The sequence below is a fragment of the Chroicocephalus ridibundus genome, chromosome 1 (assembly GCF_963924245.1).
Source record: "Chroicocephalus ridibundus chromosome 1, bChrRid1.1, whole genome shotgun sequence".
Taxonomy (NCBI): domain Eukaryota; kingdom Metazoa; phylum Chordata; class Aves; order Charadriiformes; family Laridae; genus Chroicocephalus; species Chroicocephalus ridibundus.
Window position 1 is genome coordinate 46,909,535 of NC_086284.1, and position 144,179 is coordinate 47,053,713.

The window sequence follows — 144,179 nt, forward strand, 5'->3', positions numbered from 1 at the left end:
AGGAAGATTAGTATGTTTTCACTTTAAAGTTTCCTGTAATACTACAGGTTTTAACATCATTGGTAGATCTAAAAAATTAAGAAAAAGAAAAAGAAAGTGTAACAAAGGTCTCACTGTTTCCATGAGAATCACAGAATCACAAAATCATAGAACCATAGAATCTTCGTGGTTGAAAAGTACCTTTGAGATCATCGAGTCCAACCACACACAGAGATCTAGTCCAACCCCCCTGCCAAAGCAGGGTCACTAGAGCAGTCTGGACAGGAATGTGTCCAGGCGGGTTTTGAATATGTCTGGAGAAGGAGACTCCACAACCTCTCTGGGCAGCTTTTTCCAGTGCTGTCACCCTCAAAGGAAAGAATTTTTTCCTCATGTTGAGATGGAATTTCCTGTGTTCCAGCTTGTGCCCAATGCCTCTTATCCTGTTGCTGGGCACCACTGAAAAGAGTCTGTCCCCATCCTCTTGACACCTGCCCTTTAGATATTGATAAGCACTGATGACATCCCCTCTCAGTCTTCTCCAGGCTAAACACACCCAGGTCCCTCAGCCTTTCCCTGTAAGAGAGGTGCTCCACTCCCTTGATCATCTTTGTAGGCCTCTGCTGGACTCTATCCAGTAGTTCCCTGTCCTTCTTGAACTGGGAACACAGCACTCCAGACGCGGCCTCACCAGGGCAGAGTAGAGGGGGAGTATGACCTCCCTCGACCTGTCGGCCATGATCTTTTTAATGCAACCCAGGAGACCCCCATCCTTGGCCACAAGAGCACATTGCTGCCTCATGGTCAACTTGCTGCCCACCAGGATTTCCAAGTGTCTCTCTGCAGAGCTGCTTTCCAGCAGGTCAAGCCCTAACCTGTACCGGTGTACAGGGTTATTCCTCCTTAGGTGCAGGACCCTATATTTGCCCTTCTTGAATTTCATTAGATTCTTCTCTGCCCATCTCTCTGGCCTGTCCAGGTCTCTCTGTATGGCGGCGCAGCCTTCTGGTGTGTCAGCCACCCCTCCCAGTTTTGTATCATCAGCAAACTTGATGAGGGTGCACTCTGTTCCCTCATCCAGGTCGTTGATGACTATGATGAATAATGCCATCCCTCAGAAGGCTTAATCCTGAAAACCCTTGCAAGCAGGATGAATTTATGAAATTCTGTCAGTTTTCTCCAATGAATGAAAGGAAGCATGTGAATATTTGTTGGGTCACCATCTAATCGTCAGTGTACAACATAGAGGTCATCCAGGAAGGAGCAGGTCTGAGGAAAGGTCTTACAGGCAAATTCTCTTGTTCTCCAACTTGCACCTCCCCTTGACACTTACTCCTATCCCCTGCAGAGTTATGGAGGGATCAGGAATGACACCCCCCTCCCAATTCAATAAAGGACTGGAATTATTTTCTTTATTTATTGACATTTTAACTTTTACATAGTATCATAATTGCATGATTAACATTTTGCGTGATTAATGAGAGAAACCAAAAACATTGGTGAATGTTTGATTTTTTTTACTACAAGCTAGTGACCAAATTCCCTACACGCATCCAAACATGCCTGTTAAATAACAGAATTAATAATCAGCAAAGCAATTCAACTGAAAAATCCCCTCACTGATATCAATATTTCTCATAAACACTGAGTTTATGGCTAGATCCAAAACAAAGTCTAGACAAAACCCCTTGCAAGAACCTGACAAAGGGATCATGGGAAAAAGAAGGAAGTTGGAAGATGCTGCTGAACTCACCGTAGAGCTGTTGAATGCAAGTTCCCTTGCTGAAAATGTCATGGTATCAAAACCAGCTCCTCACTGCCTTTGGGCACTTCTCTTGGGACAACAGCTGACGCATTTTTGCTCTAATATTCTACCTCAGTTTTTCAACCATTAAAATGGGTGAAATGAAAATGCTTTATGATGGTGCCCAGAGTACTTTTTAAAGGAAAACCAGGACCATTCATTTCAAATAATGTGTAGTGGTTACTGTTTCATACAGGGTGCATTGTATCAGACCTTGCGGCCAGAATTTCAAGTCTCTGTTCCTAGGTAAGACACTGAAAGTATGTTTACATGTTTTAATTAAACATGATTTTTGTTGCATGGATGCCCTGTAGCATGTGCAGTATGAATATTAAATCATAAAAATGACTGCCTTAGTCTTTTAAGAAGTTGGCAAAACAGAGAAAATAATAGAAAAAGATTTCACAATTGTCATAAATATGCCATAAACTCTATTCTAATTAACAGAAATACATATTAGCTTCAACTGGATTAAAAACATTTACAATATACCTAATCACAGCTTTTTAATCTTTTTTTTTGGTTCTAATCTAATAAGTAATGTAATCATTATCCAAGCAGCCATTGTAGTTCCTCTGAGAGAATACGTTTTACAAAAGGTGGACAGGTTCTATTAAGCTTCTTGCATCATTCCCCTGAATATTTGATTTTTTTTTTATCAGAACATTAAAGACACTTGCATATTTGTGTATGAGGTCCAGAAATACAATTGTTGTATTGATGTTAAATGTCTAAAATTCCATTAAAGAAGATGAAATATTTTCATTAGATAAGACTTTTTGGCAATAAACATTAGTAACAAAGGGGAAACTGATCATTTTTCTAATTCTGTATTTTAAGATAAAACTGAAGGATTAAAATAAGATCAATAAGCATGTTATCATCCTATTATTATGAAGTTTATCTCAGTTACACTGAACTATAATAAATAAATGACAGGAAAAATAATCAACTTAGTCAGAATAAGTGCCATACAATACTTTGTATAAAAATAAAAAACATTCAGGATAGAAATCCCCAAATTATTATTATGCTAAATACCTAACGAATATCAGTTGAAAAATGCAAGCTATTCATTAAATAAACCAAAATATTCAAAGAAAAACAAAGGAGGCTAACATTTCATACCATACTTAATTTTATTTATTTAATCTTGTCTTAGGCGCCTATAATATTTAAGTGTTATACAATTACCACAGTACAAAGCACTAAAAACACTGAAACAAAATTCTAAAAGCTCAGATATCTAGCCAAGACAACATCAATCAAACCTCCTACCAAAAGAAATCAATTGCTCACAGGTACAAAGAACAGGAAAAAAGGGAATAGCAGGAATGAGTTACACCCTGGAGAGGGCAAAGAGTGGTCAAGAATAAGCCGTCCCAAATCATGATGACTGTTTTTTTTGTGCTGGAGGTGTTCACGGTACTTTAGATAAAAAACCCCGTGTAACTCTATAGCAGTGGATTTCAAGCGTAAGTACTGTCAACTCTCCAAGAACAGTGAGAGTGGAGGAGACAGAATAACTAAATAAAGCACAGATAAAACAAAACACACATACAGTAAATGCTAGCACGGTCTGTTTAGTATATTTACCTTTTAAGAATGAGACTATAAGCATGGAATGAGGTCAGAAAAGGATTTCCTTTTTTTAAAAAGCATGACACATATAATCCATAACCCAGATAATCTCACAGCCGTTTAGGAATTGACCATAAAGTGAATAAAATTTGCAGCGTATCAAAAATAAATAGCTTGTTCTTCTCTGGTGGAGCAAATGAGAGGCAGGTTCTGTACGAGCTGCAGCTTCCAGGTCACAGAGGCCTGTTCAGGGTCAAACTGTGACAACATTGGGGTTGGTAAAGGGCAGAGACAGATATCATAGTTACTAACCTTTAGCAGTGTCTCCAGAACGGAATTCATAACGTCACATTGGGCACCTGAGATACTCTCCTCTCTCAAAGGGAGATACCCAGTACAGCTAAAGATGTTTAAATGAGAAACACCGGTGACAAAAGTCAGCTGAAGCCCCATGCCTTCCTTAAGTTGAGCTGTCTCACTGGGAACTTTGGAAAGGCACTTTGCCACCTAAGAATCCACACCTCAAAACTGATTTTTGAAGAAAACCTCCTCCATATTTTTTTTTCCCCCAAAGAATTTAATACCTTTCCTTCCTATTAAAAGAAAAAAGACACCTTTGTGTAGCTATCAACATAGCACACTTCTCAAACCTATTTTTCACAGTAGAGCACTGGAGCCAGTTTGGGCGTATCTGTACTGGTAAGTAAAAAAGAGCCAAGGACCAGCCTCTGGCTTTGAGGCCACAAGGCTCTGACTGGCACATTTTACACTCCTTAGGACTAGTCTTCTCTAGAGCAGATTTACCCTGCAGGCAGCGTTAAGTAGGGTACGAACCAAGAATTAAGCAGTGTGGACAGCAAGGATTCAGAGCTGAAGGCTGCTCTGCTGTTATCTTTTATTTAGGAGAACAGATCTACTCTGGGGAAGGAGAATTGTTCACCCTCCCTGAGAAATCATGCAAAAAAAAAAGAAGGTTTTGTAAAAAGGGATAACATAATGTATTACACTAGCTGACTGAAACTGGGAAAAAAGATAAGCTTTTGGGACACAAACTTTTTTACATATCTGTTGTAGAAGCTTCAGTCTTGAAAGCTAAATACATGTTGGAAGAAATTGCTCTCATTTTAACCTGATTATAAGATATGCCTTACTGCACCAAGGTGGATTTGAGATTCATTGGGCCAGAAAGAAAAAGCAAGCTGGGAATATGGCTTTTAGTCTGGTGAGTAGAGCTGCTTAGTGATTCTAGATTCTGTCCCCCCAAAATATCTGGCATTTGGCAATGATTGTTGAATGCAAGACTCTGCAATAAGACTGTAAGTGGGGACAAGAAACAGGGCTTTCCCACTGAAATGGGTGCTCTAAACATTCACACTTAGCAGAGGTGCCAGCAAACGCTGCAGTCCTAGTGGCTAAAACCTCCTCCCAGGAGGATGTGAGGGAGCAGGGACTGCCTGTAGGGATGCTCTAGCCCATAGACATGGGGAAAAAAGAACAACAATCCTTTTTCAGGGAGACCACATTTTGTGTTGTATTTTGTGGGGAGCTTGGACGTGCTGGGACAAAATCAGTATGAAAACACACCGAGAGGAGCCCCAAGGAAGCTTAAACAGAGAAAGGCTCCATTTCTGAAATGAAAAGGAATATTAGGCAGGAACTAGGGCATCATAGTGTGCCTCTAGCTGTTCTTGGAAAGTGAAAAATCAAGGTGCTCAGTGGAGGAAAATTTTTCCAAGAGTGCTGTTTTGATCTCATTTCCTTCTAAGTCTCAATTTAGGCGCCAAGGTTTATTCTTAGGACTACTACCGCTCCAAAAGTATAAGAACTCAGGGTGAAACACGTCTATGCCTCTGCAGCATCACACGTGTATCTGCGTTCTATTGTAATCTCTGCTATCAGCTTAGACAAAATCATTGAGCAAATCACATTAATATTGCCTGCTATCATTACCCAGTTTAGGTGTTATGACTACGCATCACCACTGAGAGGACAGAAAAAGTGAAGATTTGGCAGTCTTGGATGGCAGGCAGGCTTTCTTGAATTTAGATGCTGTAGTCACAGTGACTAAGTACCCTGAACAATGTCTGGTTTAATTCATCATTTACAAAGTAGGAAATTGATATCAAGCTCTGCAGAGAGGTGTATGATGATAAGGCAGACAAAAAGAATTAAATCCATGCCAAATACTATTATCATTTAATGAATGGCAAGTAGGTACTGACCATTATCCACCTGTTTCTCACAGCCCACCTCAGGGGCACCATAGTTTCTGACTGGTTTCATCTAGCTTTCACTCTTTTTTGGGTCAAGTTTCAGGCTCTGAATCAGAAACCTGACAATGATACCAGAACCAGTATCTTTGTATGATGCCATTCCTCTAGCAGATGCAACAAATGAGACAGTTTCCTCACCAGTAAATAATCAAAGTTGTGCAATAAGAAAGTATCGTCCACCACAACAGTGAGCAATTAAGTTTAATCATGAGGGTGCACAACAATTGCATCAGCGTTAAACTGAGAAAGAGGTGGGAAAAAACTGTGTAGTCTATGTGTACTCAAATAAGTTCAACTCTAGACCCTCAATTCCTAATATTTCCTAAAAGTTTCCTGCTGTTTTCACTTTGACCTCCTGTCTAAATGCACCATCACAGAAGCAAACAAATAAATAGTGAAGAAATTTAAATGACTCCACAGAAAAACAGTAAAAAAAACCCCAACCAGACAACTATGGGAATCAAAATTTGGTTCTAGCTCTTCCTTGGAATTGATCTGAATAAATATCATGTTAGAAACAGTACTGACAACAATGCTATACATGTGAAGACTGCTTAGATTACACTGAGACATGGCTACAGTTGTGGTAAAAATGATGTTCTAACCACCCAGGAGTTTCATGCACAAGGTATGACCATGTTCTTGGCAAGTTCCCACACAAGATTAGGACTGAGGTAAATACACATGTTAACGCTCACCAGATCCTTCATACAGATACTCTGTACTCAGTGCTTCTCTTGATATGAACAACACACGTTATTACTGGTTTTGTGATGACCTTCTGAGTGATGCAAGTGTGTTATGAAAAGATAGAACCTTAAGTTTGTATTCGTACTTTTGGGTTTTTTTTTGCTAGAGGATTCTCATTTTGCCTAGTATACAGCGCTATGCATGATGTTCAACTGCAAGATTCTTGACTTCTTTAGTCCTGAAAAGGGCTTGTTGCGTAATTCTACGTTGTACCATGACACTGTTCCATTTGCTAACTGGGGTAATATTATTTTGCCCATCTGGTAAATCGCTTTGGTGTTTGCAGAAGAAACAGGAGTATTTATTTTAACTGTTGGATGTTAGTCTGTGCATGAAGTCACAGTAATTATATCTTTCACTGTGCCCCTATCCAAACACACAATATATATGTATATAAATAAAATGGAATGTAAATTTGGCCTTTAAGTCTTGGCTCTGGCATGTTGTATTACTTACTTTATGTCAGCCCCGTGTAACACGATACAGATCTGCATTCTGGTATCACTAGTTCGGTCAGAATCAGTGTTTGTTTTACCATCTTGCAAAAGCAATAACTCTTACAGCTGTCCAGATAGATACAAATCTCACTTGAAATATTCAGAATGAATCCTAAGATGGTATGCTGGCACCCAGAGGGGAATCTGTAGTGCTCTTGCTCCATTCTTCTACCAAGGCCTGAACACTGAGGAAGAAAACATTTACAATTGAGTGAGTTTCCAAACTGCCTAACTTTTCAGTTGTGTGTTTTTTATATGTTAAATATGGTTCAGAAGATTAAAGTCTTCATTTTAGGCAAAGAAAGGAAATAATGTTTCCTGTCCCATTTGCCAAGCTAAGTGAACAACTGTTCCAGCACAATTAGAATTGTTAATTGATTTGAAAACATAGGGCTTTGAAGGTGGAAAACTGCTGACATTATTTCAATGGGGAAATGCACTCCTGAGAGAGAGCACTGCAGTACAATTTCTCTCCTTGTTTTGTTGAATATACATCTATAAAAACACTGTGAATCATGCAGTAAAAACTGCTGTGCTGATATCATAAATCTCTGATAATAAAAATTTCATTGTTGAAACAATAAAATAGACTTTTATTATAACACAGAGTATCCACCTAAACATTGTCCTTTTAGCTTCTTTGAGTTAAATGTATGCACAGTTTTACAGTCTATAAACAGATCTGGAATAAAAGTTAATAAATGTCAAAATTTGCATTTCAAAAAATTCTTGCTGCATTTTAGGGAAGATCAATCTATGAACCTTTCAACATTATGTCAAATGAAATGCTAATTGTACCTTTAGGAATTTCAGAGACAGTGACAAGAAACTAAATGCTCTGTTCCTTTGCATCAGCAAGTCGAGGATAATTGTATATCTACTCTTGTGAACTTCTAAGAAAAAAAGAAAAATGCTAAGAAAAAAGGGTTTTCTATTCTATAACTCAGGAGAGTAAACTCCTTCAGCCACCCTTCATCAATCTACCTTCAAATAAAGTGTGTTAACATGTTGACAATGGACAAATCACACAGAGCTACATTTATTCATTTTATAATAGGTTTGTCAAATGAGCTTCAGCTAGAGATTTAAGAGTGAGAAACATTTTCATACGGGAGCAACTGACTTATTCTGTTCAAGTTGCTAGAAGGGTTTGCAGTGTAAATTTTATTTTTGGGAACAACTACCTTCCTCCTCCCTCCGCAAATATTAGTAAAGTACTACTTCTTTGAAGGGTAAAAACGCTAAAGTATAAAAAGAAGAGGCATAAGAGGTTTTTTATATCCTCTCTAGACAAATCTGTAATGCATCCCTTGTTTTGTTTAGTAATCAATCTTAGCAGTTTATCTCTAAGCAATACAAATTATATGCCACAGTGGTAAGTGCAAGAACACACTCGTGCAATAAGGAAAGCTATCTGGAAAGTAGCACCTAATTCAGGTTTGTAACATTTTCCCTAGTATTATCCTAGCCTCACTATATTGAATATATTTCCTGCAGCTACACTGAGACCGTTGAAACATTCACTTACCGTGCAGAGATTGAGAGACAGAATAAAGTCAGGGAAGTGTTTATGCTCATGTTAACCTATTCAGTCAGCTTTATCCTGCCCAGGCCTGGACTAGGCATCTTCAAACTCTCTAAATGCTTTTATAGCAAACAGTCAGTGGTTTCCAAAATAGGGACTGCTCTCATCATGCTTTTCTGGCTTATGGTCTACAGGCCTACATTTGTATATTTTAGGTGATTCAGTATAAAACCATTCCGAACGGTATTTCATTTAGAAGTTATCTAACTCAGACAGGCTTCAGAGCTAAAATTCATATTGGACAAACTACTTCTATTTGTGTTGCCACTACATATCTGAAAAGGAAGCTGCAGGTCCTCCGTTTAAGTATTTGATCCTGATCCTGCTGTCATTACAGTTGAAGGCAATTTTGTCTTGAACAAGAATTAGGTTGGGTCCTTGTATTCATAGGTCCACCAGAATATGTAACGACTGCCATATTTTTGATTTATGCTAAGTAAATGTAAAATAATACGCTCAGAAGTTATGTATTTAAGTAATGTTAGCCCTATGTAGCCTCTCGCTGCTAGAACACAAGCTACTCACTGGTTCAAATATTCTGGAATATTTAAAATTGCTATCCATCAATTCTCTTTCAAAAATGCTAATCTCTATGCCACCTCCATGCTATAATAGCTACATGATCAGAAAATGTGGTAGGTATGGACCTTATCTACCTGGTACTTCTTTTATAGAAACTATTTCCGAATGTACGATTGCTCTGTTTTTTAGTAGAACCAATTCCTGACCCTCCGTTCCAACAAAATGATATTCAGTTTCATATTCATCATACAGCACAAAGGCATATTGGAACACGAAGCAACACACATTAGATAGATAGAAAAGGATAAAAGAAAAAAGCATAATCTACATAATTCATTACATACTCCAAGCGATGAATAACTATCCCATGGAGTAAACAACATTGTACTATGACATTTTGGGATAAGAGAATTTCAGCATCCCAGTCAAACTTTTAACCATAATTTCAACATAAATTGAATGGATTCAGTCAATTCACTGGGGCCCTTTCTCCACCAATATATCTTTCACAGCTATAAAGTTGGTAATCAGGTGTTTTTTTATTTTCATCTCACTTCATGCCTACATGAAAAAAACCAGATATGAAAAAGACAGAACTTTCTTAAGCACAATGTTAATTTTTTCTTTTAAGAGTCAAAACTGCGGGCTAATAAAGACCATTTAAAATAAAAGGGACCATTACTCCTCGGTTTTATATGAGCTTACATGCTTTCATTGTGCAAAGTGTGTTATTAATTTAACATGCCAGATTCATAGGTTTCTGCAATATCAGGTTTGATGTATTCATTATCGGCACTCAGTACATTAATTCACGCTGAAGTCCGGTAAATCAAAATTATACCATCTGGCTTCCTGTTCTTAATGATGAATTTGATGTAGGGGTGATTAAGATTGTTAGGCTTTTGAATTTTAATGTAAAAATTAGGGGATTAAAAAGGCATTTAGAAATGACCAATAGTTAGAATAAACTTACTGACAGGATCTAATTTGTGTACTTGCTAGTAAAGCTCCATTTTAATTAGCAGCCACAGTCTTTCAGCACAAGCTCAAAGAGACAGAAGTTTAGTGATTAAGAAGATGAAGCTGTTAAATTGATAAATTGACCTTGAAATACTTGTAACTGTGGGGGATGGCCTAGTAGCTCTATGGTTGGTATGTTGTGCTACCACATGGGGGAAAGAGTTTCGGGATTGGCCCTAGTAATTCTGCCTTTTTAGATGATTGACCAGCTGGGGATGGCAAAAATCACAGAGGTGACCTGCTTAATGTCTAAATTCAATTGCTCAATTTGTAAGCAAACAAATTCCATTATTATTTAGCACTTGCTGGCAGATAGCCTGAAATACCATCTCAGTTCTTCAACAACTTACTCACTCCCTTTGCCAGAGAGAGGTGCTAAAACAAGGTAGAAAAGATAATGGAGTTGAAACGACATCATAAGGTGAATGATGACCTTTCAGCTTCCATTGAGAGCAGAACAGTCAGGGACAAATTTGGCTCTCACTTGTCAAATGTTCTTGACAACGACCAAGCAGTCCAATCTTTGACAAGATGGTTCCACTGTACCTATGATATTTTATTAATCCAAAACAAAGACATTGCATAGTGCTGCATGGAAATTGCTAGAAATCTTTAACAGGACAGATAAGATATGTAAGAGCTGTAGCATGCAAAGGGGAGATAGCTCTGCTCAGGGTGTTTCAGCTTGTTAGACCTGCGTGACATCATGTGGACTCGCATTAGGGCCAACATGCTAAGGCAACTCAAATTCACATACTTAGTAACATTGAAATAATAGAAAAAAGAAGCTACTGCTCCCGTGTTTTGGCAAGGTTCCAGTTATTTGTACCATCTCGGAGAAATGTGATAATATGTTAGATCTCACCTACCCTTTAAAATTCCTGAAGCTAGTCACTAATATTGGTACACTGCAGCGGGTATAACTGACAAGAGAAAACGAGTACATTTGTACATATCAACAGTTTGAAGGATTCTTATTCCTTGGCAAGTCGGGGAATATTTTAAGTCTTATATTTTAGAGGAAATCGAATCTTGACTAACCACTGCAATTTATGTCATTTTAAATAAGATATATTTGAATAAGTATATTTTTCATGCCCTAAAAAGACTGATGTCTTCTTTTATAAGCTCATCCTGTGACACACTTGAGTAGGTAGGTATATTGATTTTTTTCTTTTTCTGATGGCAATGAAGTGTAAATGGAAAATATCAGACTTGGCAATCACTTAAACCATGTGAAAATTTCAGAGTGAAGGCTATTAGAGTCACTTTGTGATCTCCCTAGATGACCAAGGAAAAAAACATTTCTACATTTCTTCAGATCCTTTGTGTGACAGCTAAGGAGAATAACATTTTTTCTAATATGCCAGTTTTAGTCTCTAGTTGAGAATAACCTCAGTGCTTTCTTATGTCACTAGCTGAGAGAAGATGAAAGACCCAGCCTTGTGTAAATGGCTTTGTCTAACCATCAGTCTTTAGCTCTGCATGGCAGCTGTACTATTGACATTAGCTTGTGCACTGGGTGAAATTGAAGTGAGTTAAATGTGACCTTGGCTTAGTTGTTGAAGTAGAAATGAACTCTACTGGGAGTGAAAAAAAATAAGACCAGTTTCTCTAACTTCATTTTTTCTTTAATGAGTTTAACAGCACTCTTAGGATTTGATACATTTTATAAAAAAGCTTTTATTTCCTTTTCTATTATACAGTGAGTAATCACCATTAGTAAGGTTAGCTTGCCCTTTTAGTATAAAACCCTGATTTTAGGTGTTTATATCCCAATTACTATAAAAAGCGGATCTCTCTCTCTCAAAAAAAAAGTCTACTGCCTTTTCTCTGTGTTTTCCACTGTACCATTTCACAAGAACCTGTTAACCACACTTATTAATTATAGTTAAAAGATTAAAAATATTGCAAAGTGTTCGGTGTGCCTAATGACTTTGCTTTGTCTGTTAGGTTACATTGAAATTCACTGAACTACCTGCTGGTAAATCACATGTTCATGTGAGAGACATGCGGGTAAGTGATGATGGTTTGGAGTCAACCCAGGATTTTTAACTTGTTTATACTCTGCGTTTCTGCCGTATGTACGGGACAACACGAGATATCTGAAGACAGGCAAAAGAACCAGGAACAACTAGTCACATTCTCATCCAGGCCTTCACCTCATTGTGTACAGGGGTTCAAACTGGGGGTCTACTGGGCTATGTACACCAGATACTCCAACCACTTCACAAGACAATCTCAGTGAAGTAAAACAGAAGCATAAACCTCACATTCACTTTTGGGGTAATAAACTAGACATATTTTGTAGAAAAAGAATTCAGAGGAAGCTGCACAGATGCCATTCTGGGTCTCTGTGGACCCAGGACCGTTACAGGGGAAAGGAGGCCAGAAACTTTCGGAGGAAGAACCATCCACTGAGAAACAAACCTTTTCCTGCCTTCTGGGACACACATTTCCTGACTGCTGCTGAGATATCTCAGCTCTGCTGCTCAAACTGATGGCAGAACACTCAGATCTTGGATAACCTAGCCCCAGGTGCAGCAGTCCCAAAACTGAGCATACCTCTGGATAAAGGACAACTTGTTCCTGTGGGGAGACCTACAGCAAAAGTACAATGATAACAGCTTGGGAGATTAGGCATGGGGGTGGATGCAGCTATTCAGCAAAAGACTACCCATTTATTCCGGGCACTGGGGCAAGCATTTTTTTCCCAAAAGGGGAACTTCAGTGAACTTACATTCACTGACTTGAACAGTATAACATGATAAACTACCTGAGGTATTGGTTAAGGTAATCAGAATGCTAGCTAAAAACAAGTGAAAGCTACCTGGGTTATGTCAGCTTTATTTTTTATGGAGAGATATGCAGAAGCCTGTTCATGTCAATGAAATCTCTCCCAAGATAGAATACACTCCTTATCAGAATTTCCTTATTTGATATTTGTAACCCATTATTTGTGAGTTTTATGCCAACTAAAACACTATTTTTCCGGTCCCATTTATACATCAGTCAAATAATTCCCACTCAATTACATTTCCCAAGCCTTCTTATGTGGCCCTGGTTTCACTTTCTTACAATTTACTGCTTATAAGCAATGGGTCAAAGGTTTACGTGATATATTCCACTACCCCTAGATTTTCTGTATTGCTGTTTGAAAATTGAAAATCTTTCTTTTCATCTTCAGTGTCTTTCTCTTACATTTTTCTGTATTATTTCATAACCATATATCTGTCCTTGGTCTTAGCCTTTCCAACCGCTCTTTATTTTAGTGTCCACCTCATTCATTTTGACTTATTTTCCAGTTTTGTGCAGTCATCAAATTTCAGCCTGTTACTGCACATACTGTGTTTCAGGTTACTTTTATATAAGGAGAATAAAATCTGTCTTAATAGTGATACTTTGGCCTTATACTTGTCTGAGACTTCCCTCGTTCACAACTGTTAGAACTTATAACTACCTTTTATAATATACATGTCAATTCTTGGGACATTAACGTAACATACTGCCAGTACCATACATCACCAGGCCTGCAGCAAACTTCTCTTGGGTTCCCTGAAAAAACTTTGGTAGGAACTCAAGAAATAATTTTTCTGTAGCTGTGGTCTCTTCTAATCCATTTGATTTTCTTTAAACCCTTTTTTGCAAACTAAGCAAAATTTCACGATTCTGTAGTAGTTGTAGTTTCTTTTTGTTGAATTTAATTAAGTTCATAAGACTTCTGGATTAGAGGCTTATATCACAGGAAATTCTTTTGATAAAATCAGGCATGAGTGAAAATTTCAGTGAGCTGGTATTTTCAGAGGTTTAATGAATAATATGCACGGCCAGATTTACATTTTTCAAGAAAAGCTATCAAGAAACAGAAGTTTTTGACTGGAAATCACAGCCATTTCAAGCATCGTGCAGGTGCGTGGTGCAGGGCTAGGAGATTCTGGACTACAGAGAAAACACCTGGCACTCTCAGATTCAGCCCTAAAAAAGCACATGGCCAGAAGCAGAGACACAGATAACTCCATGGAATACCAAAAGTGTTTCCAGCACACAAAACTGAAGATATATGGCTGTGTGTATTAGTGAGCATTTTCTCAGTATTGCCATATGACTATACATTTCCACAGCTCACTGAAGGGATACAGCAAATGAACCAGTTCATCATAGAATAGAATCATAGAACAGCCCAGGTTCGAAGGGACCTTGAAAGATCATCTGGTGCAACCTCTCACGGGAAAGGGAGCCTAGATGAGATTATCTAGCACCCTGCCTAATTGCATCTTGAATAGCTCCCGGGACGGGTACTCCACCACGTCCCTGGGGAGATTGTTCCAGTGACTGATTGTTCTCGCCATAGAAAAAATCCTTTCTCGGATCAAGATGAAACCTCTCCTGGTGCAACTTTTACCTGTTGACCCTTGTCTGCTCCATCTGGCTCCTTGTGAAGGGAGAGCCTTTTTTTCATAGCTGCTCTTTAAGTACTAGGATACTGTGAAAAGTTGACCCTGAGTCTTCTCTTCACCAGAGAGAAAAGACCTAACTCCTTCAATCTTTCTGCATAGGACAGGTTCTCCAGCCTTTTGATCGTCTTCATGGCCTTCCTTTGGACCCTCTCCAGTCTGTCCACCTTTTTCTTGAATTGTGGGGACTCAGTCCTGTCAGAGTCACAAAATAACAGCTTCTTCAGAGGAGAAGGAACAAAGCCTACAATTTAGTCTCCATCCTTTTTTTTTTTTTTGTATTTTTAGGCTCGATTTCATTGTTAATTCTGTTTGACATCTTACAGGTTTTTTCCTCTCAGAAGACGTGATCCAATGCTTTCAATATCTTCTTATTATTAGAACTGTATAGTAAAGTCTCTAGTATTTACATATGCTACCAGTGATCACCTGTCATTTTATAGAGCTCATTAACAGAGAAAGAGTGCACAGAACTTAAGAAACATAGAAGTTTAGTAGATAAATAACCATTCATACGGTTTTTAAGGTAGAAATGCACTTCTGAGTCACTGTGAAATTCACACAAGTGGCCTTATACAGCTTTAGAAAATCCATGTAATTAATTGATGTCTTTACTTTTTAAAGTATTTGGTTCACCTTTCATCTTACAAGTCAAGCTTTCTAGATTTTAGCTAGATCATTTCTTAAATATGTGCTACTTTGCCCTTTTCAATTCCAAAGAGATTATAAATAAACTTGCTAAAGGTTTCCCTATCTCTTCTGGGACGCTTCATCAAATGTGTACCTTCTGGTCCTTTAGTTTTGTCAGTCTTTAAATGTTCTAATTTCTAGGTCACCTCTTCTGGCATGATCTTGAGTTTCTTCAGTATGCCTTCCACCTCTGCTGTTAAATTTATGTCTGTTTCTGGCATCTGTTCCCAATCCTCCTTTGTGAACACTGGGGCTCAGAATTCATTAAAATTTTTAGCAATGCCTACCTAGGCTGTCAATAAATTACTTTCACTATCTTTTTGAGGCCTTATTCTTGCTTTCACTGATGTCTTGTTCTTATTAGTCAGTTTATCCTAACTTAATCCTGGTTTCTCTTTTCTTTTACAACAATGTAACTCAGAAGTCACTCTGTTAAAAATTATTATAGGAATTGTGGAAGAAAGCAATGCAACCAACTTTTTTTTTTAAGTTTTGCTCCTCTTTTTCCTCTATGTTGTTGCCTACTTGGTGTTCATTTTGCAATTTTCCCTGGCCCCCAACCTGCTGTAAATAACCAAATTCCCCTTAGCCAGCTCACTTCTCTAATGCTACCCAAAGATGTTATGCCTTCCGAAGATACAGTAGGTTGGATTCTAATGTACTCTGTACTTGGTCAATTATTTTAATTAATGTAAATGAGATGTAAAGAACCATAGAAAAAGCTCTTGAAACACTTGCCTTGCTTGAGTATCAACATTTATCAGGCACCGATCAAGTCTGTTGTATCAATGAAGCTGTTCAAGGCTGGTATTCTTCTTCTTCCTCCCAGTGTCTGTTGAGATTTTTGAGAGAAAATGCCTAAATTATAAATCCATTCAACACTTTCCAGTGGTGTGGGCGGAACCTTAATGTCCACTGAAAACTGAATACAGCTATAACCAATTAGTAACAGCTGCAAATCAACTTAACTATGGCTTATCTATACATGACTTCTGTATGATCGTGAACTAAATGTTAAAGATATAACATTAGTATTTGTATAGTATCAACAAAATCAGTAGGTCTTTGTGAATGGATGCTTTTATGCCTTTTTAAAAATTCTGTAGATCAATTAAGATTGTACCAATGTATTTGTATAACTCTTCTTAAAATTTCTATGTACTTGAAGATTAAGTTTCCAAACAGTACCTAAAAACATCTAGGTATTTCTACCTTTCATTTTGCAGCCATATATAACTCTAGCTACAGTCATACATCACAGCCATTAACCTGTTTGAGACCCTGGTAAATTCAGAGCTATAACTATTATTACTATTGATGTTATCTTTACTATGCTTCTTGAATTTGCATACGCACCTCTTAGAAAAATCTGCGAATGCCTCATTATTTTCAAATACTTTCATATTTACCTGTTTTTATCTCTTCAAGTATTGTGAGTTTTTATTTTTTTATTTTTTTTCCCCTCTCTCTAGGCATTTTGTTGTCTATTTTGTTGTTTGATATTATTGTCACCTTGTCCACCCATCTGCTTCTTCAGGCTATTTCTTTCCTCGTTTCTGACAGTGCCTGTGTAATGTTTCTCACACATCTGGTTTCTCTCCTGTATACTGGCTTAAGCCCTCCCTCATGTTTCTGCGTATCCTCTTAGCATCTGGTAGATCACTGCCTGTTTGAGGAGCTGCCTATTCAGAAGTCAACTTTCTGCTGCAATGTTGTGAAACTCCAGGTAGGCTGGGGTGAAGGTACAGTAGACAATAATTATTATTCAGTGACTGATGCAAAAACCCTGTACATAATGAAAGAGCCTATTGTTATGCATATACTCATGGGGATAGTGTGAGACGTTCTGAAGAAACCTTTGGTTTAAATCTTTCAGTTAAAATATCATTCTTAATGTTACGCCAGTAAAACTTCTGCATTTAATAAAAAATGGATTAAGCTTTGTGAGTACCATTTTTGTAATAATTATCCTGTTTATTCATTCAAAGTATTCCTAGAATGCTTTTACTTACATAGTTTAAGAACTTCATCCACCTAGAACTAGTTAATAAAGACATAAGACCATGCAGTCTTATCCAGACCAACACGTATGCCCTGTGGTCTTTTTCCCTCAATTTTTTTTTTTCCTCCACAAATAGACATACCTATTTCTTGATCTCACAGATGCTCTTTGCTCTTTCCCCGTCATTGTCCCATACACAACTGTTTGGTTACGCTGTGCTACCAGAATTTAATGCAATTCTTCTTATCGGTGGAGCACTAGCGTAATACCATGTTGATTCACATTTACTTCAAATATGCACTACATATTTGTATTTATGCTTGACTTCAAGAGTTTACTTACATCTTACAGGAAAATACGTGCCACATATGGTATAGAAGTGAATCCCGCACAAGCACCAAGTGGAAGAGCTTTGCAGAGCAGAATTTGGAGGAAGGGAGTAGGAGAATCTTTGATCTGCTCTGTGAACATGGTCTCCCCCTGCTCTGTGCACCAGTAACCATGCAGAGTTTGCATTTCAATTTACTTGCAGACCCATTACTTGCTGGCTTCGGTGGCTCAGCTTTCCCTTGCCTCAGACCCACTCCTTCTTCCTCATTCCTTGCTCCTGGGAAGAACACTGATGCCTATCATTGCTTTGTGGAACACAGGGGGAGCTGGAAGAACCCTCTGTTAGTCATTGCTTGCCTGACATTAAAAATCACTGACAACTTAGAAGATTTGTCTTTGTTTAAATAACTGTTTATCTACCATCATAAATGTTACCTTGGTCCAATAATGGCAGGCAAAACAGAACTAAATTCCATCTGCGTGACCATCCTTGGCAGGTCTATACACCTCCTGCCCTGTGAGGAGTGGAATAAGCACAAAAATGGATTCACTCAATGTCTGGTTTCCCTTTCCTAGTCATGCACACCATCCACTCTGGGAGATCTAGATGGTGAGTCTTCAAATTTATTCTGAGTTTATATATTTAATCCACTTCTTTCTTCTTTAATAGGATGAAACGTCCATCTTCAGGTATCCTTTTGTGTTCTGCTATTATACCAGTGTTTTGTCCATTACCCTATTATTCTTGCCATTCCATGACTTTACCTAAGCAATTTATCTCTGGTATAGAACCTTGTCAGCTGCCTTTTTAAAATCTAAGTATAGTACATGCATTGAATTTCTCTTATCTAGCATGGCAGTAATATCTTAAAAAAATTCCTTAAGTTAGTTAAGTGTGACCTCCCTAGCCCAAGTCCACATTGATTATCATTGTTTCAAGGAGTCTTTCTTTAAAAATCAGAAGCTGGTTTTGAATACTTTGATTAAAGAAATTAGTTGAAATCTAATTTCTTAGGTTGCCTCTTGGTGCTTTTCAATAATTAATAGTTCTATAGGTCTTTACTTCTATATCTAAGAATTATTAGAAAACCTTTAGGAAATTTCTTTGGATAGAAATGTGATTTCATTGATATCACAGTGACTAATTTAGTTAGAGCATCTAAAAATATTTTACTAATGTTATGTAAATAGCAAATGTTGTTGGAAATAATTTGATGCAAACCTAGCGAGAATCCTCCTATCTGGCTCAGTATTTATGCCCAAGTTAATGCCTCTATATTGAGAACATTGTGAATTAACACCAGGAATTTTCTTGCTCCCCTGTGCTTCTAAGCTACTCCCCATGGAAAGAAGTTACAGGAAATACGTTGTATCAGTGGCACCCATATTTGTTAAAATGGAAATGCTTTGCCAAGTAAGTAGGGTCTTACAGTATTCCCTGAAATTGGCAAATTCCCCTTGTTCAATTTTGAAAAATTAATACCTGCCTTGTAGGCTTTATCTTTAGTGCTTATGTGCTTTACCTAGGCCTTCAGAGGCTGTAGAGCTCCACAGAGACTTCACTGTTTTGGCTGGTAACGATGCAAATGTGCAGCCCACTGATGTGGTACACACTTGATCTGCTATCGACACTTAAAAATCTCAGCTATATTTATTCCATTACTACTCATTTAAAATCAGCTGAATGCTGCTGGAGGCAATGGAGTTACGTGGGGGTAAGTCTGACACAAGTGAAAGAAATCAGGCCCATCATCAGCTATTCTACTGAATATTCTATTGAACTATTGCAAATGACATCCAGAGCTGAACCCAAGATAACCGCATTTTAGAGTGATTTAATATTATTATGTTTCTGAGTGGGGCATGCTCTTTATGCCCAAATGCCAGAACTATTACTGAGAAAGGCTCCTTGATGTGGAAGGAAAGATGAGGTGATAGGAGGGAGCAAGGAGAACAGCATAACACAATTGTAAGGAGAGACAGAAGACCATACTGTGGTAAAATTGGAGCCAAGAGGTGTCATGATGAAGAGAAGAGAAACAATAACAATTTGCATTTTGTGCAGCACCTTTTAGTCAAGAGTATCAAAACACTTTGCAGCTTATCTTAGCTCTATCTGTCGCTATGAATAAGTACTAGTAACCTGTCATATGAGTGGCATGTGGAAAACTGTAAGTGGCTTCCCTAAAGAGCAAGACCACAAGAAAGCCGGACATACTGTTCTGACTCCTAACACTTAGCCGATAAAACATGCTCCTCTGAAGGACATGGAAACATAAAGTAACAAAAAATGGAAGAAATAAAATGATGTGATGAGGCAGGAATGCAGCCTTCACCCTAGACTTTCATGAAAGTTTGTTTCTGCGTTTGTTCTGCCTCTGTTTCTCCTACAGCACGGCCATAACTCGCAGCACTAATGGGATTTAACTTCTGGTGCTCACTTTGATATTTCACTCCGGAATGTAGTCACTAGAGGAAAAGACAAGGAAGACAATTATTCCTAACTTGAATTCTTGCTTTTCTAGCACAGTGACTGTCCATGAGCAAATCATTTAATCTTAACAGTAAGGTCCTTGAGTTCTAACTTAAAAAAAATGGCTATCAATGTGACTACTGGAGAGTAAGTGCAGCATCTAGACCTCTAGAAAAGCATTTATGTTCACTGGGAAGCCACAGTCAGAACTTGCTTCAGAAAATCAGTGTCACTGTCCTTTCTTTCAAGGAAGTGAGGACAGTGCACCTTTTTCTTTCTGGAAACAACTGGTAGCAAGTACCATTTCATCTTATAGCCTAGTGGTTAAAGGATTCACCAGGGAAGCAACAGTCTTAACTCAGTCACCACTTCAGTTTGAGGAGGTTCAGAATAAAGATGCCGGGATTGTTATTTTGCCTTGTAAGCACAACTGGCAATCAATTTCAAACCAATCAAGAAAAATGCATTCTTCTCACCTTCTCCCTAAAGGATTTCTTTCTTAGTTAGGAAGCAGAGAACTGCCACACACAAAACAAGTTCATCTGTTGGCCTAAGTAATAGATTAAAACCTGACTGGACAAGGAAAGGAACAAGAAGCTGGAGGAGTGACAAAATGTCTTGAGGTGGGTCTGCTACTTATGGAAACATTTATTTTATCATCAGCCAAAACACCTCAGGAGTTCTCCTCCTTCCTTTTCCACCTAATTCTTTTCCCTGTCCTATGACTCCTTCAAGAGTTTTTTGCTTCCACAGTTGCATGAAATGCTGAGTCTGTTGGCTTTGTTTGAGGGGAAAGAAATTCTGACGGGGACTGGGAACACGCATCTGTGAATGGGTGTAGGAGTATGAGCCTGTTACACAAAAACAAAAGGGTAACTTGATTAACATTTAACAAGCTGAGCTCTAAACTGCATCACCCACTTCCCCAGAAAGAGCCCTAACCAGGAGGGCTGAGACTGCTGTGGGTGGGAACGTTCTCTGCCTTCCAGTTTAAGCTTTTCTTTGGTGTTGCAAATGGTTGAGTAACTGAAATAGAGAGACTTACATAAAAAAAGCATGTTTGTGAATGCTTCCATTAGTGGCAGCGTGCCACTTAAACATAAAGTTACTCATGATTACAAATGTCTGCAGCGTCAGTGTCAGAATAATGACCTGATCAATGCACTTCCTTAAAATATCTGCGTACAGAGGATTCTTCAATTCCTTGTGAACCAGCAAACCTCAGGACCTTACTGCTCTTGGGTCTAAGTGGTTCATATTTTGTTGTAAAGTAACACCATTTTCCAGGATGCCAGGGAGGTTCTGTCCCATGAGTTACAGGGTATTTTGGACTCACATATGGTTCCTGGTGTCTTTTCCTGACTGTGCACAGCAAAGCATTCACTGACATGTTTAAAACCTACCTTAGATCCACATTTAAGTCGGCAGGCAAGGGTATCATATTGTGTGCGTAGAGCATCGTGGCCCATCCAGAAGTCCGACTCAAAAAGTCATTGCTGGTAAAGGTAATGGGAAACAAAGCAAAGGTATTGGGGAATGAAGCCTGAAAGAAGAACAAGAGAATTAGAAAATGTCAGTATCAGCATCTGGATACTTCTAGATGCCGTTCAAGGCATTCATCTCTTTAATCTGATTTACCTCAGGCTGGACATATACCTGTTATCTATGAGGCTCTTTTATAAGACAAAACGGTAGAATCCGTAGGAAACGGACTACTATGATATCTTGAAAAATATGCTGCCATAACAACAGAGGAGAACAGAAAACAACATTTGCTTCTGCAGTGATGTACAGATAAAAGAAGGGTTATTGGGTGTCAATGTGAACTGCTAAATTTTCCTTCCAAAAATAAAACCAAACTATACGAGCCTGAATCTGAACTCATTTACATAAAAATAAATATATTGACTTCAGCTGATGAAATTGCTCTGAATGCAACTGAGAATAAAATCTAACTTAATGTTCTCTTCCTATGATCAGACCTAATTTAACTGTAGGAGCTACACAGGACTTTAACAAGATCAGAAATTAAACAGTGCAGCAAACTTTAACAGCGAAAGAATAGAGCGACCTGACTAGCATATCTGTCTCTGCTGCTCTAGCTTTGACGAGTCTTATAGAAACAATGAACTTGAACCTTAGTTCCAGTGAGGATAGTATGTATGAAATCTGACTTGCCACATCTTACAGAAAATTTTCTGCATGGTGACCTTTTGCCAAAACAAATTGTACGAAGCTGCTAGTGCTTGCAGGTAGTTGGCAGTTTGCTGTCCAAAGCAAATATAAGAAACTCAATGCGCAGTGGCAGTTATGAAAACTGTTGTGTCTAAACACAATAATCGGAACACAGTTCCTGAGACACAGCGCTTTATAAATTATTTGTTTAAGGAGTGAGCTGATGGAAAGAAGCATTGCATGACTCCGTCATAAAAATGAGAGGATCTGTGCTTAAATATGGTAACATAGCTGTTCTAAACACATCTTGAAAAAAATTATAGGTTTGTATATATAAATACACACATATACAATAATGCCTTATGAAACATTGTCACTTCTTGTTGGGATGATATCATGGACAAAATCATGTCCCTGCTTCAGTCAAAGTAACACTTCACATTAACAAGGACAAGATTTTTTGAAATTTTTGATGGGTTTTAGTGCTTTTGGGTAGTACTAGTATTTTAATTAAAAAGAATGATGTATTGCACTGGCAGAAGTCCCAGTAAGACCTAAATGACTTATAGACCATTTAGTAGTATAACAAGTGAAGATCTCCCCAATATCCCATTTATTTTCAGCAAAAAGCTTACAATGGATTCTCAATATTTCACTTTTCCCAAAAGTCCATCCTTAATTTTTCATATGGAAACAACAAGGTGTATCAGTTGGATATAAATCAGTATTTCCCATTATATTCACAACTTCAAATGCAGGCGTTCAGTCTTAGTGTGTCATCCAGACTCCATTTAGAATTTTCGACTTTTTTCAGTTTGTGGATCTCACAGCTTTTCCAAAAGCAGTATGAATTCTCCTGTCAGCAGTTCTGCTGGCAACAGTCTTGGGTTTTTTATTTGCCTTTCCCAGATCAAAAGTTGAGAACCACCTATCTCTTCATTAGTCTGTGAAGAGATAGACACTACTAGAATATAATTCATCCAACCTGTTTTAGACGCTTAGACTGGAATGAATCACTCTCCAGAGACACCCATCCTCTTCCTTTCACTGTGACTATAAGTGAGGCTACTAACAAACATAAGTGGAGAAGAATCCCACCAGTAGCGTCAAAACCATAAAAAAATGCTGGATGATTATTTTTTTTTAAGTACCTGGTGGTTTAAGTTGATAAATTTTGATTTAATTTACACATGAAGTAATCTCTTCTGACATTATTCATTGTTTATTCCAGCTCAAATTACAGTAAAACGTGATCATAACCGTATAAGCAGTCATGCTTATAGTAAGAAACTCAGAAAAAGATCACTTTTAAATATTTTTGGGGGGAATGTAATAAAACAACAGTTAATATGATAGCTTAAAATTGCACTCTTTCTGGAAAATTCAAGAATTTATAAAAGTAAATGTGTATATAAAGAATCAATGCAACCCTGCAACCTCTGCATTTCACAAGCAAGCCATTGAGTCAATGTGACCGGTCAGCAATGACCTCTCCTGAACGACAGAATGGACAAACCTGTGCCAGGTCCAGACCTCTCCACCTTATGTAGTCCTCCATCCCAACGGGCCTTGCCCCTTGAATGATCTCATTTCAAACACCCTAATTTTTTTTTAATTATTATTATTAAAATACCGTTGTAGAGAGCCATAAAAAAGATTTAACATGATTTTAGATAGTTTGAACCGAGGCACACCCACACACCAGTGCTATGTAGTGTAGGCACACCAGTCTGTTCGAGGGGGAGCTAGCAGTGTGAATGTCAGGCAACTGGCACTATTTGGCGAAGGATCCCTCCTGGCCTCTCTTGTTCAGAAATACAGATGCATCTCCCAGTGCCCATCCCAGGGTCTGAATGTTCTGTGGTGCAGAAAGGCCAGGAGACTTGAGGGTCCCCATCCCACCTGGAAGGCTGTCAGGCCATCCAGAAAAGTTTTTCAAATAAAATTTAGAAATAGATTAACCAACTGAGAAACCAGGAAACAAAGAACGGCACTTTTTAGGCATATTTCTGGAAATCCCAGCTGTTAGATATCTACAGAGGTAAGTAGCAGCTTGTGGGATGAACCCCATTTTCCATTTTGGGAAAAAAGAGAAAGTCATTCTGCCTATATTATTATAAGGAGTACTACAGGACACTTTTGCCTTGCAGAAAACAGGCTGGAGAAATAGCTGCCAGAATGGTCACATTCAAACATTCAGACAACTTCTTGCTTTCAAATAAAGCTGTTCCTTTCATTCACTTTGCCTTAAAATCAGTAGACACATCCACTCCATTGATAGTTTATATCTCTTAGATAGTTTATATCTCTTAGAGAATTTCTCTTGGTAAAAGCATTGGTGGTGTACTAACATAACTCAAAGATTATGAGTAGGTACCTCTGCAGTTTACTTGCACAGATCAGGGACAAATCAGCACTCATATTGGTACATCATATCTTCTCTATTCAGTCATATATTTATACTGAAATCTACCACCAACTTAATCAGTAAGTCTCATATGTAGATGTTATCTTTAAAATTGTTATGTACACGTACAGGAGGTACTTTTAAGAGCACTTTCTATTCATCTTTTCCTTGGTGTAGGCAACCTTGAAAAGGCCTGCCTAATTTTAAAACAAAAAACCCCACATTTTTCTACTGAACTTCTAAGAGAGTATCTCAGTAAGCAGATGACTCCTACCACACAAACCCCAAGGATATCCAGGGCTTATATAATGCAAAAGAAATAATGGCTTTGAATCTAGTGGAGAACTGAGGTATGCAATGTTAGTGCTTTATGTAAGTGTCTTGTAGCCACATCAAAATGAATTTTCAAGCTTTAAATATTTAAGACCAAAAAAAACCTGTTGGGAGAAATCAGTCTGAACAGTCCTTGTTTCCATGTAACAGAAAAGAACACAGACATCTGTATTGCTCCAAAGTGGCACTTCAAGATTGGTGGGAAAAACTAGTCTGATTTCTTAATGTCAAAGAAAAGCTATTTCAATTGTTTTTTGTGGGGAAAATGGTGGCACTTAGTAACCAGTAACGTTGACCGCAGCTGGTTATTTCCTACGGATATATCAGGAGATATTGTATTGATCCACTGTCAACTTTTGTAATTTGAAGAAAATTGTTTGACTTCAGGGGAGCACTACACATTTCTTGAACTCCACACTTCTTGGTGTGGGGGGCTCTTATTTATTTATGTTTAACACCAGCAACCTCCATTAATCAGCTGCGGAATACACACAGAACTTCAGCTGGCCTTGGCAAGACCCTCCGCTGGGAAGTAACCCCACACAGCTTCACTGTGGCAATTAAGAGCTCATTCATTAGTAGTGTGAAGATATAAAGGCTACTGGACGAAAACAGACATATTTCACATACAAACTTTTGAAGGAAGGAATTTTGCATTAATTTCACTGATTCCCTTGCCCCAAATCAATTTATTCCAACTCTGCAAGAAGGTGGCTTGAACTGCAAATAGTGGTTTGTGAAATCTAGCTTCATTTTTCCTAGTGAAAAATTTCACCAAGTGAACAAATCAGGCCCACACTTCTGATCTGTATACGATCTTCCATCTCACAGTCACCATGAGCATATTATGAAGGGAATTGATCTGATATCATAGACACACTGGACCAACTGCTGTTGCAAATTGCTCATGCCATCGTTCAAAATTAAGCTACAACCTAGAGAAATTTGCATTATTTTTGTGGCATTTGTGTATAGCTCAAATATTTATGGTTAGCCCTCTAAACCTAGGTAGAAAAATATCATTTGCAGATGGAGGAATGAGGGACAGGGTATGACCAAGGTCCTGGAGTGAATCAGTGTCACTGAGTGCAATTTTGTTGTCAACCATCCTTCAATATAGTGCCTGACCTTATTCTTATGAAGACCCTGATGGTAACCAAATGGGCTGCATTTGTAGTCACTTTTGTGCTTTGACTCAGGAGATGATTAATCTTGTAGACTTTAAAGAGAAGTTAAATGCAACCTCTGCCAAATGTGCAACCACTGGAGACATTCATGCATTCAGATATTTTCTGGAAGGGATCTTGTATCTTTTCTATGGGAAGGAAGGGAACGGAAGAGGATCCTACCAAGGTTGAAGTATTTTCCATTGCATCCATTACTGATAGAGAATAGCGGAAGGGCAACAACTAAGACCTGATTAAGACCCTTTTATTCTGAAAATCATCTTGCAGTGGTCTGAAATACTTTAAAGTGAGCTGTGGTTACAGTAGTTGGCATATAGAACCAACAGCCCATTAGCCAGATGAAAATTGCTGCGATGTGACAGATGTTTGACTCCATTTCTGCCTGGAGGCTGGTGTAAACCAGTAACATTAGTTCTTTGCCAGCTGGATAATATTCCTGCACTAGATATTATCTCTTGCTCAGGTAATTCAGTGACCGTCCATTCTTTGTTAGCCACTGGAATGAAGGAAAGGATCAGCCTAGGCAAAGGATAATTAATCTTATTAAAACATACCAAAACACAACAACTGGAACTCATTATACTAAAACAAGATTGAGTTTCTGGTCTCAGTTTAATTCCTTGAAGATAAGTGTCCAGAAGTAAGCACTTTTATCCCTGTGGCGCATTTATTAAAAGTCTTAAAAGAGAATCAACAATTGAGAATCAGCAAAAAGTCCAAACAACTAATTTGAACCATGCGGAATTATTCTAGGTCAGCACTAATGAATCTGACAAGGTAGAGTGGAGAAAACTGTGCTAAAGTGTATTTGTTTTGTAGTAAATAAACAATGTAGTAACAATTATTTGGGAATATTTCCTAAGTCAAATATACTTTACTTGAAATAGTGAAATAAAACTAATAGCATATAAATGTTTTGTTATATACATGTGGATATCCTGAGCAAAACCCGATACTTGTATCTTGCATCTCAGTGTTTTGGGGATCAAGTACGTTTGGTGGTTACATTAAAAGGTAGAATTCTTATTATTCGCTTCAGCCATCTGCTTCTCTCTGTAAAATCAGTAATTATTACTTATGATAGCTTTCTAACTCTTCTAAAGGAAGAGTTGTAGTTGTCTCTGACTAGTACAAGAAAACCTTAGGAATATCACAAACGTATTCCAGCAACTCAGTTCACACAAAATGCTGGAAACTTTTTTTAGCTGAATCCTGCTGTAACCAACCAACAGAAAAAAACTCCTCTCCCTCCCCCAGCAGCCATATAGATTAAGTACTTTATAAGCCTTACTCTAGGTAATATTTCTTTCAAGTTACCAAAAAAATTAGCTACCCATTTGCAATCAAATGTAGCTTGTGTTCACTGGTACAGAACCATAGTCATTTTCAGACTACCAGGTACATGTGCAACTACATAAGCTATACAATTATAAGGCTGTTCTTTGGAAAGTAATATTTGAAGAGTAACAAAACTCATAGTTTATTCGACCTGCATATAAAACCATTGAAGTATAATACATTTATCATATTAAAAATGCATCATTAAAATTTAAAAGCAGGTGCAGTTACTCAATAAGTTAATGGTATAGTCTGAAGACTCCACTCAAGATTGTGTTGTTAAATTCCCATTGGGATAAAACAGAACCAGAAAAACAGGGAGGGAATTGGAGTGACCTTGCACCAAGGTGCTAGTGCCTGATCCTACGTTTCTGGTAGGCTGTGGTTGAGCTCCACTCTGAGGATCTTTAAAGCACTGCATTTTCAGTGCTGTGGAGGGATGAATGCTACAAGTGAGCAGGAAAAAAAAAGCAACAGCCACTACAGAAAGATGCATGGGTGACTCTGCATGTGCACTAGGGCACAGCTCTTCATGACAGCAAGCCTAAGGCAATTTGATGAAGGAAAGAAATGAATACGTATTAACAGGAAAATGTTAAGAAAGGGAGTAACTGAAAATTTCCTCTATCATTTAGGAGGACTCATGTATATACATAAAATGAACTTGTATGATTCCTAAAGAAGGTGAATAAGTGAGGGGATTTCCAATTTACATAGTGTAGAAATCAACGGCCTTCTCAAAGCAGCAGCTGTGTTTTCCAGTGGTTCTGTGTTTTTTAAGAGCTCTAAAACAGATTTATTTCATATAACTAATTATCAAACTTTAAAATATATTCTAATTTCTTAGAATGACCGTTTGTTTGGTTTCACAGATAGAAGACTGTCATCAGATGAAAAGTCAAAACTCCCTTTGACTGTGTCTGTTTTATCCAGGAGTCTGGCGCAGTGGGAGTGGATCGGTAGACTAGAGCTGGTTTTGCTGGGAGCTTTACATTTCCCCTGCTCGAATTCAGGATTTTCTCCTTTGGACTGGACTTAATCTGGAAAGGAACCTGTCTTGTTCACATCGCACGATGGTGCAAATGGACCCACACAGAGTAAATGGGGACATTTGGGGGGATCCACATCCAAACTGCATTAGGGTGACAACACTAATGTTACCAAAGCTCTTGACCTCAGGGGGAACCACTGTTGGGTGAATTTCCATTGTAGGCAAAACTTAAGTTGATGGACTTAGGTGATTGTAAATCCTTTGGTGGCTTGAACCGTGGGAATTCGAGGGAGTTTGTTTGTGTCATATTTTTGAAGGTAAGAAAAGTAGATCTGGGCTGGAGGGCATGAGACTGATAGTGTTAGGAAAGCTACCAGGCAACTGGATTCTTTTTGGAGAAAAAAAAATGGAGCTGAAAAACTGCGTGGAATTGAAAGCTGCAATTCAGTTCAGCCTGCACTCAAAGTATGGGTATTTAAATGCCCATGGGTTTTCAAGGTCTACTTTATTTAAGAGAGAACTGCAAAGATGTAGGCCACTTAGTACCAGGTAACATTAATGGTTTTATTCACAGATAAAGATTATAAATAATGAAGTGGCCAGCTCTAAAAAAAATGGAGAAATATGTTTAACTTTTGTTCATTTTTTTTCATTTGGAATCTGAAAAAAATAATGAAAAGAAGTTTTTGACAAAAAGGAAGTGAAGAGGAAAGACGGAAAGTAAAGAATTTAAAAATATTGCTTCAATCCTTCTGCTGAAGATTATTGGGCACTTTGTCAGTGATCAGTGAAGTTTTAGCTGACTCCCTAATATTCGTTCAAAAAGCTTTGCAATGTAAGGCGTTATGAAACGTGAAAGGTTTATGAAACACCAAGCTCCCACAGCTTCCAGACATACTCAGATACTGGGGCATCGCCTTAGAAGACAGAAGCCTCAGTGGGAAATGTAAAAGGAGCTTTTGACAAAAAATGGCACTGGACTGTTCGCTGGGTGATAGAACAATTTGTGTCCCTCTCCTTCCTCTTCTGAAATGACTGTCCTCTGTGAGAGATGAAGATGTTTTGGGGTCCTTTTTTTTCAAACACACCTAAACAGGAATGTGCAGAAGTAGTAAATTAAGTACAGAAATACATTATTCATGTATATGTATATACGTATTACAGAAATTCTCTCCTTCACTGAGCAAAGCTTTGTCTTGGAATGGATATGGACGTGCACTTTCTGAATGTAGGCCACATATCATCTGGTTATATTGCTTACAGCACCATCACACTGTGTAAAGAGACAAAACTGAGGCAGGCTTCACAGACGAAAATCATACTGCTGAAAAGCACTGCGTTGATCGCTGCTTAACCGAAACGTAACCTGCAGGCCTGCAAAGGAAAATGTTTAAGAGGTGCAAATTCCTTAAACATAGTTGGCACACGTGCCGCAAACATGAAAACATCTGAGGTGTACACACCTGAAATGTACACAGCCTTACGGCGTGTTGACACATACATATATTCAGTGATACATCCCCTTAGTTTCCCTAGCTCTTTCTTCATATAAATGTATTCTTCAAGCTCCAAACTAAATGAAGCAATACGTGTTTGAATTTCCCAGTAAATGTATACCTTTAAAAGAATGCAGTTAACATCTCTAGTAGCAGATAGACTCCCAGTCCAATTAGAAGTTCAGAAAAATCAGTAGAATATTCAATATGATACACATCTCTTGAATTTCACTGGCGAAGTACCCTGCAAATTAACCCAGGACTCATTATCATTTTGGAGGCTGAAACTGTCATTCATTTTCTGCCGTTCAAACAAGGAAACTTAGTTTGGTATGCTCTTAAGTTTTCTATCAACACAAAGTGAAATGGTTAATTTTTCAGCATTTGTTGTTTATTATTCACTAAGTAAAATTATCTGTTTTATAATTTATCATTGATGTTCTATTTATGTACTGTGAGTGCTTGTCATGGTTTGTTTTTAATCTTTCAAAAATTAAAGATGAACTAGTTCTTTTGTTGTTATCCACAAATGAAAGAAATGAAAACTTGTTCTTCAGGTTCTAAAGCCACTTGTTTGCACTGACAATACATTTCACTCTCAAGAGAAGTCACCTTCATTGTGAACTTTGCCTGGTTCCTGGTTTATTGGATAGTACATTTGGGAGAACACTACATAACTTAGTGTTTGATCCTAGAAAAAAATGCATTATATTCTTAATGCGTTTTCAATAAAGTTACATATTCAACAGTTTTTAAATACTTTCATCATGATTTTCCTAAGTAGAATAAAAGATTTATAGACAGATACCTGCATTCACAACTGAGGTTTTGTAACTTCTGCTCCTTTTCGCTTCTGAGTCTTGTCCTTACAATAGTTTGTTGGGGGAAAAAAAAACCTACCATGTGTTGAAATTCATAAACACAGATAAATTTTGCAGTGCAGACAGAAAAAGTTGATGAATAGTCTTACCACAGGTTGGTGTCTGTATGTTTAGACACTCTCCCACTACAGTACTTTAGGTATAGAAAGTTCAAGTTTGAGAATAACCTCTCCTATGGATGACATTGCGGCGACAATTCAGGTGCCTAAACACCTGATGTCTTAAATTATACAGAACATCCACACAACGCTGGCAGATGCGGTGCAGAAAGTGCAGAAGACTGTGTCCTTTCTGAGCAGTAGCCAAAAGGAGGGATACCCTAAGGAAACAAAAAGGCACCATTTGCAGCTGTCATTAGGAAATCAAATCTTTCCTCTCATATTTGTCACCCATGATACAGAGTTTTCTCTCTACCAATTCCACTTCTACTTTCTAAGACTGTACTGAAGAGGAGTTTTGGAAAGATGTGCAAAGTTTTTAAGTGCTAAAAAGAAATACAGCTGAGTTCAGTCAAGAACAAAAAATGCCAAGATCAGTTCTGAATATGCTTTCCAGTGACCTACTTTAAATGCATGCAAGTTCTGAATTACATCACGCTTGTCTTACGTGTGGACATTACGAGCACTGAATCCCAAGGGTAGGGGCAGTGGTGCCTGCCATGATCGTGTTTGCCATGGCCCACCTGTCTGACCGCCTGTAATGTAGCAGGGGACTGGTCAGAGATGAGGGCCTGAGCTGAGCTATATCTGAATTCCTGTATGAAAAGTTACTGGGAGATCCATAAAAATAAGAAGCCAGCCCATTAGATCATATGGCTTACTGGTGTCTCAACTCATTTCATTCAGTGATGAAGTGTGAGACTGGGCAGTGATTGACAAGCAATTGCAGCAACAAGTTGGTATTTTGAGAACATTTGAGGGCATTTAGAGAACGATTTAAATGTGTTTGACATTTTATTTGAGTATGGTTGATAATTGGTGATAACAATTGGTGATAACACTACCAACATGCCTCTGTCCTTTAACCACTCAAGATGTATAGGAGTTAGGCATGTTTCAGGAAATACAGACAAAAGTGGACGACTCAAGCAGAAAGTGAGTCGACCCCACTGGGAAAAACAATCTGTTAAGAACCCAAAACTCTTGGCAGGCAGCCCAGACCCATATCTTTTCTTAGACAGAATTCTTCACAATGAGCAACTGAAGGGAATGTTAATGGAAATGAAAAAATCTGGGTTGTGATACTAAAGCTTTTTATTTGAGACCCCAACTAATTGCTTACAGACATCTTAGTAACAAGTTGGGGCATTTACCTGTGCTTCAGTACACAGTAAAACAACCACAGAAATAGTCTCTAGGGTAGTAAAATGTTATTATCTTCAATTTCAGTGTATATTTACAGTATCATTTGCAAAACAATTGTGTAGCACACACACAAGTCTCATTTTGGAACGCACTGGATTCCTTCTTGAAAATCACACTATTAACTCCCCCATGCTTAAGGAACTAGTTTAACAGGGTGTGCAGCAAAGATTTCACAATGTGGGTATTATAAAAATTAAATCTAAAAGCTCAAGGACATCAAATTCCATACCACAAGTGTCAAATAAGTTTTAGAATGTCACAACACAAATTCCAGAGTGAGTTCAGCACAAATTCTGTGCAATGCACCAATATCGTAATGATCTTTCCCATAAAAATAATTGGCAATGAATGCATCCTAACAGGTCTCACAGTCCCCACGCAACACAACGCGTTATTTGGATTGCAAGCATTGCGTAGGAACTACGGCACACCCTGTGTATTTGCCTGAGATTTCTACATTTACTCACACAATAGGTTTTTCTCTTCATATTTATATGACATTATTTACTTCAAGGGTGGCTTTTCCCTGCCTTTCAGTTTTGGTGGGCTACATATTAGTACCCAGTAATGTTCTGAAATATAATAACTCCTCCAAAGTGATTCAGCTATGGACTGTAATGAAATACAGTTACAAACTCTTCCACAATGGCCTGAACATGGATTCTTGTATCCTGTTTTACAGTTAAATAATGACTGGACTCCTTGCTAATGAGGTTTTTGTTTTCAATGTAGTTTGCATTCTATAGATCTGTAGTTTTGGTGACTACTATATATAGGCTTTTTATATTGAAAAATATGTTTTCACTTTTTTTTTTTTTAATGTTTGTAAATTTATCGGTCCTGGCAAATCCTTCTGCGTTTCAGTTTTGATAAGTGGTATCTACACTGGCTTTTAAACAACAAACAAAGAAGAAAACCGCTACATTCATTTTTATGTTGATTTAAACCTGCCTAATATATGGCTATTTTTAATAACATTATTGGCAACATCTAATTCTACAGCTGAGAGGAACTGATGTACGTACTAACTTTCCTGTTTCTAAAACTTTGGAGATGAGAAGGGAGGGAGGAGGAGTATAGTTGGAATTTAAGTTGCTCTTTTGCAAATATTTGCTTACTGTCTACTCAGATACTCTATTTTGTTTCACCTGTAGCTTTATAATGTTTTTGTACTTCTTACAGTGATAAGTAAAGAAAAATCATTGCCTCTGTTATATAAATGAGTAATTTAGGCAAAGAGAGGGATAGAGGGATTTGTTCAAGGTCACCTGAGCAGTCTAAAATAATGTTGGAAAATGAATTTTTCTAGTCCCAAGTTAACAAGTTATTAAATCACATTTCCTCTCAGTGTGGTATTATACTCCAATTTGAATTTGGGGGAACTGTGGGCTATTTTTGCTATTTGTATGAAGGAGGCATGCAGAAGGATGGAAAGGAATGAAAGAAAGATGTTAACAATGAAATAAGGTCTTCTGTTATTGCTAAGGTGAAAAAACGTGCCATGAATGTGTTTCATTTCATATGACAGAAAAGGCGGGACTACTTGGCAATACCTCATGGTGCCAAGTTTCTCTGTGCAACGGAAAAATGCTAATGCCCATTCTCTCAAGATGTGACCAGCGTCTACTAGTTCACTACCATGTATGAGGGGCAAGTTCCCTTTCAGTCTGACGTTCCGTTACCAGCGTTAGTCTAGGCACGTCAGTGGTCCGTGTTCAAAATAACAGCAAACAGATAATATTATTGCTACCTAATAATGAGGCCTTATTTAAACATAAGATGGCACATGAAAGCATGTGGGTGTGAATTCTCCTCCGAGGAGCGGGGCAGATCAGCTCTCGGTCCCCACCTCTTCCCTCCCTTCCCAGGAATGAGGAGCGACCACCAGGCTGACAGCGTATGGACACAGGGATCCCAAAACCTGAATCCTTCTCCTCTTCAGAGCACCTAAAGGCTAATCAAAGCACACACACTCTTCTCGTAATACTTAATGATGTATTTGTAACAAATGTCCGGGAAGCTTTGGGAGGAGGAGAAAAGATGTGCAGCCTTGTACATTAAACATTAAATATTTGAACATGTTTGCCTTTCCTTTGTCATCTTACCTTTCATATGCCATTTGTTTTCTGACAATGTGAACTGTATTTGAGGTCTTGTCAAGCCCAGGCTGGGTTTTTACAGAACCGTGTAGACACAGATGGGGCCTGTGGATGCTTCTTGAGGGGCTAGGAGAGAGACTATTTATCTTCTTTTTCTTAGAGGAGGAACTATACTTATATCGTCTTACATACTTCAGGTTTGGTTTTGTGATTTAGAACTAACTTCTGTATTTGAGGAAAAGAAAAAAAAAAAAGAAAGAAAAAGAATTTAGTTCAGTTCTATGAATAACTGGGCACTTATAATTTAACAGCCCAGTTCTGATCCCAGTAAAAGAGTAATTCCCTTGAAGTCAGTGAAATGGTGCTGGATTTACCTCAGGGCAGAATTTGGCCCCCCACTAGTGATCCAGCTATTAATAGCTTTGCATTGAGAAAAATCATTGAATAAAATAATTACCTGTCTTGTCAGTGGAACTGTTCTTTTTTTTTTTTTTTAATGTCCTACATAAAATCCTTAGACCAAAATTCAAAGCTATGTAGAATAAATTAATTAATTGGGGAATTAATTGGGCCATGTTGCCTTTTTTAAAACTAAGCTGTGTTTTAGTTATATTTTGTTACGTGCCCAGAGGCTCCTGGGCATGCATGGCCTATAAATACAAATGGATAACATATTATTATTAACAATAAAGGTACTGCAAAATAGTTTCGCTGCTTTTTCCATACATCTCTTAGAGCAATCACAGTGGAGCAGTAGTGAAGAAACAACTGGGGCTGTGAGAAGATGCTATGGAGAAGATTGTTTTGCCAACAGAGAGGACTATGTTTCAGCTCAGTTTTTCCCTCCTCCTCCTCCTCCTTCAGCCTCCTCCCCAGGCTTTCACAGACTTTTCATCTTCGTTTGTGCTTGGCAGCATATGGTTGCTTCCATTTCCATCCTGCTTGCATTCTCTCTGATGTGATTCCTGCAGGAGCTGATCTCAGGCAGCTCCTCCTTCCAGGTTCTTCTCTTCTCTCGGGCCTGAAAATCATCCTGTCTACTTTGCTTAACCCCAGCCCCACCACATACGCACACGTTGCACGGAGCAAAATCCCACGGAGCTGCAAGCCCGATCTTTATCTTTCATTCTTTCCTCTCTTTTTAAAGCTATATGTTTCATTGTTTTTCCAGCCGGTACGAAAATATATCTTACGTATATTTTTTTAAACTCTTAAAAAGAATCTTTTGACTTTACCAATTCTTGATGTAAAAACCCGCCTGGCATTTTGACAGCAAATGATTAAAAGCCTTTCTCAGTATTTTACAAGCAAATATGAATTTTAACAAGATAAGTAAACTTACAGAAATGAAATATTCTATTGTTGTCTAATGCTAAACTAGCTGTCAAGTTTGAGACACTTGCAGTTAGTGTAAGGAATGATTAGAATGAAGGTATGTTAAAAAGAAATACAGGCCAGGTTTTATTTACGTATTGCGGATATAAAATTCAGATTTATAGATTCTTTGGATCACACCATCAATAAAGTGGTGATTTTGTTCTGGGGCTTTACATTCCGCTCCACAGATTAATATATATCATGTGCCTACATTTGTGTCTTGAACATACCCGTTCTCAAGGCACTTCCAAGCTAAGGTGTGGGAGGAACTTTGTTAAAAACAGCTGTCATATATATTGGAGTAAATAATTGGGAAAAACAATTTTTCACAATCTTACGAGAAGAGACAGTGAGAGAAGAGGAAATGGACTTGAAGCGCCCAGTGGAGAGGGAAGCTGAGAGGTCAGGAACACAAACAGCTTTCTGAAGGAGATGTGGGAAAGGAGTGAGAAGGATGGGCCACTGCTTAAAAATGCAGATGAAAGGAATAAAGCCAACGATTAAATGGAGGGACCTGGACGAGCTGTCAGAGGTACACTGTGAAGCAGTAAGAGACAGGGAGACCTCTTCACCTAAGCACAAGGAACAATGACAGAACATGGCTGAAACAGCATTGATATTCTTCCCTCGCAATCCCTCCCTTTTTATCTGCTTTCTAATCACTGTGAAGAATACTAGCATCCTATCTGTCACTCAGGCCCATAATCCCAATGTCACTGATGACTAAGGTATCATTAACCTTCTAGCAATGTCTTCACCAAGTCTAGGAGTTTCTTGTTGCATAATATCTCTAACATACGTATTTTCCACTCACTCACGTAGCCAGATATTTTTTGTTGTTGCTCATTTTCTTAACGTTCACAAAGTCAAAAGTCCTTTTGTTTGATCTTGACAAATGCTTCCTTGGCCTGTTTGTATGCCTCCAAAGTGCTGCATGTACCCAGTTCATAATTTTTACCAGCTCTTGGAATTCTTCAATGGCTCCCTCATCTCTTTTCAATGAAAGTTTAAGTATTTGTTTTAATCTCCAAAGCCCTGCACAATCTTCTCTTTCATTTAACTTTCAGAGGTTGACCAAAGGTGCCAGTTCACGTTGTATTGTGTTTTCAAGAAAACGGCTTATCAAACCTACGAAAATGGTTTTACTGTTTCCTTGTATTCCCCTATCTGTCAGTATCTGCCTGTGATCCATCTATATATCTTGTAAGCACTATTTGATGGGTCCAGGATTTTTGTGCCATTTTTATATATAGTGCTCAGTACACTGAAGCGCTCAGCTGCGTCTGAAGTTCTTAATCAGTATGTGACTATAATTATAATATCCATAGAGTAAAATATAGTATCATACGGTACCACAATACAACAACATTTAACTCTACAGTTCAACACCAAATCAGGAAAATGAAAGCAGGAAGGGGAAAAGCTGAAACAGGAACTGTCAGTGATCAGAGCTGCTCTGGAGACAGAGATTAAAAGACATCTGAGATGAGGGAAGCAATAAAATTGTGTACATGGGCACCCTGGTTTCAGGTGGATGAACAGAAGATATTTCCTTTAGAGATGTCCCTCAGACCAAACACCCTTCAACAATAAAGGTTGTCATCTACAAGATTTAGTTCTCTGCATCAGACCTTAAGAGCTGAGGTAACAGAACAGATGGTAGAAACTAGAACCCCCTTGAAGACAGATTGTTCTCAGGATGTGCTAGCTTTTCTGTAGTGCTGTTTTAGTATCCCCTCTCTAATTTTGGAGCTGTCTTTTTGGCTTATGAATAGCACTGTCTCTATGCCTGTGAAGGAAGCATGATGTGGACCAGAAGATTGCCTAGATTCATTACTATTAAAGTGTTATTTTACAACAGTTTGATAGAATCAAAGTTTGTGAGCAGGTATTCAGCACTTACTACTCTAGATACGTTAGTTCTGATTGCTCTGAATGCACCTTTATACCCGGTCATGTTTTGAATCAGGTTTTTTTCATATAAGTCTCATCTTAAAATGCCAGTCTTGAACAATCTGAGGAGTCTGGTGATAACATTGGATTTCCCAAGCTGTGATGTTGGTATCTAAGACAGAGCAGCTCTGAATTTGCTTGCTCCTTTTAAATAAGTTTTTCTACGCAGTCACATAAGCTCATCTTCCCAGTTAAGTTCAGAAACCGGACCGAATGAAAAGGTGGGAGTGAAACACTGTTCCATGTGCATGGATATGGGGAAATCTGATCTACAAAGTTCAGTGTTGTTCTCTTTGTGAGCATGGAAAATACGTTTCTATATTTGTGACAAGAAATATCAAAACTCTTTATACATTAGACTTCTGCTTTTCCTTGGGAGGTATTTGAATTCACATTCCGAAGACAGCAAAATGAAGAGATTGAGATGCTGAATGAGTGCGTAGTTTAAAAACACAGATGTTTGGGAAGGGTTTCACTCTCATACAGGCAATTAAAGTCTGAGCCAACACCACAAACTATGTTCATGGACCTGTATCCAAAGTATCTGTAAAAGTTAGGCTGAGTTCATAACTCTCAGGGAAATGTTTGCAAATTTTATCTTAAGAACAGCTGGAATCTGATATCTCTCTACAGCAGCCTACCCCAAGGTTAATTCTCTGGCTTTAACTTGAGAGCTGCTGGTACTATCGCATATCAAAAGAGGCCTAAATGAAAAAATAAAAAGGAGGTCAGTGCTCTTGTCATTATTGGAATGTTTATATCAAGCCGTTAGTATATATTCCTTTCTCTGACCTCGTTCTGCATCACAACTCTACATATCTACAAACCTGTGATTTTTTTCTGTTTGGGAAACAGTAGAACCTGCGTGAAGAGGAATGTGAGTCACAGTCTTCAGACTAGGTTTAAATTCATAGTTGGCCTAATTTTAGTTTATAAAATTCCTCTGAGAAACTAAAATTTAATATGGGAAGGTGTGTCTAATGTAACTGTTACAAAGAAATTCAGACATTACTTCGATATCTTGGAAGACGGGTTTTGAATTAAGCAGAATGCATGCAATAAAAATGTTACCAAAATGATTAGCATAAGTAACTGAAAAAATCTGATTATAAGAAGGCAAAGTAGTTTAACACATGACCACATTCATAAGTATGAAATATTATAATTCTATTGTCTATTCTTTCTGTGGAAAGTTAGCTCCTTCAGGAATGTCTTAATGAATAATAAAACTGACTTGATTTTCCCACTGCAGTCAACTTTGCTGTCAGGCTATTAATGATTCATAATGACTGTATGCTTAATAGTTTTATGCCAGATAAAAGCCGTCCAACAGAAGCAAGTAGCCAGTGTCACTTCTGCAACTGCTCTCCTGATATTTTCAGTAATATTGGTAAAAAATATCTCTAAAAATGCAGAACAGCTGAGTTACAATGGGAAAATGGTTTTAAATCACTCAATAACATCAGTGCCGAAGTCATATAAAATTCTTTATTACACTACCTCTGCTGTAGAAGAAAACACAGAGGACTAGGTTGCATGCTGTTCGTAAAAAATGGCTTATTTTCCTATTCATATCATTTCATATTCTTGGATATTTTATTTTCATAATGCAGTGATTTGGATAACACAACTAGCCAATGCTTAAATGAGAATACAATGCGTACTCTGAGAATAGCCGAGCAGAATAACACTCAAATCAGTTCTGCACAAGATGATAAACACCCAGACTGCTCTGAAGCTGTAGGAGTTTATCTACTGTATATGTAAATGTTTTTCTTTGCTTTGAGGAAAGCCTTTGCAAGAACAATGTCCTTTAACAAAGGTCTAAAAATGCATGTGAAAGCCAAACATAATAACATTGTTATTCTGCCACTTATTAACAGAACAACGGGTCTTACAACAATTAGATATGAATATTGCAAACTGAATTTAATATTAAGCTGTCTTTGAAATGCCACTTTGCAGCAGGTTTTCAAATGCTTAAAGCACAGCAGGAGGCTAACTCCATCTTCAAATATTAAATCAAAACCTTTCTTTAACCTGATAAATCTTTCTGAAAGCAAGTTCTCCTATTCAAGAGAGAATTATTAAACTATCAGGCAAGAAAACTAAACCTCGCAGCCTATTCTTGGCACATGGTGTGTACCCACAATGATTAAAAACAATAATGAAAAGGATTAATAACATTTTAGAATAGAGTCTGAGAACATTCTTAACCAAATACAGGGTATAAACTGCTAATAAGTCCAGTGAATCGGAAACGGCACATACTCAAACACGGTCCCACTCTTTTCAGCAAGAACTCTCATGTTAAATACAAGTCAGCCAGAAACGTTGCGTTCGCTGATCCCTACAGCCAGTTACACGCCATTCAAAAGATCAAAGATCTCTAGGAAATGGTAAATGCAAGGGCACCTCTCTGAAGAACACCATAGAAGAATCAGAGGCACATTCTGTGCTTGAATACCTGCTCCTAATAGCAGCAGGAACTGTAGGCAGTCTTGATATATTTGGCCCATATTAGTGACAAAAACCACTTATTAAGCTATATAAAACAATACATCTCACAGAATTCTGTCCAATCCCCTTTTTAATGTCCCAAGTGAAAAAGCTTCCCTTGGAAGATAGCCTAATAGAGAAAATTGGCAGGAAATATACCTGGTTATTTTGCCTGCATTTATCTATTTTTTTTTTCCAGCCTTAGCTCAGTTGCGCCAGGAATTGTATCAGCCAATTCTTTTCCATCCCTGGCAGTTCCAGGACATTTTTAATGTGTTATGTTCTTCCTTTAAGCATTGCTACCTAAGTCTCCACGTTTAGCTTACTAATTGCCACCCCCGCCACCCAGTGTCAACAATTTCTTGTTTCTTAGTTACTTTGGCTCTTTCCAAACTGTAATTCTGATAATGAGATACCCAGGAAGGAATGCAGTACCAGGGGTGGGAGCACACCAGAGTCCTAGCAAAAAGGACTATGGTCTTCATGCTCTGTGGTGAGGTGCTTCATTCCAAAACGGATGGCATCTTTTTTGGCTATCACATCGCAATTCAGTTTCACATTTAATGTGCTTCTTCACCCCACATAAAATCCTTTCAGTTCCTGTCTTCCATACAGTATTGGTATTTCAGATTATTTTCCTTGTGTTAATTCACACCAGCTCAGCATGTAACTGACTTTGCTGTTTTCTATCCTAATCTCTCTGGGATGCCTTTTATTGCTCTTCTGTCCTTGTCATTAATCCTCTCAATGAATTTACTGTGTCTTCCAAATTATTAATGTAAAGGTTAGATAGAAGACTGAACCTAAAACCCACCAATATTCCATATTTCCCCTTATCAGAAAAAAATTACATCAATTAGTTGTCACATACATAATTTTGATGCAGCTCATAATTCACATGTTAATGGTCCTGGCTGAAAATATTTTCTCCTGTTTTTTGTCTATGAAACCAGAATTTGCATGCATTTCATCTGCTGCTCTCTTTTCTTTCCTTTGGACTATTTCCATAGCACCACAATATTTCTCTATGATTACTCTGCGTGTGTGACCTCAAGCAACCTACCGCTGTTGTTTCCAAATTAGGATACAGGCAGGCACATGTCTTGGAGGAGGGCAGCAGGCCCTGGATTTGCCTCTCAGCTGGTAGCTGCTGCCTCCCAGGTGAGAACGGTGCCAACCAAGAAGTTTTTGTTTTGTTCCAGAGAAGTCTTTTGTGGAGGGAGGCACAGTCTCGGTTGCACGGCTGTGCTTCTGGTGGCCACAGGCTAGCCGAGCCTGCTGTGCAGTTGCGTTGAGGGCTTCTCCCCGTCTGCTCCAGGTTCAAGCTCACCTGCTTGATTTTAGGCTGGAGCAGAGGAGATGCTCAGGCAGCCAACAGTGATCTCATCTGGGGGAAGTGGAAATAGCAGCAGTGTGTTTTATAACCCCGTTCACATTGAATAAATATCAATATACAATTCAGCTCGTTTTCCCGTTATAGAGATCTTTTGAGTGTAGGGGCCCAAGAACACTCAGGATCCTAGGAAAGGGCCATTATGCCCAGGATTTAGGCCTGCCCTTGGTGCTCATATACACAAATATAGAACCATAGAATCTTCATGGTTGGAAAGGACCTTTGAGATCATCGAGTCCAACCACACACATACAAAAAAACCCCTACAATCTCTGCCACCAGAGCATGCCCTGAAGTGCCACATCTAGGTGTTTCTTAAATACCTCTAGGGATGGTGACTCAACCACCTCCCTGGGCAGGCCGTTCCAGTGCCTCACCACTCTTTCAGTAAAGTAATTCTTCCTAATATCTAATCTAAACCTCCCCTGCCACAGCTTCAGACCATTTCCTCTGGTCCTGTCATTATTCACCTGGGAGAAGAGGCCAACACCCACCTCTCTCCAACCTCCTTTCAGGTAGTTGTAGAGGGCAATGAGGGCTCCCCTCAGCCTCCTCTTCTCCAAGCTGAACACGCCCAGCTCCCTCAGCCTCTCCTCATATGACCTGGTCTCCAGACCTCTCACCAGCCTGGTAGCTCTCCTCTGGACACGCTCCAGCACCTCAATGTCCCTCTTGTACAGAGGGGCCCAGAACTGAACACAGCACTCGAGGTGAGTCCTCACCAGAGCCGAGTACAGAGGCACCATCACTTCTCTGCTCCTGCTGGCCACGCTATTTCTCATACAGGCCAGAATGCTGTTGGCCTTCTTGGCCACCCGGGCACACTGCTGGCTCATGTTAAGCTGGCCGTCCACCAGCACCCCCACGTCCTCCAGTACCTGTACTCTAATAAAGTTCAGAATTTATAAACTTCAGCAAGCTGCCTCCACTCCCAGTGTCAGTAGTAACAGGAATATCTGGCCATATAAATATTTAATGTCATTTGGTTACAATATTTCATGCTCATTAATAGGTACAGGTGGCTATTAAGACGTTAAGAATCTTGCCCTCAGGTATCCCCCCTGCTTTCTCTATAGCGTCTCTCTTCTTAATATACTTTATAAAACCCTTTGTGTTGCCTCTGAAATTCCCTGACTTGTATGAGCATATTGTGTGTATTTGTTTTCACCTCCCCTTTTATGTTCTGGTAAGTGTCATGGACTGTCTCTCAAGAGCTAAGCTAGCAGATTTAAGTTCTTTGTCTCCCCCTGTGTGGTGGTCTGCAGTGGAAGTTCATTGTCGTTATTTCTTTTTATTTATTTATTTGTTGAAAATGACTTTACATAAAAAATGTTGCTGTCGCAGCGGTCTTCTCATCTGAAAATGTGACATTGGCGCTGTGTTTTGACATACGATGTTACTCCCTGGTATCTTCTCTTTTCCCCTCTCCACTTGAGGGGACACCTTTGATTTCATTTGACTTTCAAGAATCGCTCCAGTCTGATTCAGCTGTGCCCACCATTTCAGAATTAGTAAATGCACTTCATTTGTCTTATCTGTTTCTTACAGATATTTATGAACACCGAAGTTCATTGATACTTTACCTGTTTCAGTGTAATTCCACTTTCCTCCATACTTTCTTCTGTGAGACTCACACCGAGTGCAATATGACTCCTCGTAAATGCCAGGTCTGATTTTAGGACTACCATCCCACTTTATTTCTACAATCAAACCAGGCAAAACCAAACCAAACGAAACCAAATCAAACCAAAGAGAATTCTCAGAAACCTCAAACTTGACCCAGTGTCTTTTTTTCATTATTTGCTTAAACTGAAGCCTAAATAAAGCAACCAAGTTTCTTACTCATCCATAAATTTGTTGTCTCTTTTTATACTCTTCAGTGCTGACCTCCCCCTTTTCTTACCTGCTCCTATTATGGGAAGGAAAGCGTGCAATCATTAGTATTGGTCTATTTTCAGTTCTCTTCCAAAACTCCTGAACTTATTCAGGTTATACTCCACAAAGCACAGTCACGTGTGCCTGAGTTGTTCTGGAAATTCCCTGGCATTGTTCAGGAAACCTCTTATTTTTATTATAACATCATTAGCTGTGTGTCTGGAGGTGGATGGTGCTACCCTTTCCTGCCTGAACCCTGAGTCATTTTTTTGTTTTCTGAAGGGCCAACAAAAGGATTAGAAGTCTCTGTTCTTTTTCACTGTTTGTCTTCATTATTTTGGGGGCTTCTATTGTCTCACAAGTATGTCTTAATATTATTACCTTTTGGGTAACAAAATACCTATTGGAATTACCAAGTTTAAAATGTTCTATATGTGATCTCTTAATTTCCTTTTTTTTTTTTGCATCTATCATATCTTATTTCTTGACTCACTACCTGTCTTAATGCCTTTTGGTCATCATCATGCCATTTGCCTGGTTTGGCTTCCTTTGTCTTTCCCACATTCTTCAACTGTCTTATAAGTCCCTGAAACACCCTTCTCTCAAAGGAAACCAAACCACATATATAGGTGGGGTTAGCATTCGTGCCGTTTAGCTTTATCTCATCAAAAAGTTAGACGTTTAGCCCAACTCAACTGTCTTAACTTCCTCTGTTGTTAACCCAGAGAGAATGACACTTCCAACCTGTGATAGAATCCATACAGGTTTCTAACCTAGGTGGAATAAATCAGCTTCTGAGATTTGCTCTGGACATCTCCAGCTCTTTTCCATTACTCTTGAGAGAGAATGGATACTGACTTTGTGTAGATGCCTCCCATACAGGTAGCTGAATTTAGAAGAGCCAACTTTTATGCTTCCCATTTTCCCCAAAATCTGACATTCAGCAAAACTTACCCTATATAGCAAGACACAAATATGTTCTCTCGTGCGTTTGAAATCTACTGTCTGTCATTTGACAAAGTTTTTTAAAAAAGGTAGATGGTTGTGGTGCTGTCTGCCAGACGAACGTCAGCATTCATTAATTCACCTTTGGAATTCTCATTCTTTTCTTCACTTCCGACCTCCCCTGCCTGCCTCCTGGAAGCAGGGCATCTGGCAACAAAGTGGAAATATTAAATCCTGAACAAGTCACAAAATAACACACTGAGTGAACCAAAGTATGAAATAGAAATGCAGATAATAAACATTTTGCTTTCTTTTGTTAGGGACAAATCACAGCGTGTTTTGTGCCATTTGTGGTTAAGGTATGACGTAGGCTTGGATAAATAATGGTTTTAGGCAGCATGTGGGGTCACAGTTTCTAAGTCATTTAGTGTTTGGTAGATGTTAGGTGTCAGCTGTAACGGATTTGATATGGGCACCAGTGGTGGAATTTACCTGAGTGTGGAATAGAGAGGTCTTAAAGCACGGATCCTCTATATCCCGAACATCTGTTTTAACAGTCTGATTATCATAGTGGTGTGGTGGGTGGATATGAGCGGATATGGGTGGATATCATATCATCATGGGTGGCACTATAACACTTTGGGGTTTTTTTTAATCAAAATAGTAATTCAATTGCCCATAGGTGCTTTTCAATGTGTATGACTTTAACCCTTTAGGAGTTAGAGCCTACATGACTAGATTAGTCTCGGAATCCTTTAGGAGTGAATAGAAAAAAACATCCAAAACACAATTCCCTGCAGGTGCCACACATGCAAAGTGAGTTGAATCACCTTTCAGAGACCCTCTCTCCACGAAACCTGGAAAAATCCAACTTCTAAAAATTCAAAGTAAGAGGGAATAAACACCAGGCTATTAAAAAAAAACAAACCCAAAACCAAAACTTAGATGCCTGAGCAAGGAAGGTAGTTTTGTGCCTAGTATTTGTTTCATATACACACACTTTTTTTTCAAGGCTGTGAAAAGGCACTTTAACTAGAAGAAAGACAAGATTTCACGTGTCTTTCCCACATGGTTTGTTGGCTGCCCTGGGAATCCTTCTTCACAGTGGTTTTGCTGCAGGACTGTCCCAGCACCCTCTCCGGCAAGCCCCTGTTCCTGAGCAGACAGTGAAGCTCCGGTCCTTGCAGAACTCAAGAGAGGAGACACAATGCAACCAGTGGTCCAGATAACCAAATGAAAAGGTTAAACAAACAGACATTCAGATAGAGAGGTAAGCCTGTTACAAAGCTTCTGAATATAGTACCACTATACCTAAGTGAATCTTCTATTTCAGTCCAGGTCAGTTGCCAGCAACTATGAACCGCATGGAGGATGGAATCCACAGTGATCGGACGTCACACAAGGACAGCCATTGGGAAAGAAAGTCCTCGCTTGTTGTGATCACAAGCCTTTACTGAGGTTAGAGGCAGAACAGCACCAGCGACTGACACAAGATCTTCGTTCCTCCTCTCTTATAATGGATCTCCTCTGGATCGAGGGCTGCGCCAAACACGGTGCTGCTGGTAGGGGAACGCACGCGCTTAAGAAAGGAGGGAGTAGTTAATACAGACTTCTGTTTGGTTGGGTCTGGTGGAAGATCTACATAAGCCACATGGAACGCACAGCCAAGCCTTGAGCAAACATTTCACTGATGCAGCCAAGTGACATCTAGAGATTCAGTACATTGGACTGAGAAATGCCCTTACCTCAGCAGCATTTGTTTCTAACTTAGGCATAATGTATGATGCAGTTTCTGAGCTGCGTGATTTATCCAAACATCTGAAAGAAAGACATAACATTGCCAGAAGCTTATTCTGGGGTGTCAAAGCAGATTCAGGTTTTTGCATCAATGGCTGACAATCCTGGCTCTTTCGCTGAAGAGGCTGTCAGTGCTTTTCAGAACATGTTCTTAAAAAAATATCTCTCTGCACTAGGGGAAATGTCTTAAAAGCAGTTATGGAGAATTTTCTGGGAGTCTTGAAAATAACATATATTGCGAAACGCTGCTCACAAGGGCATTGAAAATTAGCACTGCTCTGTATACTGTTTCTTGCAGAAAATCACGCAATGCGATTACATACCTCTTGATAGGAGGTGTCAGCTCCTGTGTTAGGGCCAAATTCTAACCTGGATAATTACCTTCTGCTTATCTAAATTCCCCTCACAATTTCAGCTGAATAAGACCTATTGTTTTACTTCACACCCTAAAATCCTGAGAGGTGCAGCGTTAGTGTACTTCTGACTATTGGTGGCTGCATTTTGGTCATTACTTTCTCGAGAATTTTCACTTTCAGAGAATATTGGGCAAAAAATAGTTTTGATGTAGGATTTTTTCTAACATCAGAAATGGGAAAACTTGTAGCTACAGGAAGTCACAATTAGGTAGAAAGCCTAAAAGGCTTGATGTCTCTTAAGGAAAAGAGAATTATATATATACACTCACATATATAATTAATAATTAATATAGTTTATTGTATTATATATAAAAACATATATTCTATATGCATTCAGAACAATATGGAACTTGTTTTTTTAAAATTCTTCTTGTCTGAAGCAGACTAAAAAGTATGAAAGAAACTTCCATGATTTTTCCTTCTCTCAAAATTTACAGTTAATGTTTGCATAATTTGCAAAGCCTTTCAGAGCCTTCTGCTGCTGTAAAATTGGCTAAGTCAGAGCTGAACAGATGAAACAGGTAAGGCCTGTGTTTTATCAGCAGTCATGTCAATTAAATCTTATATACTGCTGGGCTTAATCTAGAACTTTCTAAACTCAGCAGACATGTATGTTTATTAACTTGAATGCCAAGGCTACTGATAGCTCTTTGTTGCCCTCCACCTTTTTCTTTAAGAAAAAATATACTTCACAGAAGCTTCATTTGTGATAGTGACTTGAAGTAAGTATACGTAAGCACAAACCCTTCAGATAAATGAGAAAAATGATTTCTGAATGCAACTATTTTACTGTCTTATAAAAAAAAAAGGAGTGAGAAATAAAATCTGATAGAAAACAACAAACAAACTTATTTTTTGTAGTCACATCGCGTACCCTGGGCTAGATCTTTTTCCTTCAGTCAGCCTGATCTTCTGACATCCGGCAACAAATTCCCGTTTATACATACTTTTGTGCTTCATCCTCCTATCTTACAAAATCACAGTTTTTCTGTTCCAGTTCAGAAAGGCCAGAGGTTATCAGATGAAAAAGATGTATGGTAAAAAAGGCTATCAATCATGTATATAAAAATCCTTATGGAAACTGACAGCCTTTAGGATGCAGAAGGAACCTTTGTTTTGGCATTTTGGTGCTTTACTTCAGTTTAAGCCAATGCTTTCACATATTTTTGAACTATTGCACGCCATATTGTGTCCCAACTCTTAACCATGTTAATACAATCAGTTATTGAACAGATTTTAGTATTAAGCACAACATCTACATATAAGAACAGATGGGATATAGCACCAAGAGTGTTCTAAAGAGTATAGTTTTCAACTCAACAACTCAAGTAAATCAAAACATAAATAAAAAAGCATAAAGAACACCTAAGTTTTCCTTTAAGGAAAGTAGTATCAGATCCAAATTTTGGAAATTAAAGTCATGTTCTATCTGCTAGAAGCTACCAACTATAAAACGCTTTACTGCATTTAACACAATAGGAACAAACCTCAGAATTATGAGCTTAACCTGTAAAAGGATTGCTTCAAAGTTCAAAATACATGAACTTTCATCCTCACATAAGTTGTGGACACCACTGTTCTGGGACAGAATTTATGTTATGTGAACTTCATTTGGGCTAACTACATTATCTAAATCAAATTAAGTCAAGTCTCCAAAGACAAATTTAAAACTTTACACATATTCCTCACTTGACTTTGTTACACAGTTGAGTTTGTTAGTAATTAAATGCTGACAGGAACATCCAATTTAAATGCAAAGGACCAGAGTGTAAGTAGCTACTGAATATGCAAAAAGAGGCAAACAAAGGGGGAAAAAAAAAGAAAAATATTTAGGTACATTTTTAGATATTAATTTAGTAACAAATGAGCTAACCTATGAAGGCCATAGTCCTTTGACCCTTCCATAAATTAATAAATCTGTAATAATGTTTTGTGATCTTGTGTCACAGCACAAGCCCTCCCATTCCTTCCCAGAAAAGGCAACTGTAAGTGGAAGGTTTAGTTTCCTTGGGGCACCTTCCTGAGACAACATGGCAATGCAGCCGTGGAAGGGAACTTCTTATCCATACATAGCTTATTCTTAAAGGCTTATGGAAAAGAGATAAAGCCAAATGCCTTTTTAAAATATATACCTACTGAGTTTGTTCACGATCTGAATCTGGATCTATTCAGATTTTCCGGTATAGAAGCTCTTTTGTGCATTCTCTGCCCCACACTCTAATTTTTTACAATAGTGTGGTCTTCCTCAAATCCTTTAAAAAAAAAAAAATAACCCTGCCTGCTAGTCCCGATGTTCCTTACTGGTCATTTTTTGGTTCCAAACCCTGACTTTTCCTTCACACACCTGACTGTGTGTAAAGAGACAAAGTTAATGATATTGCTATGAGGCCAAGTCAGGCGAATAATTTTATCTACATTCAGTTCGCCAGCTGTAACATATTTCTTTACCTTACTGGGAATATTATAAGGATAAATTAATTTAAAATCTGTGAGATGCTGAGAATGCACAGCGATGAGCTCCAAAGAAAAACCAATTAAATAAAGAAGCTGAGTGTATGAACCACTGCTGACCAGTGTTACTTATACCAGTCCACTTCCGCCCCAGGACAGAAAATAAAACTGGACAACAGGTAAAGAACTATATGTGCTATATACCCTTTCCTGAGACTTACAGTGGGGTTTGTAGACTCCAGCGAGTGTTCTCATTCCCACAGTCTCCATAAGGTCAAAGTGGTTTTGCACAATTCTTAATGACAGAGTTTCCTAACCAAAGCAACCTACTTACCTATCTCAGATTGACGGGTGGGTTGTGATTTAGTAGTTACGGGTTTCAGCAGCACCTAAGTAAAACACTGTTTGTTGTTTATACTTACTTTTCTGTTAAATGGAAAATTATACTCTCCCAAAAAGACTAAATTATTGGCATTATTCCAATACAGTGCTGACTGACATATGCCAATTTACTTGTCATCATATTCAACATGCCAGTATTAACATTTTCCTAACTGATTTAGAATTTTTCTCACAAGCCAAATTTTAATAGCACCTCCTTAGGGCTATGAACATGTATTTACTACATGATAGGATGAAAAAATAAAAGAAAATCCAAATTTATTCATTATCATATATATAATTTACGTTGGGTAAACTGGAAAATGCTTTCAAGACTCAGCTAACATGAAAAGCATACTTGATAAACACGAGTCCTTTTTATAATTTATATTCTGTTTTTCCAGGTTTCTGCAGTATGTTCTGACTTATATCAGCCTACGTTATGATATAAATATTAAGATTTTTTTTACACTAATCATACAAATGTATACCAACTGAGATTCTCTAAAAAGACAAGAAGGCATTTAAATACATAACCGAATATGTGCAGAATTTTAGCTGTAAGCACAGAGAATTGAAAGTGGATATACTCTTATTTCTGGATTTCAACACTACACTTATGTACACTTGTTTATTAAACTTTCTGACAGCCACATGCTCAGGGCATCTGATGCAGTGAGTAGTTGAAGTCCTAACTTACAACGTCTTTCAATTTAAGAACAGAAATTTAGAAGCCTCATTTTTTTTTTTTTTAATATGGAGCAATACGCAAGGGTTTTTAAAATGTGGAAACCATAAAAGCAAAGGAAGAACAAAAGGACTTGCAAGAAGTGTTTACACTTGTGTATTATCATTCTTGCAAGCGCTTCATAATTTGGGGAAGCTGAAATATTGATATTTGATTCGTACCTGGGAAGGGAACGAACACTTTCTAGTGTTCAGCTGTCTTTGGGAGCAGCAGTAACACTCTCAGGTCCCTGGGCTTTAGTTCAGGTTAGTGGAACACTTTGCATCAGCTACTGTCAAAACCACTTGATTGGCTGTTTAGTGTAACCTCACACGCAGCAGTGTGCAGCCAGCCAATCACCATGCAAAATATTAACAAGGTCATAGTAGTGTAACACACTCCTATAACTCAGAGATTACAAAAGACATTAAAATTCTGATGCCCCATTCATAAGGAAAAGATTGTAATGAGAACAGAGAATGGCACAACATTAATTCATTGTGTGACAAAGAATATAATGAGAATGGGAAATAGTACAAACATAACTCATTCTTGTTACAGCTTTAAGATTGTAATGTCATGGTTCATATCACATACTTAGGAAGAAAGGTATGGCAGAAGAAGAGTTGCGATATTAAACATAGTCAATCTGAATGCAGTACACATTATTATATATGCAATATAATAAAAAAATGAAACATCACTTAGAAATGGTTTGTTAAAATTGTTATAATTTCTCCATACATTTTTGTTAACACTTTATTAATACCGTTGATATGAAGGGTTGCAGTGTGTCTGTATACGTATTAAGAGAGCTGTCCTCAAAACCTTTTTACTCGCGTATATCTTTAGGAATCAATTGCAGTTAAAAATGAAAATACTGAGGACAGTATCTGTGTCTCTCATGACACACATTACGAATCTGCCAAGACAGCCATCCACATTTAGTCATTTTTTCTGATACAGTGGAATGAAATAAAGTCGTAAAAGAAGTGATGTATTTACCTCCTCAAATTATTGAATAGTTTTAGTTATTGCTTATCTACCACTCACTCAGTGATGTGCATTATCCTACCTAATGTAGTAGACTTTATTGAAGCATTTAACTGATAAGACATTAAAAGTCTTTGACCATCCATCTGAAAGTTTGCCAAAGCCCAAAGCAACTTGTTTCATTCATTAGCCTCTATGCATGATCACCACATCAATACATTTTATTTTGGTTTTAAAAGTAAATCATTAACTTTGTGGTCATTTCTATTAATTAAAAAAGGAAATGTTCTCAAAGACACTCCCAGTACATTAAAATTCAGTGTCAACAGGCAATTTCAGTACAGCAATGATACTACCAGATGTTATCTGCTTACTTGCCTTGACACTTTGCTCTCTGCTTCTGTGTACTAGCTCTGAATGGGCACATCCAACATCAGCAGCTAGGACTTCAGCACAGCTTTGTAAAGTTTGTTTACTACAAATGTTTGTAGGGTGAACACTTACAAAGCTTCCGTAACCAGTGCAGGGAATGGAAAACATCCTGTCACCACTGTAGCTTTTGCAATGCACAGGTCATATTGAGCACATTCAAAATTTAAAAAAAAATATGTCTTGATCAGCCTAATATAAAGGTTTCTCAGACAAGAAGCAGCCCATAGGTTGTAGAGTAGAGACCGCGCTTTTGGTATCACCGGTTAATCACTGCTGTCCGAAGGATCTTGGAACCAGATCCAAACAAATAGTCTTAAAAGGATAGCACTGCAGAAATTCAGAACCTTTATCCAAAAGTGTGGTTGATAAAATCTATGACAAGTGTTCATTAACCTAAGATCTCTTAAGCTTTCCATCTCCATCCCTGCGCTCGAGTATGTTGCTCTTGCTTTTGTTCTCTTTATTTCCATGGAAGATGTAACTCCTCACACACTTGCAGAGATTGAATTTCAGCATTTCTTATTTATCAGCATTCATACTCCATGCATCTTTGTTCTGCATTCACATGCAGTTTTGACCTTTTGACTATTCAACAGAAACGTCCAATCCATTTATTTATATGTGAATGCACAATGTCAAGGGAAAGATAGGTGATCATTAGTTTTACCAAATAAAATCAACTTCCAACAGGCAACTGAAAAGCAGATTTGTAACTTAAAGATGATAATCATGTCAAATGTCAGACAGGCAGCATTTTTAATGTGGTTCTAGAGGTGTTCTAGAACAGTTCCACCTTTTTTCCTTAATGGAGAAACTCCATTTCCCCACTGCTTCTGTACATGCAAATGGAACTCTCTAACAAAACATCACAGAATGTTTGAGGTTGGAAGGGACCTCTGGAGGCCATCTTGTCCAAATCCCCAGCTTAAGCACGACCATCTAGAGCCAGTAGCCCAGGACCATGTCCAGATGGCTTTTGAATATCTCCAAAAATGGGTATCACACAAGTTCTCTGGGCAACCTGTGCCAGTGCTCAATTGCTCTCACAGTAATAAAGTGTTTCCTGATGTTCAGATGTAATCTTCTTGTTTCAGTTTGTGCCCATTGCCTTTGGTCCTGTCACCAGGCACCACTGAAAAGATCCTCCTCTTTGTACCTTCCCTTCAAGTATTTATATACATTGATAAGATCCCTCCTGAGCCTTCTCTTCTCCAGGGCAAACAGTCACAGTTCTCTCAGTCTTTCCTTGGAGGAGACATGCTCCAGTCCCTTCATCATCTTCGTGGCCTTTCACTAGACTCTCTCCAGTAGCACCAAATCTCTAAATGCGGTACTGCAGGTGTGGCCTTACCAGTGCTGAGTAGAGGAAACGCTTAACAGTGCCAAGTAGAGGAAATATCAAAAATAATTTGCTCTTGAATTAGAAAAAAAAATATTCAAAATTAGTTGCTCTTGAATTGGAAGAAAATCTACTGGATTTGAGCTAAAAAGGTTAAGACTTTGAAATAGATCAACATCTGAATATGACTCCTAACAATATTATTGGCAAACTTAGAGAGATTTATTGTGATAAAAATAAAACCTCATTTCTTTTTCTCTCCTCTAAAATGAAAGCAAAGGTAATAACCAAATTGTAAAATTGTACCACATGGACTAGACCTAGACTATTCATTTGTCCATAAGATAATTGTTGTTTTGTTTACAAAAGTAAAGGATATTGCTTTATGTGGTTACTGCTTTTTCTAGTGTAGGTGAATTTATTTGGTTCTATATTTGAATAAATAAGTACATTCCAAAAAAGTGGCAAATACGTTTTTATAGTGTTAGTTACATTTTAGTATCTCCATTATATCCAGGTGCATTGTCAAAATGAGATAGGTATAAAGACTATGAGCTGAAGAAAAAATGTGATTGTGTGGGGGATGTTATGACAGTTCTGTATGCATAATACATGCATCCCAGGAGCCAATTCTGCATCTGTTACATATATTTATGTATTTTTACTTGTACTTTTGGAGATATTTAAGATTTATGGTGATAGATTCTTTCCCCTTAAAGACAATAAAAGGAAAACATGCAACAAGGGTACAATTTTGTTAGTGAGTGAAGTGAGCTGAGTGTGAAAGTTGTGCACATGGTAGGCTCTGTGAAGGTTAAGAAAATTCCGTTCTCAACACTTAGTAGCCTTTCTGCAGCGGCTTTCAAAATAGTTTCAAAACAAACCTCTAATAGATTTGATCTATGTGCAGCTAAAGTGCATTTCTGTTCATTATAATGACTGAAAGAGGGTAAGAAAACAATTGCTAGATGTTAAAGACTAACACAGAAATGATGAAGACATTTTGCGAGTGAAAAGAAAAATCCTGAAGTCTCAGGGAATGAAGAAAGTGGTGATAAATGAAGACAGCAACACAAGGGTAAAGAGACAGAAAAGATAAAATGGCTAAAGAGACAGACACTTTTCTACAACTGTTTGAAGAAACAACACATTGTGTTATACTGTAATGACACCTCCCGACCAGTGAATTTTCTATGAAGAGATAGATGAGCCTTCTACTAGGTTCCATTACACAGCAGGTATTTTTTAGTCTCTGTTATACAGGAGATTTGAAAAACCACCTTCTTCAGACAATTTTTAGATATGTTTGGAGGGCAAAGGATAATTTTTCTGCTGTTTAATTTTGATTCTTTGAAACAGTGACTTCGGTACAGCCTTCTTTGAGCATTAGAAGACCGTCTACAGAAAGAAATAAACAGAAAGGTGTGACTCAAGGCACAAACAAGAAAGAAGCCCCAACTTTCAGATGTATGCAATTCGACAATTGTCTCTTATATGTTTTTCTTGAAGTTTCTTTGAAGACATCTTATATCAGTCACTATCTAAGATGGGCTATTACACCAAATGAACTGCTCTTCTTATCTGGTATTTCAAGTATTAAATCTAAAGTTAAAAAAAAACAAAACACCCCAAAACTTTAAGAAACAGAGATACAGAGCAAACCCTGAAGGTGAAAATATAAATTTTATGGACAATGTTGTTCTTCCATTCTTATTATTTCAAAGCAATTTTCATTTACCTGAAGAGCAGAAGAAACAGAAATTCTTTAAGGAATTTAAGATATTCCACAAAAGTCAGTAAAAAAGTTATTGCTACTAACTAGGTGATATTATATATAGTATATTTTAGTATATTTTAGTTTATTATATATAGTATAATTTCATATACTATCAATAGAAAAACCTCTAAAAACTTAGCTGGAAGAAAGAAGTCAAACAGTTACCCAATTGTATTCTGTAGACTAAACACAGTTCGTAAAAGAGATCTATACTAAAATATAACATAACTCATCAATAATGTTACATTGCATTGAACAATTACGTTTACAAATAATGTATGAATATAATTTTGTATTTATTGAGCTCAAGAAGTGGGCCCTTGTGAACCTCATGAGGTTCAACACAGCCAAGTGCAGGGTTCTGCATACTTGCTCTTGAGAGCATACTTGCTGAGAAGGAATTGGGGGTACTGGTGGATGAAAAGCTGACGTGAGCCAAAAACGTGCACTCACAGCCCAGAAGGCCAACCATATTCTGGGCTGCATCAAAAGAAGTGTGTCCAGCAGGTTGAGGGAGGTGATTCTGCCCCTCTACTCTGCTGTCATGAGACCCCACCTGAAGTACTGCATTCAGCTCTGGAATCCTCAGCCCAGGAAAGACATGGACCTGTTGGAGCAGGTCCAGAGGAGGGACACAAAAACCATCAGAAGGATGGAACAGCTCACCTGTGAGGACAGGCTGATAGAGCTGTGGTTGTTCAGCCTGGAGAAGAGAAAGCTCTGAGGAGACATTATTGCAACCTTTCACTACTTAAAGGGGGCCTACAGGGAAGACGGGAACAAACTTTTTAGTGGGGCCTGTTGCGATAGGAGAAAGGGTATGGCTTTAAACTAAAAGAGGCTAGATTCATGCTAGATATAAGGAAGAAATTTTTTGCCATGAGGGTGATGAAACACTGGCACAGGTTACCCAGAGAGGTGGTAGATGCCCCATCCCTGGAAACATTCCAGGTCAGGTTGGACGGGGCTCTGAGCAACCTGATCTAGTTGAAAATGTCCCTGCGTGTTACTGGGGGGATTGGACTAGATGACTCTTAAAGGTCCCTTCCAACTCAAATTATTCTATGATTCAATGGTTATCAGTTTAAATTTCCAGAACCAATCTACACTTAATTTCTTAGCTACTTCCAGAAATGATATGTTAACACCATTTGTATAACAAATAATATACAACATTACAAATAATGACTTTGTTATCAAGAAAAAGCAATGTAAAGATTTTAGTACTATACTTTGTCTTGAAACCTGTAAGCATATGCTAAATGATAGCCTGCCTCAATCAACTATAATCCTTAAAAGAAACTGTCTGGAATGACAAAAATCAAAATACCAACATTAGATAGCCAAAAGACATTAGGTACATCTGTGAGTCATAGACAAGTATATTATTTTGAGCTGAGGTAGACATTTACTTGCACTTTTTGCAAACTGCAAGTCCTAGGCATTGACATAGATTTAATCCAGTCTCATTTTATGGTTAACAAGGAGTTTGTGTCAATGCTTATTTTATAGGAACAGGAAAATTCTCAAATATTTGAGGAGAAAACTTCGGGGGGGGGGTGGGGGTGGAGAGAAAAGCACATCTTTACATGTGCCTACTTATCAAATTTCTGCCAACCTAGTAAAATCAGTTCTACTAGCATGCTCAGGCATGTTTTAACACAAGCTCTAGAAAACCAGGTATTCTTACACAAAGTATTTTCAGCTTGTTTCCTTTCTCATTGCAATAAGAGTTAGGTCACTTTAAGGTAACTGGACAATAGGAAAAATAGACCCTTGTAACTTTACAGCTTTTCTGGTCAGGTATTTTTTTTTGTTGCTTTTTTTTTTTTCTTTTTTTGGGCATGCTACAAAACAACAGTATTCTCTGCAGGTCCAACATATTTCACTGCAGGTGGGGGGAAAGACTAATTTTGCCCATTAAAGTAGCTCCATAAGTAAATTAAAGTTAATTTTGTTAATTCTGAAACTTTGATTTTTCCAGCATTTTTGCTAAACAGTTCCACTCATCAGTAGAAGACAAATTAATGGGTTGCGGTTGAAGACAGCTATTTAAGATGTTTAAACCATACGCTTAATTGGCATGTTAAAAGTTGAAGAGTCAGAGTCAACTCTAGCACATAAAAATGTATAAGCACATAAACTATAGCACTCTATTGCAAAGCTCAAGAGGCATCATGCCATCCACTTCATTAATCAAGGGTATGCCCCAAGTTTCAACACTTGATGATTTACAGTCATTCTTCGTACAAGCTCAACTAATAAGAAGATAAAGGTCTCTGTACAGTGGAGTAAACTTAAGACACAGATCTCAAATATGAAACACTAATTTTAATAAACCAGCTTGCTTATTTTAGTGGTTTCATGGTTTCTTATTATCCTAATTAAGAATGGGGCTGCTACTCCGGACATAGTTCAAGCCACAGCTGAGAAAGATAATTCTAGTATTCAGAACAATTTTATCTCTATTATGGCCAATGGTGTCAATTATGATGGCTCTTTATGAAGGAAGACACCTATCCTTTAGAAAACGGATTAACAGTGCACCTGATTAGTAATCACTGCAATGTCCAGGAGACAGCGAACAGAAATAAATGACTGTGGGTTCCTGGGTTGAAATCTACTGGTGCCTCAGGGGTAAAAGGCTGTTTGAAAGAAAAGCTGAACACCAGTGGAGAGTTCTAGCAAGAAGAAAGGGAGAAAGAGAGCAGGAAAGAAGGGAAGAATAAGGGAAAAATGAGGGAGGGGGAGAAGAGACGGAGATAAGGGAGGGAGGGAGGGAGAAAATAAAAGAACTTTACCAGCTGTTCATTTTAATTTTTTCTCAGGACATGGAATCTTGCTCAAGAAATGCTATTTTTTAATTAAAGGGCCATGCATTGCTTCCAAACTCTCATATTCATGCTTGTGTCGTCAAGTGTTCGGAATATTTGAGGGGTAAAGTACTATTCCCCATCCCCAGTGTCCATGTTAGGATGAGAACTGTAGCATACTATAGTCAGCAGTAAGAGACCAGGACATTGTGGTATGCCATGGGTACTCAACAGATGTTCCATGGGACTTTAGTTTCAGTTTCCTCGTGCATAAAACCCTTCTGTGGACTAGCTAAAGCAGAGCGATAACACAATTCATCCATGAGCTAAGAATATGCTTTATTTACCCCTCTATACACTATCCTGATGATAACGCTTTGTCCTCTTGCAGAAGCTGTACTGTTTTCTTTGCATTCGACGGTTGAGAGAGAGGATTGACCCAGAGGGACAGAGGTCTCTCCTTTGGCACAAGGAGGGTAAGGTTGATATATTCCGTCTGGTCAGGAAGTGCCCTACCTACCGGACAAACCTGTCCAAATGGAAACACGATCTTCTTTACTTGAAGCTAGGTTATCATCAGTAGTACCAAGATGTCTGAAAGAGCTAACATCAGTCTAATCTAATAATTAGGCACTCAGCCACTTGTTAGACTATTTAAGCATTTTAACTGGTAACTATTTCATCCAGAAATATTCTTTAGAGATTAAACCGCTAGTCTTGATTCCCTGCTCTAGTCCAATGCAACCTATTTTCTTAGGAGCCTGACAGTACCCTCCTTGTGAGTCTAATTTTAATCTGCCTCATATTTTGCCTGCAATGCGTGGGAAGGCGAAATGCTGAATGTTTGGTCACAGGGATCTGAAGTGAGCTATTTCCAAGCTAAGTAGTGCCCTGCTCAGATCTCTCTTGATACCCAAGCTTGAAGTAACATGGGCAGATGTTCAGAGGTGAACTGCCACAACAGCAAAGAAAACTAGTTGTTTGGCATTTGTAACTCATACGGCCTGATGCTTTACATCTGGTTGGCAAACACTGGCCAGAGTTTGTAGACTACAAAGACTGCATTGAAAATGGCTAACGTACTGTAGTTAGGAAAATACAAAGCACTGCAGTAATCGCTGAGCAGCTACTGAATGAATAGTCAGCCTGGCTAATATAATCCCCAGAATCAGATGTCTTCTTAAAATCCATTACCATAGTATTCCCCTTAGAACAGTAGTTAGTTTCATCAATTCACAGCTTTATGACCTAGCCAATTAATATGAGTGATATCCTGACTTCCGCTCATAAAAACAATCTCTCTCTAATGCTAGTATAATTTGGAGATATAATACTCAAAGAACTAACTTTCTGAACAGTGAGGATGATACTCTATAAGAGCTCATATACCATTACGCAAAACCTGGATCACCAAGGCGATGAAACTTTTTGAAGACTGAATAGCACACACCAAAAATATATAAGAAACACTTAAAGTACATACAAAAATCAGCATGTGGTGAAATATTCGAAGAATGATTTTCCTCAAACTCACTACGAAAGTAATACTGAGATCTTCAGTAATTTTTATCCATAGAGGACCACATTTGGTCCAAAGGCAGGTATGTTCACTTCAGTGAGAGTCACTTCTATTTACTCCAGAACTGAATACAGCATTGAATGAATCAAATCAACAAAGGTGTAAAATTATAGTTATTTCAAATAAGGCCATAGATATGATAGTCACGGATCTTTTGGAATATATATTGATGATATTGTCATTGTTTTTCACAGTATCCAGTTATATTGTGAGGGATCTCACAATATAGGGAGGGAAAGATCAAAGCTATTAGAATATCAACACCAATCAGCGTCGTTAATTCTTTTGGTTTACTTGACCTTTACAGTAAGTAAAATTCGCTGTGAAAAAGTTAAAATACTCATGTCATTAGACAGATTCAGTGTTTTTAGTTTGGCTGAATTTCCTCAAACAATTTAACACAAGATTGGAGTATAACTTATAAATAAGGACAATCACTGCCTGAAGTAATTTTTTATTTAGTTGGGTCTTTTTTAAAGTTTGCATTCAATTAAAAGTCAGTGCATTTAATTGAGATGACAGGTTTGTATTTTTAATTTGGGAGATACTACCAGGATTAACATTATAACATAACTTGCAAGAGAGGCAGAAATATGATGAAGAGGAAATGAACATCAGCTTCCTTAAAATATAATATATGTGCCATTGTACTATGGACAGTCATTTTAAGAAGAATGAAAAAGTCAGATATTTTTCTCAACCTGATTATTTTACACTTGTCACATATATGTATACACATACACATATACATAGACATACATTTATATATGTATGATAGCTTCACCAAAAGCAGCATGGTGTCATATGCCCCTAGACAGTATTTAGAATATATTTACCCTATCAACTTTAATAAGCGTTTTAACACTGATTCTCACCTGTCATTCTTTAATGGAGCTTCTGCCTCCCAGTCAGCCTCCCAGCTGATGACAGGCAGGATTCAGGGATACCACATTCCTTGCCTTACTACCTCACTTAAACACCTGAATTCAGGGAGATGGTTAACAACCTTAGCTGTTTGTATGATTTCATACAATACCAGACAGGTGTGTTAATCCTATCACGAAGCAAAATATCTACTTTAATAGGTATTGCGGCCTAGATAAGTAGCTGTTAGATTCCAGATAGGTATTATGCCCTTGGTCATAAGGACGGCCACTGAGATTGTAAAAGAAACATATTTTAACGACTGCTTCCACCAGACTCAGGATCTGACTAGGAAGTCCCTGCATCCTATGTGTAGGGATCCAGTTATCTTCAAAATCCATCCTTCACTTAGAGAGACTTTTTGAGACAAATTAACCCTGGACTATGTAACGCCTTCTGAAATTCAATTACTATGTGCTATGTGTTCTGTAAAGCAGTATTCCCGTCTGCGCCATGGCTAGAGAAGCAATTTTTTCATTACTATTACTCAACGAATATGTTTGGAAAGGCAGCTTGGATATACTTGCCATAGTGACATGATTTCAAGTTCAGTTTTTAGCTATCTGTAGGTTGTAATTTTAGATGATGGCAGTCTACTTCAGTTAAAACTCACAATTAAGGAACTGGTTTGGTTTGGGTGGACTTTTTTTTTTTTTTTTTTAGAGAGACATCTGAAAAGTTACCTGGCTGAAAAAAATCCCAAGTTTACCTCACATTAAAGAAAATGAAAATGTGGAAGGTAATTTAAATCACTTGACATTCTTTTAACACCTTTCACAGTGAATTCTGCCACTTTTTAACTTTATATTGGGGTTTATTATTCTATCTCATCTTATCTAGGGTACTACTCTGATGTACAATTACTCATTCTCAGTTCTGTGGGATTATTTACATTGCAGAATTAAAGAATTAGGATATAAAAGATAAGTCTTCAGCAAGGTTCAGCTTTCCTAACTGTATATGGAGTAGATTTACCTGAGTTTATGTAGTATAAATAGGTAACTGAAAGATCAGTCTGTCTGAAAATATCTGTAGGCATTAGAGAGAAAATCTATTCCAAAAATGAGGCTATGCAAGTATGAGCTTCATCATAACAAAACCCATATAATACATATCCTGCAGAAGAAAAGAGCTATGGAGCTATCAGCAAAGGAGCTCATGTACACTTCATTTTCTATACATACTTTTCTGTATTAAGTTCCATCCTCCCCCTATTTCAGGGAATAGCACACACAAAGGAGGTATCCAAACATCTTCGTAATTTTGCCAGCGCAGAGACAGGGTTCTGATTCATAATTTCTGAAACAGAGATAACAGAAAACAGAATATAAAATCTCCAGCATTTTTTGTTTGTTTATTTTTTGTGTTCATTTTGAAAAATGGAAAACTGTAAGCAAGCAAGGTTATCAAGGGCTGAATAGTTCCCATAGTCAATGACACCACTTTGCAGTTTTTCACACAGCTGCGTATCATTTACATGCATGCACAAATATGTTGTCTTTCATTTCGCAAGACGTATCTAATGTGCACTGATAGCAGAGAATTCAGTTCTTGCACACAAAGCATGTGTATTGATAGACTGATCTTCCTTCCTTCTCAGTGAGATTTTTCACACAGGAATGGATGGAGCGTTTAGAGGGGTTACCTAAGCACATACACCCAGATGTATAAATTGACATCTTAAAAAATTAGCACTTTGGACCTATTTATTTTTCCTTACATTCACAGGAAGCTACATCTTCCTGCTCGCCTCTGCCCTGCCAATTCATTTCATTTTCAGATCTATCTGATCTGGTCCACGTGGGAATCACTAGAGACATCACAGCAGCTTCCCAGCCTCTTGGGAATCTGATTGCTTCTTTTTCTTATGCGAGTTCACTTTGTCCTCCAAGTAAGAATTCAAATGTCAATCATTTTTTGTTCAATTTCATGGGGTAGAATCACAAAAATGGCAACCAATCCAATTGCAAATTACTTGATGAATCTTCTTTGAAGAGTTGCCAATAATGCTAATCATCAAATGGTTGAATTCAGCTCTGTAGAAATGCATTTGTGAAGAACAGCAATCTCTGTGACTTTGACAAAGGAACTGCTGACTTGCCTCACTGTTTGTCTTTTGATGTGAAAGAGCAAATCGATTTATAGAGCTTTTGCTTGCAGATGTAGGATATGATTAGTATGCAGAAAGACCTTTCTACAGTGTCATTTGTTTATTTAGCTGTCTCTGCACTCAGCCCTGATTGTGTATACTTAATTAATGTATACAAAGCTAAAAGAAATAAAATCCTGGAACCATGATCATAGAATACTGTACTACATGTCATTCGTCACCATGAAAATGCTATTTATATTTTATTGGCTACAAGGAAGGGAAATGCATACGTTTAAAAAACTGTTGCAAAACCTCCTTATATTTGCCAAAAGCAGTCACTTATAGTTACACCAAAAAAGTGTCAATGAAAGCTGTTCAATTTAAGTAGGAGGTTCTTTTTTCCCCAGTGTTTAAATTTTTATTCCAAACAGTTGTTGAGTCTTTATAAAAAGTACCTCTGATGCCTTCCTGAGGTCAAAGTACTCTGTAAAACATCCTAGGAGACCTGAATCATACCATTCTTCAAGGCCTTCTGATTCTGTTGCTTGGAAATTTTAGCTGAGAAAGAGTTTAAAGAGGAAAGCAGAGACACTAGAGACCTTCATGTCAATAATGAATGATCAATAGAAGTCACACACTAGAAAATTGACATTCAGTCAGCAATTCTGTGTTATTCATGCACATTTTACATTGTCTATTCGGGTTTGTTGGGGGGAAGTAGACACAGAAAGGCAGAAAAAGGTAGAAATCATCAAATAATGGAATCCAGAGTGACATCTAGTGACATGCTGCATTAGAAGCATGAACATTTAATTACTGAAATATACTGATTTTACTAGTCATATTAATTACAGCTTTCTGGAAAAGTTACTTCAAAAAATGTTACAGAAGTTTCTCACAGAATGCATTCCATAGGCATATGAGACCATTCAAAATTCAACTTACTAAAATGTTTGCTTCTGTCTGTTATAAACAGCAATTCAAGCAGAAATAAATTTTCTACAGAAACGCTTTGCAAGTTTAATAACACTGATGCTATAATTAATTTGTCAGCACGGATTCACCTTGTAAATAACTTCCTAAACTCGTCTGCAAGGCCTTAAACTCTTACATTCTTCAGCCATGAGCGTTGACTCCAAACTCCAAACTCAGGCCCTTGTACCATATTTTTCAAGATGGCAGAGCACTGTCTTCATGAACAAATTGCATCTGATCTTCTGATTTAACGTTTCTGTTGGGTTAACTGCAGGATTCTGGTCATTGAAAGTGCTGTAACAAAGGAAATCACTATTATAAAGTCGAAATCCAGAACACCCTGTTCTCAATCCGGTCTCCATCAAATACTGACACAGACAATAATGCCCTTAATTTCTATGGTATGGATAAGTGACAGTAATTCATGTTATTAAACGAAGAATAAGATTGATCTGCAAAGACTGTGGAATAATAGAATACTGTAAGGACCTGCGTAGAGTTCTCCAAGTATATCTTTTAGATAATATAAAATTACCCTGAAAAACCACTTTCAAATTATATTATTACTTTAGTAAATAAGGAAGTGTGGAAATCACTGCATATGCGTACAATAATTTTGTGGGTTGTAAGGTTAATAGATGACTGTAGAAGTTACCTCAGTCAAATTTGCTATTTTAAATCATATATTTGTTCATTTTTCAAATTCAATGTGTGAGAAATGTTTATCATTTTCATCCATTCACTAAAATCATTGCAGCACAGAAAGGAGGCAAGAGGAAAGACATTGCATATTAGGCTGATTAAGCTTCCATGTCAGGAACTTTAAATCAACAAATCAATTAATGGAAGAGAAAAAAAGAAGAACACTTAAAATATTTGGACAAAAAAAGTCTATATTTGTTTTTGAGGTTATCTTCTTTCTAGATAAAGGACTAGGGTAAATTATATTACAAGCATATTGTAATTATCACATAACAGTCATATAATGAAGAAATCTTAGGTTTTAAAATTTGTTGATTGTATAAAGACTAACATCATTATAGGGACTAGATTTCTTTCTATATTTTGTTATGGCTTTCCTCCTTCTTCTTGCCCTCCATACTTGGACTTCTAAAACTTGACTTCCTTATGGAGACAATTACAACTTTCTTCAGATGTATGTCACAGTGACTCTTATTCACTTCCAAATCTTGAAGATGCAAATACACTTCTAGGTTGCATTTTTCTGTAAATGCTCTACTTTACAAATAGTAAGTCTCAGACACTAATTTCAAAGAGAGAAATACTAAGTAATAGTTCTAATTTCACTGTACAGTGTACCAGTCTGTTCTTTTTCTCATTCTCATTTTTTAAAATTAAGGTTAACTTTGAAGATCAAAGTCTTTGCTGGTCTCACTTCCTTATACTCTTCTAGAGCAACACAAAATGTAGTGTACTGGCCAGGTTAGCTGAATTCAGCTGTTTTATTTCCTTAACATAGCAGAAAGCAGTTTATGCGTACCATCAATTTTTACTTTTTGTCTTCATTCCATAGATCCCTCCAATCAATGCATCTATCCAGTAATTTTCTTTCTTCCATCCCTTGAAGATCCTTGTCCTCATATTCTACATATCAGTTTCTCTTCATTTCTCGTCCCTAACTTTTCTTATGTTTCTCCCCTCCTCATACTCCAAAATGCCTTCCAAATCCCTCTTTCTTATCCTCGCTACTGATTACAGTGTATCTTTACCAACAGCAGTAAATAAACCGATCAACCAACCAGCAAACCGAACAAGCATGTCACAGAAACTCAAATAATATCCCTCAAAATAGGGCAACTCTTTTAACAATCTCTAGTTGCTTTCAGTGGGATGAGATCAGATCGTAATTATTATTCTCCTTTTTCAAAATAATGACCCTTCAACTCTTTTTCACAACAAGCTCAGGAAAACGTTGTCTCCCTTCGCAGTCAAGAAGGTGAGAAGAACATAGGTCTATCAAGAAACAAGGCAAAAAAAGGGCTCTTTTCAGAAAACGATTTATTAATTTATAAAAATTTTTAGAAAACATGTTTTTTAGTCAGAACATCTCCTATGGCTTTAGCAAAAGCGTTGTGATTTTATCTACGCTAAGTAAAACAACCACAGCTCTATTCTTAGTGCACAGCAGCTTAGTGGTGACCTTGCTAACACATAAAATCTTTCACCTCCAGACTGAGGTGGGAAAGCTGTCAAACATACGGAAACACGACAACAGGAGTTGCTACTTTCCATTTGAAAGCCCTGAATGGTTGTTACAATTAGGTGTTACACTTCACTTACACCCTTTTCCCTTTTCCTTCTTAATTGTTTTTCCTTCCCTTCCCTGCTCAGAACTCTCTTCCACCCTTTTTGCTCCTTTTCCATTTCCATCCTCTCCACTGCATTTTATTACTCATGGGCAATTCTGCCAGTTTTGTCCCACCTGGCTGGTCTCTTCCTCTTACTCTGATCATTGTCCATATAAAACAAGGTATTTCCAAAACAAAACAAAATTGACAAGTGCAACAAGAATTCTGAGCTCTGGGATGGATGTAGCAGCAGTCACAGTGACATCTGGATTGTCCCATGAAATCTGAGACCTTCAGAAGGTGCTCCTTTAATTAAATAGAGTTAATTCAAATATGTCATGCCTTGCACTTTCTCTGAAGCTGCTGGTGCATTATTTTCCTAAGAATGATGACCTAATTAAATAGATTTTGGCATAGACTCACAAAATCTGCACTTATTTCACTCACTCAGGAAAGACCTTTATAATTCTTTCATAACTGCAGGAGAAAAACTCTTTCTCAATACCTCTTCAATGCATAATGAACATTAAACAGGAAATACCAGCTCAATGTTCCTTTATTATTTTTTAGATGTTGAAAAGGTGTAGACTGAGACAAGGATTTATTAGGCACCAAGGATTTGGGTGCCTAATGGCCCTAGGCTTCTTAAAAAACTCAAGCCAGAAGAGGGATGTTCTCAGCATGTTTGCACAACAAGCTGATGGAATCACTTCTTGTATTTTAATCATAGTCTTCAGATTAATGACTGGCATAAGAGTCTCTAGATTTTCCTGGACTGGTTTCCTAGTCCTCATTTTGGTATCATTACTATTAATGATCCCTTAATTTTCCTTATTCTCATTAACTTTGATAATCTTTCTCTGATCTTGAGAGGTTTGATGTCTTGATTCATTCTTCACCCACAATGTTATAAAACTTTCAGGAAAAGCTTGATTAATTAATTGCATGAAAGAAAGGGGAACCACAACCTCTTTCTCTGACCACAAGTTTAACCAAAGTAGTTGCTGCTGAGTTCTGTGGGATGCACCTTTTTTCAAGAGTATATGTGTGTTTGCACGCACATTAGCTTTGTTTGGAGGATGCCTACAAAATTGGTCTCCTGCATGATTGATGTGAAAAAATGTCATGTCTGAGACTGCTGAAAATCACTGGGAAACAAAAAATGTAGGAATCAAAAAAGCCCCCCCAAACCTCACTGATTTGCAATAGCAGAAGACTGTTCTAAGCATTGTGCTATAGAAACAAACTTACTCTACCTTGCCCCTGTGATATCTCTCCTTTGACTCCTCCTCACTCCTTCTAACAGAGGCAGGGGTAGCCTTTGTCTAAACCAGTGCCTACCCTGGGGGTTAGAACATGCCACTGAAGAACGAATGACTCTAAATGATAAAGGTTTGAAACACTCAGACTGAGAAACAAACGCTGTATCTCAATTTCTAGGAGGAATGACTGCTTTTACCCCCATCTTAAAAAAGAATAAGGAGAAAAATGAAGAAAATAAAAAGAGAGAAGGAGAAGAAAAGGGGGGGAAGGGGAAAATGGAGAAGGAGGAGGAAAAGGATGAAAAAGGAAAAGAGGAAAAAGGGCAAAAAGAAAAAAGAAAAAGGGTGAAAAGAAAGAAGGAAGAGGAGGAAAGAAGAAATAAAAAAAAATAAAGAAAAGGAAAAAAAAGGTAGAAAAAGCAAGGTGGGAAGTGCCCTGTCACGATCATAGTATTCAGAACCACAAGAGGACAGAGGTGCACTGAGAAATGACCCATGTTCCAAAGAGTGGTGAAAGTCTGAACATGCCGATAGCTTTCGATAAGAGACCTTTTCTAAGGGTTTCCTAGAACTCATGGGGTGTCCAAACAAATCATTTATAGGCATCTAATGCTTTCAAAAGGTTAGAGTCTTGGTGTTCTGATTCAGTCAGATGGGGCTAGGTACCTATAGTTAAAGTAGAGCATCATCCCTATTGGGAATCATACAGCATATGCCCGAGTCTCTCCTTTACCATCATTTAAACGAGCCTTTATCTTCCTACATTCAAGCAACCTAGTCTTTCGGAAGTTGAAAACAAAACGAGCTGCAAATACTCAGCAATCTACAAAATGTGCTCAAATTTTTATGTTTCAATACAGGTTAAGGAATCCATTTTGAAACATCGTCCAAATTATCAAACACTGGATAGAGACAGACAATATAACTCCACAAGTATCTTCCTTCTGCACACGCAAAGGAAAAACGATTAAAAAAACAAACAAACATGAAAACACAAACCTCAGGGGAGAAATACATGTGCTTAAACGCAGGTTTCTAGTGCCAACTATGTCTAAATTAGAGAGGGGAGACAGTGATGGACACTTGACTATTCCGGTGAAAAAGATATTATCGTGTAAGCCACAAAGCACTTATACTGCTGCTCTTCCAGATCTGCAAAGGCAGAAGCTGATCCCTAACCAGAGACTTGCAGGACACCTTCTGTTCATTAGCTTGCTTTTTGAGCTGATAATTTGAAAAATCAAAGTAGAAATCTTCTGTCTAAAGCTGCTATTAATACTTCGTAATACTAGATTTAACTTCAACCAAAATAAATACTATGATTTAATATGCTGAAAACAAACGTGAGTAATAAAAAAATTGTAAATTTGGCTATGTTGTAAATCACACACACACACACAAAAAGACCGTGTTGCATTTTATGTCAGTAAATCCCCTGCTGCAAAAGCAGTGCACGGGACTGTAAGGCTGGACTCACCTCCTGCTGTTTCTCATGCTCCATGAGCACCCTCAGCATGGTGCTTTGGAAGCCACCTTTGGGAGCCGTAATAATAACTATACTGCAGGAACCAAATGTGGTGGCATTTACAGCCCCTCGAGGAGACGCTTTTGTACTCTCCCTGATACAGACATAAAAGAACAGTTCCCTCGATAGAGCATCTTTGGGAAATCTTCAGTTCAGATGGTATTTCACATAACGAAAGGGAGTTTTCTGGGTTTTGAAAAGAAGAGGAAAGAAATTAGAAAGAAACTGGGTTAGATAGGAAGAAAAACTACGCTCCTTGTAATTTCACTTCTCACACCAGGGTTGCACACCTCCATCAGTCTGCATGCAAGAGTTTCGGTGGTTCATTTTCTCCCAGAGCCACTTGCATCTTGGCACCCACCTTCCTTCCAACGCAGGGCTCGGCTCGGCCTTCTCGCCCTTGACTAAAAAGGCTGTGATATCTTCTCTGCATATCCAGTGCACTTTTTTTTTTTTTAAAGCAAGACCACAGGAAAAATACAGCAACAATGGTTAACAATAGAATAAAATAGCAGAATATATTTCAAGAAAGGAAAAATTTCAGCTTTTCATAACAGACAGGGCATTTCTGCCAACTGCATGAATGCCTCCTTAGAATTATAGGACTTCTGACATCTCTGTGGAAAGGCTGGATAAAAAAAGGAGTTATTTACCTTCTTGCGTGTCAGTGAGAATAATAGTTTTTAATGCAATAACTGTTGCTCTCACTGATGGTCCATTTCCATAAGATTGTTTTATTGCACAAATGACAAAATGAAATTACATAGTACTGTATTTAAGAGCAAGACAAGCCATGTGGTTTCTAAAACCAGCACTTTTCGTTGTTGAAAGAATGACAGAATAGGTGACTCTTATGGGATGGTTTCAAAGGAAAAGAATTCCCAGTAAAGAATTTTCTTTTTTTTTAAAGATACTAAACAAAATACAAACAAATTTAAGACACAGAAAACACTTAAAAAATCAGTTCAAAGCACACTGGTAAATAAATAAATAAATAAAAATTCTTCTCTTCTATGAAAGTCATTCCAGGTTTGGAATTTTAAGAGGAGATCTTATTAAAATAGATCTGAAAATATCTCAAGTACTCCCACAGACTGCCACACAGCAGTACCCGTGCTGCCCAGAGCAGGATATTCTAGGCCCCAAATGGGAGACAAGGATGATGACTTTAGAAAAAGCATTGTGCAGTGTAATGGTGCCCTCACTCCTTAGCCTATATTATCATTCATTTCTTCTTCTAAATGTATATAATTACATTTTAAGATGTTCCTTATAAGAAGCTTAGTGTAATTGCTATGATCCTGCTTAATAACGCCTTGAGAAACAAAACAACACATCCAAATAAAATATCCCTCCTTAAAGTATAAGTCAAAGGCTATCCACATGCAAGACTGAAAAAATAATCAGATTTTGCATTCCATCCTTTCAACAATACAACTGCACTTTCAAATATGCTTTGTTGTTTTCTTTTAATTCACGAAAATTAATCTTATAGATGTAGATGCCAGATTTGCATTAATTAAAACTCCACTGTAGAAGCCAGGCTTAATTGCAATCAAATTTGCTTAATTATGCATGGCGAGAGATTCCCAAATGAGAAAGGTTTTAGTAAGGATTTTTGTTTTTTATACTGACAAAATAAATTGAAATTGTCATTTTTTGTGTTTTATGTAACACTTGTAAATAATTTGTGGAGCACCTTAAGTCTTCTATGTAAAGCAATGTTATTGCTTAAGTAATTATAACAATCTGCATTTTTCATTGTTAATTGTGGGTGTCAGCCTCATTAATTTTAATTTACAGCCTGTAATGAAATTAAGAAAATTTTGTGCTGATCTGTTGAAACTTGCCTTATAGAAAGTTACTTAATAAAACTGAAGTTCAGAAAAGTAAGGAATTTATTCGTGCATTGTCAAGACAAGTAACAAATGTTCATTTTCCTCACAAGTTTTGCTTCTAATTTTAAATCAATATCTAGTAAAGCAATTTGTGTCAGAAAGTTTGAGAAAGTTCAATCTGCAGATTTTTCACTTCAAAGAGTAATTACATAGAATGTAGACATAATATGTAGTTTTATTGCCAACAGATAATATGTCACTGCACTCAAAAAATTTGTTGTAACTCTGTTCTATTGTTCATACACTTTTATTCTGTCTGTACATTGCTTGATTAGCCAGACAACTTAAATCGCTGTGACGAACAGTTAAAAAGGCAAATATTAATAACTTTGGAAATCACAAAATAGCACATCATGAACTGTATCTGAAATGTGTAAACACAACTGTGTAAATCGAAGTAAGCACCTGAATATATTTCCTCAAAGCTAGAAGAAAAAGCACAAAATGAAACAAAACAAAAAGGGAGTTTTATGAGTTGAAAACGTAATGTCCTATAAGTTGCCGTTGTCAGACCCAGAGAAGGATGTGCTGCGCTGCAACTCTGATCTTTACAGCGCGTGTGGATATAAGCACTACTGCTGCTATGGCCGGACTTTGGCGAGACCCTTACAGACAAACTCTGCTCTGAGCATGAGGTGTCTTACAGAAGTCAACAGGACTGAAAATCACGTTTACTTCTTCTTGCACTAAGATGTATTACGTTTTTTAAATGTTACTTTTAGATTTGTTTATTACTGCACTTAATGATAACAGTTAGCCTTAGTTCAGTTAGATTGTCATCCGTGTGTTTAGCAGAGAGTTTTAGGTCTGAACCTAAGAGGACAAGAGGTTTAAACCATCCAGGAGAAAGTAAGAAACTCTCATTGTTCATAGAGGGCACCCAAAGTTGGTCAAATCTTGTTGCTGCTTGTTTTCAGGCAAAGCTCCACATTCAAGATATATAAAAAAGAATCCTAGCTCTGCAAACCCCATTAGTTTCCTGTGATCAGGAATTACTTTACAAAGCAAGTTCCACTCTCCTATTGAAAGAAATACTCTTCTGTCTCATAAAAATAGAATTTAAGAGCAAAACTTCCTCACCATTCATTTTAAAGTGTTAAAATAGATTTTTTTTTCTGACAAATATCACAGTTTAACTAATGAATAAGAGATTATAATGTAGTATAAATAACAATTTTTTATCTGATTCATCTAATACAGTTTCCATCTCCATTAACTATTTTTGAATGATGGAATTATAACTTTTTAAAGTTAACGTTTTGGAAATATGAAAACATATTAGAAATGTAATGAAGGGGTCGCACAAAATACAATAGATTTATGTAATATGAAATTAAGTCTGTAGAAAACTCAGAAAGAAAATTCCAGTGTGATAAAAGTTTCTAGGTAGTCCTGTAGCTGGTAGCTTCCAGTAAAACAATCTAACAAAACCCAAAAGTCAATTCTATAATTCTAAATTCTATAAAACTGCACGTTTTATTTCTGTATTATTTTACCTTTTTGATTGTATTTGGAAGATAAATTCTAAGTATAGGTTTGGTTTTTAAAAGTTCAAATACAATAGGGAAATATGGTTTCATTCTTTGTTGTCCAGCACCTAAAATTCTGTGGTCTCATTCACTTTCTTCCAAAATGCACTCACCTATTTCACTCAGTAAAAAAATATCTCACGGGACCATTCTTTCTTCCTTGAAAAAATGTTTTTTCTGTACAATTCTGAAACTTCCATAAACTGTAATGTTCTTAAAATTAAGCATAATAACATAGCCAAAAACCTCTGCTCACATTGTCTATGGCCCCTTTATTTAGAGGTTTTTTTTAATATACTCAGTATTCTGCTTTTCAAACCTCAGCCCTTCAAATTCCATCCTTCCCTTCCTCTGTTCTGCTGAGTTTGCATCATTGCCCCAGCCATGCAAGAAAACAGAAAGATATGGCTTAATTAGGCTGCAACTTTATTAATTTAATTTATCTAGGGACTATCCAGCAGCAATTTCTACAATACAGGTCATAAATTTTTCATTAATTATTTTCACTTGTAGGAGGGCTGCCATCAGCTTTCATTCCCTCTGGTAGCAGGTCCTCGGCCCTCCGTGGGTGATCCACCACCATCTTTAAATGATGGTTAGGAAGGACAGGTTCTCCTCTTGTCACACTAGACTTTGAGAGTCCTACTTCCAGTACTCACTTCCTTTTGAGAAGGCTCTTGGTTTTGTCCTTTTCTAACACTGATTTACCAAGGAAGCAGATCCGCTACGGTAGTTCAAATACCTGAGATGGATTTTACTTCCCTGGAGAGGCAGATGACAGGAGGACTAGGCCAGACAGTCTAAGTGGTAACCTCTCCACAGATTAACAAGGTCAGTTGGTTGACCTGAGCTCCATTGGCCTGCCAAGCTATTCACAGAGCATTTTTCCACCTGGTTGGTTGAGTCTCCAAATCTGTTAGAAACGCGATGCTTAAAAGAGAGAACTCTTTTTCCTAGGTAGTCTACTAAAATAAACAAGGATCCAGTTTTTGCGTTGTAGATACACCTCAGAACCTCCCCTTTGCTCTAATTTAATGTTCCCAGAGCTCTTTTTTTTTTTCATTTTTACTGGAAACTATCCACTGTAGATTTGCTTGTCTTGCTTTTTAATTGGTGTTGAGGCATTTATTGTTATGATTCTGAACACAATTGCACAATGCTTTGAATGAAAAAGCATTAGATGATACCATAAAATTTAATACAAAAAATGTGAACGAACAGAAAAGGCAATGGGCAAGCTGTGGGGAGAGGCTGTTATTTTGCTAGTATACAAAGACGTTTCTCAAATACTTAACTTATATAATAATTAAAAAGAAGTATAAACCCAATAATATTGTAATACATATAATATCATATATGATATAAATATCATAATATCCTCCTTCAGGCACTGCCTCAGCCTTCCACTTCTGCCATCCCCACACTGGCAGCGATTTTTCTTCAGGGCTCGGTCTCTCATGCTTTTTCTCCTTTGTGGCTTTCCACCCTGTCACTGTCCTTCCTTCTTTCTCCTCCACCCCTCTCTGTTTCCCTGAGCAAGACCAGTAGAGGTTCAGCCCCTCATTGCCAACCCAGCCAAACTCCATTTTGCCTGCCTGGCTGAGACAAATCACCTCAGCTCTGCACAGAGGGGCTGTATTTAATCTCTTACGAAACAGGTAATCTTTAATTTTTTCACGTACACCCGGATGCTTACCTAATATTGTTAGTGTTCTACTGAGGCATCCCTGTCAATAGCATGCATAGCAAATTATAAAAGAGTATTTTTGAAATCCTGGGTATAAGGTTCTCCTTAGATTTTGGCACGTACCAGTATGGGAAAAAAACTTTCTTTGTTAATAATTGTGACATTTTCGTCTAGCCTGTACAAACCAGCATAGCAGAGTACCAGTTTGTCCTGGACCTGTAAATAAACGTGTCAACAACTTTCTCAACAGTTTTTCTAGCATTTAAACATGTTTTACTGTTCTTTTTCTTTCTGTTCTCAAGGCAGGAGGACGTTAATGGCTGTGAAAAGTAAATGAATAACAGAAAATAAAAAGAATAGAAAAGAAAGAGGAAAAGAAAACGGAAGAGAAAGAAGAAAAATTAAAAACAAAGAAAAGATAAAGAAATAGAAGAACAAAACAAAATCTTGTTTGGAAAGGAAGGACTTTGGCATTCTTATTTAATTATCATTGGATACACAGGATAGAGTAGAGAGATCTATTTCAAAACTGTGACTTAATGACAAGTTGATGTGTAATACTTTGCCTGAAGACCCAGACAACATCGTTAAGAGAGAGACAAGTAAATTGTAGGTAAGAAATAAAAATAAATGTTTCCGCACCTCTGACATAACTGTAAAAGTTAAAAGGCTACTGATAAATTGGAGACAAATGGCTATTGTTCTGGCAAAATAAGGAATCTTAATTCATTTTTGGATAACAATATTGCCAGCTCTTGCAATTTTATTATTAGCCTTGTGATATTCGATGCTTTTCTTAAAGACCTAGCTCCTAGATTTATATTAATTAGGAAGCTATTAACTTTCATAAAAGATATCATGTTTCCAGTCCTGTTACTTAAGCGGAAAAAAAATTAGAGCATTTCCTAAAAGTGTGAAAGATAGAAGTCAAACAAGGAGAACCCCAAACAGGTTAGCAAAAAAACAAAAACAACCCAAGCCTACGAATTCTGGAAGTCTTACTCATGATTTCTGAATATTTGGCAACGCTATATTAACTATAATTAAGTTAGAGATTTATTAGGTAATAAAAACAGCAAAGCTGATAAGAAGCTCCTCCACTGAAAAAGCAGAACATGCTGAAAATCAGCCAAAAGAAGGTGAAATTCCCAAAGATTTCCATTAGCAATGGAAACTTACCTTTTTGTTGCTTTCCATCAAAAAAAATCTGACTAATTTTAAAAACTAGTTTTCAGAACCTGACTTGTTCCACTGGCAACACACTGAAACATAATTTTCACTTCTTAAGGATCCATGAATATTGTTGAATTCCTGTCCATCACCATTTTAATCTCCTCAGATTTTAGTGATTTGACACTGTTCAGGCAGCATAAAACCATCCTGCTGAGAAGATGACTTGAGTAGACAGCTCTAGTTATTTTTTTAGCTTAGTTTAACAGCTTTTAGGAAAACTGTGCAATTTAGGAATCGCACTCATATAGCAGCCAAAACCCCAATCATTTACCTTGATCTCAAACATTCTCTGATAAGAGACAATCATTGAAATAAGGTGCCATATAAACCAACTCTGCTTCTAGCTGGGTCTGTGACAACTGCTCCAGTACAATACTGGCTGGAGAAGCTGTACCAATTATTGGATGAACTTTGGCTTCTTGCCCCATGTAATTCCTGCATCCTGCTCTGGCCTCACACTGTAGGTATGATTTGAGACCTAGCACTTTTCCACAACTCCCGACTACCTGCAATGCCTTGTCTACACGTTCATGACTCTGTGGCAAGCCAAGAATACCTGCAGCTGCTTTGGATGACACCAAGTTCCTTCTCATATTCCAAGGAGAGACAATTTTTGGCACTTATGCTGGCCTTGCTCTTAATCCTGTGACACTCTGTCTCAGACTCCCTCCTTGATCCCTACATTCAGGAATAAAGAGAGAGGAAGGAGCCTGCATTTTCCATGTTCCCCCTCTGGAGATAGAACATTTTTTCAGAATCATTACATCCCTACCCATCGGTTTCTCATTGACCTACCTGCAAATATACCGTTTGGGTATTGCTGCTCAGTCCTAATTGCTGCTCTGGAGTTAGTCTTCCCTGAGATGAACAAAGCATCGTAAGCTCTCCTGTTTCTCCCTTTGATCAGTGTTTTCTTACCCAAGGCCCCGCAAGGGGAAAGGCTAAGGTGGCTGATCTAGAGTATTTTGCTCTCTCTCTCTCCCTCTCACAGGAGACAGAGCCTTAGCGCACAATGGAAACTTTGGAAGGGATCAAGTACTAAAATGGTGCCAGATGGAGAAGGTTTCCTGAGTCCTCCAAGCTCATTTTTAAAAAGCAAGATTTTCAGAATCATCCTTTTCATCTATTAGAAATATGAAACGTGTACGAAAATTAAATTTCTTGGTATTTATTACTAAAGAAGTGAGGATGATGAGTGCAGGAATTGGCTAAATTATCTAAGAAGTCATATATATTTCAGCGCTACTGAAGAAATAAGGTGATAAAGCTCTTCTTCCAAGCTATTTTATGAAAAAAATGCATTGGTTGTTTTGGAACTGAATCTTTTTTCACAGAAAGTTTTGGAGTGATCCTTCAAATTATCTGACTGACTGAAAAGCTTAATAACAAATGACAGTATATCCTTACCAATCACAGCACCTCCTGAGAACTGGGAAGTCATTAGCGTGTTTCTTATTTTTTTTATAAGTATTTGGGGGGTGTCTTGAGAATTACAGTTTGTTACAATGACTGAAAATCAAGTAGACAAAAAAATAGTGCAACATTTGGGGAATCATAATATATATGGCAAGGGAAAAACCAACAAGCTTTCTGTAACAGAAAATTGTGCCTCTCTAATGTGTTGGAAGGTTCTGAAAATATTAATAAGACAGTAGATGAACGTGACCCAGTGGACATAATTTACTTGGATTTCAAAAAGCTTTAGAAAAGGTCCCTCATAAAAGAATATTAAAGACAATAAATAACAATGAAGTAAGGGGCAAAGGCTTGTCATGGATTAAAAAGTGATTAAATGATAGGAAATAAATAGTTATAACCTCAAAGAAGAGATATATTAATAATGGAGTGTCTCAGGGGTCAGTACTACGATCAAGTTGTTTAATATACTTTTTTAATAATTTGGAATAAGTGGATTGCAAGGTGGCAGAGTTTGCTGATGACACTGTACTATTGAACAAGTAACCACTTGCATAACATCCTACTCACTATGGTAGTCTAAAAACCAACCTATACGGCTCTGAAAATCACCAACAGGAAACACAGTTGAATACCAGAAAAGAACTTTAGCAATGTGTGGGGAGGGAGGGAAGAGTTACAAATTTGTCCGTACGTCGACTGTTCAGCATTATCTCAAGATTCTCACAGTGAACTGTTACATTCTGGTAAACGTAAGGTAGGAAGTGGGACAGAGAAAAGTCTTCACTTGGTCTCCATCGTGAAATATTTGTAAGACATGTTTTTGGTACACTATCTTCGGTAAAATCAGAGGTTTTCTTGCATAGTTGGAACAAGCTGAAATCATACCTATAGCACTCAACAACCCCATGCTACTCCTACCAACAGAAACCATGTATTATTCCTTTCTCAATTTATGAATAGCTTTGAATGCTTATCAGCCATAGCATCATGGGCAGCCTCATGCAATAGCTTTTCCTTGCCAAATACCAGTAAAACACAAATACTTTGCAGAACTAAACATTCTGATTCAGATTTTCACTTTCATAACCTTCTGCTCGTCCCCATCAGTAAGGATCAAGCATCCCAAGTCTTAGCCCCCAGGTTTTCATATTCCCAGAAAACTGTGCTGTTCGACCCATCTGCGAGCTGACTGTTCTTGTAGTGGGATCTTCAAAAACGGTAGTCATGCTTTCAGACTCAGGAACAAATTCATGAGTAGCTGTAGCTTCCTATTAAAAAATGTGACTAACATAGGAGTTCTCAGTGCAAAGGACTAAAAAAATTACCTTCCTGTAGTAACATTTTTGTCTATTATAATTCTTCTTCCCCAAATACACAGAATCAGACCTTTTCAGTCTAACCATCTATTATGTGCCTCATGTCCCAGGATGAGTTAGTCTCTCAGAGGAAACCGTCTCGGAAAAAGAAAGGTTGAGATTCATCTCTAGTAAATGTGAAACGCATAACAGTCATTCTGGATACGTTTTATCCAAAGTTTGTACCACAGAAAAGGAAAAGTTATTTTCCACTGTCTGTCCCTAAAATGGGAAGAAGTAACAACAATCACCCCGAGAAAAACCTCTGGTCAAACCCAGTCCCAGCCCTTCATACAAACTCTATCCCTTCAGAACCCAGCTTGCTTTACTCCCAGGCACAGATATGAAGCTTTATCTGCAGCTTTACCTCTTACTGCTGCCCTTGCAGAAAAAAATGTCCTAATGTGAGGTGGCTGAAGGAACAGGAGGACATAATGTAAATGGACCAAAGAACCTGCTGCTGTTGAAGCAGCAGGCTTTTTTGAAAGGCCAGTGCAAGCATTTGGACTAACGCAGTTCTTAACTTATGCAATACAAAATAATGCTAAATAAGCCTCATCATTTAGGACGCTAACTGATTACGACCAAAGTTACAAAGTATTTGTTTTGTTCATGTTAAAACTGCGGAATTATCTGATTGTTTTGGGGGATATCCTGAAGTATTTGGCAGGGGCTTCATTTGTAAGCAGACCACTAACTTTGAAAGGCCAGACATTTAATCCATTATATAGTTCTCTATTATTGCAAATATCATGGGGGAAATTCAGTCCGTGCACAAGTTGATACAACTTGCAGCAACTTAGCTGGTAGTTATAGCCACTCAACAAGGGACCTGACTTTGGCTCACGTGTTTTACACATCTGATGAAATGTATAGTTTTAAATGCATTAAGTTTAATCAAGCAATTGATTTCTGAACTGGCAAAAAATAAATTAAGGGATCTTAATGTCAGTCTTTATTTTTATTTCTAATAAGACATTAGATAAAAATCTAGTTCATTGTCAGCTGGTCCAGAATTACAGTATGTTGCAGTATAATCACAAACAAATATTGTAATTACAAATACCAAGGGAAATTTAGGCTATCAGGCAAAATGAAAAAAGAATTTGACTGTGGAAAATTAAATTAATAAAACATTAAAGCACTAAAAAAGAAAGCTGCTGCCTATTATAACTAAACTGTTTGCATAGCTAAAATAAAGAAACAATTTCAGTGTTTGCGTTTAGGTAAAGGAGAGAAACAGTGCAGTTAAGGTTACAGTCTCCTATGCATTTCTGCTACATATTTGCACACTGAAATTAATTTAATCCCTAACATTTTTATTTAAAGTGATAAAATTAGGGGTTTATCTGCTTTACCTATAGTTTCTAAGAGACAACACAGGCATAGGTTACCTGTATAGCCATGGTATGCCATGTCACGGCATATGCTGGGAACTCTTTTTATGTAGAAGTCAATGGGAGCAGAATTAGTCCAATGCTAAAAGCTCATGAAAAATCTTTCCCAGGATGACTTTCTCAACATCAAATAGTAAGTATGTGGCAGAACTGGGATTGGAATTGCACTCAGATCATCTAAATCCCAGTTAAGTGCCTTAATCACATGACTTACTGGAGCTCTCCTAAATGAATTCATACATGTTCCCATCAGTTCTTCACCTGTAGACCCAAGAATTCTGGTCAAAAGCAATCTGAGTTGGCTGCAGTTATGAGTCGTCTCCCTGTCAGCTATCTTCTGCCAAACATACGCAAGAACTGACCCCCATCATTCCTAAAGGAGGGAAACAAATTCAAGTAGAATCCATCAGAACATAGAAATCAAGTTCCTCAAAAGCACACCAGTGCACCTAGCAGTACTTTTTTTCCTAGTAGTGTCTTATCAGTCAAATGCACAATTAATTTATGTGACTGTTTGCTTTCTTGCAAAAATGGAGTACAAAAGGACACAGAAATGCTAATTGCAATGCAAAATCATCTTTCTTAGAAGAAAAAGGCTCACATAAAGACAAAGCTTCAAGGACATTTTTTGTGAAAGTTTGAGAGCCACCTAGACCAGCTGTGACATCTGTACTAATTGAAAAAGCAAACGAGGCCACAAAGGACTGTTCTTTGACCATTTAATCAATTTTCCACTCAATGCATTGTTCATTCTTAGAGACTTTAATGCTAGAATTGATTTTAACAGCCATTACCGAAATACGTAAGTCAAAGGTCTCTCAACCTTTTTTAAGTTTGACCAATGGGAAAAAAAAGATTATGGGTATGGGAATAAATCAGTGACTATGATCCCAGTGCTTTACTAAAAAACACCGTGTGAATCACAGTCTACCCATGTAGTAGTGGTCACACAGGCTAACTAGAACACAACGTGAGAAATCACAAGATGGTGATCTCTGATAACATCTGGTCTGGACTCTGTAAAATTCTCTCTCAAACTTTCACTAATGTGTAGTTCATATAGCTCTCTTCCATACAGAGTCATACAGCTCAATTCAATACAGAAGGTGTTCAGTTGTCAAATGTTCATAAATACATTTAGAAATTCCGCATTTGACTCAAACAAGCAGAGGAGTCCAGAAGGATGAAGAATATGAAGATTAAAATGTTTAAGATTAAGATTGAGGCTCTTAAGATGCATTTAGGCATGGTTGGTGGATATATGCCCTGCAAAATAAAGGAAAAATGGAAATCTGTTCTTTACCTTGCAGTTCTACAATCATCCGTAGAAAGGGAAAAGTCTGAAAAAATAATGCTTAAATAATTTTTCTCTCATTTTTAGCAACTTCCCTTAAATAGAAAACCATAACTAACTAACCTACCATTTGCACAGTATTGTCCAGAGCTAAAATAGAGGTAGGAAAAGGAGATAAGCTGCAGTGAAAACACACCACATGAAAATGGATAAAAGTTAAAAAAACCAACCTGATCTTATTGTCCTGCTTCTAGATTTTGGGAAGTATTTGTTTTCAACTCCTATCTCACAGAATAAAAACCTCTGTGGAGGCGAAAAAAGTCCATAAGAAAATTCTTTTTCACGATACAAATACACAGTAAAAGGCAGCAATGGCTGTGGGATGCAACATGTTGGCAGTGACTTCTTTAACATCACTGTAACATCCGCGATTCCCTCATGTACTGCCTTCTCCTTCTTCTGTGTTCTGGGGCAATAAGAGTTTGGCCCTAATGAAACAGATTTACAGTATGACCTTTGCATACGTGCATGATATATTGTGATGACAGCCGCTCCACCGTGAAATATGATGCTATGATCTTTCAGTTGTTTCCCTGTGGAAGATGAGCCTTACATGATTAGATTGATAAGCATCAATGTATCAGAAATTGTGCCAAAACAGCAGCTACTGGCATGTCGTACTGTAGGAACTTTGAGGATATTGACATAGTTCTGGAAAAACAAGCTTAAGGACAAGCTGAGCCACAAAAATCAAATAACGTAATTGACAGATTATTTGATGCAGTTCCTGATTAAAACTTTCCTGCTTTGCTGAGATACACTGACTTACAAAAGACCTTTGACACTCCACTGTACAGTGTATGAATGCTTTAAGATTTTTCATCATTATCGTGCATGCCCGAAATTTGTTTAGGCTGTCAGGTGTTTGTCATGGAGTCTTCAATATTGTTATGGTAGAAAAGGGCATCCATCTAGACACATTAAACACAGTGTCTGTTCCTTAAGGAGATTACCTGTATCTGTGATATGTTGCACTATCGACACCCACGCAACACCCAATTTAGCAATCTGCATTTATCTGGAGATTTGCATGCACCATAAAGCAGAGCTTTAATTTTGTTTTTCTTTTCAACGGGGAAACAAGGGTGGCGGGAAAAGGGTGCCGCTTTTTGCCATCCATATTCAGTGACACTGTTGAGTGGTATTCATTCATCCGAACGTTCATGTTTGGTTTTAATCTTCTTGTTTTCCTTTATAAAGGTCAAAGCCAGGATGGGCCTCTTTGGTGTAGCTGCTGTGCAGAAGTAGGTAAAATACCATTCCCCCCAAAAGCTTTAAGTAGTCAAAATATAACTGGTGGGTGAGACAAGCAGGGACGTTAAGGTAAATTGAGAAAGATGAGTCAAGAGATAGAACAGAATGTGTACTTACAGAGTACCATGACTTCTTCTCGCATACCTTAGCGCTTACAAAATTTACCTTTCAGCTCCATCCTGATAACAGTCTAAGTTAAAGTTTCTGCATTACTTACACACTTCGGGTGTATGCCAGGTCTTTATGTGGTCTTAGAGTACCAGATAGTGTAAACATCTATACTAATTTTGAATGCTGTAGATGGTATAATACGAATGAACTCTGTCTTATTTTGCACATAACATAGTTCTCTGCATTCTTACAACATCTCATGTAATGCAATCTATAAATAAAGCACAGTGTTGCTGTCTTGCTTGAACTTCTCGGTGACATGTATAGCAGTAAACTGAAAAAAAGCCAGGGTGCAGGCCAGAGCACAGACACAAGATGATGTATATTGTTCACTTGTTAGCTAAGTGCACATCAGGGTTTCAGACTATGGCAAGTAGCAGTTTTTCATACTGTGCCTGTGTATATCCTTGAGATTATTACGGGCCACGGAGTATTTCAGCAGGTTCTTTGGAGGTGTCCAGTCCGTTCTGGAATGTAAAAGAGTTTTGCTGTATAGATATGGATTGTGCCATGCAATTTTTTTTTTTTTATTAATACAGATACAGCTGAAATGTTGTGATGTAATGTTCCTCCTGCCTCAAATACAATTTTGTAGAACAGATGGTTCAGAAAACAATGATCAAACAAATGGAAAACATCTCAAGGAATATTAAAATTATTTGTATTGAGTAGCTTAAAATGGAGACACAAATCGTTGTTCAAAGAAGCTGCCAAATATTGACAAGAAAATACACCTAAACCTGCAGGCACTGAAAAGTCTAAAAAGATCTTCTGTTTTCCTATTTGTAGTGCATGTCTTGAGGTCCTCCTTTATGTCTAGCGAGCAATTGCTTCTAGTTTAAATTGAGAAACTTGTAAGATAGTGCAGCAGGCATAGTTCTTAAATTCCATGGCAAAAGCTGAGTATGCTTTTGGAATAAACTTCATTTTATCTTGAAAGACTTCACCATAAAACAAACTTATATGTTAACTTATAACTTATAACTTATTAAATATATATGTTAACTTATAACTCGGGAGTGTGGACAAACCTAGGTACACACAACACCAACACCCACTTCCATGGCTGCTATTTTAAGTATTAATTCTTTCTAATATTCAGTCAATGCTACTAAGTGAATGATACACTCACACTTTGAGAGGGGAAAAAAATACAAACAGACAAAAAGGCAAGTTAAGATTATTAATCATAGGAAAACAATTTTTGAGAAGCTACTGGAAAGGAACTTGGCCTTTCAGGCTGGATTCTTACAATTATGATGACAGTCCCTGAATCATTTGAATCAGCCTTTCATTTTCTTAAGTATCTTGCTAACCTGTGGATTTTTCAACAACTCTAGATAACAAAACATACTACAAATTATGGGGGTTTGATACATTTCTGCAATCCAGGTTATCATTAAATAGAGTTATCTAATTATCTGGTTTTGTGTCATTTAAATTCTTTCAAATAGCAGTCATCTAAGTAGTATCAGTTAACTCTGGTATGCATCTGATATATTTTAGAGATCATAATGCTTTCTTTGCTTGTTTTTACATAAGGAGCAGGATTTTGGGGGGAGAAAAAGGATTTAAACTGTTTCAATTGTGCTATTTTTACAACTACGATCTTGTTAAAGGCTCTAGGCAAATTGATTAGCTCTGAAAAGCTGCCATCCATCTGCAAAGTGAGGAAAGATCTGTAAATAAAGCTGCAGATAAGTCTGCTGAAAAGAATATTTCACTCTTGCTGGTTGCTGAAATACCTCATCAGAAAACAAGTGTTCACCTACACCTGAGGAAGCGTGTTGTCTGCTAGCAGTAACGCAGAGCAGTGTCAGCATCCTGGAAAAAAAATATCATTCCACTGTTCTTTTCATCTGGTGAGGTAAAAAACAAGGTTTATTAGGAAGATGCAGAATAGTCAGTGGTACACTGTTATGTTGGTCTGACTTAAAAAGAAAATAAAAAGAAAAAAAGGGGGGGGGAAGGAAAAGAAGAAAAAAAAGGAATTAAACTAAACTTAAAAGAAGAAACAATAGTTGCTACATAAAATGGGCACTGCTACCCCCCTGGCCTCCAAATGCAGTTCTTTAGGTCCAGTGGAGCTCTCGGTCTAGTTCTGAGCATTCAGGTACTACTGGAACAGCCATAGGAAACAAAACATTCTTCCTGCTTTTACTTCTTATTTTTACTCATAGTTTTTACAGTCTATTTAATTTTGTATCGGTATTTAAGAGTGAATTAGTTTCAGGATGCAATTTTTAATAAAGCATTGTATAAAATGATGCACTGGCCAATTCAATATCCATTAAAATTTAGAATTAATTATATGTTAATGCTCTATTTCGGTTGGAGGTATTGCACGTGCCATTTGTACAAAAGGCCAGTTCCTGTTCCACACAACTTTCATGCTGAAATATCTTGACTGACGACCATGGAGTCACTCCTTACTTGCAAGGTGCCTGGATAAAGAAACAGAACCCTCACGTAAACCAAAGGGACCCAGGCACATGCCAGCTGACAAAAATTTAGTGAAAATACCAGGTAGCTTTTAATTTTTTTTCTCCCTTTGATTTTGCTTTTAAAAAAAAATCTTTCTTAAAAACCTGAAGAGATCTGAATGAGAGAAAGTTTAAGAAGGAAAAGGTTCCCATCTACTCTAACAGGGTGTATGAAGGAGGTCACTGAGGCAAGGATAATGGAAAGATAAAAAAAAAAAAGAATGTGGGCAGGGAGACTTGGGTTAACGAAGTCAGAAGAAACGAAGAGGAAATGACCATAATAAGGCAGAGATATGCAGAGTCTTGAAAGGACAAGTCAGATGCTGTGCAACAAATCCAAGACTTCCACATTAGAGCAAGCAATCAGAATAGGGTTGGTAATGTGCATTTTATCTTAATGTCAGAGATAATTTTTTCCATCCTTTGAGCTTGCCTCAAGCTTTTTTAATGAGCTTTGCTAATTTATCAAAAAAAGGCTATTTGGATAATAAACATGAATATTAAAACAAAAAGAAGTATGGTTTATGGAAGTTCATTGCCCAAATGTCTAAGCCCTCTATTGTGAAGCAAAAGTATTCATCTGCTCTTTCAATTGCTTGGTTAAAATGCTAAATTATTCCTGGTGCTTTGTAGCAGATCAGTTAACATTACTTTTAGTTTTATTCAGACAGCATGTTCTAGTTCTTCTTTGTATACGAGGCACTGGCAGCTTGACCTTCCTGTTTATTCCTTTATAAGACCATTATCTTCAAAGTTCTGCAGCAGACAATTCACAATTTTCAAATGTTAATGTTAAAAGACCTAGATTTCTGACTGATGTCAAGCTTTATTTACACGTTTGGAAAAGCAAAAAATGTTCTTATCACACTTTGAATGAATAAGCTCTAGATAAATTGTGAAATACAGCTTGAAATGTTTCTTATCACATTTTTGAGAAAAACAAGATCACAGCAGATGCTCTAGGGAATAGAATCTAGGTAAAATATAAGTTGGGAATCCATTCTGCGAGAGCCAAATGTCAAGTACATTTTAATTCTTTTCTTAACGCAAAGCTATTTGAAGGCAGGATTAAAAAAAAAGGAGTTCCATTGAAAGGCTCCTAAAAAGCAGTTCCTCTTTGTAAGAGTTCACATCCCAGCTTCACACACAGCACTCGTGGTGCTAACCAGACTGAGCAAATAATTAGTGAAAAATAGTTCAGCTGATGAATTCAGCCTTATATGTGCCTGTAATAGACACGATTATTTCAAACATGCACCAAATTACTGAATAGCTTCCATCTGTGATTTTTTTAATCAAAACCAACTTCCTCTGAGTTTTCATTGCTCATATCTCTGCGGTTGTGATGGGTCAGACAAACCATGTAGTGGTGTTTCTGTCCCTTCATTGATCAATGTGGGAGATGGCTCGAGGGCAAAATACTAGCCTAGGGTAGGAAAAGTGGGTTTTCCATGTGTCTCTGCACACATGGGTTTGGCGTTCACCTGTGATGGCAAGGAGTTGTGCCCTCATGCCTGCAACCAACCACTGCTTCTGGTGACAGCGGTAGAGGAGTCACCTTCGGCTCCGACCAGGCAGGAGGAACTAAGGCAAACTCTGAATTCTGAACTCCGACAAAGAAACAGTTATATCCATTTGTACTCCATTAAAACCTCTGTGGTTTGTGTATGTTACTCTGTTTCTGTGTTTAATGCAAGTAATTTGACAGTGGAATGCTCCATAAATGTAAGAACCTGGTCGGCATATCTAGGGACCAAAACTATATTGATTTATTTGTGCTTCAAACTAAAAGCTAAAGAGGTAGATGCTGACTTTTAAAAATTATATTCAGTGCAGAGCTGATAACATGACCCTTATTTACCACACCATATATTCAGCTTTAATTTTTTGTTGTTTATCCTTTTTCTCTGCAAGCTGCAGCACTTGCACTGAATATAACAGTGAAATAGTGGATAGACAGGCAGTGTTATTCAGTTTTGCTGGCTGTTCTAAGTGATGAAACTATAATTCACTGGGTGATAGATAACAGAAGGTAATTTTATGGTTACTAAGAATGAGTTTGCATTTGTTGGGATAGTTACTATATAAATTTATAGATCTATTTTGTATGTACCGCATTTTAAATTTTAGTGGCAGCACAAGGAACGGTATGAGAGTAACACAAGTAGTACTGTCATGAACTCCTAGTTTAGCAGCCACTTGTAAAGGTATACTGTAATTCAACATGAAATAGCTTCAGAATGTTCTCACAATCTTGTTATAAATCATGGTCTTTGGAAGGGAAGGTGTTATTAAGTTTGTTTTTTTATTTTCTCTTGCCCTTCCTCCATCATCTTATCTAGGGAAAGTGTTGAAAGGTAGGAAAGGCAATTCTGTACAGGAGGTCCTTTTAAGTGCTGGATTTAAGTGCTCTTTCAGGATTTAGCTCTTTTCTAAGCTTAACTGACAGGTCACTTTGCCCCTTGTTATCTGGGCAGATAGACCCTGGGACCCTACAAAGACAATGAGATTAATTGTTGGGCAGGCGGTAGGATACTACAGCCTCAGATCACAAAATTCAGACAAGCCTCAACACCTGTCAAGCCATTATGACATTTACATTCAATAAATATAATGTCTCCAGAGAACCAGAACTGTTTTTGTTTAAAGATGGAGATTGGGCCCCAGGGAAGCCATTTTGTTGAACATGCCATTCTGTGGTGAAGAAATACCAGCTTTTGTCAAAGATTTAATTGTTGGAAGACCCATTAAGATTTCAGTTCAGGTTACAAATCTGAAGGAAGCCTAGACTGACAGAGGGGTGCTTGATTTGATGATCATGGAAGCAGAAGAGGAATGGAGGTGGTAGATGTGCTAAATTTGCATTTAAAAAGCTCACCTAGGAACTTAGCAATTAGACTTTTAAATATAAAAATTTAACTTTGGCGCATCCCAGAAGTATTCAGAAGTAGTGAATTATGTAATGGCCGAACCAAGGACATTCCTTGAAAGTTAGCTTGTCTGCAAAGTACTTTAACAGAAAGTGTCAGAATTCTGAGGAAACGCAGCTATGAACTTCAGGACTTCAAACAGGAGTTTTAGTACATTTATAAGATTAAAATGGACATCGTTCAGAAATTATTTTTCCTAAATTATAGTTGAGGTTATTTCTTCCACCGTGTTCTTAAAGAAAATGCTTCTACTCTGTAAGAGTTTACCCACAAACAAGAATATATCTGGAAAAGACAGAAAAGTTAGGGAAAAAATAGGGTGCTGCCCAAGAGGTAAGTTATTCCAAATCCTCCTTTACCAAAACAAACTGAAATGAAGGCTTGGTCTTGCGTAACTTACCTTGTGCGGATATAACTTGGGACTTTCACAGAGGAAACCCAAGATGATTCAAGACAACCTTATATGGCTATTAATAATACTGGTCATCAAAACTCTCGATGAGCACCTATAGACCAGATAATAATGCAGAAGATGTACAGTAAAACATGTTTTAATGCCTCAGAAACAGCATGAACGAGGAGCTGGATGCAACACTGCTTTTTGGTTCCTCATAAAGATCAGTTGCTTTTCTCCTGAAAGCAACGGGAAGGTATTCTGCATTTGTATTCTAATTGTAAAAGCAAAGAAAGCCAAGTTACCAAACTATTTGCCCAGACTATTTGAAACATATAGGGCAGAAGCAGAACCCGCTGTTGAGCGCGGGTGGTTTTTTGGGTGCCTGTATCTCCCAGGTTGTGTTACCATAGCTTTACTGCATTCTATATGAAAGCAGAGGGTAAGTAACCAGGGGGTGAAAAGTCACTTTGGGACCTGCTTGCAGGAGCACACAGTGATGCAAAAACCAAAGAGAAGCAAAGTCAGTACTGATCTGGATCCTCTGAAGGCCCACGCTCCCAACACCCACAGCTGAGTCACAGGAGGATCGTTAGTGAGACCTGCTGCCTTGCTGGTGTGGGGAGATCCACAGGTAACGGGAAGATCCAGAGGCAGCTCCTTCCTCTGAGAAAGATTTCACGCTCTGCTTCACTTCAGCACTTAATCAACTGCAAAAGCAGTTTATTGCTGTGTATACTCCAGTGCCAGAAACATTATTGCCTAATTAAATTGTTTCATTGTTTTGCTATATCAAGCAACATGTCTCTTTAACTCCCTGTTTTATTTAGGAGTGAGTTTGCTTTAACGTCATCAGAATGGGATATTAAATTGAAGGGGTGGCTGTTTAAACTCAAGTTCAAATCAATAATACAGGTAGCCTTTCACTGCCAAATTCTAACTTAGTGCTTTTCACTTTGCTGCAGTCCTCCGTTTAAGCACCATTGACAGCCTCTTCTTCTGCATTCTCACATGATTTATGACTATTCCTGTTGGTGGGACATACGTTTCAAGGCCTTTTCACTGTTTAAGCTACCTAAAATCAGTGGAATTTCCTTCTTCTGCAGTTCTTTGGTTACGCTGCCATGCTTAGTTTCATTATGTCATCAGGGCAAACCCCAGTATTTTTATGATGAGTTACTTGATCGCAGGTGTCAAAAAAGGGCAAATATTTAGCCTGGCCCTCACAAAAACTTAAATTCTAAATACACAGCCTGAAGCCCCTCTAAATAGAAAATTGATTACAAATACCCCAGATTAGACTTTGTGCTCATCTTTTATTAGTTTTAAGAGCTTTAAATGGATGATACTTAAGTGTTGAAAGGCCCTCAAGGTTATTCCAAATATTCTGAGGTTGTTCAAGCCATAATGTTCTCATTCCTGCAACTATAAATCATTAGCTATGTTACATGAGTGCTAATTTTTTTATTTAATTTTCATAATGAAAATTTCTGTATAAATAACATTATCAAAAAGCTTCCCATCCCAGTATAAATAATTATTAGCTATTTAAAGGGAAGAGAAATAGAACTTTGCCACCCGATGACTCCTAAAAATTATTGTAATTCCCTTGTTCGTAGTTGAAAAGTTTATTGTGCCTGGTAAAATTTGGGGTTACTTAGATAAAAGGAAAGGCGGAAGTACATAAAAGTTGTTTGTCTAGAGCTTTTTTTAGGAAAACTATTTCAGCGAGAGAATGCATGTTAAGAGTAGACTGATTCAAACTCTGGCCTTGAGCTGAAGTGTGGTGTATTACAAGAAAAGACAACTTCTTTAACTTCCATCTGTAAACTCATAACCTGAGGAATTCAGGATCCCTGTGCCTTCGAGTGCCAGAAATGCAGAGGAGTAGCCCTGAGCTCAGCATCACCCAGGTTGGTGGGTATGCCATGTGTCACACTGGTCACCCCTTCCCTGCCACACAGACATCTACAGCAATGCTGCTTGTTCAGCAGTAACAGGGGTAAAATGTTTACCCTGCATAGTGGAGGGCATCTTCAGTAAGCGCAAGCAGAGGACCCCTTTGGGTGTGCAGACATTTGTATTATACCCATACTTAAATTTGCTTATCGTATCTTCATATTGACTGATGAAAGTTAACTGATAAAATTTTGCATTCTGCTCATAACCCTTGTAAAAATTAATTGCTTCCCATGACCTCGTCACTGACTGTTCACTTCTCCCCCATTAAAGAAATAAAAGATATGCTTTACTGTAATTTCATTCAAACACTCTGTTTAATTTGTTCTCCATTTATCCCATAATGATAATCCACCTACCCTATTTTCTAGAATGTAAGAGCTGCTGCTTGGAGATAGGCCATTTACTTTCCAAATGCACAGAAGTTATAAAATTAACCTCCCATCTAAATTCTCCATGTTCTTTTTCAAGGTGGTTTAGGGCCTTGTCCTCCCAGAAATAGGAGCAAGGTGCAAAATTCTCATGAGAATCCCAGCTGCATCTGAATCGGTATAGGTGCTGTAAGACAACCTTTACAAACATTAAACCAATGTTAAAAAGGGGAATGTAAAGCCAACAGAAAATAAAACAGTTTCAATCACAGTTAGTGTTGTTTCCCCCCCCCCATTTTTTATGCCAAACAATGATTACAGGACAGATCTTATAGATGTTGGTCAGTCAAAGTAATCTATTGACTTAGATTTGATAACCAAATTATTAACATACATCAATCATCATCTTTTTATAAACCAGAAATGGTGTGTTCAAATCGATGTTGACAAAACAGAGAGAAGGTGTGCAAAAATAATCTAAGGAGTAGCAAGTAGTGAAAAGTTCCATCTCTTTCTGTTTATCAAATACAGTGCTAAGAGAGGATCACAGCCTAAAATAAATTGCTTCTAAAACAAGAATTGCTTAGCAGTGCCCCTTCAGTCTGGTAGTCAAACATTCAATGGCTAGAAGTTAAAAACAGAAATTTTGACATGAAATTTCTATCTCCGTGTAAGAATTTCTGAGTAAATTTCCATGGTAAGGGCAGTTAATAGTTCACCAATGGTTTGAATGGATTTTTCTTTAATGGCATTATTGAATCTTGAGTCAGAGTCAGCTTAGGGGCAGGGAGAGGAGAGGAGAGGAGAGGAGAGGAGAGGAGAGGAGAGGAGAGGAGAGGAGAGGAGAGGAGAGGAGAGGAGAGGAGAGGAGAGGAGAGGAGAGGAGAGGAGAGGAGAGGAGAGGAGAGGAGAGGAGAGGAGAGGAGAGGAGAGGAGAGGAGAGGAGAGGAGAGGAGAGGAGAGGAGAGGAGAGGAGAGGAGAGGAGAGGAGAGACCTGAGGATAATGCCATGGTCTTTATCAGACATCAGAGAAGGTTATCACAATGGTCCCACTGGATTTTCAAGGCAGGAGGAAGCTGTAGTTAGATACATTGTGATAAAGTAAAAAAAATGTGCTAAAAATGCATAATTAGTTTTTGTGCTTTTTGAAATGGTTTTGACAGAGGACTTAATCTTTACAGAAAATATAAGCTCATCTAAAAATGGGACCTAATCACACAGTTTAGCTGTGTACTAGATGGGCTAAGCCACACCTACTTCAATTGAAAAATAAAAGGAAAAAATGTTTAAAAAGCACATTGAATGAAAAATGTAGAATCATTGCCTTATGACTGAAAAAGACTCCCAAGTCTCTATTTCTTGTATTTCAGAACTTCTATTTGTAAGGAAGGAAAATAACCTTTACTGTATTGTTGGAATAAAAGGAACTAGATGATTCATCTCTGTGAATCTGCTTGTTGAATTTGATGGATCATTCTTAAAAGCGACGTTGCTAATCTTCAGGTTTTCTTTTTTAGGTTATTCACAGATCAGTGGGTTTTCCGGCTAATACAGGTCCTGATGCTCTTCTGTCTTCACACATGGTATTCATCATATCTTGACAAGAAAAGACCTTCAGTCTACAAATAACCTTCACTGAAGTAAGACATGTAAGTGGGTTTCTATATGAAAGATAGATTTTATGGCTGAATAAAAACCAACGGTAGTTTAAAAGTGTCATTGCATGGCCTTATTTGAAGATTTTTCCTCAAAAGAACATTTAGTGTTTATTGTTAAAATAACTAATAGACAAAAAAAAAAGGATTAAATTATTTTATCATTAACCACAAATTCAACAGGAAAGGAAGATCAGTTGAGTATTTTATCATTCTGAAATGTGCAGCCTTTAAAATATTTAAGTATCCACATTAGTTCTTGTCAAACTAGCACAAAGCAGTGCATAATATGACCTATGTGTAAGAGCAGAACAAGATAAGGGGATTTGGTAAGGGTGAAATATTCACAATATGGTTACTTCGTGCAACAGTTAATAATTTTGTTTCCTAATACTACTACTACTATTACTACTGCTGCTGCTACTACTACTGCTACTACTACTATTATTATTGTTATTATTATTAAAAAAATCCCGAACAAGGTGACAAAAATAAAAACTCTTTCTTTATTAGGCAATTCAGGATCGATACTACTAAAAAATAATGAACCCTTGTTGGTGACAGCAGAAAGCAGATTAAATTTCATTGTCCCATACTACAGAATCAATTTAGCTTTGTATCGCAAGGATTGGTCAAATTTTACTATTTGCCACATCACCGTAACCTTAGTGAAATCAACAGATCTCTCTTACCGCAGACTAGAACTGACTCTTCCTGAAGTGACTTACTGATTTCACAGGGTTTATATGGAAAGACTTTGTCTCTCTTCAAAGAGAACACTGGAAAAAAATAATTTAAAAATACATCCCTTAGAAATAGAACTAATGAAATTTAATTTCTAACGTCTCTCACATACCAGTCCTGTAAGGTGTACCAAAGAATGTTTTGTTAGTTTTATCCTCACTACGAAAATTTTCTGCATTTCCTGATGAGGAATGCTAATAAGGACCCTCTTCTTCGAAAGCCACTCATTTCATGGAACGTGTAAAAGCTTAATATCGTCATAACATCCATTCCTAACAAGTCAGCTGGAAAGTGGTCACCGGTTTCCAAGAACATGTTGCTGGGTGGGAGAAAAGGCATTGATCCATAAGGAGACTTGGAAAATCTCCGCTCTAAGCGAATAGCTAGGAACTCCACTTTAAGTAGCACACCTAAGCTGTGATCATACCAGAATGTAATATTTTCATTTTCATGCTGAGTTAATAACAAAATAAAAATTATACTAATAACAATAAAAATGTCAGGACATACACCTTCAAGAGCTAAATGCAATTTTAACATTTAATTGACTAAGTTGCAGTGCAGGAAGATAACACAGTGAAATAAAACATTACAAAACTAGGATCATATAGTTTGATCATTCTCACAAACAATTTCATATTGTTGTCTTTGTCTAAAATATCTGAAAAAAATAACTACTGTGTTATAGCAAGACAGTTACTAAGAATGAGCAGCAAATATCTATCTCTAGAGGCTCAAGATATAACTGCAGTTCTAATTGGGATCAAAGCATTGCAGAAGCACTTATAAACATGATGCATTCAGAAGGTACTACGTAGTCCAACAGAATTACTGCTTTTGATTTTGTCTGTTTTCTTTTTTTGTTGTTGTTGTTTAAGTTATTGGATTTAAATATTATCTTATATGTTTGCAGCTATTTGATTTGAAAAATTACATTTTCTATACCCCCAAATATAACGTCCTGTCAGAGGACTGGTAAATACAAAACATCACAACCTCTCTAGCTAAAGCAGAAAGTGGTTTAAAAACATTTTAAGATCTTGCTGTGGAAACAACTGAAAATATTTAATAAATACATACGTAGGTATGTTCTTAAGCAAAAGTATCATGTAGTAGTTTACTCTGCTTGACAAGAGAAGGACCTCATGGACTTCAAAATTTGGATCCCATTACAAAATTAAACCTTTCTCAGGAAATCTCCATCTCAATTTTCAGTGCAAAGGTAATTACTTACTGACGGCTCTTTGAAATGCCAAAAGAGCAAAACGCTATGCTCCCCATCTTCAGCAAACTCAAGTGGAGCTCAGTAGTGAGTATTAGTAGTATCAGAGACTTAGAACATTATTGATTTATTTCTTCACTATATCTTTTAATTTAAATTGAATTCACAACAAATCAGAACAATAATAAGACCCCGAATTAAATTTGATAGTAGTATGCTGCGACTTCAGCTCAAAATGATTTTCTCATCAAAAAAACAACCAAAACATAATCATTTATTGCACTGGAGCACAAGCCCACCACATGCTATTACAGTAAAAGCTAGGCATTATTTCCATCTGGCTTTGCGCACACAGGATGTTGTATAAACTACCAGAAGAGCTCTATTTCATTGTAATTAAAATTTAGTGTTACACTTAAGCAATAAGGCAACTCCAGGAGATGTGATTATCATGAGATAATGACCTTGGGGTGTTACAAGGCAAGGAAGCAACCAAATGCCTCCAATCCTCCAGGGGGTATGATTATTTCAGAATAACCACACCCCCTGAGGTTGTGTGATTAGTGTCAGAGACAAAGTCTGTACGGAGAATACAAATATGATTTTGTAGGGAAATGTTGGGGGGCTGGTCTAGGTAAAGTTGGTAATGAGGAGTGCTGAAACAGCAGTTTCGGATGAGTTGTGTTGTTCACGTGCTAATTCTAAAATGTCTTTAAGAACTCTCTGGACACATATAGAGCTGACAGTGATGTCATACCTGTATAAGTAATCCTCCATAAATGCACAGATCTAATCTTTTCCTCCTATTTTCATTTCATAATTTCCATTTCATAATAGCAATAAACCATGGTAAGCAATGCATTTCTAGGGGATTATTCCACTTCTCAGGTGGCTGAAGTCACTCAACCTTTAGCCTCGTATCTTTCAAGACATCTGAGAAGCGTAATAATTCCCCAGAAATGCACTGCCTGTCATGTCTTATTGCTTAATTACTTTGTACTTACCAAGTAGTTGCTCTTTAAATGAATGCAGAAGCACAGTATGTTTTACAATTATGGTGTATATAGGAGCAGTATAACACTGTTATGGCAAAACATAAAATAAGTAATTGTTCCAGCAGAAGTACAAACTAAAGCTGCAGCACAAACTATGGTACACACTACGTTGGGTGTAGAACACTTTATTATTCTGGTAAGTGTCTGGTATATGGTTAAGTAATGGGACATGTTCAGCTTTAATAAGGATGCAAAACAAGGACCAGAATGAAAAGATACAACGGATAACGCAAAAGTAAGCTCTAATTATAGACTTTATACTCCTCTTGCTATTGATAGCTTTGGGAATATCTTAGCTTTTCTGAAACTAGTGAAATCACATTAGTAGTGACTCTAGTAATGAAAAAATGAGTCAAATGGTGAGGTGTATCAGCAACTGTGGGGAGAGGTCACATATTGCTATTGATCTTCCAGAAAAGAAAGTGCCCCAAAATGGGGCAGGGAGAATAAAAAGCAGTTTATGCTTGCACTAAAAGGAAATCCTGTTTGATTTTTTTATGAAACCCTTAAAACTAAGATGTTATTCACAGATGTGAGCAACAGGAAGGGATGTGGAATTGAAAAACTCCCTTTGCACAATTCCTATGAGAACTATTGTTGAAACCATCACAGCTAGTTGCTGTAAGATCTCACTTCAGTTTCTTAGTGGAGTGGTTTCCATCCTTCCTCTTCTACGGCTAAAACAGGGTCAACAGGGTCCTCTGGAAGTAAGCATTAATCTCAACTGGTGAAAAAAAAGAAGCCAAGAGAGGGCTGCTCAGACTTCAAAGGCTAGATTTTACGTGCCTGACTATATAAATAAGTTCACAATCTACTTCTGAGCTACAGAAGCTCAGAAATGAAAAACGAAAAAATATTGGGAGCATGGATAGGGGTATCATGAGTTCATTATATGTTGAAAAACATCTACTTATGACAGAAAGCACCTTCCCCTCCTGGTGCTGCTAAAAATAATGTCCATCTTTTTACAGCAGGAAACATATGAACCCATATAACAAAATCTTCACAGGTCGGTCTAATGAGTTCAGAGCCCTACTTGTCTAGGAGGAGCCACACACAAAGATTAAGCCGGCCCAGAAATTCTGTTGCAGTATATAGCACAGCAATTCAAAACCCAGGAAATCACTTGACTGCCAGCTGAACCTACTTGCAAAAGTTTTATTCAAGGATACTAAGCTCAAAGACAGCCTTAGCTGTCTGGAAATACAAAAAAAAAAAGATAAATTTAGCAGCGTAACAAAATAATATTTATTCAAAAACTATTTCTGTCTGTGTTGTCCACACCATGTAAATAAACTGCTATGGAGAACAGATATGATTTCCAATACTGATTGTCTCAGTTAAAAGTGTTTCTTTATGCTGATGTAGTGTATTTCAATAAAAAAACTATAATGCTTCATTAAAGGAAAAATATCTGAAATTGAGTTTTACTTTACACTTAACAAATATCTCTCTTACATTCCCTCCTTTTGATTTGCTGGCAAAATTGGTGCTTGGACCTGCTCTGAGAGAAGTCCCTCCCCTCCAGAGAAGGAGTGCCACCCAAGGCAGCACCGCAAAAGCAACCAACTGACAGACTTATGACAGACATATAGATATAAATACAGTATCTCAACGTTTCAGAGCAATTTTTCTTCATATGATATATAAAGAAGCAAATCCCTTTTGGAGAAACAAGGCTGAATTTGGCTGAAATGAAATCCAAAGCCCCTTCATTACCCTGATAATAGGTTACTCAAGGAAATCATAATATATAACACACAGCATCTATGAATCTATAGTATGTAACTATGAACCTGAACAAAAATTGACTTGAAATTTTCCACCAAAATTCGTAATATAGCACTATCTCTGTCCATTGCAGCATGAAGATTAATTCGTGTTCTAACAAGCTCCTTCACTTTCTGCATCCACTTGATGCTAGGAACTCATCTGTTAATGCTGAATACTTGTCGTGAGAAATTTTAATACTTTGCCATAGCAGACTTCCCATGTTAGCATCCTAATTTTCTCGATAGTTACTGTCACTGCAACCCTTAATTTAGAGCACAGAATTGGCACAATGGTAAATTACGGTGCTCCTCAAAAGCTTCACCTTCCAACCCCAGCACTGCAATTGTGTCAGAATTTGAAAGAAGAAGAAGAGTTTATTTCTCGGTGAGTGTGATGTCACGTTGAGCAAGAAGGAACACATGAAGTGAAGAGATTTGCAATGCCAGTGTGCTAGTTCAGAGCTCGTCACTCACATCTGAATTTCTGGAGCATTGTTCTTGGCAATTTTTTAAGCTTGTCACTTCAAACCTCCTTGAAAACAGCTAATAGGAGTGGTGAACTGAGTTGGCATAATGTTGAACGTCATTTAGGTGTAGATTGTATTTGCTTCATCTATTTAGATATCATCTGTTTTTATTAAAAAAAAAAAAAAAAGAGAGGTTGCAAAGAGAAAATACTGCATAAAGAAGAGCACTAAGAAGGGATTTTCTTCTTAACCACTAGGAGATTTGTTCTGAACTGATCTTACTTGGGTGGTGATAGCTTTTCGTGCCTCAGGTAAAGATATGGACGGTAGGTGAGAGATGAAGTTATGTAAAAACTACAAATTGTTTTTCAAAGGCTAAGAGAAAAATTGTCAAAGTATCTCATGAACATTGTTTGATCAGCAGGAACCTCCAGAAATATTAAAAAATCCAGACTGGGGCCATGCATAAAGGTGGTCACAGAGGCAAAGAAGCATGATGTATTATCCCAGAGGATGGTATCATTTGTATGTTCTCTGTGGACCTGAAAGGTCTTGTAACCCTCAGTATGAAAATGTTTAATTAATTAACCTACCTGTATCCTTCTCAGCTAGAGCCAAGGCTTTATTATACAGCCTGTGAGTGACACAGACTATATTAAAAAAAGGAAATTCAGAAGCAAGTGCCCTAGGCTGCATTTTGACTGAAACATGTCGTCACCTTTCTGCTTCTTGGTCCCCAGGAACATAGAAAGGGGATTCGTTGCTCTCTCGGAGGAAAAAAACATATGCCAGGATGAGTGGGGGATCAAGACTCTGGCATGCACAAGCAACACATTTCTGCAAAGCGACTGAGACATTGCCATACAGCACTAGACTTTTTTTTTCTGGCCTGTCAAGGGGCAGAGTCATTTTTTTGGTCCACCTGGCAGCCCCGAGCCAAGAGACAGGCAGAGGAACAGGCTACTTGGGCCACCCTACCTAATCAGCGTTTACCTACCTCAGGTCATCTGGCAAAAAAGCACATTCCTGCCCAGTTTACAGACCAGAGAGGGCGCTGGAGAAAGTAGGAGAATAGTGTCTCTAGGGTATTGCAAGAGAGAAGGTGACAGGCATTGAAGTGAAAGAAGGCAGGGATAGCTGGGAGATATCTTGTTGGCATGGGGACACTGGGGGCACTAAGGCAAGAGGGAGATAGAACTTTAGAAGGAATCGGAGAATGTAAGGGCAAGGGAAGCACCGGGTTGAGCATCAGGTGTAGAGGGAGTGGATAAACTGAACGCTTTAATGGCTCAGTTAAAGCGTGTGCTGCTGTTAGGATTAATATCATTTTAACACTTCTGATGTGAATTTTGGAGCAAACAATGAACATTGTCTGCAGACAAAAGTATTCTTTCCAGGAAAGCTGCTGTACTATCTTTCTAAGCAGAGGAAGTCATTTCCTCTTATCTTTTCCATCCTAATGCTGAATGGAACTACCTCTGATCAAAGGCATGATTTGGATGAGGAGTGGTACAGTCAAATTTAAAAAACAGAGACCACTAAGGCAACAGATAAATACAAGGGAAAAGCTGAGTCAAATCAAATGCTGAAATATTCACAGAAGATAAGTAATTGAAGAATAAAAATTGTACCTTGAGAAATTGGTTACAATATGGTAATTTGTACGTCCAAAAATTCCCATACTGCAAACTGGAGTATCCTTCATCTCACTTGTGAGGCTTCTTCTTACAGTAATTTTATTTAACTGTTCCCTGATAAATTCAGTTCAGTGTAAGCAATACACTGCAGAAAACTGTCTTGTTGCATTGTAAAATAAATACACCAGTCCAAAAATCACAAAGGATGGTATTTTTTGTTTTCTTAATGGTAGATAGCAAAAAAAAATTGCTAAAATATTCTGTATATGAGTAAAAACCTATTATCATTCCGGATGCCTCCAACCCAGTGGAATTCATGTTTTATAAATGAAATGTTAGATCTTATTTCTTTATTGACTGGCAAAAGCCAGGTAAAATCCCAGAAGAATACCTACAGTACATCTTTTCTGACATGGGGCAATTGGCTGTTTCATTACAGGGAAATCAAACCAGATGTAACTTGATTCTTTATTACCTTCTTGTAGGGCAGAAACGGATCAATCTTTGGAAACCAGTATGGATGACAATTTAGATGATAACTTGAAGAAAGCATATTTTAGTGTGTAAGGCTAGACAAAATCATGAAACTTTGCTTTAAAGTATTTTAAACTTAGTGAAAGGCACTGCTGTGTAATTCCAAGCATTTAAAATTTAGGGATACTTAGTCAATAATTGTAAAATAATTTCTTGTAGCATTTTATTTCATTATTAATTTCAAAGCACTTTATGGTGTGAGGGTTGGAAAATATTTAATGTTGTATACAGGGCTGTTATCTGGTGGGTACACGCACACGCTTTTCGTCCATGTTAGGTAAGAATGACGATATGTCCCCAGATCCCCTTATTTAGGGTGACTGCTTCTCATCTATCTCTAGTTGACAAATCTAAACTGCTCATGCAAGTTCCATCTGTAGTCACTCAAGAGCAGCAACAGGATTTTCAGATGGTGATTTAACACATGTCTTATAGATGTATTTCCAGGAATGGAATGAAACGTGCTTTGGAGACCTCCCTTTCCCCTAATCCTTCCTAAGGTAGACTTACCTAAGCCTATAAATAAACTTGAAGATTGGACTGCATAGCTAACTTGAAACAGTTAAATTAAATTAGAAGTACCCCAGCTTTATTGATTTGTTTTTAATTACCTAAATATATAAAGAAAATACATTGCAAAAAATAAAGTGATATTTACTAAGTGCTGACTGATACAACACTCAGCAGTATAAAGGTAAAATGTGACATATCAGCCGTTGGGTTAGGTACATAAGCTTAATTGTTATTAAAACATGATAAACTGCTAACAGGAATCTCAAGAAGTTCAACAAAGAGAAATGCAAAGTCTTGCACAGGGGAGGAACACCACCATGCACAAGTACTAACTGCCTACCAGCTGGAAAGCAGCTTGACAGAGAAGTATCTGGAGGTCCTGGTGGACACAAGTTGACTATTATACTCCCACACCAAGAACATCCTGGGACTCTGTTAGGAAGAGCGGTGCCAGCACGTTAAGGCAGGTAATTATTTCCTTCAGTTCAGCCCTGGTGAGAGTCCACTTCTGGGCCTCCAGTATAAGACAGACATGAACTTACCGGAGCAAGTCCAAGAAAGGGCCACAAAGATAATGACCATCAGGATTGGACTAGACCATCTCCAGAGATGCCTTCTAACATCAGCCTTCCTCTGATTCCGTGTTATAAAACCTGAGGATAGAGCCATTTTTATGGATAGAGCCATTTCTGTAATAGAGCCATTATTAAATATATATCTTACACGTTATTGTCAGAGCTCTTACGATGCCCCAAACAGTAAGGGAATAAAGATGGGCTCCATTAGATGAGCCTCTTCTGCAAGGGATTTGGCAATCACTCACTAAATAAAGTTGTTAACAAATACCAAATGCTACAAACCATAGGCTTTGCAACTCAGTCATGCTTAATGAAAGAAACTTAACCTGAACCTGAAAATGTCATTAAATACAGGACAGGAAGGAGTCAGGGATTCATCTAGTCCTTTCTTTTCTTCTGAGATAAGGTTAAGATCATACTTACCAGAAGTCTGTTTAATTTATTCTTGAAAATATTCAAGTAAGGGGATTCCAGAGCACCCGTATGTAATCTGTTCCACGTAGTTTCACTATCCTTATGGCTGGAAAGCTTTTTCCTGATATGTATCTTCACTGCTCAATAAGCAAGGAAAGACGATTCTCTTTACTGTAGTCTTATATATTGGCAAATTATTATGATAGACAGAACCACGCAGTAGTCTTTTCTGTGTCTTCAAACAAACAAACACCCAAAACACCCAAACATTTTTCCCTATGCAATATTTTCCCTAGAACTGTCAGCAGGCAATCTTCTGGCAGTCTGTGATATCCCAGACATCATTCATGTGTGATTTGCATATAACAACAAGAAGGGGAGACAATGGAGAAATGATTGCTATGCCCTAGAAAAGGCTGTAGATTCACTGGGATGCAATCTTAAGGACAGAATCAGCATAAGGCAATCGAAGAATGGGGGAAGAACAAATTTTACTGAAAATAATGGCAATTTTCAGGTAGTTTTTAATGTGCGTCTGGGCTTGATGACAGCAAATGCAAGATCTAAAAACTGTCACAGTACTAAACCTTTCCTAGCTGTGGTGGCTTAAGGTCTTTACCACACCTTTTCTAATAGCTAAAGTTTATCCAAGTTTTATACCTGCCCAAATATGAAGTTTTCTTGTTCTGGGCTGCTAAAACTAGCAGTAGCTAATATAACCAGGCCCTGTATGTCTGTTCATTTTCAGTTCATTTAGCAGAAATCATGAATCCCATTGAAAATGAGCAAAACCAAAAAAAAGAATGATGTGTCTTTTTTTAGGAATACACTATAGCATTAGATGCAACAGTGGGCTTCAATATTTGAAACCTGAATTTTGCAGTGAAGTTCTTAACCAGTAGATTCTTCAGGCTTTTATAAATTGAAAATTTTCATTCAAAAAGTAGGATGTAGGCATGACTTCTACATCTAAATTAGTACACATCTGAATACTTTGCTTCAAAAACACTCAGGTATTTCCAGTATCTTTTTTCAACAAATCACAATACAAATGAAGTCAGCATTTTGCTAATTGTTGCAAAAAGCACACAGAGCATAGTTATTTCTCTATGATATTTTCTGGGACCAGCAATGTCATATTCTCTCTGTCAGCATGAAACCCCTTGATGTGATATTGAATTAAGAGCTACCTTTTGACAGCCATCTTCATGTAATATTCAAACCCCTTTTCACCATCAAAGGTACACTACAAGCCTGAGATCTTTGCTTGAAGAAGATGGAGAAGTTGATTCATGCCTTTGTCATGTCTAGGTTGGGCTACTGCAATTTATTATTTTAGCTAAGTCAAGCTAAAATGCCTGCTTCAGCATCTCCAATTTTGTCAAAACATCAATTGCTACAAATCTACCCCAACTCAATACTGTTTATCAACCTACTTCTCTAAGTGTTTCCATTTACTTCTAGTAAAATATCACATTTATTTTAAAGGAAAGCTTTCAGCTGGAGAACCATACTAGTCTTGCTAATTTGCGCGTTTATTTAATAGACTAAATTTTGAAAGGGGCTTTAAAATATGTAGGCATAAGCATTCACACATGTAAGTAATAGAGTTTATGCTTGCAAAGCCCATTTTGACAAAAGGGATTTGCTTCAGAAAACTCTATTCCGTGTGTAGGTAAGTGCTAGATCCATCACATGCATGCAGAGATGACAATGTTTTTAAAATATATGAACAAATTTTTCCATGAAGAAAAAGTTTTGTGTACACCCATGGAGTCGGGCCTTTCAGGATTTGGCCTAGATGCAAAGTGGATTTTCTTCTGGAGGCACGGCTGTTAGAGCAGCGATTTCAGGACAATACTGTCACAGCTCACTTCCTGTTTTAGTGGTTTTGAGGAAAACAATGCGGTAGTTTGTACCACTGTCTCAGTATTATTTTTTTTTCCTCATAACCTTCCTTAGCATAAATAGCTAAAAACTATTTTTAGTTTTTAGAAATTTAGAAATTTAGTTTTTAGTTTTAGAAGTGGAAATGGTGCTAATCTAAACCAATTTTCTACATGAAAACTGTAGATTTTTTCTCCTTATTTGTGCATATAACCTAACAAAGTGTTATTGAAATAGGTTGTTTCTTTTAGAAAGACATCTGACATTGATAAAAGCACTCCAAGTGATGGGGAATTTACCATATTCTTCACTAATCCGTTGCAAAGCTGATTGCCCTCACTGTTATAAATGTGTATCTTGCATCTACTCTTTAAACTGAAATCCCCTGTGACTGCACGTTGGTTCAAGTAAGATGCCATGACTTGTATAAGAGCTTAATACATCAATGACTGCTCCAAGTGCTGACAATACAAAATGAGTGAGCTTTCCCCAACCATCAGATCAGATACAATAATCTTGTTACAGAACATTTATGCTTAAATTTAAATTTATAAAGCATTGCACAGGATTTTAACCATGCTATTTCACTGACCATAATGGAAATTGTCTGACTGCATGCCCTACAAGCTGCTGATAAAATGTATGTGTTAGACACTAAGGGCAAGATATATGAAATGAATTGGGTGCTGCTGTGCTGGGATTTGTAATGCCTAAACTTTTAAGCTGCTTGACTTCCTTTCTGCTATCAAGATCCTGGATTAGATGGCCAACACTCGGTGGCAATAACAGTATAAATCAGTGGGAGCACGTAGCTGCCTCACAGCAGTCACCAAGTTCTGTAGGAAGACTCTTTATTCTAGCCACTGTAAAGCTTTAGCTATTGCTGAAGAGGAAATATATATTGAATTACATTTCTGGCCATGGTTTAGCAGCTTACTTACTTTGCAATTAGAAGGCACTGAAGCTGCCTTCTGTACTTCAAAATCATGTGTCCAGGAGGTAGAGATACTTGTCTGCTTCTGTGTAAGGGGATGAGGCAGAAGAAATATTTCAAGAGAAGGCAGTAAGGGTGATGGTTATTTTACACAAGGGCTCCTATAGTGAAACCTTCTTTCCAACATGTGTGAAATCAGCAAAAATGTTGCTCCCTCTGCCTGAAATAATTATATTCCCCACGACCCAAAAGATCAATCTAAGATCAGCAGACACCATCAAACTCTTTTCTGAACTGTGTTGCAAAGTTGTATACAGCCACCATTCTCCAAATTCATTCCCTAAGCCAGGTCCCCAGCACGATGTTCCTGGCATCTCCATTCTCTAACCCTCCGTCCCCAAATAAAGATTTTAATTCTAAATGCCACATGCCCCTTAGCCTTTCACAGAATCACTAAGCGGCTGAGGTTGGAAGTGACCGCTGGAAGCTACCTGGTCCAACGCACCTGCCGAAGCACAGCCACCTGGAGCCATTTGCCCAGGACTATGTCCAGATAGCTGTTGAATATCTTCAGGGAGGGAGACTCCACAGCCTCTCTGGGCAACCTATACCAGTGCTCAGTCACCTTTACATTAAAAAAGTGTTTCCTGATGTTGAAGTTGTGTTTCAGTTTGTGCTGCTGGTCCTGTCACTGGGCACCACTGAAGAGCATGGCTCCCTCCTCTTTGCACCCTCCCTTCAAGTATGTGTACACACAAATAAGATCCCCAAGCCTTCTCTTCTCCAGGCTAAACAGTCCCAGCTCTCTCAGTCTTTCCTCACAGGAGAGATGCTCCACCCCCTTGACCATCTTCATGGCCCTTTGCTGGACTCTCTCCAGTGTGTCTTGTACTGAGGAGCCCAGAACTGGACACAGTACTGCGGGAGTGGCCTCAGCAGTGCTGAGTAGAGGGGAAGGATCGCCTCTCTTGACCTGCTGGCAACCTCATAATGCAATCCATGATACCATTTTCCTTCTTCGTGGCAAGGGTACATTGCTGTTCAGCTTGGCATCCTCCAGTAGCCCCAGGTCCTTTTCTGCAAAGCTGCTTTCTAGGCAGGCAGCCCCCAGTGTATATTTGTGCATTTCCACTCTGCTGTTTCCATACTTCCTATTTCTCAAACTCCTGCATCATGAACAATCAGGATGTGTTGGGTTCTTTGGTCCTGATTGCCTGAAGCCTTGCTTCTGAAATGTATGGGTTACTGTTTCAGGAATAAACCATAGTACCACAACACCTCAGGGCTAGGACCTCCTGTTCTGATAAGGTGAGGAGAAGCAGAGAAAAGAACTGGGACAGAGGTAAGGAGAGAAAGAAAAGAATCTAGCACATATGGACAGGGAGACACAACTCATGCACTTCATGTAATACGTCACCAGGACTACAAGTCATTTCATGCTCATATGTAAATGACCTCACCACTAAGTACAATAGTTCAGTTCAGTTTTATCTCCTTCATTTACTGGCCAATTTAATGCCAGATTATTCTATATAAAAGAATTTTCTAAGTATACACCAAGAGTTATTTATGCATTTCATAGTAAATGGATTTTGTCTTAAAAATCAAACATCCCTGAAGTATTCATCACCGCAGGACTCGAAAATTGTGTTTACTCCTTTCACCACAGTTGCCACTCAGAAAGAGAAGAACCTCTTCAAGAAAAGACAGTGATCTGTACCCAAATGTATAGTATAAACACAGGGGTGTAACAGTATATTTCAAGATTTGAATCACACAGAGGTAAACAATTACACTCCTGAGACAGAGGTAGAGTTTCAAGTCCCTTGTCCCATGCCCCTAGTGTCTTATTTAGTATTACAGATACAACATTAGTCACACAGTTAAATTATAATTCAGAAACGTGACTTAGTTAGGAGGAACCAGAGCAGAAGTTAACATACTTAACATGGAAAAGCCCTTCCCATTGTTCGTTCAAGACGTTGCTATGTGCTGATGACAGAGAAGTACCTTCTGAGGTATGTGGATTTCAGAATGGCTGCATTTCTTTTTGCGGAGTCTTGTGATTCCCAAAAGTCCTCATGTGACATGGAAAAGGCAAAATTAAAGATTCCTGAAGTAATTCTGCAAAAGTATACAAGAAACTTAATAAATCACGTAGACTTTGGAGCAGCAATCTCCAACATACCTGGGGGATGAGGGACCTCAAACAGCACCTCCAAAACCTATCACTAAATTCAGCTTTATATTACTACATTACACACCAGCTGAGGGAACTTTTTCTCCCTGTTTTTTAGTAACTTAACAAAGCATTTTTGTGTCTCTCAGCATTTAACATTCAATTTGTTAAATGTCACTGAAGAAAAATAAAATGAAAAAGACATCAGCTAATAATGTACTCTTTAATGTTTCATCATCCCATGACTCTGTGTTTCGCCATGTTTACCTAATTTGCCATGACAGGAACATGGTCCTTGTTTCAGAATATTCCAAGTGTAGAAATGACTAAATCTTAGTGAGAATCCTATGCTACCTTAGTAAATAGAACCAGCTTTATTGACATTATTTTAACTGTTTGTGGGAAAGTTATATTGTTAAAGAGACAGAACTATACTAAGTGGAACATGATTTGTTTAGGTTCCTAATGTTTTGCCCCAGTTAGAGGCTGATTCTTCCTTATGCAGCACTCTGACATTCTTCTTACGTCAGACCTCAAAGTAATTATTTGGTATCTTGACAGATTAGGCAAGACTGAGCTGTAAATCCAAATTTTGTTAGGACTGTCTGACACTCTAAACAAATCTCACAATATAAAACCTTCAACTGGAATAGAAGAAGTAGACTAGGAGGTTAAAATAATAATACACCTTCCATCTGTCCATGAAAATCCTTATGCATTGACAGCAGTGGCTACTGCAGAAGTTTTGGACATGGTGGACAGAAGTCCGCATCACAAAACCATAAGTACAAGTGGTCTAATACTGCAGCACTTAGAGATCTGAAGTGAGAAGATAAGAACTAAAAGGCTGATAAAATTAAGCTTCTCCTTCACCTTCAAGACAGCCACCCCAAAACAAGATTGAGACATTCAGGCATTATTGTAAGTAAGGTTATATTTCCATATTTAATTATCCTTGGAATACAAAAGGACCTATAACAGTCATTACTATTAGTCGCCGACTCACAAATGCAAGAATTGAGAAAACTGGAGGAGACGGATGAGCAAAGTGGTGAAGATTTAGGTTAGATGTCAGTTTGGAACATTCTGCTGAAATTATTGCAAAATACTTGCTGGCAGAGAGAATAGTAAATCTGGTGAACTACATTTATTAAGAGTATTCTCTATGCATTATTTATTTACAAATAATCACCTTCCAGATATTTAAGTATTAGACAGACTCTGTTTTTCCCTAGAAACTTAATTAATTTACCTATCCCAGTATAACCCATTTATCCAATTTATCTTCTTTTTTATTCTACAAGCTACCCGTAATTTGAGCTGTCACATTAATATATAGTGATTCCAGTGCACTTAATCAGGACAACTCTAAAATGAAAAAATGGAAGGAAATGCATAAACATTTACAAGGTCATCTGCCAGCATATCATTTAATGAGTGAAAGTATCCTATGAGGCACTCTTTAACCTTAAAAGACAAGGTCAACATGAGTATACTTTTTTTTTTTTGTTTATTCCTAGATGCATAGGTTTCATATGTACTACTTAGCATCTACCATTCCTATGAGATAATTATATTGAAAATTAATAGCTCCAAATGCAGCACCACAAAAAGAGTAAACTCAGATTAACATTTGTTCTTTCACGTTTGCAACCGGTTTCACACATTCCTCCCTTATGATCCCAAATGGTGCTCACTGCCTACTTTGCCTCAGTCTTTAGCAGTGGAACTAACTGTTCCCTGGGCACCCAGCCTCGTGAGCTAGGAGACAGGGAGGGGAAGCTGAATGAGGTCATCACAGTTAAAGAGGAAGTGATCAGTGACCTGCTATACTGCTTGGATGCGTGCAAGTCTATGGGACCGGATGGGTTACATCCAAGAGTGCTAAAAGAGTTGGCAGACGTGCTCGCCAAGCCACTTTCCATTATCTACCTGAAGTCATGGCTAACTGGGGAGGTCCCAATGGACTGGAGGGTAGCAAATGTAGCACCCATCTACAAGAAAGGCAGAAAGGAGGATCCAGGAAACTATAGGCCTGTCAGTCTGACCTCGGTACCATGGAAGGTCATGGAGCAGATCATCTTGAGTGCCATTACAAGTCATATAATGGAGAAGCAGGGGATCAGGCCTAGTCAGCATGGGTTTAGGAAAGGCAGGTCCTGCCTGACGAACCTGATCTCCTTCTATGACAAGATGACCCGATTATTGGATGAGGAAAAGGCTGTGGACATTGTCTACCTAGACTTTCGAAAAGCATTTGACACTGTCCCCCATAGAATTCTCATGGAAAAACGATAGAACAAGAGGGAATGGCTTCAAGCTGCAACAGGGTAGGTTTAGGCTGGACATTAGGAAAAAATTCTTCACAGAAAGAGTGGTCAGACACTGGAATAGGCTGCCCAGGGAGGTGGTGGAGTCACCATCCCTGAATGTGTTTAAGACTCGTTTAGATGTGGTGTTAAGGGATATGGTGTAAGGGAGAACTTTGTAGAGTGGAGTTGATGGTTGGACTTGATGATCCCAAGGGTCTTTTCCAACCTAAATGATTCTATGATCCTATGATTCAAATTAGTTTTGGCAGCTCCCACTGATTACTGATTACTGTGTTCTCTCATTTTCGAACATTTTCATAGAATCATAGAATTGTTGAGGTTGGAAGGGACCTTTAAGATCATCGAGTCCAACCTTTAGCCTACCCTGACAAGATCCACTTCTAAACCATGTCCCGAAGTGCCTCATCTACCCTTTTTTTAAACACCTCCAGGGATGGTGAATCCACCACCTCCCTGGGCAGCCTATTCCAATGTTTAATAACCCTTTCAGTGAAAAAATGTTTCCTAATATCTAATCTAAACCTCCCCTGATGTAACTTGAACCCGTTTCCCCTCGTCCTATCACTTGTCACCAGGGAGGTCAGCCCCCATCTCTCTACAACCTCCTTTCAGGTAGTTGTAGAGGGTGATAAGGTCTCCCCTCAGCCTCCTCTTCTCCAGGCTAAACAACCCCAGCTCCCTCAGTCGTTCTTCATAAGGTTTGTCCTCCAGACCCCTCACCAGCTTTGTAGCCCTTCTCTGGACGCGCTCCAACACCTCAATGTCCCTCTTGTAGCGAGGGGCCCAAAACTGAACGCAGTACTCGAGGTGGGGCCTCACCAGTGCCGAGTACAGGGGGATGATCACTTCCCTAGTCCAGCTCACCACACTATTCCTGATACAGGCTAGGATGCTGTTGGCCTTCTTGGCCACCTGGGCACACTGCTGGCTCATATTCAGCCGGCTGTCAACCAGCACCCCCAGGTAAATTTTATATTGATTCAGAAGAATCATAGAATCGTTTAGGTTGGAAAAGACTTTTAAGATCATTAAGTCCAACTGTTAACGTAGCACTGACATGTCAACCACTAAACCGTGTCCCTAAGCACTAGTTCTACACATCTTTTAAATACCTCCAGGGATGGTAACTCAACCTATTCCCTGGGCAGCCTATTCCAATGCTTCCCAACTCTTCAACCCTTTTGTTGAAGAAATTTTTCCTAATATCCAATCTAAAAGTCCCCTGCTGCAACTTGAGGCCATTTTCCCTTGTTCTATCACTTGTTACTTGGGAGAAGAGACTGACCCGCACCTCTCTATAACCTCCTTTCAGGTAGCTGTAGGGAGTGATAAGGTCTCCCCTCAGCCTCCTTTTCTCCAGGCTAAACAGCCCCAGTTATCTCATAAGACTCATGCTCTAGACTCTTCACCAGCTTTGTTGCCTTTGTTTGGACATGTCCAGCACTTTAATGTGTTTCTTGTAGAGAGGGACCAAAAATAAACACAGTATTCAAGGTGCAGCCTTACCAGTGCCAATTACTAAAGGATGATCATTTCCCTAAACCTGCTGGCCACACTATTCCTGATACAGGCCAGGATGCTGTTGACCTGCTCGGACACCTGGATACACTGCTGGCTCATAGTCAGCTGGCTGTCAACCAACAATCCCAGGTCCTTTTCCGCTGAGCAGTTTTCCAGGCAGTCTTCCCAAGTCTCCAACGTGGCACGTGGTTGTCATGGCCTAAGTGCACAACACAGCATTTGGCCTTTTTGAACCTGCATTATTAATTCCAATCAGTTGTGTTGTCAGAAGCTTGGAAATAACTTCAAATACACTTTCTACAGTGTTACTTTTTTCTTCTGCTGCACACCTATAATAAAACTCGAGAGGAGTTTGTGCTATGGATGTGCCGTGACCTGCTGATGTTCCACAAAACTTTAACAGCAAAAAATATCTCCTGAGATGACTTAAAAAAATTTGACCTGTGAGTGGAGTCCAGCTCTCGCACAGCGTGCTAGTGACAGTGCTTGTCGGCACGAGGAAGCCCCTTGGAAGCCTCGCGTGGGCCAGCTGGGCACTCTTGTGACCCCCACAGTTGCATCCCACGTGAGGATCCTCCTGAAGTCGTTGAGATGGGACAGGTGAACTGCTGCCACGGCTCCAGGTGAGCTCCTGCCATGGCTCGGGGACACGCTGGCACAGCCGGGCCCCGCAGCAGCAGCCTTGCTCATCATGCCCGATGCCGTCTGCTCTGCAGGGACGACCCGGAGCCCGTGCAGCAGGGCCTGCCTGCCGGAGCAGCACCCAAGCCGCCGCAGCGGCAGCGCGTGCGGGTGACCCAGGGCCGGCGCACGAGGACCAGGGACCTCCTCCTCTTCCGGGACTCACTGGCCATCGCCAAGGCCAAGTAAGTCTGGCACAGCCCAGCTGCCTTTCCTCCCAAGTCCTGGCCCTGGCCACAGAGCAGGGACACCCAAGGAGCAGCCCCGGGCACCCGGTGCCCTGCTGCTGGATGCACCCATGGCCGCAGGCGCAGGCTCCAGGGGAGCCACCGGGCTCGGCCACCTCCAGCTCACTCCTGTCGCTCCTCTCTGCAGACGTGGCACTGCCCCGCGCCCGCAGCTCTGCCTGGCCCTGGCCACACTGCAGGTGCTCAGCAGCGGGAAAGGGGCAGCCGGCGATGTCACCCAGGAGGAGGAAGGCAAGGACACCAAGTCCCTTGTTCTGCTCTGGCCCTGTGGCTCCTGCGTGGTCACTTTCTGGTGATTGTCGGTGCCAAGACTCTGCGCCTCTCTCCTGCCCCACGGGCTCTCTCCTGCCTCTGTGGCCGTCCCCACGGGGCAGGGCTGTGCCGCAGCCCACAGCTCTGCCCGCAGCCTGGCGAGCAGCGGGCACTCAGGCTCTTTCTCCTCTCTTGCTGCAGCTCCCGGCTGGTGAAGGAGCTCTGGCTCAGCGCCCTGCTTGGGTGAGCCCTGCCTGGCCGTGCCGCCTGGGGAACCCGGGCTCACAGCACGGGGGGATGCTCCAGGCACAGCTGGACCGCACCGAAACACCGCTGCCCAGCTGGGGAGAGGTGTCCCCACGGCTGCGGGCACCTCTCCAGCGGGCACAGCTGGCGCAGCTGCTTCGCCCAGCTGTGTCCAGCCAACGCCTGCCCAGCCCCGGCCTCACCACTGCCCCTGCTCTCCGCTCCACCGCCGCACGCTCCCCGGCTGCTTCGGGGCAGCTTGGGAGTGCTCCCCGGGCGGGCAGGAGAGGGACAAGGCGGCTTGGGTCTCACACAGCTCTTTCTCTCTGCCCTTTCCCCGCGCACAGGCCACCAGAAGGAGTGGAGGGAGCCCGCGTCACCCTGCTGCCCTCCCTCAAGCTCCTGCTGAAGGAGTTGAGACGCCGCAATCCTGTGAGTGTCCCTCCCGTTCCCGCTCTGCCCCCACAGCCTGCTCCAGCCCAGCAGCACCTGCGTGGCTTCTCACCTTCTGCTCTTTGCCCCTTGCCCAGGCGACGACAGTCCGTGCCAGCAGCCTGGAGAGGCTGGTCCAGGGCCAGGCAGAGGTGAGGATCGCCCGGGCTGCAGTCTCGGCCGTCTCCACCTCTCACACACGTCCAGGGCTGATGCAGCTCGCTGGGGTCCCTGTCTGCTGCAGCGCTGCCTGCTGAGTGCAGCGCATCTCTTGCAGGCTGGTCCCAAGCAGCAGCCACCTCGCGTCCGCTCTGGCAGCCAAGGTGGACTTGGCCACGCGGCTGGTGAGTTTGGAGAAGTCGGCGACAGGACGGCCCTTCTCCTCTCGCAGGCGGCCACTCGTGCTGCACCGGGGCTGCTGCTGCCTTTCCCGCTGGGCACGTCCATCCCCATGGCTCTGCGACAGGAGAGAGCTGAGCCCTCAGGGCCCCTCCTTCCCAAAAGATGCCTCTCCCTTGATTTTGGCAGTCAGGGGACAGCATTGAGAGGGTGCGGGACCGCTTGCCTGGCACATCTCCTCCATGTCTCTTTGCTCTCTTTTCCTTGACAGCAGGTGGGACCCGCGGGAGGTGGAGGATGCGTCTGCCGTGGCCCTTCGTCCGGCGAGGGACCTCAGTGGCTGCAGAGGAGCCCAAGCCATCGGGCTCTGGCGGCAGCGGGGCTCTCTTCGGCAGGCCCCTGGCAGCTCTCTGCAGCCAGGACGGCACCCTGCCCCAGCCCATCCAGGTAAGCATGCCTGGCCAAAGGGTGCCCATCCCTCTGGCTCCTCCACAGAGGTGCTGGCCCAAGCAGAGGGACCCCAGGTGGGGCTTGGGGACAAAGCCGACTCCTGCCCATGTCACCCACCCCTGTGTCCTGCCCCAGTGAGAGCCGCAGAGCTGCCCACACTTGCTCCTGCCCCTAGGGTAGGTTCACCTGCCCCAGGGCCTGTGTCCAGCCAAGCAACTCTCCTCCTCTGTGCCCCACAGGACCTGCTGGCTCTTCTGTGTAAGCACGGGCCATCCACGGAGGGCATCTTCCGGCTGGTGGCCAGCGAGTGTGCCTCCCGCGAGCTCAGGGAGGCCCTCGACAACGGGGCGGAGGTCCATCTTGAAAGCCAGCCCGCAGAACTGCTGGCCGTCATCCTGAAGGTAAACCCTGCTGACCTGGGGCTCGGCACCTCCCGGCTCTCTTGCTGCCCATGGGCACCTGCAAGAGCAGCAGACAAAACACGGCTGCCTGCTCGTGAGCCAGAGTGCCGGGGATGCTGCCTGTGCTCCCCGCGGGAGTGCTCAAAGCCTCACCCACAGCCCTTGCCATTGCAGGACTTCCTCCGGAAGATGCCCTCCAAGCTCCTGGAGGCACAGCTCTACGAGCAGTGGATGAGCGCCCTGCAGATGACCAGCAGGCAGGAGAAGCTGGCGGCACTGAAAGAGTAAGTGTGGCTGGCAGCCTGCCTGCTGCGCAGGGACTGGCAGAGGCCGGCACTTGCCTGCAAAGCAATGGCCTCCTTGAAAAGGCCGTCTTCTGTGCCAGCCACCCCTGGCCGCTGTGGGGTCGGGTTTTGAGGGAAAATGGCACAACAAAGCCTTTCTCTCCTTGGAGCACTTTGGGCAGGCGTTGGGGGTTGCTCCATGGAGGGACTCTAGCCAGGAGGGCAGGGAGGGAGGGAAGTGGCCGTACCTCAGGGAAGGCAGTCCTTCTGCTGTAGACCAGGCACGGCCAGGGAGCCTTCCCTTGGCTGGGCTTGGGGGAGATCAGCCTGGGCTACCTGTGTTGACAGCGTCTCCTTTATGACCGTTGTGTTCCTCTTCCCTCAGGGTGGCCAGCAAGTTGCCCCAAGCCAACCTCCTCCTCCTCAAACACCTGCTGTCCCTGCTGCAAGACATCAGCAGGAACGAGGCCACCAGCAAGATGATGGCCCACAACCTGGCCATCTGCATGGGCACAAACCTCCTCAGCCCACCTGAGGAGCACACGCTGCCCCTGGACAGGCTGGTCCAGGTGACGCAGAAGGTACGTTCTGGTTACCAGCTGCCCACAGCCTTCTGGACCCACCCGAGCTTTGCTGCTCACAGGGACCTGGCTGCCTCCTCTCTTGGGCAAACGCTGGTGGACGGGAAGAGGTGCCGGGAAGAGCAGCCCTGCGCACAGCTGCAGCTTTGTGCGCAGAAGCAAGGGTCTGCGGTGGGGGAGGCTGTTTGACCCCTTTTCAGGCACCTAGGTGGAAACCAATGGTTTGCTGTGTGCAGGTGACGCAGCTGGTGGAGTTCCTCATCGACCACCATGGGGAACTCTTTGAGGAGGAGGAGGCTGGCCTTGCTGGGGCATCAGGGGAGGAGTCTCCAGCACAACGGGTGGAAGCAGAAACAGCAGAGGTATGTCAGGGCCACAAACAGCATGACAACAAAAGCCTCCCCCCTCAGAAGGTGGGACTGCTGCCACCGCAGGGACTAGCAAGGTCATGCAGCAGCCTGCAGCGCTGCAAAAGCGTGGAGGAAGGCTGATGTGGGTTGGCCATGGCGCTTTGTGCAGTGATCCCAACAGAACCACCTCAGCTGAGCTGCGCAAACCCATGCAAGGGATCTGCCTTTCCGAGCTGAGGGAGCAATGGGGCGGGTAGGTCCTTGCCACCTCTTAACTGCCACATTTCCATGGCAGGTGCTTCCAGACGCACCAGAAAGCGAACGCCTGCAGAGCTCGTCCCAGGAGAGCAGGTAAAATGAGACGGCTTTGGTTAAGAGCAGAATTGGTTCAAGTTTAGCATGGCTTTACCTGCCTAACAATACTCTTGAATGGAAAGGTTGTCCGGCTCCTCACATGAAAGCAGGAAGCGAAAAGCATCCTGTGAAGAGGGGAGCGACTGGCAACCAGAGAGGAAGAGAAGCAAGCTGGAAGGAGAGCTCTAAGGGACGGGCAACTGCGCACAGCCAAGCCGCAAGGACAACAAGGAGCCCAGGTGCATAGCAGACTCTGCTGTCCGTCTTTCAAAGCTCTGAACGCTGCTCTGAGCATGGGAAATATTCCCGAGGTGCAGAGAGGTGGCCCCAGAGAGGAAGCATGCACCTGCCCTTGGGAGAATGTGCACATCAGGAGAAACACGCCACTCCGGCCTCGGCAGTTTTCGTGTTGCGCTTGTTGAAGCTGTGTTTGTGCGAGGCTGAGCAGATCCCCCAGCCAGGTCACAAGACTCACAATTGTGAGTTCTTTGACCCGCTACCTACAGAAAGAGGCCAAGTCCCACTTTTCTGCTCTTGTCAGCTGGCCATCCTAGCTAGTGCTGCCTGGTGGTGTCTGAATCCCCAAGACACAGCAAGGAGTTGTTCCAAAGTAGCTGTAGACGCTGAGATACCGGCAGTGGTTAGAAAGCTCCCATTTCACCCGAGATAATCGAGGGAAGAAAAAAAGCAGCCAACCAATCCCAAAGAAGCGTGTGTTGCCTTCAGACCTGGCTTTCTAGCAAGGGACAGGGAGGGATGCTGCTGCTCACCTTTTGGAAAGGGCCACACCACAGCTGCTCGCGGGCTCCCTGCCCTGCCCTACTGCCCGGCAAAGGGGCTCTGTGCATCTCTGCCAACTTGCCGTGCCCTCAGGGTGTCGCACGTGTTGAGAAGGAACCAAAGCAACACGGTAGTCACTGCCAGCCAGGGCTCTCTCTCCTGTGCCAGGAACTACCCCTTTTGCATGGGACTTCCCAGAGAACGGGAGACAAAGTCATGCTTGTTCCCCCTCCATGGTTTCATCGGTGCTTCCTGACTCTGTCCTTGCAGGTGCCGATTTAGTTTGTCTGCTTGGATTCCCTGGATGAGCTCTGATGCCTGGCCTTCAGCACCATCTCGGCGGGCGCGAGGAGAGAGGCACCCGTGCCCTTCTGCTCTGGCCGGCACATCTCGCTCATGCACCACGGTCACGATTTGGGCTGGGCTGGCCACTGATCCGAAGGACAGATGCCCTCTTTAACCTCCTGTTCCGAGAAGGAGGGAGAGACAAGAAGAGAATGAAAGAAAGAGACTTGGGAGTTGTAAAGAAACTCAACTACTTCAATGACCTATTAATAATAAAATAATAAAAAGAAAAGACAATGGTATTAATAATGAAATATATACAATATATACCACCCCTATGGAGCTCCCAGGGTGACGATCACGTTACCGTCAGGCACCGGGAAAGTCCCAGACTGGACTCAGCAACGGATGGGAATTGGATTAGGGATCTGGAGTCAGGAACACACAGATCGGGATCAAAGGCAGACAAACAGGCAGGAGTCCTCCTCTTTGGACACCGGCCCTTAAAGAAAGAGGCCAAGCCCTTTGATCCCTCAGCTTTTAGACCCAGCACGATGCAGGTGGGATGGAACACCCTGTTGGCCAGGTTTGGGTCACCTGTCCTGTTCGCTCCTCCCCACACGTGCGACCCTGCTACGCTCTTCCGCTTCTGACCCCCTAGCTCCGTGCAGAACAAAGTGAGCCGGCCTGGGTTGTTGAGCAAGAAGGGTAAGCAGGAGCCTCACTGCAGACCATTCTTTGGCATCAATTATAAACAATCAGGTCTTATCACTCTTGAAGAGGGCAACTGTCTGAAAAATATGCTGTTAATTTGCAAGAGTTAGTTAGTTAGAAGAGGCTTAGTTGAAAAGCAAAAATACTGAACAAATAGTTTGTTCTGTTTTACCTTAAACCAGGACAGCTTTTCTTGTGATTCACTAACTCCACTGATATCTGTATTCCACAAGTCACTCAATCAGTTTGATGATTTATAACGCCAGATATTATGTTACCCAAAGATCGGTTTCTCATTAGATAATCTTCAGGCGATGTTCTGTCCTTCTGGCCAGTTGCCTTTTCTGCTGAAACATTACATCAGATTTATGTCTCTGCAAAGCTTTCACCAGGTCTCTGTTTTCCGAGGGGTATATGAGAACAGCATTGAAGCCACTGTGCTCTGAGCACGCATTCAGTTAGACTATCACTAGCACCAGTTTTCTTCATTCAGTGCCAACATAAGGAACCACCAGGAAGGCTTATGCCACGGCATATCCAAGATATTGACAACGTGCAGCTCCCTATTTTCATTTTTTTAATGTACAAGTCCAATTAAACAATGAACAGAGCAATGTGTGCATTGATGGCCTCATGCAAAATAGGTGACAGGAATTAAGAGCAACATTTAAAGAAAGTAAAACTCAGAAAGGACTAAGCGCCTATCTCCACTCCTCATACACATGAAGGTTTTCAACAGAAGGCATGTCGTTAGATTCCCAACTACTTCAAGGATTATTCAGTATCACTTTCAGCCAAAAGAGGTCTTTTTTAACTCAATATTTTCACTTAAGATATTCACTTCTTAGTTCTTTGGGACTAATGCCTTCCTGTGGGAAAACAAGGCTTTTTCACTTCCAGCTTAAATCACGGTATATGTTACTACCCAGAACCACCCAAAAACGCAGAATTTGTTGAGTCTACTTATTAATTAATATATCTGAGAGAACACATGAACCTTGGCTGCACTAGCTATAAAATGACCTGAATAAAGTTTGCAGTGTTCTCTTGGAGCCATAAAACTGCAAATGGACATGTTTCTGACCGTGCAAGATCCCTTGTCCCTCACTCTCTGATATCACTGTGGCAAAGCTAACCTCAAATATTTGCACTTACACTGCCATGCCATTAACAACAGTGACATTTTCTCATGGGAGTTCATCTGTATTTGGGTTTTTTTGGTTTTTTTTTAAGTGCTACTGTGTTATTAGCTAACATTTCTAATTAGTGGAATATTTGTAACACAGACTTTTGTTCCTCAACCTATTCAATGCTAGGCTACAGACCAGAATTTAGCATGGCAAGGAACATGACTTCTGTTCTAGGCAATATTTATAATTGCTTTAATTAAATGCAGATACAACTTGAGATCTATTTTTCCCTGAGACCTTCTTTCTCTCTTGATTAGACTGGATCTTGTTATCTTCAACCATCTATTTCTGGGCTTTTTTTAAGCAGACTGCTCATGGGGTTGTGAGGGTTTAGCAGGAAGCATCTGGAAGACATTCTTTTGACGTTAAAAGGGTTCACAAGAGTTACCATTTTCAATGCTTTTATTTATATTTCTGTAAGATATAATTTTAAAATAATGTATTTCATTTGGAGAATGAGTGTTTATATGGAAAACTCTTTAACATATAAATAGATAAGTGTATCTTGCGAAAGCTAAGTCATTCCACACCTTGATACACTAGTTTCATGCTGTAGATGCAGTCCAGCTAGTGAAGCAGTTGTAGTGCAATACTGTAATTATTATAATTTACAATTACCATTTTTAACTAAGGTAGTTTTTAAAATCTCTTTACAGCTAGAAACCAAACATTGGTATTTACCATGAAGTCTATTCATGTTACATCTTGCCCTGTCGATCAATGCCTACTACAGTGTTAGTCTAATTATACACATGCAATGTAATTTTATTGTAAGTAGAAATCCTCCTATTAAATATAACAATGCTTTAGACATGGGTAGACTAACGAAACAATGCTCTACAGAGTTGTGTACAATGATTCTTATCTAAACAAAGAGCTGAAATGTCGTATGAAGATGGAGCACAATAAAAGTGATTGATATGACATTTTTTGTGCTAGTTAAGATATCGTACGCTATCTGACTACTTTATAATGCACTTTAAACAAAAAAAATGTGTCATAATGCTGGTTGAAGATATATATTTCTGTTGTTGATTAAACGTGTTTAAATTACACTATTGTTTTCAAGGAAAGCTTATAATGCTTCTTAGGTGAGTGACATGTTTTCTTTTTAGCTTTAGTACTGTACAGAAGAAAAGATGAAGCAGAGCGAGCATCAGATCTAGGAAGCACGTGCATCAGCTATTATCAGTCACCCAGCTCATACTTGTCTCATTAATGTGGTTTCAGAAGAAGGTCAGACCTGTAGCAGATGTATTACTCAGGTGACAACAAGAACATCAGCACTGATGCGTATCACTCACAGAAGTAAAACCTCTCTGCTTGGGCCATTGCTGCCCAACCAGGACACCATTACAATGAATAAATTGTTACACTTAGTCTCATAAGTGTATATAAAAAAGAACTGCCATCAGTGTACTTCCTCCAGATCTACAGAGTAGGTCTCCTCAGATGCAGACAAAGGAGGAATTTTGGAGAGACAGGGGAAAAACATGTTTTGTATTCTCTAAGTGGGTCATACCATATGGGCAGAAACCTACAAGGCTGGTGCATTTCCAAAGTATGAAGTGGACAACCAGAAACACGGTGGATCAACATCCCCAAGAGGTATTCAGTGCAGGATGCAAAACCTAATCTAACTGTCTAAATGTCAGTACCTATATGTAAACTAAGTGTCTATCTTCCCATTACCTCACCTGAATGTTAGTCAATTTGGGCAAGAGGGTTGTATGCCTGACTAAATGTCATTAGCTACTTTGGGGTGATTTTAAGAGCCCTCCAGAATCTGTTAATTGTATTGACTAGATGGAAGCTTAGATACCTAACTTACATTTTGGTGCTTACATTTAGAAACCTAAATTTAGATTTTTAGAACCCAAAGCTGAGCATCAGCCCTAGGCTGTGTTTCTAACTCTGGGAAAAAATTACAATCCTGTGATCACAGGAATCAAAAGTATAGAGAAGCATTCTTGCTTGTTAGCTGTTCAGGATGAACCCAGTATATAAATGAAAACCACGAGTTTTAAAATTGTGTAGCCAGGGACAGACTTGAGCACAATCAGTTAGGGGATTTTTTGGGATCTCTTTCTTCTCAGAGTCCCATGGTCTGGTCCACCTAGTACTACTTTATTGAGCTACCACACAGCAGTGACTCCAGTGTGTTTGTCATATGCAAAGTAGCTTGTTCTTCTATGGAGAGAAAATAGCCTCAAAATGTCGTACGTGCTGGGGCAAGAGATGACCTGTACACAAACCATGACCATGAAGCAAGTGGGCTGGTGTGACTGGCTCCTGTGTGCAGCAGTACTCACTCCTCCCAGACTTGTTCTTCTGTACCTTTGAGGAAACTGAGCCTATATTGGGTTTAGTGCTGTTGTGTGAGGACAGACCACAGAAGCTAAGACGGCAAGAAAAGGACATTGCAGAGATGGGAATATGTGATATCAAATCCACTTGGGAAGGCTTGTGAGGCTTCTACATCTGAAACACAAGTGAAGTTTTTTTTTAAATTTTTTAAAAATTATTTAGGACTACCCCTCTAAATCTTTCTTGAGACTAGTCTGGCCATTTCTAGCAGGGGCCGAAGTAAAATTATTTCTGAGTTTTGAAAAGGCTAAATTTGACTTAGTGTATTATCAGTGTTAGAACATTTTTTCTTTCTGTCACGTAGTTTCCCCAAAATCTTTAAAACAGTCTTCAGTTTACCTGGGAATTTTCAGGTTTTCCCTTTTTCTTTAAACTTGTGGTTCTGTTGTCAGATATCTTCATATCTATGGCACATTGGGCTTACAAGGAGACGCTGAGAGAGCTGGGACTGTTCAGCCTGCAGAAGAGAAGGCTCGGGGGATCTTACCAATGTGTGTAATAAACACCTGATGAGGGTGAGTAAACAAGGCGGAGCCAGACTCTTCCCAGTGGCATCCAGTGAAAGGACAAGAGGCAAAGGGCACAAACCGAAACACAGGAAATTCCACTCAAACATAATAAAAAGCTTTTCTGCAGTGGGGGTGGGTCAAACACCGGAGCAGGTTGCCTAGAGAGGCTGTGGTGTCTCCGTCCTTGGAGATATTGAAAACCTGACTGGACACAGCCCTGAGCAACCTGCTCCTGCCATGACTAGGTGATCTCCAGAGGTGCCTTCCAACCTCAGCCATTCTGTGGTCTTGTGATTTCTCAGTTCCATATGCCTGGTCACAAGAAAATTATGAAACAATAGAAGATTTTTAATACCTCTTTCGACCTTCTGAAGACTTGGGAATCTTCATTGCTTCTGCATATTACACAAGACCATTTAGAAATTTGCATTGGGTCAGAAATTTAGCATAAGCACAGCAACATTTAACCTTGATAAACACAAATCAAAGTTTAAAGCACTGGTGACTTTCATGTTCATTGTCCCTTTTTGTTTATCTTCGCAAGCTTTAATTTCACAGTTCTTTTATATATTTTTGTCATTCGATTTCAAAGAGCATGTTCAAGATGAGAAACTGCATCCCTCTGTATTTGCCACAGCTGCCAGCTGATAGTCAGTGACTAGTGAAGGGATATAATCCATTAGTAAAGTAACCTTAATCTACAAGTTTAATGGACTTCACTCATCTACAAAGCACACTCAGAAAGCTGTGATCCCTTATAACCCAGTCATGCACAGCTCTCAGCATCAGCTGGGGCGCACTCCCTGCCCTCCACTATCATTTATATCCCCAGCTCGCTGCTCCCTTTGAGGACACGCAGCATCTCTTGGAGGTGCACCTTGGTGCACCTTGAGGCAAGTCCCCAGGCAGCAGTTTTATCCCACTGAGTCATAAATGATTGTCCGCCTTTCGGCTGCACAGAACGTGGCTTACGTTGAAGTCACTCACTGAACGTATTGAAGCACTGCTTTGAAAATGTATGTCTGCATTTTCAAAGTGAGGTGACTTTCCACGTACAGCTGAAGCAAGATTTAGCGGAGATCAATGGAGCCTCTCTCAGCTGATACAAAAAAAAAAAAAAAAGATTGTGTACACTTTAGAATAATCAAAGAGTTAATCTAGTTCCATTCCTACATGACTGAAACTCACTGGTAGGCTTTTATTATGTTAATTTTCCAAACTTGCAAAGCAAAAAACTCAGTAAAGTGAAAGTAACCAAAGGGGCTGTTTGGTAGAGGCAGAAATGAACTGTGTCTTTTGAAGTGTTCCAGAGAAAATGTGTTCAGAATATTTAAGTCTCAAGTGAGTTACCAAAGGTTATTCATTCACAAGTGAGATAAATTCGTACCTGTCAAATTGTCTGTATCCTCTGTGTGATCACTAGGGCCTCAAATCATTTATTTTTTTCCCCAGTGAAAGTTCAATATTTTCACGTATCCAAATTTAGTACCACTTCCTGTGTCTGAAAGTTAATTAATGCATTTTCCTTTCATCTCGCTTTCCACTTTTACCAGACTAGTGTGGAAAAAAAAATAATCCAGGTTGGCTGACATAAACTGTTTTTAAATACAATTTCACAGTGCAAGCAGCCTGCAATGTCCTTACAACAGATACTATATTTGTGAGCAGAGTCTTTTTAGTAAAATCCTATGGCTGTCAGTGATTTAAAATGAATGTGTAAAATACTGCTTCAAACTAATTCAAGACCTGCTTAGCCCTTGAACACTTTTCCACTGCTTAAGTTCTCGTATGTGCAAAAGAAGGGTATATGAACCCCAAAACTTTCCTTTTTCTCCGCTTTGATACTTGTGGAATTACTATATGCAGCCTAAACTTGCCTTGTTGTAATAACATGAATCACTGTTTCCATCATGCCAAGCGTGGACTGAATTTGATATCAGCCCTGCGGACTGATGGAAATTCGGTAGAGCAGTGTTAAAAAAGGAGCTGAGGAGCCAGCAAGAATAGCAGAAACCTCACATTTTGAAACAAAAAAGAGATGGTCAGGGCAGGCAACAGAGAAACAGTTTGCTTATGAAGCAAAAAAAAGGTTGCCAGAAGCCCTTACCAGGAGTCACATTACTGAGAGACACAACAAGAGACAGAGACTGATCCCATGGACTTTTCCTATATATTCCTAACTGTTCTCTTTATTAACGGCACATAATAGCAACTTAGATTGTAAGTGGGTTCAAGGTCACAGTCACAGCCTAGCAAAGTTTTTGTAAAAGAATATTTTTTTTTTTACATTCCTGGCTGCATGGCAAATAGCTTAATTTTATTTGCCTTCACAAAGAAAGAAAAGGAGGAAACAAGTCCCCTATACCTTTCACATGTTTTATGATTTGGCATTAGGTTGATATTAAAAAAACAGAATGTGGTTGCTCAAATAAGAGTTCTTTTTGTATTTTTGTACTCTGTACTTCTTACCTTTTCTGGTTTTGTTGGTGAAGTGCTGTATTTTGCAGCATTTATGTCCTACCTTTTGCTGCATTCGGCCTTTCAGTGCAATGAAATGTGATGGAATTTTGAATAAGGCAGTGGGACAAACTTTGGAAAACCCCTGTAAACTTTCTCCTGTCTAGATAAGGAATTTCAGAATTCTTACTTCTCCATATAGTATCTTTAGATGTCACAGAGAGTAAAATACGTTCAAGAATATATCTTTCATGCTATTCCATTTACATCTTACAGTGTAAAACTGTAAATTCTCTCATTCAGTCACACTGATGTGGTTGACATATTTTTTTTCTGAAAATCCATGCATAATTTTTATTTTGAAATCTACGCACTGCTCCTCAAACCTCACTTAGGATATGTTGGTTCTGAAAAACGGAGCTAACATTATCTACTGTTGTGATGATGTCTGATTCACGACGGGGAATAACTGTTGCAGGAGAGTTAAAACAATGAAATATTCAATCAAAGCAAAAATGAAATATTCAGACTCCTAGGAATGAAAGATTGAAGTATTCCATGTTGTACCTTGAATGAGATTCCTTTGGCTAATATTTTTTATATTTACATATGTGAGTTAAAATGTGTATACAAATTAAATATAAATATTTATTATTATTTACAAAGAAACTTCTTTATTTGACCTTTTATTATAACAGAAAGCTATTATATACATAGAAAGTGACAAAAAATTATTTTCTGGGGTTCTGATAGTACTAATAGTGTACTATTTACACTATTGTAATCCACTATTGTAAAATTTACAAAGCTGACATACTTTGATCGTGCTAAGGGGAGAATCTGGCCCAATGGGGTCAGAGAAGAATGTAGCAGCATATGTATATTGTATAAATACAAATAAAATAGATCACAAGATACTCAGAAAATGACAGCTACTTTAATTCTTAAAGGGCTTAGCTTCCAACCTCTTTAGAAATTATGAAATGAAGAATAACAAAAAAACAACCCCCCATTATTATCCAAGCACAAGTGGTATAAGATCATTTATCTTGATGGATGTCACCTTAGAGCACATATTATCCCTATCTCTCAAAGTGTTTTTTCCCCCTTATTTCATCTCTGACATTCATTGTAAATTTAATGATCCACATACGATTTGCTGGTGTCTCAGTCTGGTGTTTTGAATCATGAAACTAGTGCTAAATTTATGGCACTGCAGTACCACTTAGTGAATCATTAAGCAGTACAGTGATTTTAATGATTTGGATCATACTGGACCTCATCACTGTATAATGAGGTTCCATTTAGTGTAAATTTTATGTAAAAATTCAATTTGCAAACCAACAACATGAAACTACAACATTTTTTCTAACCTGACATTGTATTTATTTATCGTGATTTCCATCAGTGTTTCACATGGGGAAAGAAAATGTTACCTCATTACAAAAATAATTTTTTACAGTCCTCGCACCACTGAAAAATATGTACTTTCAGATTGGTATTTTTCTAGAAATCTGTTCTTAAACATAAGAGGTCTCAGATATGGTTATTAGAGTATGCTGAATTAGACTGCAATATTACTCACCTGGTTAAGCACTCGGAGAAGTGATTGTTCAAAGGGCTCCCAAACCCTTCTCCGCTGTCCGAGAGGATCCACCAGCATGTAAGGGAACATCCATTACTGCCCAGCTCAATAGCATTGTGTCACCCCATCGCTGTTTCCATTATAAACTCTGTTTCCCAAACCGAAGGCTTTCCCAGCTGGACGTTTATACCTTGCTTCTCTGAAATACACTGAAGGAACTGAACAGATGTATGTTACCAACCCAAATACAAATTTCCCACTTTGAGCAATTTTACACTGTAGAAACTTTAATGGGTGCAATGGAGCTAATGTATTGTTAGAATAACTAGTATTTCATATAGGAAAATTTTCCTTTGCAAACTATTAATATTAGACACATTTTTCAGCAAAGCTTTCTTCTCAAGTTGGTTTTCATCAAAAAAAAGTAATCTAAAATATTCACAGATAGATAATACTTGGATCATTCTCTAGTTCTATTCCATCTAACCTCTTGGTAGTACTAACTACTATGATTGGGCCAGAGTCCTAAAACAGAAGAACCTTAATGGGAAGGAGGTACAATTTTTGAAAAGACTGATCGGGTTTTGGTTCTTCTTGTCCAGATGACATGCATTGGAGGAGCCTGAGATTTAGTTCACTAAGTTATTGAAGCACTACAATATTTTTGAGGTGGTGTAAAAAAAAGGGGGATATACTAAAAATCCTTAAATTACTTGATCTGTTAGTTCAACAGCACATGGCAGCTCAGACTCTCTAAGTACTTTACAGATGTCAAAGGTAAAAAAGAGGTGAATAGGATGAGAGAGGGTTTTTGCTCTCCAAAGGAAAAATGAAAGCAATGAGTAATAGTCACCATGCAGTAAATCAAATGCACACAACTGGCAAAGAAGCAGAGTAACACAATGACCCTAACAAGGTCTCCAAGAAGTGCTCACGTTACGAAACATCCCAGAATGGTGCAGCCACTTTTCTTCATGCCTTCCCAACTCAGATGCCCATTGCCAGACGTAAAATGGAGAAATGTTCTGTGAAACAGCATCAGTGGCTAGGAATTACGTAGTGCTACTTACCTGTGCGTTTTTAAAATGGAGAGGAATACAACAGAGACAGCAGCTCCTCTCAGCCTTTTAGCTCTCTTTTCCACAGTGCAGTTGTAGGCACAATATTTTATAGAACCAGGAACATTTAGTAATCTGACTTGAGAGACAGTAAATCTTGCTATATAAGGTTGCGTAGTTGCTGTGGAGTTGGAAAGAATAGGAGAGGAAACACAATATAAGATCCCTAGCAAACAATCTGAAATACGTCTTTTTTAAAAATTTACAACTGAATCCACGTTTACTTGTAACAGTGTTGTAGCCACAGGACTGCTAGCTCTGCAAAACAAAACCTGCTTTTAGCCATATATGCATTTTTGCTACTATAGGTTTAGGAAATAACAAGGCCTGCTTTCGTCTAGCTGAAGGGATATACACGTGCACACTCTCACATACAACAGATCCAATAATACTCTTATACATAGATTTGTGAGTACCAGAGCTAAACAAGCCCAGTTTCCTACGCATTTGTGTGTCACAGCTAATATCCTCTCCTGCTACAGATGCTACATTTCCAGTGAACCTTTCCTGCTCACAGAAAGCACACCTGTTTTGTGTGGATTCTCTGATGTCTAATGATGGTTGAGCAGTGGTTGCAATCTTTTCTTCAACTGGGTCACTAGCAGGGTCTCTCTCTCTTCAGCTTTGCAATCTACATTACACATTTCCACAGACTCATGATCCGTGAAACCTATACTCTGCTGTGAAATTCGGTCAAAACTAGCTAAAGGGTATTAAGAGAGGAGGGGCTGAGGGAAATAGTCACACAGACCCAGACAAATGATTGCATAAATGCAGATCTTTTTCTTTTGTAATCAAAATAAAAATAGGAAGTTGGGTTAGCAGTTTCCTCAAAGGCTGTCTTTTATTTAAATTAGATAGAACATTTTAATTTGTTCTTGCCACCATCTCAAAACTTCATAACAAGATTTTTTTTTAACATGCTGTATGAACCCAGCTCAGCCAGAGCATTCGAATGAATTGGTCTGCAAGTTTTCTTTAAAGTGGGTGCAGCAAAACCACAAAAAGGCTTTGGAATCTCTAAAGGATGCTTTTATTATAGTAGAAGCCAGAAAAAAAAATAAAGAGAAAAAAATATGGTCTGCTAGGTGAGACAAAGTAACCTAGAAGGGTTAGCAAAGGTACCCCAATATGCGCTATTGCCTGACAGACTCTGCAATTCCCAGCTGCTTGTGCTGGTTTGCTAATGAAAAAAAAGAAAGGGTTTTGTGGATAATAAAGGTCTACTCATCCATCAGTCCTGGTCAGCTCCTGGCCGTTGGACTCTGGTCAATTTTAGCCAAGCTTGGTAGAGTAATAGAAGAGACAAAAATAATTAATTGAAACGAGTGTTTCAAGAATTAGCAGGTGGGCTATGAATGGTCTCCATAGGCAGCCGTAAGCCTGCTGACTAACTGGTGCATGCAGATGGCCTGCTGGCACACGTGCAGTCAGGGAGCCCTCTGTGGCCACTTGCCAAGGCTCAAGTTCATGTATATGGGAGGTGACTGTGGGCACTACAGTAAAAGAAGAGGAACTTATCAGGAGGCGTGAAAGAGAATTGCAGGTGGTGCAGTAGGAAATGGAATTACTTTGTGTATTTAGAAGATGTAGGATTCACATCCACAGGCGACTAAAAGTGTCCACAACCCAATGAAAACTTGTTTCCTCTTATTCTGATGTCTGGGCAAATTAAGTTTACGTAGTTAGTGAACATGTGATAGCCCACCCTCTGGAAAACAGGAACTGCAAGGTAGCAGCAGCACCAGTTATAATTACGTTATTGCAAGGACTTTCTCCGGTCATTCAGATTACCCAAGGCATCTGGACCACACAAGCAGCGTGACCCATACAGGCAGTGTTCATAACAAATAATACTTTGAGTGGTCCCTCAGCAAAGGTTAGCCAACTGACAGGGCGGCACGACAGACTTTTGTTGGTTTCCTCAGCAGCTTTGTTCCAGCTCCTACAGAACACACAGTTCATCCCACACAGAGATTAGATATCTAAACAGATACCAAATAAAACTTCAATGCAGATAACACAACACTATTCAGAAAAAAAGTATTGTTGTAGCATTTGGGATGTGAGAAGGTAATGGTGTTCAGAAAAAAACCCTACTGCTATTGTCAAAGGTGACTTGTGATTCTGGCCAACAGTCTAAAATATCTCAAAGGTTAATGTATTTTTCAGAATATTTCATGTAAAACAGACACTTTAAAGGCAATTTGAATTATCCACCTCATAAATCCGCATTTTTTTAAAATGTTGGCTGGAATCTATCTGAAACTTGAGTTATTTCTCTACTGAAGTACAGATCAATCATGTATAGCCTTTATTTTAAGGGTAAGACCAAAGCTAAAAAGTTTCAAAAATGCAGTTTCTAAATGTGAAAATATCATTTTGTGGCTGTGCATTGGGAAAAAAAAAGGACCCAAGCAAGCCCCGAAAACAAAAAAAAAAAGACAAGATACTCCTCTTTACACACACACACAAATCCAAGTTTAGTCACAGATGAGTTGGAGGATGAATAGCATTTGAATACTTGAAAGTCTGTGTGCTCTTTGATTTCAGACAGCTTTGTTTTGCCAACTGCATTTTCAAGCAGCTGAGAACAAAAATAATAGACACAGTAAACTTGTTTTTGGCATCTTACCCACAATATGACTAGATAAACTTGTATTTTTCTAAGTTTTTATTCAGACATTTTTTGTAATAACAAGTAATTCTTCTGCTTAAAATTTAGGTGTATGCTGTTGATTTTTTAGAACACTGCGTAATGTATTGCAACTTAGTTATCTGGGACCAGCACTGTATCAGGGCATTGTCATCTCCAACATCAGCTTAGTATGTTTTATTCAAGATCATAATGTACTTGGCACAATCTGATTATTTATATTTTTTTTAATTTGACATTTAATTGGTGTGTAATAAAAATCTAGATCATAAAACCAAAGAAAACTTTCCTGTGGGAAGAACTTCCATCTCTTTGATCACTTGCATTTTTTCAGGATGCTTTTCTCTTCTATACACAACAGCACCAGCCACTTTTTCTACAGTGCTACCTCTTTTTACATGATCTTAATTTTATGGGTTAGTAGCAACTAAACATATGAAAACCAATAACAAGATGAAATTTGTTTCAAAATTTCCTGACTAATATCACAAGAAAGCCTGAATGAAAATGACAATGAAAAGCAGGATTCTGCTAGAGGGTATCACCATCAGCCTAGTAATCCAGGGAGATATTCGGACAAAGTAAAATAATTGAAGGTCCTCTTTATAAGAACAAGTGGACTGCAAAAGAAATGGAAACTTTATTAGTTATGAGGCTGCAAATGAATTTCTTGTGCTTAAAAACCTCATATTTCTCCATTCATATTGCTTTCCATAATGCTTTCAGTGCAGGCGCTTTTTCTCCCTTCTTCCTCTGCACCCTCCATGATATTAATGAAAAGTAGCAATATAGACATTTATAGTGTAAGTGTTGGTACACATATACATGCGGATTCATTTAGTGTACTATGTCGAAACAATGGTAACAGTGGAAAACTTTTGGAGATTGTCCAGTTTTTATGAAAACCTCAAGGAGCCTTAACTTAATGAACACAACAACATAGTTAAATAAAATGTTTCCTACACTGTTGCTATTTATTTACTTTGATACTGAGTTCTAAAATATTCTTTTTAACATTAAGAAGCCTGGGATACAACATGATTTATTCCAAACCTCTGAAATTTGTTGGTAGCCCGTTGTTGATCTTATCATTCAGATTTTAAAATATCTGATCAGGGATTTTTTCTGCTCCAACAGTTTTAATTTTGCAAGCCACTGGACCTTAATGTGAGCTAATCTCTTTACCTATTTTGTATGTGTGTGGGAGAAATCTAAGAAGGCCTTTTTTGTTTAAAATAACGAGTTTATGTGCCTGCACAGCAATTACTGACATTTCATAAAGTTCATATTGCTGTTCTGTATATCTCAGATGTCTGTATCGGGGCACCAAAGAGGAAAAAAATACTTTGAAAACAGAGCTTGAATGAGACACTAGGTTAATACAGGAGTGAGTCCATTTTTATAGCACAATTTTTGCTTTATTGCATTGTACTTCAAAGAGAGTTGAACATAATTGGTTTCCATTTTCCTCCTCTTTTACACTAATAAAGTCTGTGCTAAGGATATTCTGCCATGGAAAGTAAATATATCCATTCTTGTGCCATGTACAGAAACTATAGGAAGAGTTGCATTAACAGAAATGAGTGATGTATGGCCAGGGAACCCTTACAATAAAAAGAGAAAGATAAATGGATTCATGCCTATCGAGCTGTTCAAAAACAGAGAAAAGTGAAAGTAGCAAGTTTAGGAACATCACAAAAACCTATGGTAGTGTTAATATACAGATACAAGGCATCAGACAGTATCTGAAGTTTCTGCTTAGCTCTGACTTCTACATAGCTGTCCAATACATTTCTGGGAGTTATGCTTGAGCCTTGTCCAGTGTCAACCACAGCATTACCCAGATTCGTTCGCATTCTAATACTTTGGACCATAAAGGACTGGTTTGGTTTCCGTGTTTTTAACACTGACTACTCAGTCAGCACTTAACGAAGAACCAAAATCTACCTAGTGACCATCAAGTGAGAATTATGCAAATAAGAAGAATAAATGTGAAAAATAAGAAAAGTACTGTAAAATAACAATAATAATAACAGTAATAATGGGAAACTCCTCAAGCCTGGATTTTAAGCTGCCATTCTCTTTCAAAGGATCTGCAAAGTTTGAAATCACACTTCGAAACGCTGATATATTCTAATTATTAGACTACCTGAACAGACTACCTGATATATTCTAATTATTAGACTACCTAAATATTCTAATTATTAGACTACCTAATTATTAGAATACCTGAAAAGTTCAACTATGTATAAGTTTATACTAACCAACTTGCACTTTATCCACCTCCATGATTTTGTGAATCTCAGCTGTCTCATCCTCAATCTTCTCCTCTCAAACTGAAGAACACAAGCCTTTCAATTCTCTCCTCATAAATCAGCTACTATGTCTCCTAATTTTCCATAGTCTCCTAAAATCCATTATGTCCTTTTATGAAGTGGCCAGAACTACCCACAACAGTCAAGGTGTTGACCAAAAAAAGTCTTACACAGTAGGAAAATGAGAGCTTCTGTTTTGCCCTTGCTTCTTTCCTTTCTTTGAGATGACCAACACTTTGAAGACTTATTTTTTGGAGTTCTCCTGCCCACCAAGCTGATCATTTCAAGGACTATCAACCTTTCCAATAGCTCTGACTCCCACATCTGTGTTCAGCATCATAAAGAGATAGTTTAGATTTTTTTTTTTTCTAGACGCTTTACATTTATCTGCACTGAACTTCATTTGCCATGTTTTTGCCCGCTGACTCAGATTTTTCAGGTTGTTCTGGAGTTCCTTGTCATTGATGTAACATTTTACTCAAAAGGCTATAATCTACAAATGTAGAGACCACTTGGTCTAGTCCCTTCTGTGGATCATGGACGAAGATTTTCAATAAAACTGGTCCAACCAACTATCCATGTAGTATCTCAGCATGGTTTTGTCTCTATTCCAAAAAGGAGCTTGTAAAACCTGTCCTTCGTTTGCTATCCTTTAACCAGCTTTCATAAAGGAATATTTCTTCCCATCCCGTGTCAACTCAGTTTCTTTAAATGGTGAAAAACCTTGTCAGAAATACAGAAAACTTTCCAGACCTCTGTAAGAAAGATCATGTGTATTTAATGTAAATAGCTATTGCAAATTCCAGGTTTAAGTGGGGGTTCTATCATTTTTATCAAAAGCTATAATCTCTGCAATTTTCCTAGGAGACCAAAATAGCAACAAAAGTTTCCTATGTTAAAAACGGTTGCCACAAATAAAAGAAAGGCATGGAATTTCATACTTTTACTTGAAATGCACCATATGTCCTCTAATACCTACGCACAATAGGGTGCAAGTTTAATGACTTGCTTTTTGTGCCCCAGTTGTAATTAGGTATTAGAGGACATATGGCATGGTACAGCCCTAGCAGTGAATTTTCTTGTTTTGATGGTTTCCTGCTACAGGCATAATATTACTTCAGAGATGATATTGTTGAGATAATACATTCACGTGTTGATTTCAAACTTTGAAACTCGAAATTCCTTTCAGATTATACATATTTAGGGAATCTCAAAACCAAATATATAAATAGTATCAACAGGTGAATTATCAATAACAGAAGAGTATAATCAGTTCAAAGAGTATAATTTTAGACACCAGAGTGAATGCTGCATTTATTATGCTTCAAATTGCAGTCAGAGTTCAGCATTCTTTGTGGAAGGAGTGGCTATCTCTTTCCCTTTCAAAATCTTCTCCTTTATGTGCATGTTCCCTAAGTAAGCATCCAGCCTCACATCTTTCTTTCCCTGATATGTAATCCCCAGTTCTTCCTCTCTTACTTAAGTCCTTGAGATATGTCACCTTCGGTATCTGCTCTCTTTGTTCAGTGAGTCTGACTGAGCTTAGATATTTTTCATTTTTTATTACAGGAATCTGTGGTTAGCCATTGTCTGGTACAGAGATGATCTAATCCTTTTTTAAAAATTGTTTATTTTGGAGGTACAAACAAACTATGTCTAGATCAGGTATTCAAAAACATGAAAAAAAGAATTGTCAAGATGACACATATACAAAAAAAGGATTTGAATGAGTTAATTCAGACTGCTCTGTACACATTCTTTACTGTTGTAATGTTGTTCTTAACTAATATATGACATTTATTTCTAAAGATGATATTTTTTTGCCTTTTTTTTTTTAATGCCCAGTATTTAGACCACACAACCAAGTGTTTTTCAGTTGCTGTTCTTCAGGCACGACGAATTTGCCATGTGTTTTAGAGGACATATGGTATCTCAGTAATTCATACTGCACCAACCTCCTAAACAGATTAAAACATTTCTTCTTGCATGACAAAAGCTGACACTCTGTTTCCCCGACTGATAGTCTAGGGGACATTACTAACACGCAGCAGTAGAAAAACGTATCAACACAAAATATTTCACTAGTACACAAAACAGGCAGCAGTTTTGCCCGGGGTCATGATTTTATCATGAATCTTTTAATAGTTAATTTTTTACCCAAACTATTTGTTCTCGAATAGTGTAAATAAATTAGAATTTGTGTGTATTTTATGAGTATGTTGCTATCTTTTCCAGGGGCACTGAAAACATGATCTAATGCCCCTAGTGCCCCTGAAAAGATTAACATGCAGGGAGGAAAGAAGACCCACTGAATTTTATTTCTGTTTTCTCTCACATTATTTACAGCAGTTTAATATTTGTGGAAGGAATGATTCAAAATCTTTTAATTTGCGGATTGGCATCACTGTGATGAATCACAGTGATACGAATCAATAGCAACTTAAAATTAAAAAGAAAGCATTAAATTACTTCAAAATGATCATAATCTACCAAAAATATCATGGGAAAAGCCAAGAGAGAGCAAACATTGAAATCTGTAAAGTGCTGCAACTGCTTTTTTTGATTGACGACACAGTTTCAGGAGCGGCATTAATGTTTGCACCCACCTTTTCAATTTTTCTTTTAGAGTGAATTCTGCAAATAACTATTCTAAGGGGTATAGAAATGTTAGAAAATTTACATTAAAACCTCTATACGTTGTGTCTAACATTTGACACCAAATCTGTCAGGTAGAAGTTGTGGAATTGTTAGGTCAGCATTAAGAAGAGATTATCTCGCCACGCAGAACTTCTTCAAGTCCCCATTCTTAGAAGTACTCGTGGTCGCTTGCCCCTGTCCCAGTGAGCACTAGGAGTAGATCACAGTGTAGCGAGCCTCCCAAATGAGCCATGAAGACTGATAAAATACAATCTCAAGTAGCTGCTGGCACCTCCCTGTCAAGCTTACTAATGAGTGCTGTGTTGCTGCTCGAGTCAACTGTCACATTATCTCCAAGCTAATAAACGGATCCAGTGACAAACAATACACAAACAAAAAGGAGCTAATAGAGGATCTTTCCTTTTAATTCCATCTCTGCATGTCCCTAGGACACAATCACATTTCTGGCAGAGACGATTTTCTTGTTGTGGAAGGAAGTTTTTCGCTGTTTATGCATTTATTTAGTTTCAGTTAGAGGCAATAGAAGCCAGTTAAGTAAAAATATTGTGGTTCTTTGATTAAAAGGTAAATCCAGTGAATATGTAGTATTTGAGAAAGTCAAGTATTTCCAAACCCAATTTTCACGCTTCTAACCTTTTCCTGGTTGTAATGATGGCTGGAAACAAACATGCCAAATCTCAGGATGAAAATCTTAGCTGAGGTATTCCCTGCACTAGAAAAAAACAACAGAAAGGATAATTACCTACGAAAAAGTGGGTAACAGAAAAATTAATTCCTGAAGATTCACATAAGATTTAAGGAATGGCAAGGTACGTGTGTAACCTTAATTGAGCACCCTTGCTGAGGGTCATTAAAGAGTTTGAACATTAGCAGTTCCCAAAGTTGTTCTCCTTCTGGTGCCATCTACCAATCAATGGATTTATGTAACACCAAATATTAGAGGAAAGCAAATTTCTAAGCAGCTGTTAATGTCAGTTGCAAATTCTACATCTCTGGGACTCAACAGTGCTAATTTTGGAAGTTACTACAGCTGAGAAAACTGTATCATATATTTCTTTGTGCATAGGTTGTACAATAAAGAAGTTCCAAATTTATCACAGTCTAAGTATGCATTTTTCCAATGAAACAAACAAACAAAAAAAAAAAAAGAAGAAAAAAACCCTGATGAACAAATCCAGAAAACACATTATACAAACCCATGAAGAGTGAAAATGAACCCTTCGTCCTTGTGAACTAGACTCCAGTGGAAGTCAGGTGCCAGTTCTGTTGGTGGTACAGCTTTTTCCCATACAACTGAGGGATGTTGCCACTCAGCTACTCTGTTTCAGGCTCTAGGGAGAAGCAGCCTTTAGTGCTTACAGGCTTTCCTTCCCCATCCTCGGTAATGTCCATCCCCAGCTTGTCTCCTGCTTTGCCTGTGCCACTCCTTTCTTTCTTTATTCCAACGAAACTCTCTTTCCTTTTTCCAGGCCTGCACATGCTCCCTCCAGCCTGCCCTTCTCTGGTTCGCGTTCCCTCTCTTCTGCTTTGATTCACACCGCTTTTGACACTTGAAAATGTTGGTGTATTTGTTAAAGAACTAATATGACCTTCCATAAGGATAACTTTAGGTGTTAAATACAAGCCAAAAAGACCAGGACTTTTTGCCACGTGTAGCAGGAGTGGTGCTGCATTCGCTTAAGCACTAGAAGTAATGAGGCTTGCTTTATCCCAATAAACACCAATTCCTTTCCTATAGATGTATTTACAAAAATTGCTTTGGGGTAAATATCACATGCAATGCTGAATTGTCTGAAGACATTTTAGAATTCACACTGAGCAAGAAATAGGTTTTTTTTTCTCTGTTGTCATTTGAGACCTACTCCAGTGATTAGTTTAGCAAATTAAGTTCTGTCATTTAGTTTTATTATCACAGGTGATTTTTAGGTAGAGTTTTATCCTTTTTCAGTTCACTTGGACATTTCATTCATCAAAGAAGAGGAATTTGCACAATAAGGGAGTTCACAGAAGGTAACAGAGATGTAAAAGATGTTTTGTTACTGGCACCCCTTTATATTTATCACAGGAAGAAGAGGTTAATATAGAAGAATAAATCAAATTCTTATGTTATGAAGTATCTGCAGAAAATATTATTAGACCTTGAATTTATATCTTACCAATCTGGACAGAAATTTAAAACACAATTTAAACTTACAACACTGTATGTTGTGTGACACTTCATAAGCAGCATTATTACTGGAGATGCTTTAATATATGCAAATCAGGTCATGAACACTCAAGTGTACCTACAAGTGGCTCCCTCTCAAATTCAGGCCCTCTTCTCTATAAGAAGCCTAGTGAACAGTATTCTAAAACTAAAATGGAATAATGAATGGAGTAATGTGATATTTGACTCATGCATGTAACAACACTGCACATATCCCTAGGCACTTGTACTTGGTGCATCAGGGGAAAACTCCTCTTACACAGGGGCAGAGCTTTAATCTTACACTTTCTGCACTTCTTAAGGCACACTATTCCTTTAAGACTTCTCCAAGCATCTTGTACTTGGTGCTAGAATCACAAACATCAGAGGTGAAATACTAAAAAATGGCACCGTTTATGTTGCCATAGAATCATTCACATTGATTACAGTAGAGACAAAATTCCTACAACAGAGACTAGGGAATGTTATTCTACATAGTAACTAATACAATTTTGTATTTCTGCATCCTTAGATGCTGGAAGTTCAGGCTATTTATATAAGTTACCTATAGATTTATGGACTTAAATAAATTTGTCTAAGCTTACTTGCGTTTCACCAGAGGTATAAGTCAGCAGACGATTGTTATAAACCTCTGTCTTCAAGTCACCACTACACATCTATTCCCAAGCAATAATTCTTGAAAGAAAACTCTTCTCTTACAACTCTCAGCTATCCATGTAAACTACCAGAACTCAATACAGCTCCTACCAGCCATGTGAGAAAGGAGGTTGCCACCATGGTTCATTTTAGACTTTGCTGGGAGTTCCAGCGTGATAAAACTTGGAAAAGAAAAGTCACCTTTTTCTTGCCCCCAAAAACATTGTCCAAAATTGTATTCAGGCACATTTTGCAACACAGCAGGAAACAGTACCATTGTTCTAGAAACAATTCCAACACTTCAATTTTCATCAATTTCATATTTTTCAAAAAGAACACACACACTACAGCAAATAAATAGATATCTACATAAATATATGTGAACAGCAAATCAGAGCTTTGTACATTTTCTGTCTGGAGAGCTTGCTTTTGTTTTATAAAAAACACACATGAAAGCCAGTCTGCTTCTGTAACTATGATGCCACAACAAATAGTACTGCTGGCTATCTCTGCTTTGTTTTTATGTCCCGCAGAGAGTGACATCTGTGTGCAAATTAACAACAGATTTGTGTTAGCTAGCTGTGAATGCAGTATTTGGGGGGAAAAAAAAGGAAACTTACCTATAAAATAATGAATGTTATAATGAAGTAATTTAAATCAATTTCTAAACACTCTTATTGCCTTCCAGGTGTATTCATTGCTAACAAATCAAAGTATTAATTACTAACTTCGAGTTTTATACTTGGGTTTTTAATGGTTAAAGACACCCTTGTTTTGTACTGCACACAATGTCTTTAGAGCAAAACAGCTGGTAGTAAGGACCTGACGTACACAGAAATATTTGGGGGGAATTCTACTTTGGACTTGTTCTAATCTGCTCCACAAGATGACCATAAATTAGTCGCTGGAGCTCCTTAGGTGTCTCTTAGATCACAACCTTTGTGCTAGTTTCATCCAGAAAGCAATCCAGTTCATGCACTCTAAAACTGGTCTGCAGTACCAACCACAACACGGAAAGTGGGAACGCTTTGGATACTGACTTAAAAAGTGTATTTCTGATCTGAATTAAAGCATTAGTGCCGTCACATCCACTAAAGTCAGCCAACTCAAAGCATTGTCTGGCCCCGCACCCAGAAAAGAAAATTTCTTCAAGAAATAAGACTGTGAGTTTATTCTCCAAAACAACACTAATATTTGTATTTGTATTTTTTAAATTCCTGAAAGGCTAGAAATCCAGGTTATTTCCATGAGGGTGTCTAATCCTGCTTGATACTAACATTATATAAACTTGTATTAAATGCATAAACGGTCTGTGGAGCAGGAGCTGGGAAGTAGTCCCACCCTACTGCTCAGTTAATGCCCTGCCCATCACATCAGGGGAATCCTGTACCTTTTTCTGCTCAGTAAAAAATATCATCCTTTATATAATGCAGACCTTCAACTAGAGAACCTCTATCATCTGTGCAAAGCCCATCATCTCACTTAACCTGGAACAACCAAAAGACAGGAATCTTGAGTGGGATTCAGCCTCCTAAATGTTGGTGTCCATTTGAAGTGTCTCAGAGGATCCAACGCATACAGGACTAGCAGGAGGAATGGAGGCATCGCAGGAGACCTGCACCCTACTGAAGCGGTACACAGAGGCTTGGGTAGGACACCTCTAGGCACCTACAGTGACACTGAATACCTGGGAACTATTTTAGCATGGCAAGTGTTGCCCTCACAGTCTCTCTACTGTCTCACTTGACTATGAAGGGAACAAGTAGCTGACTCAAAAGAGAGATGTAACACCTGGATGGCTGAAGTCTGGGGGAGAAATGTTCTCCAAAGCTTATCAAAGAGGATAACCTGCTGGGAGGGGGCATTTCTTGTATCCTCTGTGGCAGACACACGATTTGCACCTTAATTTCCCATTGTCTAGTCGAGCGCTTCAACCCCTGAGCTGTTAAAACGGTAGCACCAAATCCACCGGCTATGTTTTCAAGGGCAGCAGCTACTGCAGTGTTTTTGGTAGAAACTGACCTTTGCCTGCTAAAATTGTCCACTGATGCATGCCCCTTGGAGAAGACGGTGAGAGAAAAAATCAGTTTAGTGATCCCAACAAAGCCTAAATATAAAACATATACAAGACAGCCCATCCTGCCAAAAGCGAGGTAGCCAGAAGCAGAACTGGAAGCGCCAGCAGGCCTCTCTTACTGAAGTCTGGGGCACTAAAGGACTTCTTCAGGACTCTTAGATTAGGCAGCAGGCAGGTGTGAGCAAGTGCAGGTGAGTCAAGGTTTCTGACTGAGCTGACTAGCTTGCTCGTGCTTCCCTTTTTAGGTTTCCAAGCTTAAACCGCTCCTCATTTACCACCCGTAACATCAGAGGTGTATGCAGGAATGTGCTAGATACCCATCAGTCAAAACAAGGCTCCCAAATCCCGTCTTACTGAGCCTCCTATGCTGTTTTAGCTTCATACATCATCCTAAATTTTTCTGACTGACCTCTCCTGTTATGTTTCTTGACTATCTGCTCTTGTTATTTTCCCCTTCACGATTAGCTGTGAAATAACGATTTAGACGGGGGTTTTCTGAAAGTGTACCTTCCGTTTAACATATCTGCGCCTTTGATAATTATTAATGCACGCACAGCAGCAGAGGGATGCTTTATTCACGATGTCATGGTACAGCTATTAATGATACTCAAAGGACTGAAAATTACCATTTCGGATGTGTCCAGAGCAGTAAACTGGTAAACAAGCCTGCAGTTAGTGCTATGGATGATTTGAATCAACAAGGGTGAAAAGATTTGGTTACTCTGTGTATTAGTGTTAATAGGAATAGATTATAGAGGAATATTTGTGATGTGACCTTCTGTGCACTAATTGAAATAGTATTCAGAGTCAGCAGTGGAGTAATCAAGTTAAACACTGAATCATAAATCATCATGAAAAGTGCTGTCACAACTTAGCCATTAATGCCCTGTATTGCTGGGCAGCCTTACGAAAATATCTGCTATGCCGATCTTTAGGTTAATAGGAACAGAAATGGCATTTAAAGACTATTTGGATCAAATCTGCTCTGAGGTTGAAAGTGTTACTCTGTTAATTTACTGGTAATTTGAAGTGATGTAGTTAGGGTTAGAAGCAACACAGCTGAGCCCCATATAGCTAAACAAAGGGTGGTAGGAATTAATCTAATATTTATTTAATTGCTATAAAGTGCAACACTGGCATAACTTTAATATATATATTTGTACCTTCTCTTTGTCCATCAGTTAGCATTTGTTATGGAGGTCTAAATCAAAACACATAAAAATTTAGCTTCAAGATATGGTTATGTTTCCAAAGCAGTTCAAGAAGAGACTTCTCTGTATTTTATACAACGATGGTAAAACATGATTTTACTGTTATTATGAAAGCTGATAGCTTTTTAACAAAGGATTTGTATAAAACAAAGTACTTTGAATTATTTTTTAAATGTAGAGTTCTTTTAATCTTGTATTTGCAGGAAGGAGAAATAAAGCATACCCTCCAGAATCAGAGATAAATGGGGTTTCCAAAGGCAGTAAATTTCTTTAGAGTAATTTTGTGATTCAGGTTTGATCAAAATAATAAGCATAAGAAATATCACAGCTGGAATGATGTATACTTTTTCTAATAAAGACCTATGTCTCAACACTGGCAAAGCTTGTGCTAATTTGATTCGTTACTCATCAGATTACTTAGACAACTAGATGCATAATGTTTGGGGGGGCATCTATTTATCATGATTTGCTTCAAATATTGTTAATTAACATTAACATAAATTGCACCAGGCATCTGGTACAAAGGAACTCATTTTAAGCAACGAGCAAAGCCAGTCTTTTAAAAAATTTCATAGATTCTTCAAGAAAGCATCAAAATGTACCTTCATATAAGTATGTGCCAAATACAGGTATGACATTAAAATCTGGAAGCAAAAATATTTTAAATATAACTATTTTTCATAAAAATTCAACAAGTATGATTTTCTATAAAATTTATCTATTCATGAACAATGAAATATGGGGGAAAAAATTTTACTCAAATAATGGATTGTAAAATGAACCCAAGTGTTTGGCTGACTCAAGTTCACTTTCCTACATTTATTTTTTATTGGCACGTGCCTACAAAGTTCTCCACATTATTGAGATCAAATTTTGTTCTCTAGTTTACTATTGTAAATTAGATTAATATTATCCCAGAATTTCTCCAAGTAAACTGACAGCAATATTTAGCCATAACGTCCTAGGAGTTTGTCTTCTTAGGGATAAGTGGTAAAGAAAAGAAATTAATAAGAGAGACACAAATGAATAAAGACATGCAATGTATTTCTAAACACAAAATGACTGGAAACAACCACTATATAGAACTGCCCTAAAATCTATCTGAGTTTGCAAGGACCTGACATTGTTTTCATAGAATCATAGAATCACAGAATCTTCATGGTTGGAAAGGACCTTTGAGATCATCGAGTCCAACCAAACAACCTACAATCTCTGCCACTAGGGCATGCCCTGAAGTGCCACATCTGGATGTTTCTTAAATACCTCTAGGGATGGTGACTCAACCACCTCCCTGGGCAGGCTGTTCCAGTGCCTCACCACTCTTTCAGTAAGAGTGATCACTCTTTTGCGTGCAGCTCAAGGAGATTTCCGTAACTGATTTATTCTGGTGTTGAACAGTGTTGGAATTTGGTGTATTTTCAACATCTGAACTCTTCAAGTTCAGATCCCAGGCACAGTAAAAAAATAGATATGGTGTGGGATTTACCTCATGTAACTTTAGCTAACTGCCAGGGATGTAACCTATGCTCTGAAGTCAATGATGAGAAATAGTCACCTCAAGGAAAAGATTCATTCACTTACATTAGGATGGACCCTGTTGCCCTACCAAAGTGCCTAAACCTACTACAGATGGTCACATAGGCTAGACCTGTCCATCCTTAGATGCTGGATTTGTCATCCAGGACAGCTAGAGCGTTGTTGGGTTGCTTTAGCACAGAAACCTGATACCATTTGAGGGAGGATACCCCAAATGTCTGCATCTGCCTGGGCCAAGAGTTGTGGTACAGATGTGACGATCTGCAGGAACAGCAGCTGGAGGCGGAGGAGGTACCACAGGGGATCTTGTGTGACATTAGACTCCTCTGAGTAAGCAACTAAATCATGCCCTTACTTGGGTGTGATGAATTCTGCCCATAAATTTGAAACAGGTTTCATGCAAACAGGTGTGACTGCAGACTACTTGGAGAACTACGTTAACTTAAAATTGATGGAAGAGTAAAACACTTTCTTGCTACTAGCAAAGCAATGAAATTCAGGTAGCCAGGTTATTAACTGGTTCACAAGTCAAGGATCAATCTTAAATTGCCTAAAATGATAAGTGAAGAGAAATTAGCTTGTATTCTTTCAGCACATTTTTCTTTGCTTTGCTCTATTCTTTCAAAGATAACTTTCAACACATCTTAGCATCTTTTTTAACACCTGGCCATGTGATGTAAAAAAGGAATGTTTATGCTTTGCATCATTTAATATGAAATCTTCCAGAATTCGCCTCACAAGTGTTTATGAAATTTTCCAGGGCATTGTCTAAAAAGCCAAACAGCTGTTCCCAATTTATATGCATTGAAAGCCTAAATAAAATTACCAGAAAGGTCTTCTTCCCTCATAGAAAATAAAATTCAAAGCACTAGCTGAACCTGAAAATCTTCTTGATATTTCCAATATGTATTCATTTAGTAGCACGAGACTTTATTTCCATACTAAATTTTGACCACAAAAAATAAATTAAAAGCTCACTAAAATCTATTCCTTAGTATAACCTTGCTGCAGAGAAGTACTATGCTTGCTTTATGATTATAGCTTTGGTGGACAATGAGAAATCAATGTTTGGAACAATTTTGCAGGTCCCAGCAACAGAAGCACACCCCTTCAACCTGAAAGTCAGCTCAGCTGGTAAGTGAAACAAAACAGACTTACCACAACGTAAAGTTCAAGGTAAACTCTCCTCTGTGGTCTTGACTGATCTTAAGGTTGTTGTGCAAGAATATTTTTGTTTCAGGATATGATCCCTTCCACCCTTACCGTCTGGGTGATACCAACAAACTGCACCTGATCCAGTCCAATATAATTTTTTTTTTAGAACTTTAAGTAACAGGAGATTCCAAGCAATTTATTTCACAGAGTTTTATGAGAAATTACAATTTATTGCCTTTTCTGGATATGCTCGCTTTTAGCTGTTATTGCCAAATTCAGCCTCAGTATAAAAGGGTATAATTCTATTGAAGTCAGTGGTGGTATATCAGTGCTGTATATTCCCTAGCTGGACAATGAAGCTGTAAATAACCAAATACATCAAAAATAAAAATTGATTACTCTGTTTTATAGTCTCTTAGAGTGAATAAGTTTATGATTTAAAACCGTGTCATAATAAAACCATGCTGGGAGGAAATCAGAGAGAGAATGCAACATAATGGGCCAAATCTAGTTTTCAGCCAGAACAATTACATTAACTTCCACAGAATTGTGCTCATTTGAGAGTTTATTTTGTTTTAAAAATGAGGGGAAAATATACTAATACTTTGCCTTCTTGCTTGCCTATGAAATGGTATTCTGTATATTCAATGGTATTCTCTATATGTTTTAAATTTAAACTTCATTCCTAATCAAAATTGATTATTTGATTAATTAATCAATATCAAGTTAGAGCAATAAACAACATATTTTGCACATTTTGAGTACTTGTAACAATCAGTAGAGCACAAGCTCAGACTTGCTCTAGGAACACTTTGAAATAATTAGATCTGTTGGCCAGAGAGGAGCCACGGACAGAAAAAGCAAGTTGCTTTTCCAGACTAACCGGCAGCTCTCCAGAGGTACAGAAGGTGGAGAGCTGCCATCCACTAATTGCGTTTGTGATCCCTAAGTGCCCGTGATGGCTTTTTTATTGTTTAATTGTGATATTTGATGGATATTATTTTTACTACTGTCCTCTTATTCCGACTGTGTAATCATTTTATTTATTCTTCATTGTGTTTATTGCATTGAATAGTGTTCACATTCTTTGCGTTTGCCCACTACTCTGTTGCCTGTACGGCCTGTACCACTGCAAAGGTTTGGTAGAACAAGAGCCAATGCCTGGTCTCAAAGACTTTGAAAATTGCTCTAAATTATTCACACAGTTCTAACTGAAAATCATTCTTACATATTTATGCATACACACAAGTGTGTGTGTTTCTGTATATAAATAAAAACAAAATAAATAAGAAGTCAATGCAATATAGATTGCACAGTGTAGCTCAATGTTCTGCTTCGCTATAATCTCATATAAATCCAGCTTGCACAAATTTAGCAGGTGCTTTTAAATTTATATACATAAATGTAAATCATGTATTATTATGCACACACAAATTACATTTTCACACAGTGTGCAGTTTACCTCATTTGGTGCTGAAAAATATGTAATTTCATTCTAGGTAATGATAAAGTAAAGGAGGGAAAAGACATACATGTTCATTTAAATTGTTAAAGCTGATTTTTTTTTAGGTCTGAATTAAAAACCTACTGTAGTGACCCTGTCTTGCACAGTATAATTCCCTAAAACTTCTAAGTCACTCAATGATAAGAGGCTGATCTAAATGCTTCCACTGCATTAATCAAATACCAGGTCTAATTAAAAGAGCCATGCACAAAGCTTTTTCAAAATGTTGCTCAGGTATTGCAATAATTTCTGATCACCCAAGCCTGGAAGACAAATAATTAGAGCTGCCAGAGCATTCTGATGAGTGATGTCAGCATCTCCAAGTGACCTTCCCTCCACTAATTAATTTTCATCTTAAGAAAAGAGACCCTGTTGTTGCACATTATTAATTGAGTTCACTAAAAGATGCGCCTGATTAATTTTTGTTGATAATACTTGTCATTCTATGCAGCGGCTGTAATCATTCTATTGGGTTTTATTTTTTTAAGTTGATCGAGGTCTTTTACAATGTGACTGATACAGTATCTTCCGTACAGAATACTGTGTATAAGGGCATTGTCTATAATGTGAGTACACAGCTTTCATTGTTGCTGATAGTTTTAGGTCAAGTGGAACTTCGATGTCTAGTTTGCTAACTTATTTTCAGTTGAGTTGATAGAAATTTTTCCCTGCTGCCTCCTGGGATTTCCTTCAGTTTCCCACTTTAAGGGATCCTCACCTTCTTTCTGCATACTTCCCACCTCTCACCTGTCTTTGGTCATCCGGCCAGCTGAAGAGTACTGTGTGGCTGGCTCAGAGAAAATACCCCAGGAACCCAAAAGCTGGTAGGAGGTCCAGAACAAAAGCCGTGGTCAGAAGGATGACAGCTAACGGAGCCACAGCACACAGCTGAGCCTTGCCCACAATGAATCATCAAAACCATGAGTTTGATCTGTCCCAAGCAGAGTTCTCCAAAGCAATGGTCACGTCTGTTTTGTGAGAGAGCAGGGCCACAGACTTCAGTACAAACATAGCCACTTTGGAGTTTTTGCTGTGGGGTGGGCAGAGGGGAGGTGTGTATTGCCCCGCAGGTGGGAATTGTGAGGTAACATCAAGGCCAGTTTCATTTGCTAATTTACGTGTAGCTACAGAAGCAGCAATGGATAGACTCTCCCAAAATAACTGAATAACAAAGTTACGGATGCATAACCAGATCTCCTATTTCCTCAACTCAATGGCATTGGCTACTCCAAAATTTGGATCTCTCAAACTCTCCTCTGAAACTCATCTAGTTTGTACAGTTAAGTGTTTGTAGGACCAGAGAGAGATGAACACAAAGGCCACCTGCAATTAACGAGCTTCTTCCAATGCCTTAGGTCATACTTCATAGGTTCACATCATTTCATACGGTCCGCTCCTATGCAGTTCTGTACATGAAGAGAGCTGAGCACTTGAGTGCTCATGAATCCCGTGCCTACAATGAACACAGCTGAGCATAATGATGTGTAATAATATGCAATACATTACCAAGGATTTTTCGGGAGGTGAAACCGATTTCCTGTTAAATGATCTTAAAATGTATAGGCAATGTAAGCCATGAAAATATACATATTTTTCCCTACTTTGAAGAGTATTTTAATCATGTTTTAATCAAGATAGCCATGATTACCAATTTATC